Source organism: Somniosus microcephalus, unplaced genomic scaffold (genome assembly GCF_052327205.1).
Source record: "Somniosus microcephalus isolate GS21.2 unplaced genomic scaffold, FLI_Smic_1.0 scaffold1, whole genome shotgun sequence".
Lineage (NCBI taxonomy): Eukaryota > Metazoa > Chordata > Chondrichthyes > Squaliformes > Somniosidae > Somniosus > Somniosus microcephalus.
In genome coordinates, this window is record NW_028225188.1 from 4951278 (window position 1) to 5081096 (window position 129819).

Here is a 129819-nt window from a genome sequence, read left to right on the forward strand (position 1 = left end):
CCTTATTCTGAGACTGTGACCCCTGGTTCTAGACTCCCCAGCCAGGGGAAACAGTCTCCCAGCATCTACCCTGTCAAGCCCTGTAAGAATTGTAGATGTTTCAATGACATCACCTCTCTTCAAAATTCATGGGAATATAGGTCCAGTCTCCTCAATCTCTCCTCGCAGGACAATCCCCCCATCCCAGGAATCAGTCTGGTGAACCTTCGTTGCTCTCCCTCTAAGGCAAGTATATCCTTCCTTTGGTAAGGAGACCAAAACTGTACACAATACTCCAGGTGTGGTCTCACCAAGTCCCTGTATAATTGCGGTAAGACTTCACTCTTATACTCCAATCCTTTTGTAATAAAGACTAACGTACCATCTGCTTTCCTAATTGCTTGCTGCACCTGCGTGTTAACTTTCAGTGCCTCGTGTACAAGGACACCCCGGTCCCTCTGAACACCAACATTTCCCAATCTCTCACCATTTAAAAAATACTCCGCTTTTCTATTTTTCCTACCAAAGAGGGTTGGAGTATAAAAGCAGGGAAGTCCGGCTACAACTGTACAGGGTATTGGTGAGACCCCACCTGGAGTACTGCGTACAGTTTTGGTCTCTGTATTTAAGGAAGGATATACTTGCATTGGAGGCAGTTCAGAGACGATTCACGAGGTTAATTCCAGAGATGAGGGGGTTGACTTATGAGGAAAGGTTGAGCAGGCTGGGCCGATACTCATTGGAATTTAGAAGAATGAGAGGTGATCTTATTGAAACATATAAGATACTGAGGGGGCTCGACAAGGTAGATGCAGAGAGGATGTTTCCCCTCGTGGGGAAATCTAGAACTCGGGGGCACAGTTTCAGAATAAAGGGTCGCCCTTTTAGAACTGAGATGAGGAGGAATTTCTTCTCTCAGAGGGTCGTAAATCTGTGGGATTCTCTGCCCCAGAGAGCTGTGGAGGCTGGGTCATTAAATACATTTAAGGTGGAGATAGACAGATTTTGGCAAGATAAGGGAGTGAAGGGTGCTGGGGAGCGGGCGGGGAAGTGGCTTTGAGCCCAAGATCAGCCATGATCTTATTGAATGGCAGAGCAGGCTCGAGGGGCCAAGTGGCCTATTCCTGCTCCTATTTCTTATGTTCAAAGCGGATAACTTCACACTTCTCCACATTATATTCCATCTGCCATGTTCTTGCCCATTCACTGAACCTGTCGATATCCCTTTGCAGCCTCTTTGTGTCCTCCTCACAACTTATTTTCCCACCTAGCTTTGTATCGTCAGCAAACTTGGACACATTGCACTCGGTCCCCTCATCTAAGTCATTGATGGAGATTGTGAATAGCTGAGGCCCCAGTACTGATCCTTGCGGGACCCCACTAGTTACAGCCTGCCAGCCCGAAAATGAGCCGTTTATTCCTACTCTCTGTTTTCTGACCGTTAACCAGTCCTCAATCCATGCTAATATTACCCCCAATCCCATGAGCCCTAATGTAGTGTGACGGCACCCTGGGAGGAAAGGGCACCTGCTCCTGATCGCCACCCACTTAACTTGACAAGGTCGGACTGTCTACACCACAACTCCAGATATCCACAGCCATGCTTCAGCTGTCCAGAGCCTTGCTCAGGCCCCATCCGGAGGACTGCCTTCAGTTTCAGGCACCGCACCTCAGAAAGGGACACACTGGCCTCGGAGGGGGTGCCGGGCCGATTCACCAGGAGGACACCGGGGCTGAGAAGGTCTCATTATGGGGACGGAACCATCGAATGAAACAGCACAGAAGGAGGCCATTCGGCCCACCGTGCCTGTGCCGGCTCTTTGGTCGAGCTCTCCGATTAGTCCCACTCCCCCCTGCTCTTTCCCCCTCGCCCTGTAAATGTCTCCCCTTCAAGTATTTACCCACTTCTTTATGAAAGTTACGATTGAATCTGCTTCCACCGCCCTTCCAGGCAGCGCATTCCAGATCATAACTGGCTGTGTTTAAAATCTGTTTCCTCATGTCGCCTCTGGTTCTTTTGCCTGAAATCTGTGTCCTCTGGTTACCGACCCTCCAGCCACTGGAAACAGTTTCTCCTTATTTACTCGATCCAAACCCTTCATGGTTTTGCCCCCTCGATCAGATCTCCCCTTAACCTTAGCCGGGCAGGTGGAAGGGGTATCAGTGGGAGAGCATTGTGGGGGGAGTGATCATAAAAACATAGAAACATAGAAGATAGGAACAGGAGTAGGCCATTCAGCCCTTTAATGAGATCATGGCTGATCATCCAAATTCAGGACCCTGTCCCTGCTTTCTCCCCATATCCCTTGATCCCTTTAGCCTTAAGAAATATATCCAACTCCTTCTTGAATAGCCATGATCGCATTGAATGGCGGAGCAGGCTCGAGGGGCCGAATGGCCGACTCCTGCTCCTATCCTCTATGTTTCTGTGTTTCTAAAATAGGCTTTGCTGACTCAGCAAACCTCATTTGCTTTGCTGTTTTTTGGCTGACTAAATAAAAGTGTTTTTTTGGCTGCATGCAGGTATTTAATTGAGTGAGTTCAGGCTTGCTGTCAGTCCTGGCCCTGGTCCCGCCCCTTCCTGCACCTCATTGGCTGACACCGCTGTCAATCGACACCACGAGGGGGAAGGGAGGGTGATTGACAGGTGACGATAGATAGAAGCGCCTGCCCGCGCTGTGATTGGTGCAGGGGAAGGCAAGTGGGCGTGTCCGGCCCCCGGGCCCACGTGGGGGAGTCAAAGGCTGGCTGGGGCGCATGCGCAGCCCGCCTCGCACCGTTGGGAAGCTTTTCAAATTTTTTTTTGCCAAACAAATTGAAAACACTCATTAATTCCCCCAACCTCCTCCCCTCTAAAGTGCGATTATTATTATTCTTGTTTTTCCTCATTTGTGTGGGGTGTCTTTTTTTTACCTTGCAGTGGCGTGCGCCGATCCAACCGACCACTGGGCGTTGCGTGCTGGCGTCAGCGCGTAATCGGAGGGGGCTGTGATTGACGCGAGGCGCCCGCCAATCAGGAGCGCGGAAAACGCTGGGAGGACCGGGCGGGCTGATGGTCCTCCAACCAATGGCGGCGTGGGAGGGAGGGGGGCGGGACCTCGGTGGGCTGCAGGCCGCTTTCCTGCTTTCATTGTCTGCAGGAGCTGTTAAAGGGAAGGGGAGGAGAGGGTGGAAAAAACCCAGCTTGTGAGTGTTTATTCCTTTGTATTACCTTTATTGCAAGGCTGTTCATCAACTGCATTCATTTAAAAATAAGTGAACCTTTTCTCTTTTCGACTTTTATCCAGAACAAAGAGCCCTGGTGCTGTGAACATTTTGGTGGGCAGCCACTTTTAAAGGGACAAAGACCAGCATTCTTCCTCTCTCTCTCTCTCTTGTGAGTATTTGTGGTGGGTGAGAGAGGGGGGGGGGGGTCAAAGGGGACTGCGGCCCCTTTTCAACAAAAACAATTGCTTGGCCATTTAAAGGGGAATGGGTGCCCCCCAGGTATTTAAAGAGGCAGTGCCTCTCTCTTTCTGTATCATGTAAGAGCAGGGAGGTTCTGCTTGAACTGTACAAAACACCAGTTAGGCCACCGGCTAGAGTGCTGCGTGCAGTTCTGCTCGCCCCATTGCAGGAAAGATGTGACTGCTCGAGACGGGAGATTTACGAGGATGTTGCCAGGGCTACAGAATTTCAGCTACAAGGAAAGATTGAATACATAGAAACATAGAAGATAGGAGCAGGAGTAGGCCATTCGGCCCTTCGAGCCTGTTCCGCCATTCAATGAGATCATGGCTGATCATCCAAATTCAGTAGCCTGTCCCTGCCTCCTCCCCATATCCCTTTAGCCTTAAGAAATATATAAGTACAGGAGTAAAGAAGTGTTACTCCAATTATATAGGGCCTTGGTGAGACCACACCTGGAGTACTGTGTACAATTTTGGTCTCCTTAACTAAGGAAGGATATACTTGCCATAGAGGGAGTGCAATGAAGGTTCACGAAATTGATTCCTGGGATGGCGGGACTGTCGTATGAGAAGAGATTGAGTAAACTAGGCCTGTATTCTCTTGAATTCAGAAGAATGAGAGGGGATCTCATTGAAACGTATAAAATTCTAATAGGACTAGACAGACTAGATGCAGGAAGGATGTTCCCGATGGCGGGGGAGTCCGAAACCAGGGGTCACAGTCTAAGGATAAGGGGTAAGCCATTTAGGACAGAAATGAGGAGGAATTTCTTCACCCAGAGAGTGGTGAACCTATGGAATTCTCTACCACAGAAGGCAGTGGAGGCCAATTCATTAAATATATTCAAGAAGGAGTTAGATATATTTCTTAAGGCTAAAGGGATATGGGGAGAAGGCAGGGACAGGGTACTGAGTTTGGATGATCAGCCATGATCTCACTGAATGGCAGAGCAGGCTCGAGGGGCTGAACGGCCTACTCCTGCTCCTATCTTCTATGTTTCTATGTCTTAAAGAAGGATAGCGAGGCGGAGAGGTTCAGGGAGGGCATTCCAGAGCTTAGGGCCGAGGCAACAGAAGACACGGCCACTGATGGTGCAGCGATTATAATCAGGGATATTCAAGAGGGCAGAATTGGAGGAGCGCTGATGTCTCGGGGGGGGGGGGGGGAGCGGGGAGGGGAGGAGGTTGTTTTCTTTGGAACCGGGGAGGCTGAGGGGAGACCTGATTGAGGTGTATAAAATTCTGAGGGGCCGAGATAGGAAGGACCTATTTCCCTTGGCAGAGAGGTCCACAACCAGGGGGCGTAGATTTAAAGTAATTGGTCGGAGGTTTAGAGGGGAGTTGAGGAGAAATGTTTTCACCCAGTGGGTGGTGGGGATCTGGAACTCCCTGCCTGACAGGGTGGTAGAGGCAGAAACTCTCATCACATTTTAAAAAGTACTTGGATATGCCCTTGAAGTGCCGTAACCTACAAGGATACGGACCAAGTGCTGGAAAGTGGGATTAGTGTGGATAGCACTTAATCGGCCGGCACGGACAAGATGGGCCGAATGGCCTCCTCCTGTGCCGTAATTTTTCTGTGATTCTATCGCGGGGGGCGGGTGGTTGTGAGGCTGAAGGGAATAACTAAGGTAGGGATGGGCGAGGCCATGGAGGGATTTGAAAACAAGGATGAGAATTTTGAAATCGAAGCATTGCTTAACCGGGAGCCAATGTAGGTCAGCGAGCACAGGGGTGATGGGTGAACGGGACTTGGCGTTGAGTTACGACACGGGTAGTTTTGGATCACTTCAAGTTTACGTGGGGTAGAATGTGGGAGGCCAGCCAGGAGTGCGTTGGAATAGTCGAGTCTAGAGGTAACAAAGGCCCGGGTGAGGGTTTCAGCAGCGGATGAGCTGAGGCAGGGGCGGAGACGGGCCATGTTACCGAGGTGGAAGTAGGCGGTCTTTGTTATGCTGTGGATATGTGTTCGGAAGCTCATTTCAGGGTCAAATATGACACCAAGGTTGCAAATAATGTGGTTCAGCCTCAGAGAGATGTTAGGGAGAGGGATGGAGTCAGTGGCTAGGGAACAGAGTTTGTGGCAGGGACTGAAAACAATTGCTTCAGTCTTCCCAATATTTAATTGGAGAAAATTTCTGCTCACCCAGAACTGGATTAGAGATCGTGGAGGGGTCGAGAGAAGTGGTGGTGAGGTAGAGCTGGGTGTCATCAGCGTACATGTGGAAACTGACGCTGTGTTTTCAGATGTCGCCAAGGGGCAGCATTTAGATGAGAAATAGGAGGGGCCCAAGGATAGATCCTTGGGGGACACCAGAGGTAACGATGCAGGAGTGGGAAGAGAAGCCATTGCAGGTGATTCTGTGGCTACGATTAGATAGATAAGAATGGAACCAGGCGAGTGCAGTCCCACCCAGCTGGACGATGGTGGAGAGGCGTTGGAGAAGGATGGAGTGGTCAACCGTGTCAAAGGCTGCAGACAAGTCACGAAGGACGAGGAGGGATAGTTTACCTTTGTCACAGTCACAAAGGATGTCATTTGATGAGACTTTGATGAGACTTGATTTGACTTCAGGGCCAAGTCAGTGAGGTGGATTGGGCTGTTTCTGGCCCGCTGGTTATTGTGGGCAGGGCTGGACACCAGTGGGACCGGCTCTGCCCTGTTTGTTCTTTGAGGCAATATTAGCCAAAAAAAATTCCTGCTTCCCCCCCCTTACCATTTCTACACTCCTTTTACAGGGTTTTAGGAGTGGAGCATTTACAGACAGGAAGCTCAAACCAAACATCACCTCAAATTCTGACAGAGCTATGCGATTCATCAGGACCTGATTCAATCGCTCCTTGAATCTGCTGGCACCCCTGTGAGTTCACACTGATTAGAGACCTTTTAAATGTTCTGAAAGAGCTTCAAAGTCTACAAATACCTGAAGCGACACCAGTGCCTACACACTGGGGGAAACCCGGGCCCTGTGTGTGGAAGGGATTCACTCAGCCATCCGTTCCGATGATACACCAGCAAGTTCACACGAGGGAGAGACCTTTAACCCGCTCCGTGTGTGGGAAGGGATTAATTGCACCCTCCGTGCTGCTGAGACACCAGCTTGTCCACACTGATGAGAGACCTTTGACCGGCTCCGTGTTTTTGAAGTGATTCTCTCATTCTTCCACCCTCCTGAGACACCAGCTTGTTCACAGTGATGAGATTAAATGTTCTGTCTGTGAGAAGAGATTTAAAAGGTCCCAGGACCTGAAGAGACACCAGCTGGAGAGAGCAGGAGAGATTCTGTTCACCTGCTTCGTGTGTGAGAAGAGATTCACTCGGTCCTCGAATCTGCTGGCACACCAGCGAGTTCACACTGGGGAGAGGCCGGTGAAACATTCCGACTGTGGGAAAAGCTTTCAAATGTCCCAGGAGCTGAAGGGACACCTGCTGGAGAGAGCAGGAGAGAGACCATTCACCTGCTCCGTGTGTGGGAAGGGATTCGCTCAGCCATCTCACCTACTGACACACCAGCGAGTTCACACTGGGGAGAGACCATTCACCTGCTCAGTGTGTGGGAAGGGATTCACTCAGTCATCCAACCTGTTGAGACACCAGCAATATCACACTGAGGAGAGACCATTTAAATGTTCTGACTGTGGGAAGAGCTTTAAAACCTCTGGGAATCTGAAGCAACACCAGCGAGTTCACACCGATGAGAGACCATTTACATGTTCTGTCTGTGGGAAGAGTTTTAAAACTTCTGGGGATCTGAGCGGACACCAGCGAGTTCACAGTGGGGAGAGGCCATTCACCTGCTCCGTGTGTGGGAAGGGATTCACTCAGTCATCAAGCCTGGTGAGTCACCAGCAAGTTCACACTGGGGAGAGGTCATTCACCTGCTCCGTGTGTGGGAAGAGATTCACTCGGTCATCCCACCTACTGACACACCAGCGATATCACACTGATGAGAGACTATTTAAATGTTCTGTCTGTGAGATGAGCTTTAAAACCTCTGAAGATCTTACGCAACACCAGCGAGTTCACTCCAATCAGAGACCATTTACATGTTCTGTCTGTGGGATGAGCTTTAAAAGCTCCAGGAATCTGAACGGACACCAGCGAGTTCACACTGGGAAGAGACCGTTCACCTGCTCTGTGTGTGGGAAGGGATTCACTCGGTCTTCCCACCTGCTGACACACCAGCGAGTTCACATTGTTCTGTAGCGCAGGGCCCTGTAGACAGCAGGGGTGACATGAACATGGAATGGATGAATGTTTTATAAATTCTTGTACTGCTGTTTAATCTTTAAGATTGCTGTGCTGATGATTCCCTTTGTTTCACTGTTCATAGAAAGATAGGAGCAGGAGTAGGCCATTCGGCCCCTCGAGACTGCTCTGCCATTCAATGAGATCATGGCTGATCATCCAAATTCAGTACCCTGTCCCTGCCTTCTCCCCATATCCCTTGATCCCTTTAGCCTTAAGAAATATATCTAACTCCTTCTTGAATATATTTAATGAATTGGCCTCCACCGCCCTCTGTGGTAGAGAATTCGACAGGTTCACCACTCTCTGGGTGAAGAAATTCCTCATCTCTGTCCTAAATGGCTTACACCTTATCCTTAGATGGTGTTACATAGAAAGTACAGCACAGAAACAGGCCATTCGGCCCAACTGGTCCATGCCAGTGTATATGCTCCACACCCACCCTACTACAATTAACCCGATCAACATCTCCTCCCATTCCTTTCTCCCTTGTGTGGCTTCCCAATAAATCCATCTGTGCTGTTCACCTCAACTACTCCCTGTGGTAGCGAGTTCACCAGTCTCACCATTCTCTGGGTAAAAATTTTTCTTCTGAATTCCCTCATTGATTTAATAGTGACTTTTATATCTATAGCCACATAAATATGATGAGATTCTGTTAAGCTGACCAGTATGTTGTTGTACTTTGTCTTTTTCTGATGAATGAAACATTACTGAGCCCCTGTACCCGTGTTATGGGATGAAGTGCCAGACAAGTGAAGGCACAACGTCTGGGTGTGAATCTGATAATAACCTCACGGACCGTATAGGTGTGATAACCAGACAGGCTTGTGGTTATAGTCTGGTCACAGATGGACTAAATTCCCTGAGTTAGCAGGAGTTCAGGAGGCAGTCAACAGACGGGTCCAAACAATCCCATTTCCTGAGCGGTAACCAAGCTTGTGTATAAGAACAGGCCACTTAAGCTGTTGTCAGTTGGAACAGACTTGAGAAGATCGCGCGAATCCACTGTACTTCTATTCTCCAGATTGAGGGAATTATCACCCGATCTGTGTTATGCAGCGCTCTTAATAAAGCCTGGAGAGACAATTTGTGTTTATGTGAGCTTGATTATCTGGTATCTGAAATCCTGGGACTCCCGATCATTAGAGTCAACCTCAGTGTGTGGAAAGGGATTCCCTGGTGTATCCCACCCGCTGACACACCAGAGTGTCCACATTGTGACTGCGGTGGGTCGATTAGGGGAAGTTGAAAAGGTAGGTTCAATTTATTTTATTTCAGGAGCCTAACCTAGGTGGAAAAGGTTCCAGGACAGGAGGCGGCAGTGAAAATACAACACCAGAAAACAGGTAGGTGACTGGTTGGTGAGTACTTTCACAAACTTATTCTAAGTAGAATTCAATAATTAAGCTAAATCGTAGTAAATAAAAGGGTATTGTAAGGGTTAAGTCATGGAAGGGCAGCTCGGACCCGTGTCATGCTCCTCCTGTGCCATGTGGGAAATCAGGGACACTGTCCCTGACAACTATGTGTGCAGGAAGTGTGTCCAGCTGCAGCTCCTAGCGGACCGCATGGCGGCGCTGGAGCTGCGAATGGACTCACTCTGGAGCATACGCGATGCTGAGGATCTTGTGGATAGCACATTCAGTGAGTTGGTCACACCGCAGGTAAAGGCTAGCTCAGACAGTAAATGGGTGACCAAAAGGCAGGGTAAAGGCAGGAAGGTAGTGCAGGAGTCACCTGCGGTCATCTCCCTCCAAAACAGGTTTACCGTTTTGGGTACTGTTGGGGGAGATGACTTATCAGGGGAAGGCACCAGCAGCCAGGTTCAGGGCACCATGACTGGCTCTGCTGCACAGAAGGGCGGGTAAAAGAGGGATAGGGCTATAGTGATAGGGGATTCAATTGTAAGGGGGATAGACAGGAGTTTCTGTGGCCGAGACCGAGACTCCAAGATGGTATGTTGCCTCCCTGGTGCAAGGGTCAAGGATGTCTCGGAGCGGGTGCAGAGCATTCTGAAGGGGGAGGGGGATCAGCCAGTTGTCGTGGTACATGTAGGTACCAACGATGTAGGTAAAAAGAGGGAGGAGGTCCTACAAGCTGAATTTAGGGAGTTAGGAGCTAAATTGAAAAGTAGGACCTCAAAGGTAGTAATCTCTGGATTGCTACCAGTGCCACGAGCAAATAAGTTTAGAGAGAGTAAGATAGATAAGCTAAATACGTGGCTTGAGCAGTGGTGCAAGGGAGAGGGATTTAAATTCTTGAGGCATTGGAACCAGTTCTTGGGGAGGAGTGACCTGTACCAAGGGGACGGTCTACACCTGAACTGTGAGGGAGCCGATGTCCTCGGGGTAATATTTTCTAGGGCGGTTCGGGAGGATTTAAACTAATTTGGCAGGGGGATGGGAACCTCGGTAGTGGAAAAGAGGGAAGTCATATGAAGTCAGAAATAGATGGTAGAAAGGTGAGAAGCAATAAGCAAAGGAGAGAAACACAAAGGGCCAAACTAATTCATAATGAGAGTGTGAAAAAAGCAAGCCTGAAGGCTTTGTATCTTAATGCTAGAAGCATTAGGAACAAGGTGGATGAATTAGTTGTGGAAATAGAGGTAAACAAGTATGATTTGATTGGGATTACAGAAACGTGGCTGCAGGGTGGGCAAGGCTGGGAACTTAACATCCAGGGATATACAATATTTAGGAAGGATCGGCAAAAAGGTAGGGGAGGTGGGGTAGCATTGCTGGTAAAGGAGGGGATTAATGCAATGGAAAGGAAGGATATTAACTCGGATGAAACGGAATCTGTATGGGTAGAAATGAGAAATAGCAAGGGGAGGAAAACGTTAGTGGGTGTGATATATAGGCCTCCAAATAGTAATATGGAGGTGAGGGAAGGCATAAAAAGGGAAATTAGAGAAGCGTGCGATAAGAGCACAGCTGTCATCATGGGTGACTTTAATTTACATATTGATTGGACTACCCAAACTAGTAAAAATTCTGAGGAGGAGGAATTCCTGGAATGTTTTCGGGACGGTTATCTGGACCAATATGTCGAGGAGCCGACTCGAGATCAGGCCATTTTAGACTGGGTATTGTGCAATGAGAAGGGACTTATCAGCAATCTTCTTGTACGAGGCCCCTTGGGTCAGAGCGATCATAATATGATCGAGCTCTCAGTCGAGATGGAGAGTGAGGAAATTGAATCAGAGACTAAGGTCCAGAACTTAAATAAAGGGAATTACGAGGGTATGAGACGGGAATTGGGTAAGATTGATTGGGTGGTGTTTCTGGGGGGATTGACAGTGGATAGACAATGGCAAGCATTCAAAGATAGAATGGAAGAATTCCAGAACATGTTTATACCGGTTTGGCACAAAAATAAACCTAAAAAGGTGACTCAACCGTGGATAACGAGGGAAATTAGGGACAGCATAAAATAAAAAAAAAGGGCATATCAACTGGCAAAAAAAAGCACCAGACCGGAAGATTGGGGGCAGTACAAGATACAGCAAAAGAGGACAAAGGGATTAATCAGGAAGGGGAAAATAGAATACGAAAGTAAACTTGCAGCAAACATAAAGACAGACTGCAAAAGCTTTTATCGGTATATCAGGAGGAAAAGACTGGTAAAATCCCAAGTCGGTCCCTTGCAGTCCGATTCGGGAGAATATATAATGGAGAATAAGGAAATGGCAGACCAATTAAACTCATACTTTGGTTCTGTATTCACAAAGGAGGACACAAATAACCTCCCAGGAATATCGGCAAACATAGGGACTAATGAGAGGGAGGAGCTGACAGAAATTAGTATCTCTAGGGATATGGTGCTGGGTAAGTTGAGGGGACTGAAGGCCGACAAACCCCCGGGGCCTGATAAACTACATCCTAGGGTACTTAAGGAGGTGGCCCTGGAGATAGCAGATGCTCTAAGGATCATCTTCCGGAACTCCATTGACTCGGGAACAGTACCCGTGGATTGGAGGGTAGCTAATGTTACCCCAATATTTAAAAAGGGGGGTAGAGAGAAAGCAGGGAATTATAGACCAGTAAGCCTTACATCGGTTGTGGGCAGAATGCTAGAGTCCATTATTAAGGATAAAATAGCGGAGCACTTGACAAATGGGGAAAGGATCGGACAGAGTCAACATGGATTTACAAAGGGTAAATCGTGTTTGACTAATCTGCTGGAATTTTTTGAGGAAGTAACTGGTAAAATAGATGGGGGAAGAGCCAGTGGATGTGGTGTACCTTGACTTCCAGAAAGCCTTCGATAAGGTTCCACACAAAAGATTATCATGCAAAATTAAGGCTCATGGGATTGGGGGCAAAGTATTAACGTGGATAGAGAACTGGCTGGCGGATAGAAAACAGAGAGTTGGAATAAACGGCTCGTTTTCGGAGTGGCAGGCAGTGACCAGCGGGGTGCCGCAAGGATCTGTCCTGGGACCCCAGCTGTTCACAATATATATAAATGATCTGGATCAGGGAATTGGATGCAATATTTCCAAATTCGCTGACGACACTAAACTAGGAGGAGGGGTGGGCTCTGATGAGGATGTCAGGAGGCTACAGTGCGATTTGGACAGGGGGGAATGGGCGGATACGTGGCAGATGCACTATAATGTGGATAAATGCGAGGTTATCCACTTTGGGGGTAAAAACAGGAGGGTAGATTATTATCTAAACGGCAATAGATTGGGAGATGGGGAAGTGCAGAGGGACCTGGGTGTTCTTGTGCACCAGTCACTGAAGGAGAGCATGCAGGTGCAACAGGCGATTAAGAAGGCAAATGGTATGTTGGCCTTCATATCAAGGGGGTTCGAGTATAGGAATAGGGATACCTTACTACAGCTGTACAAGGTGCTGGTGAGACCGCATCTGGAGTATTGTGTACAGTTTTGGTCGCCCCATCTGCGGAAGGATGTTCTTGCCATGGAAAGAGTGCAACGGCGATTCACCAGGCTGATACCTGGAATGGCGGGAATGACCTACGAAGAGAGATTAAATAGTTTGGGCTTGTACTCACTGGAGTTTAGAAGATTGAGAGGGGATCTCATCGAAACATATAAAATTATGGCAGGCCTGGACAGGCTGAATTCAGAGAGAATGTTTCCAATGGCCGGGGAGCACAGAACCAGGGGCCACAGTCTAAAAATAGCGGGCAAATCATTTAAAACAGAGATGAGGAAGAATTTCTTCACTCAAAGAGTGGTGAGCCTGTGGAATTCCCTGCCACAGAGGGCTGTGAAGGCTAATTCAATAAATATTTTCAAGAGAGAATTGGATATATTTCTGAAGGCTAAGGGGATTAAGGGTTACGGAGAAAAGGCGGGGACGGGGTACTGAACTGGTAAGATCAGCTATGATCTCAGACGAAGATCAGCCATGATCTCATTGAATGGCGGAGCAGGCTCGAAGGGCCGAATGGCCTACTCCTGTTCCTATCTCTATGTTTCTATGTTTCTATTCCACTGTTTCTGATGCCTTTAATCACATCCAGGACTGAACCATGTTAATTCAGGCAACTGGGGCTTGTTAATGTTAAAACCCCAATAACTGGGCTGGATTTAAAGATTATTCCCTGTTCTCTCAGTACTAGTGAGCAGAGAGAAGCTGATGTTATAGAATCATAGAGCACAGTAGGATGCCTTTCGACCCATCGTGCTGGTGCTGGCTCTCTGAAAGAGCGATGCAATTAGTCCCACTGCCCTGCTCTTTCCCCACAGCCCTGCAAATTTCTGCTTTTAGTATATATCCAATTCCCTTTTGAAAGTTACTATTGAATCTGCTTCCACCTCCCATTCAGGCAGTGCATTCCAGATCATCACAATTCGCTGTGTAAAAAAAGTCTCCTCATTTCCTCTCTCGATTCTTTTGCCAATGATCTGAAATCAGTGTCCTCTCGTTACCGACCCTCCTGCAACAGCTTCTCCTTGTTTGCTCAATCAAAACCCCTCATAATTTGGAGCACCTCGATCACAGCTCCACTTAACCGTCTCTGCTCCAAGTTATATTGCTAACGTTTTGTGAATTGTTGCTGTGAAAGAAAAGACCGCCATCCATGGCTAAGTAAAGTAATAAAGGATAGTATCCGACTGAAAACAAGGGCATATAAAGTAGCCAAATCTAGTGGGAGGATAGAAGATTGGGAAGCATTTAAAAGCCAGCAAAGAATAACTAAAAGATTAATTAAGAAAGGGAAGATAGATTATGAAAGTAAACTAACAAAAAATATAAAAACAGATAGCAAGAGTTTCTAGTTATATAAAAAGAAAAAGGGTGGCTAAAGTGAATGTTGGTCCCTTAGAGGACGAGACCGGGAAACTAGTGGTGGGGAACATGGAGATGGCAGAAACGCTGAACAAATATTTTGTATCAGTCTTTACAGTAGAGGACACTAAAAATATCCCAACACTGGACAAACAGGGGGCTATAGGGGGGGAGGAGCTAAACACGATTAAAATCACTAAGGAGATGGTACTCGGTAAGATAATGGGACTTAAGGCAGATAAATCCCCTGGACCTGATGGCTTACATCCTAGGGTCTTGAGAGAGGTAGCGGTGGGGATTGCGGAGGCATTGGTGGTAATTTTCCAAAACTCCCTGGATTCAGGCAAGGTCCCAGCAGATTGGAAAACTGCTAATGTAACGCCCTTATTTAAAAAGGGAGGTAGACAAAAGGCTGGAAACTATTGATCAGTTAGCTTAACATCTGTGGTTGGTAAAATGTTGGAGTCCATTATTAAGGAAGCAGTAACAGGACATTTGGATAAGCATAATTTAATCGGACAGAGTCAGCATGGTTTTATAAAGGGGAAGTCATGTTTGACAAATTTGCTCGAATTCTTTGAGGATGTAACAAACAGGGTGGATAAAGGGGAACCAGTGAATGTGGTGTATTTGGACTTCCAAAAGGCATTTGACAAGGCGCCACACAAAAGATTACTGCACAAGATAAAAAATCACGGGATTGGGGGTAATATACTGGCATGGGTGGAAGATTGGCTATCTAACAGAAAACAAAGAGTTGGGATAAATGGTTCATTCTCGGGCTGGCAATCAGTAACTAGTGGTGTTCGGCAGGGGTCAGTGCTGGGACCCCAACTCTTTACAATCGATATTAACGATTTGGAGGAGGGGACCGAGTGCAACATATCCAAGTTTGCCGACGATACAAAGATGGGAGGGAAAGCAGTGAGTGAGGAGGACATAAAAAACCTGCAAAAGGACAGACAGGCTAAGTGAGTGGGCAGAAATTTGGCAGATGGAATGTAATGTTGGAAAGTGTGAGGTTATGCACTTTGGCAGAAAAAATCAAAGAGCAAGTTATTATCTAAATGGAGAGAAACTGCAAAGTGCTACAGTACAAAGGGATCTGGGGGTCCTGGTGCATGAAACACAGAAGGTTAGTATGCAGGTGCAGCAGGTGATCAGGAAGGCCAATGGAATCTTGGCTTTTATTGCAAGGGGGATGGAGTATAAAAACAGGGAAGTCTTGCTGCAGTTATACAGGGTATTGGTGAGGCCACACCTGGAATACTACGTACAGTTTTGGTTTCCATATTTAAGAAAAGATATACTTGCTCTCGAGGCGGTTCAGAGAAGGTTCACTCGGTTGATTCTGGAGATGAGGGGTTTGACGTATGAGGAAAGGTTGAGTAGGTTGGGCCTCTACTCATTGGAATTCAGAAGAATGAGAGGCGAGCTTATCGAAACATATAAGATTATGAGGGGGCTTGATCGGGTGGATGCGGGGAGGATGTTTCCACTGAGGGGTGAGACTAGAACTAGGGGGCATAATCTTAGAATAAGGGGCTGCCCTTTCCAAACTGAGATGAGGAGAAACTTCTTCACTCAGGGGGTAGTAAATCTATGGAATTTGCCACCTCAGAGAGCTGTGGAAGCTGCAACATTAAATAAATTTAAAATGGAGATAGACAGTTTCTTAGCAGATAAGGGAATTAGGGGTTACGGGGAGAGGGCAGGGAAGTGGACGTGAGTCTAGGTTCGGATCAGCCATGATCCTATTGAATGGCGGAGCAGGCCCGAGGAGCCGTATGGCCTACTCCTGCTCCTACTTCTTATGTTCTTATGAAATCTCTTCCTGCACTGAAGCCAGGTTCTGTGAGTTACTGACAATGAATTGACCTCCTCTGCCACCTGATCCACACAGCCTTGGTCTGCTGGGGAGGCTTCTTCCTCCCTGAAGAAGGGAAGAGCACCTCTTTATGAGCTCTTGCTCCCTCAACTAAAGCCTGCAGGGCAACGTCGTCAAACCTGGGAGCAAACCTCGGTCTCTCGCTGGCCATTCTTCCTCCAGGTCCCTCTAACATGAATGGCCAAAGGTTGGCAGTCTGCAGAAGAAGCACGGCTTGTTGCAGACCTTAAATGCAGCAGCAATGATGACATCATTGGAGGCGACTTTCAGACTGGAAAAACTAATTGGGCCATGGGTTCCCACACGCTGGAACTCAATTGGCCAATTAATTAAAATCGCATCAATCTCCCACATCGATTTAGATTCGTGTGGATAACACGAAATGTGGATTACACGACCCCAACCCGCCCCTGAATTAAAATCCAGCGCATCGTGTCTCTGTCCTTCATGAAAGGATATTACATTTTCCCTGTAGCCGAGAGTGTGAGTCCCGATGGCTGTGTTGCCTGCCCGGTGCCAGGGTTAAGGACATCTCGGGTATGGAGAGGAACTTGGAGTGGGAGGGGGAGGATCCAGTTGTCGTGGTCCATGTAGGAACCAATGACATAGGTAGGACTAAGAAAGAGGTTCTGCTGAGTGAGTTTGAGGAGTTAGGATCCAAATTAAAAAGCAGAACCACAAAGGTAATAATCTCTGGATTATTACCTGAGCCACGAGCAAATTGGCATAGGGTCAATAAGATCAGAGAGTTGAATGCGTGGCTCAAGGATTGGTGTGGGAGAAATGGGTTGTAGTTCATGGGGCACTGGCATTAAGTTTTAAGCTTTAAGCTTTAAGCTTTAAGTTCCTTGGAGTCCACATCACGGAAGACCTCTCCTGGTCCCTCAATACCTCCTCTCTGGTGAAGAAGGCCCAGCAGCGCCTATATTTCCTAAGGAGGCTGAAGGGATGTAACCTGTCACCCCTGATCCTCTCTAACTTTTACCACTGCATAATAGAGAGCATCCTGACGAACTGTATCACAGTATGGTATGGCAGCTATCGCTACTATGACCGGAAAGCCCTGCAGCGGGTAGTCAAAACTGCCCAACGCATTACCGGCACCCGGCTACCGACCATAGAGCACATATACCAGAAACGCTATTTACGGAGGTCACGGTCCATCATCAAAGACCCTACCCACCCCAGCCACAGTCTGTTCGCCCTCCTGCCATCTGGGAGACGCTACAGATGCATTCGCACCTGAACGACCAGATTTAGGAACAGCTTCTTTCCCAGGGCTGTCATCCTACTGAACTCCACAAATAAACTCTGAAGCCTGCACATCTGCCAATGCACTTTATTATGGTTATGTTTATGTTAATGTATTACAAGCCAAATGTATGTTGAATGTTTAAATGTCTTAATCTAAATGTACACTCTCGGGAGCTGCAAGCCTACATTTCGTTGTACTGCACTTGTGCACTAACAATGACAATAAAAGTTGATTTGATTTGATTTGATTTGATTACTGGGGAAAGAGGGAGCTGTTCCGTTGGGACGGGCTTCACTTGAAGCATGCGGGGACCAGTGTCCTGGCGAATCGAATAATAGCAGTCATCATCAATAATAGCAGGCAGAAAGGGTATGGGTGACCAACAGGCAGAGTAGTAGGCGCAGGCAGGTAGTGCAGGGGTCCCTTGTGGCCATCTCCCTCTCAAACAGATATACCGCTTTGGATACTGATGGGGGGGATAGCTTACCAGGGGAAGGCAGCAGCAGCCAACTTCCTGGCACCAGGGGTGGCTCTGCTGCACAGGACGGGAGGAAAAAGAGGGGTAGAGCTATAGTAATAGGGGATTCTATTGTAAGGGGAATAGATCTGCGGCTGCAAAAGGGACTCCAGGATGGTGTGTTGCCTCCCTGGTGCAAGGGTCAAGGATGTCTCCGAGCGGCTGCAGAACATCTTGGAAGGGGAGGGTGAACAGCCAGTTGTCGTGGTGCATATAGGTACCAACGATATAGGTAAAAAATGGGATGAGGTCCTAAAAGCTGAGTATAAGGAGTTAGAAGGTAAATTAAAAAATAGGACCTCAAAGGTAGTAATCTCAGGATTGCTACCAGTGCCACGTGCTAGTCAGAGTAGAAATAGAAGAATATTTCAGATGAATACGTGGCTAGAGGAATGGTGCCAGGGGGAGGGATTCAAATTCCTGGGATATTGGAACCGGTTCTGGGGGAGGTGGGACCAGTTCAAACCGAACGGTTTGCACCTGGGCAGGGCCGGGACCGATGTCCTAGGGGGAGTGTTTGCTAGTGCTCTGGGGGAGGGTTTAAACTAAAATGGCAGGGGGTTGGGAACCTGAGCAGGGGGACAGAGGAAAGGGAAACGAGGATAAAAGCAAAAGATAGGAAGGAGAAAAACAAAAGTGGCAGTCAGAGAAATCAACGGTTTAAATCAAACATGGTCACAGTAAATAATAATTCCAATAGGTCTAAGAGCATTAAAAAAACAAGCCTGAAGGCTTTGTGTCTTAATGCGAGGAGCATTCGTAATAAGGTGGATGAATTAACTGCGCAAATAGAGGTAAACAAGTATGATTTGATTGGGATTACGGAAACATGGCTCCAGGGTGGCAAAGGCTGGGAACTCAACATCCAGGGGTATTCAATATTCAGGAAAGATCAGCAAAAAGGAAAGGGAGGTGGGGTAGCATTACTGGTTAAAGAAGGGATTAACATAATTGTAAGGAAGGATATTACCTCTGATGATGTGGAATCGGTATGAGTAGAACTGAGAAATACCAAGGGGCAGAAAACGTTAGTGGGAGTGGTATATAGACCTCCAAACAGTAATGCGGAGTTTGGGGATGGCATTAAAAGGGAAATTAGAGATGCGTGCAAAAAGGGCACAGCAGTCATCATGGGTGACTTTAATCTACATATAGATTGGGCTAACCAAATTAGTAACAATGCTGTGGAGGAGGAATTCCTAGAGTGTTTACGGGATGGTTTCCTGGACCAATATGTCGAGGAACCAACCAGAGATCGGGCCATCTTAGACTGGGTATTATGTAATGAGAAAGGATTAATTAGCAATCTTGTTGTACGAGGCCCCTTGGGTCGGAGCGATCATAATATGATCGAATTCTTCATTAAGATGGAGAATGAAGCAGTTGATTCAGAGACTAGGGTAGAGGTTTCGAACTCTCTTCTGCAAACGGCAATTGATGCTAGATCAATCGTTCATTTTAAATCGGACACTGATAGATTTTTGTTAACCAAAGGTATTAAGGGATGTGGGCCAAAGGCGGGTGTATGAAGTGAGGCTGCAGATCAGCCATGATCTCATTGAATGGCGGAGCAGCCTCGAGGGGCCGAATGGCCTACTCCTGCTCCTGTCTTCTATGTTTCTAAAATAGACTTTGCTTGCTTTGCTGACTCAGCAAACCTCATTTGCTTTGCTGTTTTTCGGCTGACTAAATAAAAGTTTTTTTTTGGCTGCATGCAGGTATTTAATTGAGTTAGTTCAGGCTTGCTGTCAGTCCTGGCCCTGGTCCCGCCCCTTCCTGCACCTCATTGGCTGACACCGCTGTCAATCGACACCACGAGGGGGAAGGGAGGGTGATTGACAGGTGACGATTGATAGAAGCGCCTGCCCGCGCTGTGATTGGTGCAGGGGAAGGCAAGTGGGCGTGTCCGGCCCGGGGCCCACGTGGGGGAGTCAAAGGCTGGCTGGAGCGCATGCGCAGCCCGCTTCGCACTGTTGGGAACCTTTTCAAAAAAATTTTTTCGCGAAACAAATTGAAAACACTCATTAATTCCCCCAACCTCCTCCCCTCTGAAGTGCGATTATTATTATTTTTGTTTTTCCTCATTTGTGTGGGGTGTCTTTCTTTTACCTTGCGGTGGCGTGCGCCGATCCAACCGACCCCTGGGCGTTGCGTGCTGGCGTCAGCGCGTAATCGGCGGGGGGGGGGGTGATTGACGCGAGTCGCCCGCCAATCAGGAGCGTGGAAAACGCTGGGAGGACCGGGCGGGCTGATGGTCCTCCAACCAATGGCGGCGTGGGAGGGAGGGGGGCGGGACCTCGGTGGGCTGCAGGCCGCTTTCCTGCTTTCATTGTCTGCAGGAGCTGTTAAAGGGAAGGGGAGGAGGGGGTGGAAAAAACCCAGCTTGTGAGTGTTTATTCCTTTGCATTACCTTTATTGCAAGGCTATTCATCAATTGCATTCATTAAAAAATAAGTGAACCTTTTCTCTTTTTGACTTTTATCCAGAACAAAGAACCCTGGTGCTGTGAACATTTTGGTGGGCAGCCACTTTTAAAGGGACAAAGACCAGCATTCTTCCTCCTCTCTCTCTCTCTCTTGTGAGTATTTGTGGTGGGTGGGGGGGTGAGTCATAGGGGACTGCGGCCCCTTTTCCCCCAAAAATATTGCTTGGCCATTTAAAGGGGAATGGGTGCCCCCCAGGTATTTAAAGGGGCAGTGCCTCTCTCTGTATCATGTAAGAGCAGGGAGGTTCTGCTTGAACTTTACAAAAACACCAGTTAGGCCACCGCGTGCAGTTCTGGTTGTCCCCATTGCAGGAAAGATGTGACTGTGCTCCAGACGGGAGATTTACGAGGATGTTGCCAGGACTAGAGAATTTCAGCTACAAGGAAAGATTGAATACATAGAAGATAGGAGCAGGAGTCGGCCATTCAGCCCCTTGAGCCTGCTCTGCCATTCAATGCGATCATGGCTGATCATCCAAATTCAGTACCCTGTCCCTGCTTTCTCCCCATATCCCTTGATCCCTTTAGCATTAAGAAATATATCCAACTGCTTCTTGAATATATTTAATGAATTGGCCTCTACTGCCTTCTGTAGTAGAGAATTCCACAGGTTCACCACTCTCTGGGGGAAGAAATTCCTCCTCATCTCTGTCCTAAATGGCCTACCCCTTATCCTTAGACTGTGACCCCTGCTTCTGGACTCCCCAGCCATCGGGAACATCCTTCCTGCATCTAGTCTGTCTAGTCCTGTTAGAATTTTATAAGTTTCAATGAGATCCCCTCTCATTCTTCTAAACTCCAGCGAGTATAAGCCCAATCGACCTAATCTCTCCTCATACGTCAGTGCCTCTCTCTTTCTCTGTATCATGTAAGAGCAGGGAGGTTATGCTTGAATGTTTGGACCAAGGCTGTAATGAGGTCAGGAGCTGAGTGGCCCTGGCGGAACCCAAACTGGGCGTCAGTTAGCAGATTATTGCTGAGTAAGTGCGGCTTGATAGCACTGTCGACGACACCTTCCATCACTTTGCTGATGATTGAGAGTAAACTCCAGCGAGTATAAGCCCAATCGACCCAATCTCTCCTCATACGTCATTCCTGCCATCCCAGGCATCAGCCTGGTGAATCTTCGCTGAACTCCTTCCATGGCAACAATATCGTTCCTCAGATAAGGCGACCAAAACTGCACACAATACTCAAGATGTGGTCTCACCAAGGCCTGTACAACTGCAGCAAGACATCCTTGTTCCTGTACTCAAACCCTCTCGCTACGAAGGCCAACATACCATTTGCCTTCTTAACCGCTTGCTGCACCTGCATGCTCACCTTCAGCGACTGGTGCACAAGGGCACCCAGGTCTCGTTGCACTTCCCCTTCTCCCAATCTGTTGCCATTTAGATAATAATCTGCCTTCCTGTTTTTGCCACCAAAGTGGACAACCTCACATTTATCCACATTATATTGCATCTGCCATGCTTCTGCCCAATCACCCAACCTGTCCAAATCATCCTGGAGTTTCTCGACATCCTCCCCGCAGCACACACGCCCACCCAGCTTTGTGTCGTCTGCAAACTTGGAGATATTACATCTAGTTCCCTCGTCCAGATCATTAATATATATTGTGAATAGCTGGGGTTCAAGGACCGATCCCTGCGGTACCCCACTAGTCATTGCCTGCCACTTGGAAAAGGACCCGTTTATTCCAACTCTTTGCTTTCTGTCTGCCAACCAGTTCTCTATCCAAGTCAATACCTTGCCCCTAATCCCATGTGCCTTAACTTTACATGCTAATCTCTTATGCGGGACCTTATCGAGGGCCTTCTGAAAGTCCAGATACACCACATCCACTGGTTCTCCCTTATCTATTTTACCAGTTGCATCCTGAAAAAATTCCAGTAGATTAGTCAAGCACGATTTACCTTTTGTGAATCTATGTTGACTTTGTCCGATCCTGTCACTGTTTTCCAAGTGCTCTGCTATTACATCTTTTATAATGGACTCTAGCATTTTCCCCACTGCCGATGTCAGGCTTACCGGTCTGTAATTCCCCGTTTTCTCTCTACCACCTTTTTTGAATAGTGGGGTAACATTAGCTACCCTCCAATCCATGGGTACTGTTCCAGATTCCATCGAATGTTGGAAGATGATCAGCAATGCATCTACTATTTCTAGGGCCACTTCCTTAAGTACCCTAGGATGTAGATTATCATGCCCTGGGGATTTATCGGCCTTCAATCCCATTAATTTCCCTAACACCATTTCCCTACAAATACTGATTTCTTTCAGTTCCTCCCTTTCCTCAGGCCCTCTGTCCCCCGGCATCTCTGGGAGGTTATTTGTGTCCTCCTTTGTGAAGACAGAACCAAAATATGTATTTAGTTGGTCTGCCATTTCTTTGTTCCCCATTATAAATTCCCCTGATTCTGACTGCAAGGGACCTATGCTTGACTTCACCAATCTTTTTCTCTTCACATATCTATAAAAGCTTTTACAGTCAGTTTTTATGTTCCCTGCAAGCTTACTCTCGTATTCTATTTTCCCTTTCTTAATTATTCGCTTTGTCCTCCTTTGTTGAATCCTAAACTGCTCCCAATCCATTGGATTACTGCTTTTTCTGGCCAATTTATATGTCCTCTCCTTGGACCTTATGCTATCCCTAATTACCCTTGTTAGCCACGGTTGAGTCACCTTTTTTGTTTTATTTTTATGCCAAACTGGGATGAACAAATTCTGTAGTTCATCCATGCGGTCTTTGAATGTTTGCCATTGCCTATCCACTGTCAACCCTTTGAGTGACATTCCCGAAACAATCCTACCCAACTCACGCCTCAGACCATCGTAGTTTCCTTTATTTAAATTCAGTATCTAGTCTCTGATTCAACAATTTAATTCTCCATCTTAATGAAGAATTCTATCATATTATGATCGATCTGACCCAAGGGGCCTCGTACAACAAGACTGTTAATTAATCCTTTCTCGTTACATAATACCCAGTCTAAGATGGCCTGATCTCTGGTTGGTTCCTCGAAATATTGGTCCAGGAAACCATCCCGTAAACACTCCAGGAATTCCTCCTCCACAATATTGTTACTAATTTGGTTAGCCCAAATTAACGTATAATTTTGTATGCTTCAATGAGATCCCCTCTCATTCTTCTGAATTCAAGAGAATACAGGTCTAGTTTACTCAATCTCTTCTAATACGACAGTCCCGCCATCCCAGGAATCAATCTCGTGAACCTTTGTTGCACTCCCTCTCTGGCAAGTATATCCTTCCTTAGGTAAGGAGACCAAAATTGTACACAGTACTCCAGGTGTGGTCTCACCAAGGCCCTATATAATTGGAGGCAGCGTTGGTGGTACCTCTCCAGTGCTTTGAGGTGCACTGGAGAGGTACCACCAACGCTGCCTCCGCAAGATCCTGGAAATTCATTGGCAGGATAGACGCACCAACGTCAGTGTTCTCGCTCAGGCCAACATCCCCAGCATCGAAGCTTTGACCACACTCGATCAGCTCTGATGGACGGGTCACATTGCATGCCCGATACAAGACTCCCAAAACAAGTGCTCTACTCGGAGCTCCGGCAAGGCAAGACAGCCCCAGGTGGACAGAGGAAACGCTTCAAGGACACCCTCAAAGCCTCCTTGAAAAGGTGCAATATCCCCACCGACACCTGGGAATCCCTGGCCCAAGACCGCACAAAGTGGAGAAGAAGCATCCGAGAAGGCGCCGAACACATCGAATCTCTTTGCCGGGAGCAAGCGGAAGCCAAGCGCAAGGAGCGCACGTCAACCCAAGCACCCCGTCAACCCGTCCCTTCAACTACCGTCTGCCCCACCTGTGTGAACTCATCAGTCACCTGAGAACTCATTTTTAATGTGTAAGCAAGTTATCCTCGGTTCCGAGGGACTGCCTAAGAAGAAGATATAATTGGAGTAAGACTTCTTTACTCCTGTACTCAAATCCTCTTGTAATGAAGGCCAGCATACCATTTGCCTTCTTAACTGCCTTTCATGACCACCGGACGTCCCAAAGTGCTTTACAGCCAATGAAGTACTTTTGAAGTGTATTCACTGTTGTAATGTGAGAAACACGGCAGCCAATTTGCGCACAGCAAGCTCCCACAAACAGCAATGTGAAAATGGCCAGATAATCTGTTTTTTCGTCATTTTGATTGAGGGATAAATATTGGGATCAAAACACTGGGGATAACTTCTTCGAAATAGCACCACGGGATCTTTTACATCCACCTGAGGGGGCAGACGGGGACCTCGGTTTAACGTCTCATCCGTAGGACGGCACCTCCGACACTGCAGCGCTCCTTCATTACTGCCCCTCTGACAATGCGGCTCTCCCGCAGCATTACTTCCCCCGACAGTGTGGTGTTCCCGCAGTACTGCCCCTCCCCGGGACCTGGTGGCTTACATCCTAGGGTCTTGAGGGAAGTGGCGGTAGGGATTGTGGATGCATTGGTAATAATTTTCCAAAACTCCCTGGACTCAGCAAAGCTCCCGGCAGATTGGAAAACTGCTAATGTAAAACCCTTATTTAAAAATGGTAGTAGGCAGAAGGCTGGAAACTATAGACCGGTTAGCCTAACATCTGTGGTTAGTAAAATGTTGGAGTCCATTATTAAGGAGACAGTAATGGGACAGTTGGATAAACATAATTTAATAGGACAAAGTCAGCATGGTTTTACGAAGGGGAAGTCATGTTTGACAAATTTGCTTGAGTTCTTTGAGGACGTAACATACAGGGTGGGTATATGGGAACCACTGTACGTAGTGACTTACAAAAGGCATTTGACAAGGTGCCACACAAAAGATTATTGCTCAAGATAAAAAATCATGGGATTGGGGGTAATATTCTGGCATAGGTGAAGGATTGGCTATCTAACAGAAAGCAGAGAATTGGGATAAATGGTTAATTCTCAGAATGGCAATCAGTAACTAGTGGTGTTCCGCAGGGGTCAGTGCTGGGACCCCAACTCTTTACAATCTATATTAACGATTTGGAGGAGGGGACCGAGTGCAACATATCCAAGTTTGCAGATGATACAAAGATGGGAGGGAAAGCAGTGAGTGAGGAGGACATAAACCTGCAAAGGGACATAGACAGGCTAAGTAAGTGGGCAGAGATTTGGCAGATGGAATATAATACTGGAAAGTGTGAGGTTATGCACTTTGGCAGGAAAAATCATAGAGCAAGTTATTATCTTAATGGCAAGAAACTGGAAAGTACTGCAGTACAAAGGGATCTGGGGGTCCTGGTGCACGAAACACAAAAATTAGTATGCAGGTGCAGCAGGTGATCAAGAAGGCCAATGGAAGCTTGGCTTTTATTGCTAGGGGGATGGAATATAAAAACAGGGAGGTATTGCTGCAGTTGTACAAGGTATTGGTGAGACCACACCTGGAATACTGCATACAGTTTTGGTGTCCATACTTAAGAAAAGACATACTTGCTCTCGAGGCAGTACAAAGAAGGTTCACCCGGGGATGAGGGGGTGGACATATGAGGAGAGGTTGAGTAGATTGGGACTCTACTCATTGGAGTTCAGAAGAATGAGAGGCGATCTTATCGAAACATATAAGATTGTGAAGGGGCTTGATCGGGTGGATGCGGTGAGGATGTTCCCAATGATGGGTGAAACTAGAACTAGGGGGCATAATCTTAGAATAAGGGGCTGCTCTTTCAAAACTGAGATGAGGAGAAACTTCTTCACTCAGAGGGTGGTAGGTCTGTGGAATTTGTTGCCCCAGAGAGCTGTGGAAGCTACATTAAATAAATTTAAAACAGAAATAGACAGTTTCCTAGAAGTAAAGGGAAATAGGGGTTACGGGGAGCGGGCAGGATATCAGACATGAGGCTAGGTTCGGATCGGCCATGGCCCTGTGGGTGGCGGAGCAGGCCCAGGGGCCGTGTAGCCTGGTCCTGCTCCTACTTCTTGTGTTCTAATTCTGTGTTAGATTTCAGGAGATGGTTCTATTCACAGGGATATTAGTGGAGACCTCGGGAACAGGCTGCCAACTAGGAGTCCTTCGAGAGTAAATTGGGCCTGTTCCTGGCTGGGGTGGAGATCACCTTTTACAGAAGGTAAGTACTGCAGGAAATATAGGGGCAGAGTGATCTCCTGGACGAGTTTCGATCGCCTAGATGGGTCGGAGAGGAATTTCCCAGATTTTTTCTCCCAAATTGGCCATTGGGTTTTTTATCTGGTTTTTCGCCTCTCCCGGGAGATCACATGGGTTCGGGTGGGATTGAGAGTGAAAGTAGATTTGAGGTTAGGATCAGATCAGCCATGATCTTATTGAATGGTGGAGCAGGCTCGAGGGGCCGATTGGCCGACTCCTGCTCCTGTTTCTTATGTTCTTATGTTTGACTCAGATACACACTGGTCCTGGAGATGGACTGGGGAGAAAGGTCAGAGAGCGTCTCATTGACTCAGATACACACTGGTCCTGGAGATGGACTGGGGAGAAAGGTCAGAGAGAGTCCCATTGACTCAGATACACACTGGTCCTGGAGATGGACTGGGGAGAAAGGTCAGAGAGAGTCCCATTGACTCAGATACACACTGGTCCTGGAGATGGACTGGGGAGAAAGGTCAGAGGGAGTCCCATTGACTCAGATACACACTGGTCCTGGAGATGGACTGGGGAGAAAGGTCAGAGAGAGTCCCATTGACTCAGATACACACTGGTCCTGGAGATGGACTGGGGAGAAAGGTCAGAGAGAGTCCCATTGACTCAGATACACACTGGTCCTGGAGATGGACTGGGGAGAAAGGTCAGAGGGAGTCCCATTGACTCAGATACACACTGGTCCTGGAGATGGACACTCCCGCGCTCGCTCCCCCGGCCCTCCCGCGCTCGCCCCCCCGGCCCTCCCGCGTTCGCCCCCCCGGCCCTCCCGCGCTCGCCCCCCCGGCCCTCCCGCGCTCGCCCCCCCGGCCCTCCCGCGCTCGCCCCCCCGGCCCTCCCGCGCTCGCCCCCTGGCCCTCCCGCGCTCGCCCCCTGGCCCTCCCGCGCTCGCCCCCGGCCCTCCCGCGCTCGCCCCCCGGCCCTCCCGCGCTCGCCCCCCCGGCCCTCCCGCGCTCGCCACCCCGGCCCTCCCGCGCTCGCCCCCCCGGCCCTCCCGCGCTCGCCCCCCCGGCCCTCCCGCGCTCGCCCCCCAGGCCCTCCCGCGCTCGCCCCCTGGCCCTCCCGCGCTCGCCCCCGGCCCTCCCGCGCTCGCCCCCGGCCCTCCCGCGCTCGCCCCCCGGCCCTCCCGCGCTCGCCCCCCCGGCCCTCCCGCGCTCGCCCCCCCGGTCCTCCCGCGCTCGCCCCCCGGCCCTCCCGCGCCCGCCCCCCCGGCCCTCCCGCGCCCGCCCCCCCCGGTCCTCCCGCGCTCGCCCCGATGGGGCTCTTCTCAAGTAAACCAAGCAGTGCAATAATACACCCCCAGAATCAAGGCCCTGCTCCTGGGGAAGGTGATCAGGCCCCAGGAACCAGTACAAGTGAACAAAGTCAGATTCAAGGCCCTGCTCCTGGGGAAGGTGATCAGGCCCCAGGAACTCTGAGATGAGGAGAAACCTCTTCACTCAGAGGGTGGTAGGTCTGTGGAATTTGCTGCCCCAGAGAGCTGTGGAAGCTACATCATTAAATAAATTTAAAACAGAAATAGACAGTTTCCTAGAAGTAAAGGGAATTAGGGGTTACGGGGAGCGGGCAGGAAATCAGACATGAGGCTAGGTTCGGATCAGTCATGGCCCTGTGGGTGGCGGAGCGGGCCCAGGGGCCGCGTAGCCTGGTCCTGCTCCTACTTCTTGTGTTCTAATTCTGTGTTAGATTTCAGGAGATGGTTCTATTCACAGGGATTAGTGGAGACCTCGGGAACAGGCTGCCAGCTAGGAGTCCTTCAAGAGCAAATTGGGCCTGTTCCTGGCTGGGGTGGAGATCACCTCTTACAGAAGGTAAGTACTGCAGGAAATACAGGGACAGAGTGATCTCCTGGACGAGTTTCGATCGCCTAGAGGGGTCGGAGAGGAATTTCCCAGATTTTTTCTCCCAAATTGGCCATTGGGTTTTTTATCTGGTTTTTCGCCTCTCCCGGGAGATCACATGAGTTCGGGTGGGATGGAGAGTGAAACTAGATTTGAGGTTAGGATCAGGTCAGCCATGATCTTATTGAATGGCGGAGCAGGCTCGAGGGGCCGATTGGCCTACTCCTGCTCCTATTTCTTATGTTCTTATGTAACCAGTACAAGTGAAGCGACTCCTTCTCCCGGAGATTTATTAAGCGTGAATACTCCAAGAGTTGACCAAAAATCAGGTTAGTAATATTAATCAAGGAGTCAATTTCTGCTGTAAGAAGGGATGATACCTTAGCAGGTTCCTCTAATGAGGCCATATGGGTAGAACTTAAAAACAAAAAGGGGGCAAGCACTTTGCTGGGAGTATACTATAGGCCCCCAAACAGTAAGGGGGAGATAGAGGAACAGATATGTAGGCTAATCTCAGAGAAGTGTAGAAATAATAAGGTAATAATTGTTGGGGATTTCAACTTCCCCAATATTAACTGGGATAGTCAGAGTGTGAAAGGCTTAGAGGGTGTGGAATTCTTAAAGTGCATCCAGGAGAGCTTTTTCAGCCAACATGTAGAAAGTCCTACAAGAGAGGGGGCGGTACTGGACCTAATTCGAGGGAGTATAGCAGGGCAAGTGGTAGAAAGGTTAGTAGGAGAGCATTTTGGTGACAGTGACCATAATTCGGTGAGATTTAAAGTAGTTATGGAAAAGGACAAAGATGGACCGGAAATAAAGGTTCTAAATTGGGGGAAGGCCGATTTTAATATGATAAGGCAGGATCTGGCCAAAGTGGACTGGGATCAGCTACTTGTAGGAAAATCCACATCAGAGCAGTGGGAGTCTTTCAGAAAGGAAATAGAGAGAGTACAACGCCAACATGTTCCCGTAAAGGTCAAGGGTGGGACCAACAAGCCCAGGGAACCCTGGATGTCAAGGGACATACAAGAATGGTTTAGGGAAAAAAGGGAGGCTTTTGGCAGATACAAAGGACTAAAAACAGTGGAAGCCCTAGAGGAGTATAGAAAGTGCAGGGGGATACTTAAAAAAGAAATTAAGAGAATGAAGAGGGGTCATGAAAAAACACTGGCAGGCAAAATAAAGGAAAATCCCAAGGTGTTTTATTAGTATTTTAAGGGCAAGAGGAAAACCAGGGAAAGAGTAGAGCCCATTAGGGACCAAAGTGGCAATCTGTGTGTAGAGCCAGAAGATGTAGGTGAGGTTTTAAATTAATATTTTGCATCTGTGTTCACTATGGAGAAGGACGATGCAGGCATAGAAATCAGGCAGGGGGATTGTGATATACTTGAACAAATTAGTATTGAGAGGGAGGAGGTACTAGTGGATTTAGCAGGCCCAGACGAGATGTATCCCAGCCTGCTGTGTGAGGCAAGGGAGGAGATTGCAGGGGCTCTGACACAAATTTTCAGAACCTATCTGGCCACAGGGGAGGTGCCAGAGGACTGGAGAACAGCTAACGTAGTACCATTATTCAAGAAGGGTAATAGTAGGGATAAACCAGGGAATTACAGGCCAGTGAGCTGAACATCAGTGGTAGGGAAATTATTGGAAAAAATTCTGAGGGACAGAATTAGTCTCCACTTGGAGAGGCAAGGATTAATCAAGGATAGTCAGCATGGCTTTGTCAGGGGGAGATCATGTCTAACCAATTTGATTGAATATTTTGATGGGGTGACTAGGTGTGTGGATGAGGGCAGTCCAGTTAATGTAGTCTACATGGACTTCAGTAAGGCTTTTGACAAAGTCCCACATGGGAGACTGGTCAAGAAGGTAAGAGCCCATGGGATCCAGGGCAATTTGGCACATTGGATCCAAAATTGGCTTAGTGGCAGGAGGCAGAGGGTGATGGTCGAAGGTTGTTTTTGTGACTGGAAGCCTGTGTCCAGTGGTGTACCACAGGGTCTGGGCCCTTTGCTGTTTGTAGTGTACATTAATGATTTAGATATGAATGTAGGAGGTATGATCAGTAAGTTCGCAGATGACACGAAAATTGGTGGAGTGGTAAATAGCGAGGAGGGAAGCCTCAGGCTACAGGAGAATATAGACGGGTTGGTTGGATGGGCAGCACAGTGGCAAATGGAATTTAACCCTGAAAAGTGTGAGGTGATGCATTTTGGGAGGACTAACAAGGGAATGCACAATGAATGGTTGGACCCTAGGAAGGACAGGGGATCAGAGGGACCTTGGTGTACATGTACATAGATCCCTGAGGGCAGCAGGACAGCTAGATAAGGTGGTTAAGAAGGCATATGGGATACTTATATTCTATGCCTCGGCTAATGAAGGCAAGAGCAGGGAGGTTATGATGGAGCTGTACAAAACGCTAGTTAGGCCACAGCTGGAATACTGTGTGCAGTTCTGGTTGCCACACTATAGGAAGGATGTGATTGCATTGGAGAGGGTGCAGAGGAGATTCACCAGGGTGTTACCTGGGCTGGAGCGCTTCAGCTATGAATAGAGACTGGACAGGCTGGGGTTGTTTTCCTTAGAGCAGAGAAGGCTGAGGGGGACCTGATTGAGGTGTACAAAATTATGAGGGGCATAGATAGGGTAGATAGTAAGGAACTTTTCCCCTTAGTAGAGGGGTCAATAACCAGGGGGCATAGTTTCAAGGTAAGGGGCAGGAGGTTTAGAGGGATTTGAGGAAAAACTTTTTCACCCAGAGGGTGGTTGGAATCTGGAACTCACTGCCTGAAAGGGTGGTAGAGGCAGGAACCCTCACAACATTCAAGAAGCATACAAGGCTACGGACCAAGTGCTGGAAAATGGGATTAGAATAGACAGGGATTGATGGCCGGCGTGGACACGATGGCCCGAAGGGCCGCTTTCTGTGCTGTATAAATCTATCACTCTATGGTAGCACTCTTGCCTCTGAGGCATAAGGTTGTGGGTTCAAGTCCCACTCCAGAGACTTGAGCACAAAAATCCAGGCTGACACTTCAGTGCAGTACTGAGGCACTGTCAGAGGTGGCGTCTTTCGGATGAGACATTAAACTGAGCCCCTGTCTGCTCTCTCAGGTGGATGTAAAAGATCCCATGACACTATTTTGAGAAAGAAAGACTTGTATTTATATAGTGCTTTCATGACCAGCAGACGTCTTGAAGTGCTTTACAGCCAATGAAGTACTTTTGAGGTGTAGTCACTGTTGTAATGTGGGAAAGAGCAGGGGAAATATCCCCGGTGTCCTAGCCAATGGTTATCCCTCAATCAATGTAACAAAAGGATAATAGCAAAATACTGCGGATGCTGGAAATCTGAAATAACAACAGGAAATGCTGGAAACACTCAGCAGGCCAGGCAACATCCATAGAGAGAGAAACAGAGTTAACAAAAAGATAGATTATCTGGTCAATATCACATTGCTGTTTGTGGGAGCTTGCTGTGCGCTATTTGACTGCCACATTTCCTACATTACAACAGTGACTACACTTCAAAAGTACTTCATTGGCTGTAAAGCACTTTAGGACGTCCGGTGGTGGTGAAAGGCGCTATAGAAATGCAAGTCTTTCTTTCTTCACTGGCCTCACCAGTGACCTCTTCTGGCTGATGGTTGATTGACAGCCGAGAGTCCGCGCATGCGCACAGGGAGCGGCGGTTTGGACGGAGTCCAGCACAGCAACCCCTCCCGGTCACCAAGGGCAACAACCGCGCATGCCCAGAGGAGACCAACCCCCCTCCCCCACACGGAGCTGCGCCTGCGCGGTCGGATCCTGCCGGACGGAGTCGGCGCGGGACATTCCGGGGAAAGTCCTTGGTGTCGGGTCCAGAGTCACGATCGGTGACGCAAAGTGAGTTTTCTCCACTCCGATTGGGTGGAGAATCACGCGGGGTGGGGGGGAGGGGTGGATCGGGAGAGAATAAAGAGAAATAGAAAAACCTGAGAGTCCACGAGGCCCCGGACCGAGCGGTGTCAGTTGGACGGAGCACGTGATCTCCTCGGGGACACGTGACCCAGCCCAGGGCCTGATTGACGGGAGCTTCCGACCAATAGGGAGCGAGCGGTGCGGGGCTGGAGGAGCAAGCTGGCGGCGGGTCCTCCAACCAATCGGGGAGCCCGAGGGGCGGGACTAGCGCCAGCTGATTGTCTGATCCGCAGGGCAGCGAGTTTCTCCAGTCCCTTGTTCAGGGCCCGGGGCCAGGGGAGGCTGTGGGCCTTTATTCCCCTCATTGGACACAAGGCTCTTTGGCCCACAACACACTGGCTCAGGTTTTAATGGAGACTTTTTAAATTCATCAATAAAAGCAGATAAACCTCGTGCTTCTGTGGAACAAACTTTCTAATATTTTATAGAATCATAAAATGGTTACAGCACAGAAGGAGGCCATTCAGCCCGTCGAGCCCGTGCCAGCTCTCTGCAAGACCACTTCAGCTAGTCCCACTCCCCGCCCTTTCCCCGTAACCCTGCAATTCTTTTTCATTCAGGTACTTATCCAATTCCCTTTTGAAAGCCGTGATTGAATCTGCCTCCACCACCCTTTCAGGCAGTGCATTCCAGATCCTAACCACTCGCTGCATAAAAAAGTTTTTCCTCATGTCGCCTTTGGTTCTTCTGCCAATCACCTTAAATCTGTGTCCTCTGGTTCTCGACCCTTTCGCCAATGGGAACACTTTCTATTCTGTCCAGACCCATCATGATTTTGAACACCTCTATCAAATCTCCTCTCTACCTTCTCTGCTGTAAGGAGAACCACCCCAGCTTCTCGAGTCTATCCACGTAACTGAAGTCCCTCATCCCTTATCACTGGAACCATTCTTGTAAATCTTTTCTGCACCCTCTCTGAGGCCTTCACATCCTTCCTAAAGTGCGGTGCCCAGAATTGGACACAATTCACCAGTTGAGGCTGAACCAGTGTTTTATAAAGGTTCATCATAACTTCCTTGCTTTTGGACTCTGTGCCTCTATTTATGAAGCCCAGGATCCCGTAGGCTTTTTTAACCACTTTCTCAACCTGCCCTGCCACCTTCAATGATTTGTGCACATATACCCCCAGGTCTCTCTGTTCATGCACCCACTTTAGGATTGTACCCTTTAGTTTATATTGCCTCTCCTTGTTCTTCCTACCAAAATATATCACTTTGCACTTTTCTGCGTTAAATTTAATCTGCCACGTGTCCGCCCATTCCACCAGCCTGTCTATGTCTTATTGAAGTCTATCACTATCCTCCTCACTGTTCAATTTACTTCCAAGTTTTCTGTCATCTGCAAATTTTGAAATTGTGCCCTGTACACCCAAGTCTAAGTGTATATCAAGTAAAGCAGTGGTCCTAGTACCGATCCCTGGGGAACACCACTGTATACCTTCCTCCAGTCTGAAAAACAACCGTTCACCACTACTCTCTGTTTCCTGTCACTTAGCCAATTTTGTATCCATGTTGCCACTGTCCCTTTTATTCCATGGGCTTCAACTTTGCTGGCAAGCCTATTATGTTGTGGAGATGCCGGTGTTGGACTGGGGTGGACAAATGTAAGAAATCACACAACACCAGATTATAGTCCAACAGCTTTATTTGAAATCACAAGCTTTCGGATGACTGCTCCTTCGTCAGGTGAAGTGGAGAGATGCATAAAAACACAGCTTATATAGTCAGAGAATAATATCAGATGTTTACAGGTAATCTTTCTAACTGCCATTTATCACACCTCGGCAGAGAGATAATCACAGCAATCAAAGGTGTAAATGGTGTCCAAACAGGTCAGTCAGGAAAACATTACATCAAAGAGCAATGAGGTGGGGTCACAAGGGGTCAAATGTTGCAGATGCTGGGGTCTGTATGAAAAACAAAAAAACAGACAAAAAACATTTTTTTTGCTGGAAATCACAGCAGGTCCAGCCGCATCTGTGTGGAGAGGCCGGACCTGCTGTGATTTCCAGCAAAAAAAATGTTTTTTGTCTGTTTTTTTGTTTTTCATACAGATCCCAGCATCTGCAACATTTGACCCGTTGCGACCCCACCTCATTGTTCTTTGATGTAATGTTTTCCTGACTGACCTGTTTGGACACCATTTACGCCTTTGATTGCTGTGATTATCTCTCTGCCGAGGTGTGATAAATGGCAGTTAGAAAGATTACTTGTAAACATCTGACATTATTCTCTGACTATATAAGCTGTGTTTTTATGCATCTCTCCACTTCACCTGACGAAGGAGCAGTTCTCCGAAAGCTTGTGATTTCAAATAAAGCTGTTGGACTATAACCTGGTGTTGTGTGAAGCCAATTATGTGGCACTTGTCGAACGCCTTTTGGAAATCCATGTACACCACGTTAACCGCATTGCCCTCATCAACCCCATCTGTTACCTCATCAAAAACTCAATCAGAATCAGAGCGGCCGGGCCCGGCGGATGTGCGGCCAGGGCCCAGGCACCAGGAAACCCAGAGTGCAGCGCTTCCCCCATCCGAGCCGCCGCTTCCTGGTTTCTTCAGCCGGTTCCACCGAGTCCGAATCGGGAAAAGGACAGGAGCCAGGCTCCCAGAATGGCCCACGGCCCCGGGGAGCATGCGCACTCTCAGTGGGGAAATCAGCGCGTTGGATAGAGCGGTTTCTGGGGCGCGGGGAATTGTGGGTGCTGCGGCCGCCATTAGTCAGCGGCTGTCGGGAAGAGTTTTATTGCAGGCTGACGGAAGGTAGGTCCCTGGCTGCATATGTAGGTCTTTTTGTTGCTTATTGTTGAGGATGTAACTAGTAAAATAGATAAGGGAGAACCAGTGGATGTTGTGTATTTGGACTTTCAGAAGGCTTTCGATAAGGTCCCGCATAAGAGATTAGCATGTAAAGTTAAGGCACATGGGATTGGGGGCAAGGTATTGACTTGGATAGAGAACTGGTTGGCAGACAGAAAGCAAAGAGTTGGAATAAATGGGTCTTTTTCCGAGTGGCAGGCAGTGTCTAGTGGGATACCGCAGGGATTGGTCCTTGGACCCCAGCTATTCACAATATATATTTATGATCTAGATAAGTGAACTAGATGTAATATCTCCAAATTTGCAGACAACACAAAGCTGGGTGGGCGTGTGTGCTGTGAGGAGGATGCCGAGAAACTACAGGATGATTTGGACAGGTTGGGTGATTGGGCAGAAGCATAGCAGATGCAATATAACGTGGATAAATGTGAGGTTATCCACATTGGTGGCCAAAACAGGAAGGCAGGTTCTTATCTGAATGGCAATAGATTGGGAGAAGGGGAAGTGCAACGAGACCTGGGTGTCCTTGTGCACTTGTCGCTGAAGGTAAGCATGCAGGTGCAGTAGGTGGTTAAGAAGGCAAATGGTATGTTGGCCTTCATAGTGAGAGGGTTCGAGTACAGGAACAAGGATGTCTTGCTGCAGTTGTACAGGGCCTTGGTAAGACCACATCTTGAGTATTGTGTGCAGTTTTGGTCGCCTTATCTGAGGAAGGATGTTCTTGCCATGGAAGGAGTTCAGCGAAGATTCACCAGGCTGATACCTGGGATGGGAGGAATGACGTATGAGGAGAGATTGGGACGATTGGGCTTGTACTCGCTGGAGTTTAGAAGAATGAGAGGGGATCTCATTGAAACTTATAAAATTCTGACAGGACTGGACAGACTAGATGCAGGAAGGATGTTCCCGATGGTCGGGGAGTCCAGAACCAGGGGTCACAGTCTAAGGATAAGGGGTAGGCCATTTAGGACAGAAATGAGGAGGAATTTCTTCACCCAAAGAGTGATGAACCTGTGGAATTCTCTACCACAGAAGGCAGTAGAGGCCAATACATTAAATATAGTCAAGAAGGAGTTGGATATATTTCTTAAGGCTAAATGGATCAAGGGGTATGGGGAGAAAGCAGGGACTGGGTACTGAATTTTGATGATCAGCCATGATCGCATTGCATGGCGGAGCAGGCTAGAGGGGCCGAATGGCCTACTCCTGCTCCTATCTTCTATGTTTGTATGTTTCTATGCTTCAGTTTGAGATGGAGGAGAAGCTGCTGGGTTTAACCCTCAGTACTTCTGAGCCCAGGAGGACCCAACAATTTCCAATGTGAGACTGTCAAGGGAGGTGGATTCTAGGGGAGATCAGGTTGTTACACAGACACTGTCCGTACAATGTAAAAGAGTATTGTTTTAGGAACAAGTATTTCTGTAGAGGCTTTTAATCCAGTTTACATCTACAGATTTGTTTTAATTCATTCTTGGGATGTGGGCGTAGCTCGCAAGAGCAGCAAATATTGCCAATCCCCAGTTTCCCATTGAGAAGGGGGTGGTGAGTCACCTTCTTGAACTACTGCAGTCCGTGTGGTGAAGGTATTCCCACAATGTTGTTCGGTAAGGAGTTCCAGGATTATGACCCAGCAACGATGAATATATCTGAGTCAGGATGATGTGTGACTTGGAGGGAACTTGGATGTGATGGTGCTCCCATGCAACAGCTGCCCTTGTCCTTCTAGGTGGAGGTTGTGGGTTTTGGAGGTTCTATCAAAGTTCTGGTCGAGTTGCAGATTTATAAAGTTCCTTTCCTTCGCCCCCTCCCCCTCCCACTCCCACCTCTCTCTCTCTCTCTCTCCTCCCATAGAGGCCAGAGTCTTGTGTAGGCCCAGACCAGGTGGTGGATTCCCTTCCCTGAAGGACATCAGTGAACCAGTTGGGTTTTTACGACATTCCGGCAGCTTTCATGGTCACTTTTTCTGGTGCCGGCCCCACAATTGACCAGATTCATTGAGCTCAATTTCACAACCTGCCTTTGCTTTCTTGTGGGTTGTCTCTCATGCTCCCTGTTTTAAATTAATTTTACAGGGCACTGGAAGGGGAAGATTTACAGACGGTAAGCTCAGACCAAACATCACATCAAGATCTGACAGAGTCACTCGACTCATCGGATCTGAATATCACCGGCCTCTGAACATGGAAGCAAAAAGCACCGTTCACAGCGGGGAGAAACCGTACACGTGTTCTGTGTGTGGACGAGGCTTCAGCCGATCTTCTGGCCTATCGAGACACAAGCGTATTCACACTGGGGAGAGGCCGTTCACCTGCTCTGAATGTGGGAAGGGATTCACTGAGTCATCTGACCTTCAGACACACCAGCGTGTCCATACCGGGGAGAGGCCGTTCACCTGCTCTGAGTGTGGGAAGGGATTCACTAATTCATCTCACCTACTGAGACACCAGCGTGTTCACACCGGGGAGAGGCCGTTCACCTGCTCTGAGTGTGGAAAGGGATTCACTAATTCATCTCACCTGCTGACACACCAGCGAGTTCACACTGGGGAGAGGCCGTTCACCTGCCCTGTGTGTGGGAAGGGATTCACTCTGTCATCCAAACTGCTGACACACCAGCGAGTTCACACTGGGGAGAGGCCATTCACCTGCCCTGTGTGTGGGAAGGGATTCACTGAGTCATCCAGCCTGCTGAATCACCAGCGAGTTCACACTGATGAGAGACCATTTAAATGCTCGGACTGTGGGAAGTGCTATAAAACTTCCTGGGATCTGACATACCATCAAAATGTTCACACTGTGGAGAGGCCGTTCAGGTGCTCTCACTGCGGGACTGGGTTCAGGCGGTCATCTGAGCTCACTGTACACCAGCGCACTCACACTGGGGAGAGGACGTTCACCTGCTCCGTGTGTGGGAAGGGATTCACTCAATCATCCGACCTGCTGAGACACCAGCGAGTTCACACTGGGGAGAGGCCGTTCACCTGCTCCGTGTGTGGGAAGGGATTCACTCGCTCATCCCACCTACTAAGACACCAGCGAATTCACTCTGATGAGAGACCATTTAAATGCTTGGACTGTGGGAAATGCTATAAAAGTTCCGGGGAACTGACATACCATCAAAGTGTTCACACTGTGGAGAAGCCGTTCACCTGCTCCGTGTGTGGGAAGGGATTCACTCGCTCATCCCACCTGCTGAGACACCAGCGAGTTCACGTGTGACTGCAGGGGTTGGATTCTATTGTTTTTGCTGCTGTTAATCACATCCAGGACTGAACCATGTTCATTCTGACAGTTGGGGTTTGTTTCTGCTGATGTTAATAACTCCTGTAACTGGGCTGGAGTTTAATATTCTGGATAGGTGTCAAATAAATCAGCTTTGCTTTAAACACATTGCTGTAGATTTTTGTCTTTCCCACCTGAGTGTTTAGCATCACCTGGCTGGAGCTCAGAAAGGACAAACTGGGGGAGGATCGTACGGTGGGAACAGAACTCCAGCCTGGACACAGTCCTTCAGGGCCACACTGAGAGGGGCAAACGGCACTTTGGTCTTTCTCATCTCTCTTCACTGACAGCAAAGTCCCCATGAGGGTTAATCTCGAGGCGTGTGAGAAATGTGTCCCAGCCACTCTTTGCCATGGTTCAGAGTTCCTAGGCACGGAACAGGAGGCTCCTTTACGAATGTAGCCCAGTGCTTTTAGTTTAATGGCCTTATTAACCTGTGTCGCTACTTTTAGTGATTTGTGTATCTGTATCCCTGGATCCCTCTGCTCCTCCAGCCCTTTTAGACTCTTAGGGGGAAAATTCGGTGATGCCCCCATTGGGTCGCTAACGTCATTGGGGCTAATTTTAGCGCCCCGAAAATGTTAGCGCCCCTGCACATTAAATTCAGTGGTAGCACCCCAGGCAGGAGGCGGGGTGCTACTGGAAGTGCTCCCCTCCTTGAGGCGCTACCAGTGAATTTTACGGCGCTTCGTGTAACAGCACCATGCCCGTCGGCACATAGCACCGGGTCATAGCAGACCTCCCTCCCTGATTAAAGGGGAGGGGCCTAGCACTGCGCACACCGGGGCCCTGCTGGAACACCAGGGAGTGGGGTGTCGGATCAAGAGGAGCGCCGGGCTGAGCGATCGCGGCCGACACCCTGAAGAAGAAAGGGGAAGGGGGCAGGTGCTGGCAGTCGGCCAAAATAAAAAGTTGCCGCCCGACACCTGCCCTTTAAGTGGCGTCGCCACGGCTGCAGGGATGACCCCAGACCCTGTCGGACATATCGTCCGGCGATAAGTCAGGGGTCGCATACCCAAGGTTGCAGCCAGGGTGCTGCGCATGGTGATGACGTCATTGCCGGCGGTGCAGTGCTGCGGGGCGCTACCAGCGACCGCTGCGGCTAACCTCCCACTGAATATTGCGGGAGGCACAAAGCAACCCAATTTCACCCCCTTGTCCGAGTAGTGTGTGGCTTCCTTATTCTTCCCACCAAAACACACCACCTCACACTGATCTATAGTGAAATTCATTAACACACCAACTCACACTGATCTACAGTGAAATTCATTAACACACCACCTCACACTGATCTATAGTGAAATATCTCCAAATTTGCAGACGACACAAAGCTGGGTGGGAGGGTAAGCTGCGAGGAGGATGTAGGGAAACTCCAGTACGATTTGGACAGGTTGGGTGATTGGGCAGAAACATGGCAAATGCACTATAATGTGGATAAATGTGAGGTTATCCACTTTGGTGGCAAAAACAGGAAGGCAGATTATTATTTGAATGGCAATAGATTGGGAGAAGGGGAAGTGCAAAGAGACCTGGGTGTCCTTGTGCACCAGTCGCTGAAGGTAAGCATGCAGGTGCAGCAGGCGGCTAAGAAGGCAAATGGTATGTTGGCCTTCGTAGCAAGAGGGTTCGAGTACAGGAACAAGGATGTCTTGCTACAGTTGTACAGGGCCTTGGTGAGACAGCACCTTGAGTATTGTGTGCAGTTTTGGTCACCTTACCTGAGGAAAGACGTTCTTGCCATGGAGGGAGTGCAGCGAAGATTCACCAGGCTGATACCTGGGATGGCAGGAATGACGTATGAGGAGAGATTGTGTCGATTGGGCTTATACTCACTGGAGTTTAGAAGATTGAGAGGGGATCTCATCGAAACCTATAAAATTCTGTCAGGTCTGGACAGACTAGATGCAGGAAGGATGTTTCTGATGGCCGGGGAGTCCAGAACCAGGGGTCATAGTCTAAGAATAAGGGGTAAGCCATTTAGGACTGAAATGAGGAGGAATTTCTTCACCCAGAGAGTGGTGAATCTGTGGAATTATCTGCCACCGAGAGCGGTGGAGGCCAGTTCATTAAACTTATTCAAGAAAGAGTTGGATATATTTCTTGAGGCTAAAGGGATCAAGTGATATGGGGAAAAGGCAGGGACAGGGTACTGAATTAGGATGATCAGCCATGATCACATTGAATGGCGGAGCAGGCTCGAAGGGCCGAATGGCCTACTCCTGCTCCTATCTTCTATGTTTCTATGTAACACACCACCTCACACTGATCTATAGTGGAATTCATTAAAACACCACCTCACACTGATCTTTGGTGAGATTCATTAACACACCACCTCACACTGATCTATAATGAAATTCATTAACATACCACCTCACACTGATCTATAGTGAAATTCATTAACACACCACCTCACACTGATCTATAGTAAAATTCATTAACACCACCTCACAATGATCTATAGTGAAATTCATTAACACACCACCTCACACTGATCTACAGTGAAATTCATTAACACACCACCTCACACTGATCTATAGTGAAATTCATTAACACACCACCTCACCCTGATCTATAGTGAAATTCATTAACACACCACCTCACACTGATCTATAGTGAAATTCATTAACACACCACCTCACACAGATCTATAGTGAAATTCATTAACACACCACCTCACAGTGATCTATAGTGACATTCATTAACACACCACCTCACACTGACCTACAGTGATATTCATTAACACACCACCTCACACTGATCTATAGTGAAATTCATTAACACACCACCTCACATTGATCTACAGTGAAATTCATTGACACACCACCTCACACTGATCTACAGTGAAATTCATTAACACACCACCTCAAACTGATCTACAGTGAAGTTCATTAACACACCACCTCACACTGATCTACAGTGATATTCATTAACACACCACCTCACACTGATCTATAGTGAAATTCATTAACACACCACCTCACATTGATCTACAGTGAAATTCATTGACACACCACCTCACACTGATCTACAGTGAAATTCATTAACACACCACCTCACACAGATATTTAGTGAAATTCATTAACACACCACCTCACACTGATCTATAGTGAAATTCATTAACACACCACCTCACATTGATCTACAGTGAAATTCATTGACACACCACCTCACACTGATCTACAGTGAAATTCATTAACACACCACCTCAAACTGATCTACAGTGAAGTTCATTAACACACCACCTCACACTGATCTACAGTGATATTCATTAACACACCACCTCACACTGATCTATAGTGAAATTCATTAACACACCACCTCACATTGATCTACAGTGAAATTCATTGACACACCACCTCACACTGATCTACAGTGAAATTCATTAACACACCACCTCACACAGATCTATTGTGAAATTCATTAACACACCACCTCACACTGATCTATAGTGAAATTCATTAACACACCACCTCACATTGATCTATAGTGAAATTCATTAACACACCACCTCACACTGATCTATAGTGAAATTCATTAACACACCACCTCACACGGATCTATAGTGAAATTCATTAACACACCACCTCACATTGACCTATGGTGACATTAGGGGGATAAATAGAGTTCTTTGCAGCCAAGAGCGAGAGTCCTGAAGGCTGTGTTGCCTGCCCGGTGCCAGGGTTAAGGACATCTCCTCTGGGCTGGAGAGAAACTTGGAGTGGGAGGGCGAGGATCCAGTTTTCGTGGTCCATGTTGGTACCAACGACATAGATAGGACAAGGAAGGAGGTTCTGCTGAGGGAGTTTGAGCAGCTAGGGGACAAATTAAAAAGCAGAACCACAAGGGTAATAATCGCTGGATTACTACCTGAGCCACGTGCAAATTTGGCTAGGGTAAATAAAATTAGAGAGTTAAATGCGTGGCTCAAAGACTGGTGTGGGAGAAATGGGTTTGGCTTCCTGGGACACTGGCATCAGTACTGGGACAGGAGAGAGCTGTTCCATTGGGACGGACTTCACTTGGCCAGTGCTTGGACTAGAGTCCTGGCGAATCGAATAACTAGAGCTGTAGAGAGGGCTTTAAACTAATTAGTGGGGGGGAGGTTTTAAGAGGGCGAAAAATAAAAATGACAGCGGAGAAGGCAATAGAGCAAGGTAACAGTGGGGGAATTAAAAACCAGAACGTGTCAGGAAGGGTCAGAATGTATAATGAAAAAGGTAAAGTAGTAAAAGAGGTGAAAGCAGGAATAAATTGTCAGAAAACATATTTGAAAGTTCTTTATCTGAATGCACGCAGCATTCGTAACAAAATTGACGAGTTGATGGTACAAATAACTACACATGGGTATGATCTGGTGGCCATTACGGAAACATGGCTGCAAGATAATCATGACTGGGAACTAAACATACAAGGGTATTTGACAATTAGGATGGACAGACATGAAGGAAAGGGAGGTGGGGTTGCTATGTTAATCAAGGATGGAATCACTGCAATAGTCAGAAATGATATTGGGTCAAAGGATCAGGATAGTGAAACAGTTTGGGTGGAGATAAGGAATAATAAGGGGAAAAAGTCACCAGTGGGCGTAGTCTATAGGCCTCCTAACAGTTGCAACTCTGTTGGTCGGAGTATAAATCAGGAAATAGTTGGGGCTTGTAATAAGGGAACAGCTATAATCATGGGGGATTTTAACTTTCATATTGACTGGACTAATCAAATTGGGCATGGCAGCCCTGAGGAAGAGTTCATAGAGTGTATTAGGGATGGGTTCCTTGAGCAGTATGTAACTGAACCAACCAGGGAGCAGGCAATCTTAGATCTGGTCCTGTGTAATGAGACAGGATTAATAAAAAATGTCCTAGTAAAGGATCCCCTTGGAATGAGTGACCATAATATGGTTGAATTCCAAATTCAGTTTGAGGGTGAGAGAGTTGGATCTCAAACCAGCGTACTGAGCTTAAATAAAGGAGACTATGAAGGTATGAGAGTAGAATTGACTAAAGTGGACTGGGAAAACAGATTAAAGTGTAAGACGGTACAAGAGCAGTGGTCTACATTCAAGGAGATATTTCGCATCTTTCAAGATAAATATATTCCACTGAGGAAAAAGGGGAGTAAAAGAAAAGACAGCCATCCATGGCTTAGTAAAGTAATAAAGGATAGTATCCGACTGAAAACAAGGGCATATAAAGTAGCCAAATCTAGAGGGAGGATAGATCGGGAAGCATTTAAAAGCCAGCAAACAATAACTAAAAGATTAATTAAGAAAGGGAAGACAGATTATGAAAGTAAACTAGCAAAAAATATAAAAACAGATAGCAAGAGTTTCTACAGCTATATAAAAAGAAAAAGGGTGGCTAAAGTGAACGTTGGTCCCTTAGAGGATGGGACCGGGAAACTAGTGGTGGGGAACATGGAGATGGCAAAGACGCTGAACAAATATTTTGTATCAGTCTTTACAGTAGAGGACACTAAAAATATCCCAACACTGGACAAACAGGGGGCAATGGGGGGGGGGAGGAGCTAAACACGATTAAAATCACTAAGGAGATGGTACTCAGTAAAATAATGGGGCTTAAGGCGGATAAATCCCCCGGACCTGATGGCCTACATCCTAGGGTCTTGAGAGAAGTGGCGGTAGGGATTGTGGATGCATTGGTGATTATTTTCCAGAACTCCCTGGACTCAGGAAAGGTCCCGGCAGATTGGAAAACTGCTAATGAAACACCCTTATTTAAGAAGGGAAGTAGACAAAAAGCTGGAAACTATAGACCAGTTAGCCTAACATCTGTGGTTGGCAACATTTTGGAGTCCATTATTAAGGAAACATTAACAGAGCATTTGGATAAATATAATTTAATAGGACAGAGTCAGCATGGTTTTACAAAAAGGGAGGTCATGTTTGACAAATTTGCTCGAATTCTTTGAGGATGTAACATACAGGGTGGTTAGCACTGTTGCCTCACAGCACCGGGGACCCGGGTTCAAATCCAGCCTCGGGTGACTGTCTGTGTGGAGTTTGCCCATTCTCCCCGTGTTTGCGTAGGTTTCCTCCGGGTGCTCCGGTTTCCTCCCACAGTCCAAAGATGTGCGGGTTAGGTTGATTGGCCATGATAAAAAAAAAATTAAAATTGGCCCTTAGTGTTAGGGGGGATTAAATATGTGGGGTTATGGGGTTACGGGGATAGGGCTTGGGTGGGATGGCTGTCGGTGTAGGGACCGGGTGCTAGGGTTTGGATGATCAGCCATGATCTCGTTGAATGGCGGAGCAGGCTCGAAGGGCCGAATGGCCTACTCCTGCTCCTAGTTTCTATGTTTCTATATAGGGGAACCAGTGGATGTAGTGTATTTGGACTTCCAAAAGGCATTTGACAAGGTTCCACACAAAAGATTACTGATCAAGATAAAAAATCACAGGATTGGGGGTAATATACTGGCATGGGTGGAAGATTGGCTATCTAACAGAAAACAAAGAGTTGGGATAAATGGTTCGTTCTCGGGCTGGCAATCAGTAACTAGTGGTGTTCCGCAGGGGTCAGTGCTGGGACCCCAACTCTTTACAATCTATATTAACGATTTGGAGGAAGGGACCGAGTGCAACATATCCAAGTTTGCCGACGATACAAAGATGGGAGGGAAAGCAATGAGTGAGGAGGACATAAAAAACCTGCAAAAGGACATAGACAGGCTAAGTGAGTGGGCAGAGATTTGGCAGATGCAATATAATGTTGGAAAGTGTGAGGTTATGCACTTTGGCAGAAAAAATCAAAGAGCAAGTTATTATCTAAATGGAGAGAAACTGCAAAGTGCTACAGTACAAAGGGACCTGGGCGTCCTGGTGCATGAAACACAAAAAGTTAGTATGCAGGTGCAGCAGGTGATCAGGAAGGCCAATGGAATCTTGGCTTTTATTGCAAGGGGGATGGAGTATAAAAACAGGGAAGTCTTGCTGCAGTTATACAAGGTATTGGTGAGGCCACACCTAGAATACTGCGTGCAGTTTTGTTTTCCATATTTAAGAAAAGATATACTTGCTCTCGAGGCGGTTCAGAGAAGGTTCACTCGGTTGATTCCGGAGATGAGGGGGTTGACGTATGAGGAAAGGTTGAGTAGGTTGGGACTCTACTCATTGGAGTTCAGAAGAATGAGAGGCGATCTTATTGAAACATATAAGATTGTGAGGGGGCTTGATCGGGTGGATGCGGTGAGGATGTTTCCACTGATGGGTGAGACTAGAACTAGGGGGCATAATCTTAGAATAAGGGGCTGCCCTTTCAAAACTGACATGAGGAGAAACTTCTTCACTCAGAGGGTAGTAAATCTATGGAATTTGCTACCCCAGAGAGCTGTGGAAGCTGCAACATTAAATAAATTTAAAATGGAGATAGACAGTTTCCTAGCAGAAAAGGGAATTAGGGGTTATGGGAAGAGGGCAGGGAAGTGGACGTGAGTCTAGATCGGATCAGCCATGATCCTATTGAATGGCGGAGCAGGCACGAGGGGCCGTATGGCCTACTCCTGCTCCTACTTCTTATGTTCTTATGTTCTTATGTTCATTAACACACCACCTCACACTGATCTACAGTGAAATTCATTAACACACCACCTCACACTCATCTACAGTGAAATTCATTAACAAATCAAATCAAAATCAAATCAAATCAACTTTTATTGTCATTGTTAGTGCACAAGTGCAGTACAACAAAATGTAGGCTTGCGGCTCCCGGGAGTGTACAATTTTGATTAGGACACTTAAACATTTCAACATACATTTGTACATATATATTAGCATAAATATGACCATAATAAAGTGCATCGGCAGATGTGCAGGCTTTAGTGTTTATTTGTGGAGTTCAGTAGGATGACAGCCCTGGGAAAGCTGTTCCTAAATCAGGTCGTACGGGTGCAAATGCATCTGTAGTGTCTTCCAGATGGTAGGAGGGTGAACAGACTGTGGCTGGGGTGGGTAGGGTCTTTGATGATGGACCGTGCCCTCCGTAGGCAGCGTTTCTGATATATATGTTCTATGGTCGGTAGCCGGGTGCCGGTAATGCATTGGGCAGTTTTGACTACCCGCTGCAGGGCTTTCCGGTCATGGGAGCTACAGCTGCCGTACCATACCGTGATACAGTTTGTCAGGATGCTCTCTATAGTGCAGCGGTAGAAGTTAGAGAGGATCGGGGGTGACAGATTACATCCCTTCAGCCTCCTCAAGAAATATAGGCACTGCTGGGCCTTCTTCACCAGAGAGGAGGTGTTGAGGGACCAGGAGAGGTCTTCCGTGATGTGGACTCTGAGGAACTTAAGGCTGGCCACCCTTTCCACCTCCGCCCCATTGATGTGGATGGGGGTGTGACTTCCGCCTTTGGAATTCCTGAAGTCCACGATTATTTCCTTTGTTTTCTTGGTGTTAAGGGCCAGGTTGTTGTCGGCGCACCACTTCACGAGATGCTGGACCTCCTCCCTGTAGGCTGACTCGTCGTTGTTGGTGATCTGGCCTACTACCGTGGTGTCATCTGCAAACTTGATGATGGTGTTGGAACCATTAACAGCCACACAGTCGTGGGTGAAGAGGGAGTAGAGGAGGGGGCTCAGCACAATCCTTGTGGGGCCCCCGTGTTCAGGGTTGGGGGGGGGAGGTGTGGTTACCTAATTTGACAGACTGGGGTCTGTTTGTTAGGAAGTCCAGGGTCCAGTTGCAGAGGGAAGTGTTCAGGCCAAGAGTTTGGAGTTTGGTGGCCAGCTTGTTGGGGACGATAGTGTTGAATGCTGAGCTGTAGTCTATAAACAACATTCTGATGTAGGTCTCCTTACCATCTAGGTGATTCAGTGCCGAGTGTAGAGCAGTTGTGATTGCATCCTCCATTGATCTGTTTGCCCGATAGTCAAACTGGTGTTGGTCAAGGGAGGCAGGAACACTGGCTTTGACACACCACCTCACACTGATCTACAGTGAAATTCATTAACACACCACCTCACAATGATCTATAGTGAAACTCATTTGCCAATTACACCCCCTCACACTGATCGATAGTGAAATTCATTAACACACCACCTCACACTGATCTACAGTGAAATTCATTAACACAGCACCTCACACTGATCTATAGTGAAATTCATTAACACACCACCTCACACTGATCTATAGTGAAATTCATTAACACACCCCCTCACACTGATCTACAGTGAAATTCATTAACGCACCACCTCACACTGATCTACAGTGACATTAATTAACACACCACCTCACACCGATCTACAGTGAAGTTCATTAACACACCACCTCACACTGATCTACAGTGAAATTCATTAACACACCACCTCACACTGATCTACAGTGAAGTTCATTAACACACCACCTCATACTGATCTTTCATAAAATCCATTTGCCAATTACACCCCCATGCTGAAATTTATTAATGGCTTCTTGCATTTTGTCTTCCTCAGTATTAACTCTACCTTTTTTGGTGTTATCGACAAACTTTGAAATTGTTCTTCTGATTCCCGAGTCCAAATCGTTTATGAACAACAGTGATCCCAGCACCGATCCCTGTGGAACACCACTGTACCTGAACTCTTAAATTACTCTGCTCCTCTACTCCTTTTAAAGTTTTACATAAGAACATAAGAATTAGGAGCAGGAGTGGGTCACACGGCCTCAACTCCACTTTCCCACCCAATCCCCATATCCCTTGATTCCCCTAGAATCCAAAAATCGATCTATCTCAGCCTTGAATATACTCAAAGACTCAGCATTCACAGCCTTCTGGGGCAGAGAATTCCAAAGATTCACAACCCTCTGAGTGAAGAAATTCCTCCTTATCTCAGTCTTAAATGGCCGACTCCTTATCCTGAGATTATGCCCCTTAGTTCTAGACACTCCAGCCAGGGGAAACAACCTCTCAGCATCTACCCTGTCAATACCCCTCAAAATCTTGTATGTTTCAACTTAAAATGTACATTTCCCCTCATTTTTCCTCCCAAAATGTATCACTTCACATATCTCTGCACTAAATTTCATCTGACCTCTACCTGTTCAATTTACTAACCCATATATATCACCTTGAAATCACTCTTCACAGTTCCCCACACTCCCTATTGTAGTCTCATCTAGATGCTTTGATCTTGTGCTCCATAAACCCAAGCCCGGACATTTGTCCATATTCAGAAGAGCAATGGTCCCAACACTGACCCTGGGGGACACCACTGCTTACATCCCTCCAGTCTGAACATCCATTAAGCACTACTCTCTGTCCTTTACAAAACTTCCTATCCACACTGCCCCACTCCCTTAAATACCGTGAGCCTTAACTTGTCCTCCCACTTTTAAAGGTTTGTGTACCTGAGCCGCTTGTTTCCTACAATACAACACTGTCAGTGACTACACTTCCAAAGTACTTCATTGGCTGTGAAGCACATTGCGACATCCTGAGGTGGTGAAAGGTGCTATATAAATGCAAGTCTTTCTTTCTTGTAGGTTTTAGAGATATTAACATAACAAGGCTAAAATTCATTGACATCAAATGTCTTATGTAATATGCATTATGGGAAAGAGAAGTTTAGTCTGAGTTAGAAACTCAAACAGCTGTTTCATTGCAGACAGGTCGCTATGGCAACACTGATAAGACATTCCATTCACTGAATCGACTGGTTGCAATCTGTAATCAGATCAGGGGAAAGAACAGGGTGTGTCTGTTATTAAACACAATATAAGCTTAAAGCAGAGTGAGTAGTAGAATAGTGTAGGTATTGTCGTATACCTAACCAATAACGGATTCAACTCAGAACAACAAACTGGTTTTTAATGTTGAATTCGATTATTTACAGCAGACAACGGAGATTGATGTTGGAGAGCTGTGAAACAGGTCTTTCCCCAGCGGGGACGCCACGGGGACTGACTAGGCAGTCCGGAGGTTTGTGCGATGACGTCATCGCGTTTGCGTCGTAACGTCATTGCTTTGTTCGCGTTTCCCACACTTTGGGCGTCACGTGACTTGTGTGATGACGTTAGCACGTGTATGTCCGCGTCATCGCGTTTACCCGGCACCCGGCACTGTAGCTGGCCGTTGCAGCCGAAGTCACGGGAGCGGGAGGCACCCGGCGCTGCAGCTGGCTGATGCGGCCGAAGTCGTGGGCGCGGGAGGCCGAGCTGTGCCGGCGGCCGTCGCGGGAGCGGGAGGCTGAGCTGTGCCGGCGGCCGTCGCGGGAGCAGTCACGTGACATGCGTCGTGACGTCACTGTGTTCTTAAAGGGTCAACGCCCCATGCAAGCAAACTATATACAACGTTGAAGGGAATTCTGTACAACAGGTAAGTGACATTCGGTAGTGCCACTACATACGCCCCCCCAGAATTCCCTTCAACGTACAAAGTCAAATGGTGAAGTGGTCCGACTAGCTTGTCTGAAGGAATCCTGTAGTGCCGAGGCAGAGGCTGTTGGGCGGCTGGCGATCAGGCAGGCGCTTGTATGATCTGCCGTAACGACAAAGGTGTCCGGTGGTCTCGGCGGTCGTGCTGTCTCAACTTGGCGGGCGAGGTCTAAAGATGCTGGTTGTGAGCGGATCCTTATGCGCGTCACCATGGCGAATAAAACGTATCCGTCATGCGAAGGACCGTAGAGACGTGCGACCTCTGCAGCCAGTGGCTCAAAGCGGGCGCCGGGGCGAAACAGCTGGCCGCGTCATAGTGACTGGCAGGTTGGGCAGACGTGGACCATGGCGTTGTCGGTGTTGTTAGGAAGTCCCCTGTCGAACAAAATCTGCAGGAACGCCGTAACGGGGATCCAGGAGGAAATGAATGTGGGTCTAGTCAGTCGGGTAACATGCTGAGCAGGCGAGCAAACTCATTGGCAGTCGGGAACACACGGAACGGTGCATGCCGTAGTGTTACCACGGTAACTCTGAAATGAGCTAACAGTTGCTGCGTTGATCAGTGATCAGGGATGGACAGCAATCGTCCCGCGTGGCCAGTCACGGCCACGGGATGCCCGCAGACCCATACCTCATTGTTCGGAGTGTCGGTTGTTGTTTCGTTCATGGGGAAAACTGCCGGGAGTGCGGCAATGCCTCGCTTTCATGCCGAGCTGCACGCGGTAGTTTACACAAACCAGCAGGCTGACGGGCTGGTGCGGTGTCGGCGGGGGATGAGTCGTCGTGGCTCATGAGGGATTGGTCCTCGTGGTTCACGAGGGATGGGTCCTCGTGCTTCGTGAGGGATGGGTCCTCATGGTTCGCGAGGAGTGCGTCCTTGTGGTTTGCGGGGGTGAGTCCTCGTGGTACCTCTGCAGGGGCGCGCACTGATCTTGTGGGCCCGAACGTGCCATACCCACGCTGTAAGGGATTTAAACTTGCTGTTCCTTGAAGGGTGTCAAGGAGGCGGACAACCCCAGAGTCGGTAGAGCAGTCGAGTATGGAGACATCGTTGGTCTGCACCACATCAATGTTCTAGGCGAACAGGGCTTCCACCTGAAGAAAGCACGAGGGCGATTGTTGCTCCAAGGGTAGCTGAGCGAAACGGCTTTAGCTTCCATGCGTGCTTCTTTTGTGAAAATCGTTCACAAAACTTGGGGTCCGGCTGCGCTGCTTTCGTGAAAAACGTGCACGAAAAACGGAGTCACCAATCAATGTAGGAATTGATGAGCTCCCATACTCACGTCGTCTGGTCACCAATGTAGGTATTGGTGGTCATCGACTGTTGTTCATTGGTCGTTGTTCATTGGATGTTGTTCGCCATGCTCTTCTTCTGTGAAAGCATTCACAGAGACGGGTTTCAGACTGTGCGCTGTTTCCGTGGAAAACGTTCACGGAGATGGGGTCACCAATGTAGGTGTTGGACGAATTCAGCTGTGCACGTTGTTCATCTTCTGTGAAGGCGAGGTTTCGGGGTCACCAATGTAGGTGTTGTTGGCTGTGCTTCTTCCGCGAAAACCATTCACGGATACGGGGTCACCAATGTAGGTGTTGTTGGCTGCGCTTCTTCCGCGAAAAACGTTCACGGATACGGGGTCACCAATGTAGATATTGTCGTATACCTAACCAATAACGGAGTTCAACTCAGAAGAACAACAAACTGGTTTTTAATGTTGAACCAACCAGAGATCAGGCCATCTTAGACTGGGTATTATGTAACGAGAAAGGATTAATTAGCAATCTTGTTGTAAGAGGCCCCTTGGGTCGGGGCGATCATAATATGATCGAATTCTTCATTAAGATGGAGAATGAAGTAGTTGACTCGGAGACTAGGGTCCTCAATTTAAATAAAGGAAACTATGATGGCCTGAGGAGCGAGTTGGGTAGGATTGATTGGGGAATGGCACTCAAAGGGTTGATGGTGGATAGGCAATGGCAAACATTCAAAGACCGAATGGATGAACTACAGAATTTGTTCATCCCATTTTGGCATAAAAATAAAACAAAAAAGGTGACCCAACCGTGGCTAACAAGGGAAATAAGGGATAGCATAAGGTCCAAGGAGAGGGCATATAAATTGGCCAGAAAAAGCAATAATCCTGAGGATTGGGAGCAGTTTAGGATTCAACAAAGTAGGACAAAGGGATTAATTAAGAAAGGGAAAATAGAATATGAGAGTAAGCTTGCAGAGAACATAAAAACTGACTGTAAAAGCTTTTATGGATATGTGAAGAGAAAAAGATTGGTGAAGTCAAGTGTAGGTCCCTTGCAGTCAGAATCGGGGGAATTTATAATGGGGAACAAAGAAATGGCTGACCAACTAAATACATATTTTGGTTCTGTCTTCACAAAGGAGGACACAAATAACCTCCCAGAGATGCCAGGGAACATAGGGTCTGATGAAAGGGTGGAACTGAAAGGAATCAGTATTTGTAGGGAAATGGTGTTTGGAAAATTGATGGGACTGAAGGCCAATAAATCGCCAGGGCCTGATAATCTACATCCCAGGGTACTTAAGGAAGTGGCCCTAGAAATAGTAGATGCATTGCTGGTCATCTTCCAGAACTCGATAGACTCTGGAACGGTACCCATGGATTGGCGGGTAGCTAATGTTACCCAACTATTCAAAAAAGGTGGTAGAGAAAAGGCGGGGAATTATAGAGCGGTAAGCTTGACATCGGTAGTGGGGAAAATGCTAGAGTCCATTATAAAAGATGTAATAGCAGAGCACTTGGAAAGCAGTGACTGGATCGGACAAAGTCAACATGGATTTACAAAAGGTAAATCATGCTTGACTAATCTACTGGAATTTTTTGAGGATGTAACTGGTAAAATAGATAAGGGAGAACCAGTGGATGTGGTGTATTTGGACTTTCAGAAGGCTTTCAATAAGGTCCCGCATAAGAGATTAGCATGCAAAATTAAGGCACATGGGATTGGGGGCAAGGTATTGACTTGGATAGAGAACTGGTTGGCGGACAGAAATCAAAGAGTTGGAATAAACGGGTCGTTTTCCGAGTGGCAGGCAGTGACTAGTGGGGTACCGCAAGGATCGGTCCGAGGACCCCAGCTGTTCACAATATATATTAATGATCTGGACGAGGGAATTGGATGTAATATCTCCAAATTTGCAGACGACACAAAGCTGGGTGGGAGGGTATGCTGTGAGGAGGATGTCGTGAAACTCCAGCACGATTTGGACAGGTTGGGTGATTGGGCAGAAACATGGCAAATGCACTATAATGTGGATAAATGTGAGGTTATCCACTTTGGTGGCAAAAACAGGAAGGCAGATTATTATTTGAATGGTAATAGATTGGGAGAAGGGGAAGTGCAAAGAGACCTGGGTGTTCTTGTACATCAGTCGCTGAAGGTAAGCATGCAGGTGCAGCAGGCAGTTAAGAAGGCAAATGGTATGTTGGCCTTCGTAGCAAGAGGGTTTGAGTACAAGAACAAGGATGTCTTGCTGCAGTTGTACAGGGCCTTGGTGAGACAACACCTTGAGTATTGTGTGCAGTTTTGGTCACCTTACCTGAGGAAGGACGTTCTTGCCATGGAAGGAGTGCAGCGAAGATTCACCAGGCTGATACCTGGGATGGCAGGAATGACGTATGAGGAGAGATTATGTCGATTGGGCTTATACTCACTGGAGTTTAGAAGATTGAGAGGGAATCTCATCGAAACCTATAAAATTCTGTCAGGCCTGGACAGACTAGATGCAGGAAGGATGTTTCTGATGGCCGGGGAGTCCAGAACCAGGGGTCATAGTCTAAGGATAAGGGGTAAGCCATTTAGCACTGAAATGAGGAGGAATTTCTTCACCCAGAGAGTGGTGAACCTGTGGAATTCTCTGCCACAGAGGGCAGTGGAGGCCAGTTCATTAAGTATATTCAAGAAAGAGTTGGATATATTTCTTAAGGCTAAAGGGATCAAGGGATATGGGGAGAAGGCAGGGACCGGGTACTGAATTTGGATGATCAGCCATGATCTCATTGAATGGCGGAGCAGGCTTGAAGGGCCGAATGGCCTACTCCTGCTCCTATCTTCTATGTTTCTATGTTTGTGCACGGAGTGCTGTGCATTGAGTGCTGCTAGAGTTTCGTAAGAGGGAGAGTTTGGGCAAGTGGGAGGTGAGGGTGTGTTTTTGCTCTGTTTTGTTCCCCACTCCCAGGCTTAGACAGCACTGCGGAAGCGGAGCAGCGGGACGAGTCAACCAAACAGGCCCCGCAGACAGTATTCAAGGAGGAGGTTGGTGATCAGCTGGTTGGTTGGTTTTCTTCCTTCTCGTTTATTCCTTTAAGTTGGTAAGTCCTATTGAATAGTGGTGTAATAGTATCATCTATATCGGGGCAGAGGGTCTTCATAACTAATAATAATAAATGTAATTAATTACATAGATATGGGTGAACAAGTGATATGCCACTGTTGTGAAATGTGGGAGCTGGTGGACCCTATTGAGGCTCACGGTGATTACATTTGCGATAAGTGTTTGCTGCTAGAGGAACTGAACCTCCATGTTAAAGAGCTTGAGACTGAGCTTCAGTCACTGTGACACATCAGGGAGGGGGAGAAGTTCCTGGACTCTATGTTGCAGGAGGTGGTCACACCTAAATTAATTACTGCAGATGTAGTCCATGGTCAGGGACAGGACGTGTGACTACGAGTGAGGAAGGTACAGGGATCCAGGATGTAGTGTTGAAGGAGACGCAGCCCTTGCTCTTGTCAAGTAGGATCGAGGTTCTTACTCCCTGTGAGGGCGGGAGCGGGGACTGCAGGGAGGATGAGCAACCTGGCCACAGCACCGTGGTACAGGGGACCATTCAAGTGGAGGGAGTAAAAAGAAATGTTGTAGTGGTAGGGGATAGTATCATTAGGGGGATAGATAGGGTTCTCTGCAGTCAAGAGCGGGAGTCCCGAAGGCTGTGTTGCCTGCCCGGTGCCAGCGTTAAGGACATCTCCTCTGGGCTGGAAAGAAATTTGGAGTGGGAGGGGGAGGATCCAGTTGTCGTGGTCCATGTTGGTACAAACGACGTAGATAGGACAAGGAAGACAGTTCTGTTAAAGGAGTATGAGCAGCTAGGGGTCAAATTAAAAAGCAGAACCTCAAGGGTAATAATCTCTGGGTTATTACCTGGGCCACGAGCGAATTTGGCTAGGATAAATAAAATTAAAGAGTTAAATGCGTGGCTCAAAGACTGGTGTGGGAGAAATGGGTTTTGCTTCTTGGGACACTGGCACCAGTACTGGGACAGGAGGGAGCTGTTCCGTTGGGACGGACTCCACTTGGCCAGTGCTGGGACTAGAGTCCTGGCAAATCATATAACTAGGGCTGTAGAGAGGGCTTTAAACTAATTAGTTGGGGGGGGGAGGTTTCTAGAGAGCAAATAATAGAAATGACAACGGAGAAGGTCATAGACTTAGGTAGCAGTGGGGGAATTAAAAAACAGAATGTGTCAGGAAGGGACAGAAGGTATGGAGTAAAAAATAAAGTACTAAAAGGGGAAAAAACAGGAACTAAGTGTTACAAAAAAATTTGAAAGTTCTTTATCTGAATGCACGTAGCATTCGTAACAAAATGAATGAGTTAACGGCACAAATAACGACATGTGGGTATGATCTTGTGGCCATTACAGAAACATGGCTGCAGGGTGACCATGACTGGGAATTAAACATACCAGGTTATTTAACAATCAGGAAGGACAGGCAGGAAGGGAGGGGAGGTGGGGTGGCTATGTTAATAAAGGAAGGAATCACTATAATACAGAGAAATGATATTGGGTCAAAGGAGCAGGATAGTGAAACAGTTTGGGTGGAGATAAGGAATAATAATGGGAAAAAACACTAGTGGGTGTAGTCTATAGGCCTCCGAACAGTTGCAACTCTGTTGGACGGAGTATTAATCAGGAAATAGTTGAGGCTTGTAATAAGGGAACAGCTATAATTATGGGGGATTTTAATTATCATATTAACTGGACAAATCAAATTGGGCAGTACAGCCTTGAGGATGAGTTCATTGAATGTATTAGGGATGGGTTTCTTGAGCAGTATGTAACTGAACCGATCAGGGGGCAAGCAACCTTAGATTTGGTCCTGTGTAATGAGACAGGATGAATTAAAAATGTCCTAGTGAAGGATCCCCTTGGAATGAGTGACCATAACATGGTTGAATTTCATATTCAATTGGAGGGTGAGAAGGTTGGATCTCAAACAAGCGTGCTGAGCTTGAATAAAGGAGACTATGAAGGTAAGAGAGCGGAATTGATTAGAGTGGACTGGGAAAATAGATTAAAGGGTAAGACGGTACATGATAAGTGGTGTACATTTAAGGAGTTATTTTACAACTTCCAAAAAATATATATCCTACTGAGGAAAAAAGGGTGTAAAAGAAAAGATAGACATCCGTGGCTAAGTAAAGTAATTAAGGATAGTATCCGACTAAAAACAAGGGCATATAAGGTAGCCAAATCTAGTGGGAGGATAGAAGATTGGGAAGTCTTTAAAAGACAGCAAAAAATAACTAAAAGATTGATTAAGAAAGGGAAGATAGATTATGAAAGTAAATTAGCAAAAAATATAAAAACAGACAGTAAAAATTTCTATAGTTATATAAAAAGAAAAAGGGTGGCTAAAGTAAATGTTGGTCCCTTAGAGGATGAGACCGGGAAATTAATGGTGGGAAACATGGAGATGGCAAAAACGCTGAACAATTATTTTGTATCAGTCTTTATGGTAGAGGACACTAAGAATATCCCAACACTGGACAAACAGGAGCCCTAGGGGGGGAGAAGCTAAATACGATTAAAATCACTAAGGAAGTGGTACTTGGTATAATAATGGGACTCAAGGCAGATAAACCCCATGGACCTGATGGCTTGCATCCTAGGGTCTTGAGGGAAGTGGCGGTAGGGATTGTGGATGCATTGGTAATAATTTTCCAAAACTCCCTGGACTCAGCAAAGGTCCCTGCAGATTGGAAAACTGCTAATGTAACACCCTTATTTAAAAAGGGTAGTAGGCAGAAGGCTGGAAACTATAGACCTGTTAGCCTAACATCTGTGGTTGGTAAAATGTTAGAGTCCATTATTAAGGAGACAGTAACGGGACATTTGGATAAACATAATTTAATAGGACAAACTCAGCATGGTTTCATGAACGGGAAGTCATGTTTGACAAATTTGCTTGAGTTTTTTGAGGAAGTAACATGCAGGGTGGATAAAGGGGAACCAGTGGACGTAGTGTATTTAGACTTCCAAAAGGCATTTGACAAGGTGCCACACAAAAGATTATTGCTCAAGATAAAAAATCACGGGATTGGGGGTAATATTCTGGCGTGGGTGGAGGATTGGCTCTCTAACAGAAAGCAGAGAGTTGGGATAAATGGTTCGTTCTCAGACTGGCAACCAGTAACTAGTGGTGTTCCGCAGGGGTCAGTGCTGGCTCCCCAACTCTTTACAATCTATATTAACGATTTGGAGGAGGGGACCGAGTGTAACATATCAAAGTTTGCAGATGATACAAAGATGGGACGGAAAGTAGTGAGTGAGGAGGACATAAAAAACCTGCAAAGGGACATAGAGACTAAGTAAGTGGGCAGAGATTTGGCAGATGGAATACAATACTGGAAAGTGTGAGGTTATGCACTTTGGCAGGAAAAATCATAGAGCAAGTTATTATCTTAATGGCAAGAAACTGGAAAGTACTGTAGTACAAAGGGATCTGGGGGTCCTGGTGCACGAAACTCAAAAAGTTAGTATGCAGGTGCAGCAAGTGATCAAGAAGGCCAATGGAATGTTGGCTTTTATTGCTAGGGGGATAGAATATAAAAACAGGGAGGTATTGCTGCAGTTGTACAAGGTATTGGTGAGACCGCACCTGGAATACTGCACACAGTTTTGGTGTCCATACTTAAAAGACATACTTGCTCTTGAGTCAGTACAAAGAAGGTTCACTCGGTTAATCCCGGGGATGAGGGGGTGGTCATATGAGGAGAGGTTGAGTAGATTGGGACTCTACTCATTGGAGTTCAGAAGAATGAGAGGCGATCTTATTGAAACATATAAGATTGTGAAGGGGCTTGATCGGGTGGATGCGGTGAGGATGTTCCCAATGATGGGTGAAACTAGAACTAGGGGGCATAACCTTAGAATAAGGGGCTGCTTTTTCAAAACTGAGATGAGGAGAAACTTCTTCACTCAGAGGCTGGTAGGTTTGTGGAATTTGCTGCCCCAGAAAGCTGTGGAAGCTACATCATTAAATAAATTTAAAACAGAAATAGATAGTTTCCTAGAAGTAAAGGGAATTCAGGGTTATGGGGAGCGGGCAGGAAATTGGACATGAGTCTAGGTTCGGAATGGTCATGGCCCTGTGGGTAGTGGAGTGGGCCCAGGGGCCGTGTAGCCTGGTTCTGCTCCTACTGTGTTCTAATTCTGTGTTAGATTTCAGGAGATGGTTTTATTCCTGTTCCTGGCTGGGGTGGAGATCGCCTTTACAGAAGGTAAGTACTGTAGAAAATATAGGGACAGAGTGATCTCCTGGACGAGTTTTGATCACCTAGATGGGTCGGAAAGGAATTTCCCAGATTTTTTCCTCCCAAATTGGCCATTGGGTCTTTTATCTGGCTTTTCGCCTCTCCCGGGAGATCACATGGTCTCGGGTGGATAGAAAGTGATAGACGATTTGAGGTTAGGATTAGATCAGCCATGATCTTATTGAATGGTGGAGCAGGCTCGAGGGGCCGATTGGCCTACTCCTGCTCCTATTTCTTATGTTCTTATGTATTCCGAAATGGTCATAAGCGTATTTACTTTTTGGTCAGACAAAAATTGTTCAGACGGTATACAAAAAACGTTCAAAATTCCGCTCATTATGATCGAGTGACGTGAAGGTTGACCAATCGTACAGTCGACCGATGCAATGGTCGACCAATCGCTGCATCACGGGGGCGGGTTCATTGCGTGTGCGGGCGGGCCATCCTAGAGTCGAGTGACGTGACGATTGACCAATCCTACACTTCAGTGACCTGACGGTTGACCAATCGGTGCGTGTGTGGGCGGGCCTAATCCTTCTCAGCTGAGGTGAGCGGCCGCCATCTTGATTCCAAACTCTTCATTTCTTTTTCCCACTTTCTGCGTGTTTCTTTTCAAATCTAGATTTCCAGCAAAAAAGAAGTTGCTTTTAAAACACAATTTTTTTTTCAAAAAGGTTAAATAATTTGTAAATCTTTTCTCTAACCTCTATAATTTTCCTACCTTTCACCGTTTTTCCAGGCCTCGAAGCCTCGGCCTCTGTTGCCCAGCCACGCCCGAGCTAGGCACCTCCCGTCCCACTCAACAAGTGGCCCGCGATCGCCGCCATCTTTCTAAAGGCTGGCCGGGCGGGTCTGAGCCGAGCATAGCCACCGCCACCATCTTTCTAAAGGCTGGTGGGGCGGCACGGAGCTCCGCGGAGCCATCGCCAGCGCTGGGCTCGAGTGCTTTGTGGCCTGCGGCCGAACGGCGGCTGCGGAGCTCGGGCTGACCGGGGCGCTGCGCTCAGCTGGGCCATGTCAGTGCAGGTGCCCGAGGCCCTGGGGCCTAGCCTTCTCCAGCCGCCGCCGGCAGCGCAACTCTCAACACTGGCAGAGTGGAGAGGGTCTGCTGGCTCCCCCCTCCCTTTCTCCCTCCCCTTCCCCCCATCCCCCTCCTTCCCCCACCCTTACCCCCCCACACCCCCTCCCACACACCCCCTTCCATCCCCTCCCCCACTCCCTCCTCACCCCTCTCCCCCACACCCTTTCCACCCACCCCCTTTGCCCCACCCCTTTCTCTCCTTCCCTGTCTCTCTCCTTCCCTCTGTCTCTGTCTCTCTCTCCCTCTCCCTCTCTCTCTCTCTTCCCCAGTCTCTCTCTCTCTCTCTTCCCCCCAGTCGCTCTCTTCCCCCCAGTCGCGCTCTCTTCCCCCCAGTCGCGCTCTCTTCCCCCCAGTCGCTCTCTCTTCCCCCCAGTCGCTCTCTCTTCCCCCCAGTCGCTCTCTCTTCCCCCTAGTCGCTCTCTCTTCCCCCCAGTCGCTCTCTTCCCCGCAGTCGCTCGCTCTCTTCCCCCCAGTCGCTCTCTCTCTTCCCCCCAGTCGCTCTCTCTCTTCCCCCCAGTCGCTCTCTTCCCCCCAGTCGCTCTCTCTTCCCCCAGTCGCTCTCTCTTCCCCCCAGTCGCTCTCTCTCTTCCCCCCAGTCACTCTCTCTCTTCCCCAGTCGCTCTCTCTCTTCCCCCCCAGTCGCTCTCTCTCTCTCTTCCCCCCCAATCGCTCTCTCTTCCCCCGCAGTCGCTCGCTCTCTTCCCCCCCAGTCACTCTCTCTTCCCCTCAGTCACTCTCTCTCTTCCCCCGTCGCTCTCTCTCTTCCCCCCAGTCGCTCTCTCTCTTCCCCCCAGTCGCTCTCTCTCTTCCCCCAGTCGCTCGCTCTCTTCCCCCGTCGCTCGCTCTTCCCCCCAGTCGCTCGCTCTCTTCCCCCCAGTCGCTCGCTCTCTTCCCCCCAGTCGCTCGCTCTCTTCCCCCCAGTCGCTCGCTCTCGTCCCCCCAGTCGCTCGCTCTCGTCCCCCCAGTCGCTCGCTCTCTTTCCCCCCAGTCGCTCGCTCTCTCTCTTCCAAAAACAACATGCCCTCAAAAAAGCCTCGGCACCGCCGGGCACTCCAGCTAGTGTTCTTATAAATACACGTCTATCTTTCTTTCTTATTGTGTCCAATTCTGCGCTCCACACTTTAGGAAGGATGTGACGGCCTTAGAGGCTGCAGAAAAGATTTACCAGAATGGTACCAGGGATGAGGGACTTCAGTTATGTGGATAGACTGGAGAAGCTGGGGTTGTTCTCCTTGGAGCAGAGAAGGTTGAGAGGAGATTTGATGGAGGTGTTCAAAATCATGAGGGGGTCTGGACAGAGTAGATAGAGAGAAATTGTTCCCATTGGCGGAAGGCTCGAGAACCAGAGGACACAGAATTAAGGTGATTGTCAGAAGGTCCAAAGGCTCCTCACAGCTTACTGTCCCACCTAGCTTTGTATCATCAGCAAACTTGGATACATTAAACTCGGTCGCTTCATCTAGGTCATTAAGATAGATTGTAAATAGATGAGGTCCCACCACTGATCCACGCGGCACCCCACTAGATACAGCCTGCCAACCTGAAAAAGGTCTGTTTATCCCTACTCTCTGTTTTCAGTCCGTTAACCAATCCTCTATCCATGCTACTATATTACCCCCAACCCCATGAGCCCTAATCTTGTGTAATATCCTTTTATGTGGCACATTATTGAATGCCTTTTGGAAATCCAAATATACTACATCCACTGGTTCCCCTCTATCTACCCTGCTAGTTACATCTTCAAAAAACTCTAATAAATTTGTCAAACACGATTTCCTTTTCATAAAACCATGTTGACTCTGCCTAATCATGTTATGATTTTCTAAGTGACTTAATACCACTTCCTTAACAATGGATTCCAGCATTTTCCCGATGACTGATGCAGCTTTCAAAAGCTCTTATAATAATGTGTCCGTGACTACACAAACCACTCTGGGTCCAGGTATATTGTGTATCAGTAAAACAGTCCATGACTACACAAACCACTCTGTGTACAGGTATATTGTGTATCAGTAAAACAGTCCGTGACTACACAAACCACTCTGGGTCCAGGTATATTGTGTATCAGTAAAACAGTCCGTGACTACACAAACCACTCTGGGTCCAGGTATATTGTGTATCAGTAAAACAGTCCGTGACTACACAAACCACTCTGGGTACAGGTACATTGTGTATCAGTAAAACAGTCCGTGACTACACAAACCACTCTGGGTACAGGTACATTGTGTATCAGTAAAACAGTCCGTGACTACACAAACCACTCTGTGTACAGGTATATTGTGTATCAGTAAAACAGTCCATGACTACACAAACCACTCTGGGTCCAGGTATATTGTGTATCAGTAAAACAGTCCGTGACTACACAAACCACTCTGGGTGCAGGTATATTGTGTATCAGTAAAACAGTCCGTGACTACACAAACCACTCTGGGTACAGGTATATTGTGTATCAGTAAAACAGTCCGTGACTACACAAACCACTCTGGGTACAGGTATATTGTGTATCAGTAAAACAGTCCGTGACTACACAAACCACTCTGGGTACAGGTATATTGTGTATCAGTAAAACAGTCCGTGACTACACAAACCGCTCTGGGTCCAGGTATATTGTGTATCAGTAAAACAGTCCGTGACTACACAAACCACTCTGGGTGCAGGTATATTGTGTATCAGTAAAACAGTCCGTGACTACACAAACCACTCTGGGTACAGGTATATTGTGTATCAGTAAAACAGTCCGTGACTACACAAACCACTCTGGGTACAGGTATATTGTGTATCAGTAAAACAGTCCGTGACTACACAAACCACTCTGGGTACAGGTATATTGTGTATCAGTAAAACAGTCCGTGACTACACAAACCACTCTGGGTACAGGTAGATTGTGTATCAGTAAAATAGGTTTATTAAGCATTAAACATCCGGTACAAAGAAGTAGTACTTAACAAGAAGATAGTCACAGTCTGTTCGTTCAAACCCCGGCGTTCCTTCTGAGTGAGCGCGGCGCAAGTCTCCTGATGTATGTTGCTGTGTTCCGTTGACCCATGCGCGCTTCCTTGGGATCTTGCTGTGTTCTGTTGACTGAAGCTCCTATCAATCTCTGGTTACATGGTGCGCGCTTTCGATGTTCAAAACCTGTATCTTTATACCCTTTTCCCTCTCGTTTTGCCGACGTGGCAGTAATTAACCCTCTAACACCTGGTAAAAAGTCTTGCTCCCTCGTTACCCATCTTATGACCTTGTTTGATCCTTCTGACTTTTTCTCCATGCATAACAAAGTACCCTTATCACAGATCTTCACTTTTCACAGAACACGTTGTGTTCACTTTTCACAGAACACAGAGCATGTTGACGAAACAGTCTGTCCATCTGATAGCTGGACCAATGAAGGACGTCTCCAACTCTTATCTATCTCTCTAGTTTTTATCTCTTTAAGCATAATATTGCTGAATTCCTCGTCTCCATAAACTTAGCACAACATTCCATTACTTCAGTAATTTTAAACAGAGGTTTTTGGTCAGGTTGGCATAATCCCATCCTGCTTTGCTCTCAGCCATTCTCCATTTTATACAGGCTTTTAGGATCTTAACATACAATTTCACATATTATAGTTATATTAGAATGGTTATCGAATCTTAATAACGTTTACTAAATCCTACAGCTACACCCTATCCTACACTGATGTCACGCTAACTGGCCTGTAGTTCCCTGCTTTTCCTCTCCCGCCTTCCTTGAATAGCGGTGTTACATTTGCGACCTTCCAATCCGCTGGGACCATTGTACAGTCTAGGGAATTTTGGAAGATCAAAACCAATGCATCCACTATCTCTTCAGCCACCTCTTTTACAACCCTAGGATGTAGGCCGTCAGCTCCAGGGGATTTGTCGGCTTTTAGTCCCATTAGTTTTCCTCGTACCTTTTCTCTACTTCTATTAATTACGTTAAGTTCCTCACCCTCATTACACCCTTGGTTCCCCACCATTGTTGGTGTGTTTTGTGTCTTCTACTGTGAAGACATTTTTTTTTAAAACTTTTCTGCTATTTTCTTATTCCCCATAATAATTTCTCCTGCCTCAGCCTCCACGGGACCAACGTTTACTTTTGCTACTCTTTTCCTTTTTACATACTTGTAGAAACTCTTACAATCTGCTTTTATATTTCTTGCTATTTTTCTCTCATTCTATTTTTTCCCTTTTAATCAATTTTTTGGTCAACCTTTACTGGTTTCTGAAACTCTCCCAATCCTCAGGCTTAATATTATTCTTTGCAACATTATAAACTTCTTCTTTCAATCTAATGCTATCCTTAACTTCTTTAGTTAGCCACGGTTGGATCCCTTTTCCCGTGGAGTTTTTGTTTCTCAATGGAATGTATTTTTGTTGAGAATTATGAAATATTTCTTTTAACGCTAGCCACTGCTTATCTACCGCTATACCTTTTAATCTATTTTTCCAATCTCCCTTAGCCAACTCGCCCCTCATACCTATGCAATAGGCTTCCTTTAAGTTTAAGACTCTAGTTTTGGACTGAGGCAAGTCACTCTCAAAATTAACGTAAAATTCTATCATATTATGATCACTCTGCCCCAGAGGATCCTTTACTGTGAGATTGCTAATTAACCCTGTCTCATTACTCAACACATGATCTAAAATAGCCTGTTCCCTGGTTGGGTCCATGACATATTGTTCTAGGAAACTGTCCCAAATGCATCCCATGAACTCATCCTCCAGACTGCCTTTGCCAATTTGATTTGTCCATTCTAAATGAAGATTAGTCCCCAAAGATTATTGCATTATTTTTGTTGCAAGCTCCTGCTATTTCTTGATTAATATACTGTCTAACGGTTTAGCTACGGTTAGGGGGCCTATATACTATTCCTACCAGTGTTTTCTGCCCCTTGTTATTCCTTCGTTCCTTATTCTACTTCCTGATCTTCCGAGTCAAGATCCTTTCTCGCTTCCGTTTTTCAAAATGATGGCCACGGGATCTTTTACGCCCCCGAGATGGCAGATGGGGCCTTGGTTTAACGTCGCATCCGAAAGATGGCACCTCTGATGGAGCAGCTCTCCCTCAGTACTATCTGGAGTGTCAGCCTAGATTACGTGCTCAAGTCTCCAGAGTGGGACTCAAACCCACGACCTTCTGACTCTAGAGGTGAGAGTGTCACCCACTGAGCCGAGGCTGACCCCTCTTAAACTCCAGCCTAGTTACTGGGATTATCAGCATCTTCAAACCGCCCCCCACCCCCCCAACCCCGTAATTGCCATTATTAACACAGAACAGTCCTTCATGTGATTAACAGCAGAATGGGACCAGTGCGCTCAGGTGTGAACTCGCTGGTGTCTCAGCAGGTGAGATGAACTGGTGAATCGCTTTTCACACATTGAGCAGCTGAACGGCCTCTTCCCGGTGTGGATGCGTCGATGCTTCTTCAGGTCCTTGGAGCATTTGAAACTCTTGTCGCAGTCGGAACATTTAAACGGCCTTTCATCAGTGTGAACCAGCTGGTGTTCCTGCAGAGAGTCGGAACGTGTGAATCCTTTCCCGCACTCTGAGCAGGAGAACGGCCTCTCATCAGTGTGAACTCGCTGGTGCAGCCGCAGAGATGAGGGACGAGTGAATCCTTTCCCGCACTCGGAGCACGAGAACGGCCTCTCGTCAGTGTGAACCAGCTGGTGTTCCCGCAGAGAGGAGGGACGAGTGAATCCTTTCCCGCACTCGGAGCAGGTGAGCGGCCCCTCGTCAGTGTGAACCAGCTGGTGTTTCCGCAGAGAGGAGGGACGAGTGAATCCTTTCCCGCACTCGGAGCAGGTGAACGGCCTCTCGTCAGTGTGAACCAGCTGGTGCTCCCGCAGAGAGGAGGGACGAGTGAATCCTTTCCCACACACGGAGCAGGTGAATGGCCTCTCCCCGGTGTGAACTTGCTGGTGTGTCAGCATGTTGGATGAACGACTGAATCCCTTCCCGCACTCGGAGCAGGTGAACGATCTCTCCCCGGTGTGAACTCGCTGGTGTGCCCGCAGGGAGCCTGAATGAGTGAATCCCTTCCCACACACGGAGCAGGCGAACGGCCTCTTCCCAGTGTGGGTGAACTGGTGTTTCCGAAGATTGGATGAGTGCGTAAACCTCTTCCCGCAGTGAGAGCAGCTGAACGGCCTCTCCCTGGTGTGGATGCGTCGATGCTTCTTCAGGCCCTTGGAGCATTTGAAACTCTTGTCGCAGTCGGAACATTTAAACAGCCTCTCGTCAGTGTGAACCAGCTGCTGTTCCCGCAGAGAGGAGGAATGAGTGAATCCTTTCCCGCACTCGGAGCAGGAGAACGGCCTCTCCCCGGTGTGAACCAGCTGGTGTATCAGTAGGGTGGAGGAGAGAGTGAATCCCTTCCCACACACGGAGCAGGTGAATGGCCTCTCCCCGGTGTGAACTCGCTCGTGTATCAACAGGTGGCAAGACTGGTTAAACCTCTTCTCACAGTGAGAACAGGCGAACGGCTTCTCGCCGGTGTGAACTCGCTGGTGCTGTATCAGGTCGCTGGATCTTCTGAAGCGCTTCTCGCAGTCGGAGCACTGAAAAGGTCTCTCCCCGGTGTGAACACGCTCGTGTATCAACAGGTTGCAAGATTCGTTAAACCTCTTCAAACAGTGAGAGCAGGCGAACGGCTTCTCCCCGGTGTGGATGCGTCGATGCTTCTTCAGGCCCTTGGAGCATTTGAAACTCTTGTCGCAGTCGGAACATTTAAACGGCCTCTCGTCAGTGTGAACCAGCTGGTGTTCCTGCAGAGAGGAGGGATGAGTAAATCCTTTCCCGCACTCGGAGCAGGTGAACGGCCATTGCATGGAGTGACTGCGTTGATGAATCTCCAGCTCAGAGAGGCAACTGAATCCTATCCCGCATTCCCGACATTTGCACGGATTCTCCTCGCTTTGGTTACACTTGTGCCTCCCCAGGCTGCACCTTCGGTTGAATCCACGTCCACACACAAGACACGTGTGCAGTTTGCCCGCATTCTGATTGCTGCTTTCCGCTTCCATATGTCGATGATATTCAGGTCCTGATGAATCGAGTGACTCTGTCAGATCTTCGTGCGAAGTTTGCGTTAAGCTGCCCGTCTGCAATTCCTCCCCTTGCAAGAGATGGTAAAAGAGGTTTATAAGTAATTAATGTAAATACAGGAGAGAAAGTAAAGAAAGACTGGCCTTTATACAGCGCTTTTCACGACCAACGGTTTTACAGCCAATGAAGTACTTTTTGAAGTGTAGTCGCTGTTGTAATGTGGGAAACACTGCAGCCAATTGGCATGATAAATAATGGCCAGGACACCGGGGATAGCTCTCCTGCCCTTCTTCGAAATAGGGGGATCTTTTATGTCCACCTGAACGTCTCATCCGAAAGACGGTCCTCCGACAGTGCAGCACTCCCTCAGTACTGCTCCCTCCGACAGTGGTGCATTCCCTCAGTACTGCCCCTCCGATAGTACAGCACTCCCTCAGTACTGCACCTCCGACAGTACAGCACTGCCTCAGTACTGCCCCTCCGACAGTGCGGCTCTCCCTCAGTACTACCCCTCCGACAGTGCGGCGCTCCCTCAGTACTGCCCCTCCGACAGTGCAGCGCTCCCTCAGTACTGCCCCTCCGACAGTGCGGCGCTCCCTCAGTACTGCCCCTCCGACAGTGCAGCGCTCACTCAGTACTGCCCCTCCGACAGTGCGGCCCTCCCTCAGTACCACCCCTCCGACAGGGCCGCGCCCCCTAAGCACCGCCCCTCCGACAGTGCGGTGCTCCTTCGGCACTGCCCCGGAGCGTCAGCCTAGATTTATGTGCTCGAGTCACTGGAGTGGGGACTTTGAACCCACAACTTTGACTCAGGGTGCTCCCAAGTGGCCGCAAGCACAAGGCATTTCTGAGCTGGAAACAGCAACAGAACTCGAGAGCAAGAAAGCAGCTGTACAGAAGCCTGAAGGCCGAGGTCCAACAAAAAACTCCTGACCTAAAGAACAGATGGTGGGTGGAGAAAGCGCAGGAGATCCAGCAGCTAGCCGACAACCACGACGTGCGTGGATTCTTTAGCGCAGTCAAGACCATCTACGGCCCAAGCACCCAAGGCCCTACCCCACTGCGGGCCAAGAATGGAGAGGTACTCATCAAGGATAGGGAAGCAGTCAGTGCCCACTGGAAGGAGCACTTCGAAGATCTCCTTAACCATGACTCTGTCTTCGACACGAGTGTACTCAACTCCATCTCACAGCATGCTACCCGCCACCATCTCAGCACAACCCCAGCTCGGCATGAGGTTGAAAAGGCCATCCGACAACTGAAGAACAACAGGGCCTCAGGAGCAGATGGAATCCCCACCGAGGCACTAAAGCATGGCGGAGAAGCAATACTGGCGCGAATTCATTAACACATTTCTCTTATCTGGAAGGAGGAGAGCATGCCAGGGGATCTCAGAGACGCCGTAATTGTGACCATCTTCAAGTAGGGTGACAAGTCTGATTGCGGTAATTACAGAGGTGTTTCCCTGCTATCTGCCACAGGGAAAGTCATCGCAAGAATCCTCCTCAATTGCCTTCTCCCAGTGGCCGAAGAGCTCCTCCCAGAGTCGCAATGCGGATTCCGCCCACTAAGGGGCACAATGGACATGATCTTCACCGCACATCAATTACAAGAGAAATGCAGGGAACAGCACCAACCACTGTACATGGCCTTCTTTGATCTCACAAAGGCCTTCGACACTGTCAACTGTGAGGGATTATGGAGTGTCCTCCTCAAATTCGGCTGCCCTCAAAAGTTTGTCACTATCCTCCGCCTGCTTCACGACGACATGCAAGCCGTGATCCTGACCAACAGTTCCACCACAGAACCAATTCACGTACGAACCGGGGTCAAGCAAGGCTGTGTCATCACACCAACGCTCTTCTCAATCTTCCTTGCTGCAGTGCTCCATCTCACCCTCAGTAAGCTCCCCACTGGAGTGGAGCTAATTTACAGAACAAACGGAAACTGTTCAACCTCCGTCGCCTCCAGTCCAGAGCCAAGATCGTCCCATCCTCTGTCGTCGAATTACAGTATGCAGACGATGCTTGCGTCTGCGCTCACTCGGAGGTCGAACTCCAAACCATCGTCAACACCTTCACCGAAGCATACGAGAGCATGGGCCTTACACTAAATATCCGTAAGACAAAGGTCCTCTACCAACCTGCCCCCGCCACAGTGCTGCCCCCCCCGATTATCAAAATCCACGACAAGGCCTTGGACAAGGTGGACCACTTTCCATACCTCGGGAGCCTACTGTCAACAAGGGCAGATGTCGACGACGAAGTCCAACACCGCCTTCAGTGTGCCAGTGCTGCCTTCGGTCGCCTGAGGAAGAGAGTGTTTGAAGACCAGGACCTCAAACCCGGCTCTAAGCTCATGGTCTACAGAGCAGCAGTGATACCCGCCCTGCTGTATGCCTCAGAGACATGGACCATGTACAGCAGGTACCTCAAAGCACTGGAGAGGTACCACCAACGCAGCCTCCGCAAGATCCTGCAAATCCATTGGCAGGATAGACGCACCAACGTCAGTGTTCTTGCTCAGGCCAACATCCCCAGCATCGAAGCTCTAACCACGCTCAATCGGCTCCGATGGACGGGTCACATTGTCCGCATGCCCGATATGAGACTCCCAAAACAAGCGCTCTACTCAGAGCTCCGGCACGGCAAGAGAGCCCCAGGTGGGCAGAGGAAACGCTTCAAGGACACCCTCAAAGCCTCCTTGAAAAAGTGTAACATCCCCACCGACACCTGGGAATCCCTGGCCCAAGACTGCACAAAGTGGAGGAGAAGCATCCGGGAAGGCACCGAACACCTCGAGTCTCTTCGCCGGGAGCAAGCGGAAGCCAAGCACAGGCAGCGCAAGGAGCGCACGTCAACCCAAGCACCCCACCCACCCGCCCCTTCAACCACTGTCTGCCCCACCTGTGACAGAGACTGTAGGTCCCACATTGGACTCATCAGTCACCTGCGAACTCACTTTTAATGTGGAAGCAAGTCATCCTCGGTTCCGAGGGACTGCCTAAGAGAAGAGAGAGGCTCACAAGGCCTTTCACATCCTTGCTAAAGTGCGGTGGCCGAGGGAATTCTCACCGTCCCTTTAATCAGAAGAACACACGAGAGGGGGGAGGGAGTCCCGTTCAATCTGGAGGGGGTGGGTGTCCCTTTCAATGTGGAGGGGGTGGGTGTCCCTTTAAATGTGGAGGGGCAGGGTCACGCATGCTCATTTGGCCCCCTCACCAGAAGAGTATTTCTCTTTTTAAACCTTAACTCTGTGGTTTATAGTTTCTAAAGTCTCTGGTGTAGCGGGGACTGTATATAAACCAGGGCCCTTAAATATATCATTTAGCTGTAAGGTAACTTCAATTCTGCGGTTTATTTTTTCTAGGGTCTCTGTGGTGTAGCAGGGACTTCTGCCATACAAGCGCCCTAGAGTATATCTTTAATTGGAGGTATTGAATTAATTTAAAATAATTAAAGGGTAAGTCATGTCAGGACAGCCCAGCCCTGTGTTATGCTCCACCTGCGCTATGTGGGAATTCAGGGACGCTGCTGGTGTCCCCGACGACCATGTGTGCCGGAAATGTGTCCAGCTGCAGCTACTAGCAGACCGCATTGAGGCGCTGGAGCTGCGGATGGATGAGTTTTGGAGCATTCGCGATGCTGAGAAGGTCATGGATAACACGTTTGATGAGGTGGTCACACCGCAGGTAAGGGCTGCACAGGCAGAAGGGAAATGGGTGACCATCAGGCAGAGCAGCAGAAGCAGGCAGGTAGTGCAGGGGACCCCTGTGGCCATTCCCCTCTCAAACAGGTATACCGATTTGGATACTGTTGAGGGGGCTGACTCACCAGGGGAAGGCAGCAGCAGCCAACTTCCCGGCACCGGGGGTGCTTCTGCTGCTCAGGAAGGGAGGAAAAAGAGTGGGAGAGCAATAGTGGTAGGGCATTCTATCGTAAGGGGAACAGATAGGCGTTTCTGTGGCCGTAGACGTGACTCCAGGATGGTTTGTTGCCTCCCTGGTGCCAGGGTCAAGGATGTCACTGAACGGCTGCAGGGCATTCTGAAGGGGGAGGGTGAACAGTCAGAGGTCGTGGTTCACATTGGGACCAACGACATGGGTAGGAAGAGGGATGAGGTCCTGCAGCAAGAATTTAGGGAGCTAGTTAGCAGATTAAAGAGCAGGACCTCAAAGGTTGTAATCTCTGGATTACTCCCGGTGCCACGTGCTAGTGAGTATAGGAATAGGAGGATAGAGCAGATGAATGCGTGGCTAAAGAGTTGGTGCAGGGAGGGCTTTAGTTTCCTGGATCACTGGGTCTGCTTCAGGGGAAGGTGAGACTTGTACAAGTCGGACGGGTTGCATCTGAACCAGAACGGGACAAATATCCTTGTGGGGAGGTTTGCTCGCACTGTTGGGGGGGGGGGGGGGGGTTTAAACTAACTTGGCAGGGGGATGGGATACAGAGTGGAGCTATAATAGGGGGTGATGTACTGCCAAATATAGAGGAAAAAACAAGTCAGCTTGGAAGGCAGAGCAAATATGTAACGGCACAAGGGAGTAGGGCAAGGCTGGATGGCATTTATTTTAATGCAAGGTGTTATGTATGTAGCTTTAAGAGAATAACTGGTCTCAGACTGCAGTACCGGCAGTGACCACCCCTGTATAAAAAGGCGCTAGTGAGCCTCTGTTGTTTTCAGTTTCACTATTGACTTCCACCAGTAAATACTTGTTTTGATCAACTCCTGCTGTCCGTGTCTCAATCATTCACGGACATAATACTGGCGACGAGCAGATACGAACCTACCTACAGTCTGCACCACCTCCTGGGATCCATTCCTACAGCGAAGTGAGCAGAGGTCGAGGCCAGAAAGAAAAGAAAGTAAGAGGCAGTAGAAACGGGCGTCGACCGTGGGGATCTGCCCCGTGTTAGCGGAGTTGAAGATTGCTGGAGAAGCTGTCGGAAGCGGGGCCTGGTTCCTGTCGATGGTGCTTCAGCTAATCGGGCTGGTGGCAGGTAGTGCACTGATCCTTCCTGGGCTGCGGCGGTCGCGAACTCAAGCGGGTGGCTTGCAACGGGGCTGAGCAGCGTTGTCGGGAAGAGAGAGGGTGGAGCACACAGGGCGCAGCCGGTGCTACGAAGCCGGGCTGCATATAGACCCGAGAAGAGGGAGGCAAGAGTCCCACAGGGTTGTTCCACAACGGGAAAATAATAAAAAAAAGAAATATTAAATGCGCAAGGAACCGTGGAAAGCAGCGCTAGCAACAGCGGAGAAGAAGGCAAAGCGCAGGAGGCGCCATTTTAGATTTGCAAGATGCCGAAGACTGGCTGTATCACTGCTTTTGATAATACAATAGAGGACTGGACCACGTATGTGGAAAGACTCGAGGTATATTTCGAGGCAAACGAAATAGCTGATGAGAAAAAGGCATCGGTATTGCTAAACTTAATGGGCGCTAGAACGTACGGCCTATTGCAGGACCTGATTACTCCAGCCAAACCGAAGGCAAAGAGTTTTAACAAAATTGTTGCTGTCCTACAGGAACACCTAAACCCTGCACCGCTGTTGATAGCAGAAAGATTTAAATTCCACAGGAGAACTCAACATAAAGATGAGAGCAATGCTGAGTACCTTACGGAACTATGCAAGCTATCAAAGCACTGCCAGTTCGGAGAAGGACTGGCAGATACCCTACGGGACAAATTTGTCTGTGGACTCCTGAGTGAAGGAACACAGAAGAAGTTACTATCAGAGAAAGAGCTGACGCTAGATAAGGCTTTCAGCGTGGCAGTATCGTATGAAGCAGCAGCCAGGGGAGCTGCAGAAATCCAACAAAAGCCACAGGAATACGGCACCCACGAAATGACACGGGGATTTGCAAAATGTTATCGCTGCGGCAGAACTAACCATGACCAGAAGGACTGCTGGTCCAAAGACAAAATATGCAGGCAATGCGGAAAGATGGGACACATTGCATGAGTTTGCAGGTCTGGGAAGAAGACCAGCGACAACAAAAAGGCTACTAAGGGACCGTACAAGAAAGTACAAAAGATGACGGACAGTAGTTCCGAAGACCAGATGAGCGATAGTGAATCCGGGAACAGGAAACTAAGCTGTCTCAAACTTCACAATGTAATCGCAAAAGAGGATCACCGAACCATTTAGGTCACCCTCACGATAGCAGGGTCCCAAGTTAAAATGGAATTGGATACAGGATCAGCGCTAACCGTCATGAATCGACGAGACTACGAGCGGCTATTCTCACACATACCCGAGAGAGACATCCATCGTCTTGACGACGTGTACGGGGCAAAAAGTATACCCCAGAGGAAAAATAAGGGTGCCTGTCGAATACAACGGCAAGAAAATACGGAAATTGTATCTCTACATACTGGCCAAATGGTGGACCACCGTAATTGGGACGTGAATGGATCAGGAAGATAAACTTAGATTGGCACTCCATTCATGCAATGATGGTGGACGGTAAAAAAGATGAAGACGTCACTCCTGGACGATTGTCAACAATCTTAGCTAACGCCAAAGAGGTATTTCAACAAGAACTGGGCACGCTTAAAGGCGTAACCGCCTCGATAAAAATAGAAGAGAATGCAGTTCCCCAGTTTTTCAAAGCAAGACCGGTACCATATGCAATTCGCCCAGCCGTCGAGGCAGAGCTGGAGAATCTGGAGAAGGCAGGTGTGTTGTCTAAGGTCGACTGGAGCGAGTGGGCGACACCCATCGTTCCTGTCATTAAGAAAACGTTAAGCAATAAGTCCGGGGAGCCAAGGAAGATTCGCATCTGTGGGGATTTCAAGGTGACGGTGAACCCAGTCCTTCACACAGTACAATATCCTCTTCCAAGGATAGAAGACATCTTCGCCTCACTGTCTGGAGGGAAGCGTTTTACAAAAATTGACCTAGCACAAGCATATTTGCAGATGGAAGTTGAAGAGTCCTCTAGGAAGTATCTCACGATAAACACTCACAAAGGTCTTTACCAGTATCATCAATTGGTATTCGGAGTAGCATCGGCTCCAGCGATATGGCAAAGAGCGATGGAACAAGTCCTGCAAGGGATTCCAGGGACTCAGTGTTACTTGGATGACATCCTTGTGACAGGTGAAGATGACAGTGAACACCTTAACAACCTAGAACAGGTGCTCACTAGACTACGGGAACATGGGCTACGAGCCAACCGCCCCAAGTGCGAGTTTTTTAAGAAACAGATATCGTATTGTGGCCACGTGATTGATGAAGAGGGGTTACATAAGTCCCCTGACAAAATTGAAGCAGTTGTTAAGGCCCCAGCACCTGAAAATGTGTCGCAACTGAGGTCATTCCTCGGATTGGTGAATTACTACCATAAGTTTTTGCTGAATTTAATCGGCAATTCTGCACCCACTGAACGCCCTGCTACGAACGGGGGTAGCATGGAAATGGAGCGATGATTGTAAGCGGGCCTTTCAGAAGAGTAAGGACTTAATCACTTCAAGGGAAGTATTGGCTCACTACAACCCAGCACTGCCGATCAGACTGGCGTGTGATGCGTCTCCCTATGGCATTGGGGCGGTACTGTCACATAAATTCCTTGATGGTTTAGAGAGGCCGATAGCTTTTGCGTGACGCTCGTTAACTTCTGCTGAGCGTAACTACGCCCAGATTGACAGAGAGGCCCTCAGCCTAGTGTGGGGGGTGAAGAAGTTCAATCACTACCTGCACGGTCAAAAATTTACTCTACTAACCGATCATCAACCTCTTGTCTCCATTTTCAACCCTCAGAAGGGCGTACCGATAATGACAGCACAACGGCTGCAGAGGTGGTCTCTTTTCCTAGGGGCACACCAATATGACATCGAGTACAAAGGAACTAAACAACATGGGAATGCTGATGGATTGTCACGCCTACCGTTGCCGACGGTGGAAGAAGAAGACCTTGCAGTGGATCCAATGGAGTTATTCCACTCGACCATAGTCGAATGTCTCCCTGTGACGAATGCCAACATAGAAAAGGAAACACGGAATGACCCGACACTATCATGGGTCTATGATATAACGGTGAAGGGATGGCCAGCACATGGCGAACCACTGCTGCCAGCATTCTCGCCGAGAAGAGAACAGCTGTCAGTGTGCAGAGGAACCTTGATGTGTGGATCCAGAGTAGTAATTCCACCTAAGTTGACGGATAGAGTGCTCAATGAGCTTCATGAGGGTCATCTGGGTGGGGTAAAAATGAAGAACTTAGCCAGAGCGTTTGTGTGGTGGCCGGGAATCGATAGAGAAATCGAAGAGATGACCAAGAGCTGTGCAGGATGCCAGAAGGTCCAAAATGCCCCACCACAAGCTCCTCTGCATCCATGGGAGTGGCCCTCATCTCCATGGCAAAGGGTGCACATTGATTTTGCTGGTCCCTTCATGGACTCAATGTTTTTAATTGCGGTGGATGCACATTCAAAGTGGCCAGAGGTAATAAAAATGTCCTCAACCACCATGGAAAAAACTATCACAGTTTTACGAACCATATTCGCCAGGAATGGGCTGCCTGAACAGATTTGCTCTGACAATGGACCACAGTTTGTGTCTGAAGAGTTCCGGAGGTTCTTAAAGAACAATGGTGTTAAGCATTACACATCTGCCCCATATCATCCAGCCACTAATGGATTGGCCGAGAGGTCTGTCCAAACATTCAAGAAAGCTATCAAGGCAATGTGTAATGAAGATATACCCCTACAACACAAGGTGGACAACTTCTTGTTTGCCTACCGGAATGCGACACATGCGGTTACCAACCAAACTCCAGCCATGATGTCCTTCAATCGAAGACTACGATGCCGCTTGGATTTGGTTAAGCCAAACGTCCGAAGAGATGTGGAGAACAGGCAGTTTCAGAATATGAATGAAAGGCCGACCAGGAGTTTTAAGATAGGTCAACCAGTTTTGGCCCGGGACTACCGCACTGAGAAATGGCAGCCAGGAACGATTTGTACACGGCAAGGACCTCTCATGTATACCGTGGACGTTGGAGAGAGCATTGTAAGACGCCATGCTGACCAGATTCTAGAGTCACTGGAAAACGTCAACTCCACACCACGATCTGATACATCTGATAATGAAATCGACGTACCAATTGCAGCTACCGCAGAACCGGTGATATTGGAAGCAGATGAACCAAACGACATTGATCCCGACTCAACATTGCCAGAAGAACCTGATACCCCAAAGAGGCGTTATCCAGACAGAATCAGGAAGCCTCCTCAAAGACTGAACTTATAATTGCTTAAACTTAACCAATGTATCTAGCAACAGTAATTGTGATTGTAATTAGTTATCATTTAGTTGTTAAATGAATGTTATGTACTGTTTATCTAAAAAGGGGAGGAATTGTTGTGTATGTAGCTTTAAGAGAATAACTGGTCTCAGACTGCAGTACCGGCAGTGACCACCCCTGTATAAAAGGCGCTAGTGAGCCTCTGTTGTTTTCAGTTTCACTATTGACTTCCACCAGTAAAGACTTGTTTTGTTCAACTCCTGCTGTCCGTGTCTCAATCATTCACGGACATAATACAAGGAGTCTTGCGAATAAGGTGGATGAACTGAAGGTGTTGATGAACACATGGGAGTATGATATTGTTGCTATCACGGAGACATGGTTGAGGGAGGGGCAAGACTGGCAGCTCAATATTCCGGGGTATAGAATCTTCAGGTGAGACAGGGGGCGGGGGGGGGGGGGGTGGTAAAAGAGGAGGGGGTGTCGCAATATTAATTTGGGAGTCAAGTACTGCTGTAAGGAGGGATGATATATTAACAGGTTCCTCTAATGAGGTCATATGGGTAGAACTTAAAAACAAAAACGGGGCAAGCACTTTGCTGGGAGTGTACTATAGGCCCCCAAACAGTCAGGGGGAGATAGAGGAACAGATATGTAGGCAAATCTCAGAGAAATGTGCTAATAATAGGGTAATAATAGTGGGGGATTTCAACTTCCCCAATATTAACTGGGATAGTCAGAGTGTGAAAGGCTTAGAGGGTGCAGAATTCTTAAAGTGCATCCAGGAGAGCTTTTTGAGCCAGCATGTAGAAAGTCCTACAAGAGGGGGCGGTACTGGACCTAATTCTAGGGAATGTGGCCGGGCAAGTGGTAGAAGTGTTAGTAGGTGAGCACTTTGGTGACAGTGGCCATAATTCAGTGAGATTTAAGGTAGTCATGGAAAAGGACAGAGATGGACCGGAAATAAAGGTTCTAAATTGGGGGAAGGCCGGTTTTAATATGATAAAGGCAGGATCTGGCCAAAGTGGACTGGGATCAGCTACTTGTAGGAAAATCCACATCGGGGCAATGGGAGTCTTTCAGAAAGGAAATTGAGAGAGTACAATGGCAACATGTTCCCGTAAAGGTCAAGGGTGGGACCAACAAGCACAGGGAACCTTGGATGTCAAGGGATATACGAGAATGGATTAGGAAAAAAAGGGGGGCTTTTGGCAGATACAAAGGACTAAGGACAGAGGAAGCCCTAGAGGAGTATAAAAAGTGCAGGGGGATACTTAAGAAAGAAAATAGGAGAGCGAGGAGGGGCCATGAAATAACACTGGCGAGCAAAATAAAGGAAAATCCTAAGGTGTTTTATAAGAATATTAAGGGCAAGAGGATAACTAGGGAAAGAGTAGGGCCCATTAGGGACCAAAGTGGCAATCTGTGTGTGGAGCCAGAAGATGTAGGTGGGGTTTTAAATGAATTTTTTGCATCTGTGTTCACTATGGAGAAGGATGATGCAGACATAGAAATCGGGCAGGGGGACTGTGATATACTTGAACATATTAGCATCATGAGGGAGGAGGTACTAGCGGTTTTAGCAGGCTTAAAAGTGGATACATTTCCAGGCCCGGATGAGATGTATCCCAGGCTGCTGTGGGAGGCAAAGGAGGAGATTGCAGGGGCTCTGACACACATTTTCAGAACCTCTCTGGCCACAGGGGAGGTGCCAGAGGACTGGAGAACAGCTAACGTAGTACCATTATTCAAGAAGGGTAGTAGGGATAAACCAGGGAATTACAGGCCAGTGAGCCTAACATCAGTGGTAGGGAAATTATTGGAAAAAATTCTGAGGGACAGAATGAGTCTCCACTTGGAGAGGCAAGGATTAATCAGGGATAGTCAGCATGGCTTTGTCAAGGGAAGATCATGTCTGACTAATTTGATTGATTTTTTCGAGGGGATGACTAGGTGTGTGGATGAGGGTACTGCAGTGGATGTGATATACATGGATTTCAGTTAGGCTTTCGATAAAGTCCCGCATAGGAGACTGGTCAAGAAGGTAAGAGCCCATGGGATCCAGGGTGCCTTGGCACATTGGATCCAAAACTGGCTTAGTTCCAGAAGGCAGAGGGTGATTGTGGTGTATGTAACCTGTTCCACCTTAAGAGACCTTAAGCCTGTTCCACCTTGAGATGTACTACTTTCTCTGGCTGCTGTATACGTAATACCGGTGGTGACCACCGGTATATAAGTACTGTGTAGTGATATTGCTGTTAGTATAGCCCTGACCTCCAACTAGTAAAGACCTGTTGAAACGTTATTCTTGTAGTCTGTGTCAGTAATTAATCTTAAATACAACTAGAACACACAGACTTAACAGTGGCGACGAGTCCGATTCTTACCCTGCGGCAGTTTATATCCACGGCGGCTTCGTCCACAGAACGGGCGTCGAAGAGAGGCATCCACCATCGTCACCCTGCTGGAAGACACGTCGCGCGGCAGGCATCGAGAACCCGGAGTGCAGAAGATATCCTGAACTCGAAGCCTCCATCAGCGGCAGTCAGCTATCTTCCTTCTACCTCGGTGGTGGGTAAGCCGGTCAGCGACGCGAGCAGAAAGTTGGCCGCGTTGGCTGTACAGACAGGGAGGGAAGACAGAGGAATAAGGGCGGTGAGATCGATCGCGACCGGAGATAAGGGCCGGGCCGCATTCGGGCCAAAAGGCGCAGCGCGGGGACATCGATCGCGGCTGGTGATAAGGGCCGGGCCGCATTCGGGCCAAAAAGGCGCAGCGTCTGGGGCGACTGAAGGCGCGAGAGCCGCGGTGAAGGCGAACGCAGCCGGTGCTAATAACCGGGCTGCAAGGCGCAACATCGGGGAAGCGCGAATGGCCGAGGGAGCCGCGGTGAAAGCTTCGGGGGAGCTACTAACCGCTGGGAAAGGGGAGCAGCAGCGGCACGCCAAACGCCATTGCAGCCAGCGGGTGAAGGCGAGCGCGGGAAAGACCGCCAAGCGCGGGAAACTGCCATTTTGTAGGCGGAGGACGAAGACAAGAGCGGGAAGCCACCATCTTGGAAAAAGGGAAATCACTAAAAAAAAATTGCAACGATGCCTAAACATGGGAACATTAATACCTTTGATAGCGACATCGAAGATTGGGCCACGTATGTAGAACGCATACAAAATTATTGTAAAGCAAATAAAATCCCAGATGATGAGAAAGCACTAACTTTATTAAACTTAATGGGTGCGAAGACATACAGGCAATTGAAACACCTTTTATCACCAGATGAACCGGCGGAGAAGACGTTCGAGGAGATTGTTACTGTCCTGAGAAATCATCTAAACCCCACGCCGCTGATGCTAGCGGAACGATTTAAATTTTACAGCAGAAAGCAGCTGAAAGATGAAAGCAATGCTGAATATTTAATGGAATTGCGTAAGCTAGCAAAGTACTGTCAGTTTGGAACGGGACTAACAGATGCGCTAAGAGATAAATTTGTGTGTGGATTATTAAAAGAAGATACACAAAAGCGACTGCTCGAGGAGAATGAGCTGACGCTTGAGAAAGCGGTCACTATGGCAGCATCACACGAAGCCGCAGCGAGAGGCACGGCAGTAATGCAGCTACGGTCACCGGAACTCAGTACAAATCAATTGGTTTTGAGTACTGTAAAATGTTATCGTTGTGGAAAGACAACGCACGATCAGAACCAGTGTTGGTTTAAAAACCAAGAATGCAGAACGTGTGGCAGGCTTGGCCACATAGCTAAAGTATGCCGGTCAGGAAAGAAGACCAGCAACAAAAAGTCACCGCAAGGAAAATACATAAAGGTACACAAGGTGACAAAGAACAGTTCGAACGAACAGAAGTCAGATTCAGACGCCAGCAGTAATGAACTGGGTAGCTTAAGAGTACACAACGTTGGTAAGGATGCAGATCTCCAGACAATTTGGGTCACTCTTCAGATAGCAGGAGTCCAAGTAAAGATGGAATTGGACACTGGATCGGCATTGACGGTCATGAATAAGAAAGATTACAAAAGGTTATTCCAACATATTCCCCTACGGGATACGGAGATTATATTGAAAACATACACGGGGCAAAGAGTGTACCCCATCGGAAAGATAGAGGTAAAAGTGGTCCACAAGGGCAAAGAAAGCCAAGTAATGGACTTATATGTGCTACCTGAAGGAGGTCCACCACTACTGGGACGGGAGTGGATTAGGAAAATGAATATGGACTGGCACTCCTTAAAGGCACTAACGGTAGGTTCCGGGGAAACAGATGTCAAACCTAAACAATTGTCCAGAATATTGGATGATGCTAAAGAGGTGTTCCAGCAGGGACTGGGAACACAGAGGAATTACGGCAAACATCAAGATTGATGAACATGCACACCCAAAATTTTTCAAAGCCAGACCGGTACCCTATGCAATACAACCTGCTGTAGAAGCGGAACTGGAAGCGCTAGAACGTTCAGGTGTACTGTCTAAGGTAGATTGGAGGGAGTGGGCTACGCCCATTGTTCCCATTATGAAACGTCCTTCGAGCAATAAGCCAGGAGAACCAGGGAAGGTTCGCATCTGTGGAGATTTCAAGATCACCGTTAATCCGGTGCTTCACACGGTGCAGTGTCCACTTCCGCGGATTGAGGATATTTTTGCTTCGTTGTCTGGCGGGAAACACTTCACCAAGATAGACCTGGCGCAGGCGTACTTGCAGATGGAGGTTGAAGAAGAGTCACGCCAGTACCTCACGATCAACACGCATAGAGGTTTGTACCGGTATAATAGGCTGGTTTTTGGAGTGGCATCGGCTCCAGCAATTTGGCAGAGGGCCATGGAGCAGGTATTACAGGGAATTCCAGGCACACAATGTTACCTGGACGATATTCTGATTACAGGAGATGGTGATGAAGAACACCTCGCAAACTTGGAACTGGTGCTCAACAGACTGAAAGAGTATGGACTTCGAGTTAATCGGCAGAAATGTGAGTTCTTTCAGAAGCGGATCTCGTACTGTGGTCATGTCATTGACCGGGAGGGGCTTCATAAGTCTCCTGACAAGATAGAGGCAGTTGTAAAGGCTCCCGCTCCGGATAATGTCTCTCAGTTGAGGTCGTTTCTTGGATTGATCAACTATTACCATAAGTTTCTACCGAATCTATCCACGGTACTGCACCCGCTGAACGCTCTTTTACAGAAGGGGGTACCATGGGAATGGAGCGAAAACTGTAAGAAGGCATTTCGCAAAAGCAAAGAATTGATCACCTCAGAGGAAGTGTTGGCTCACTTCAACCCGACACTGCCTATTCGGTTGGCTTGTGATGCTTCTCCATATGGTATTGGGGCAGTACTCTCACACAAGTTGCCAAATGGCACGGAAAGGCCAGTCGCGTTTGCATCCAGATCATTGACCTCCGCTGAGCACAACTATGCACAGATCGATAGGGAGGCTCTCACCCTTGTATGGGGAGTGAAGAAGTTTAATCATTACCTGCAGGGCCAAAAATTCACACTTCTGACAGACCATCAGCCGTTGGTATCCGTTTTTAACCCTAAGAAGGGTGTTTCGGTGATGACAGCACAGAGACTCCAGAGATGGTCCCTTTTCCTAGGGGCACATCAATATCAAATAGAATTCAAAGGTACAAAGCAGCATGGCAATGCTGATGGGCTGTCGCGCCTGCCACTACCTGAAGAAGAAGAGACGACGAAAGTTGACCCTGTTGAGTTATTTCATTCGACCATCATCGAGTGTTTACCAGTCACCAATGCAAGTATTGAAAGAGAAACCAGGAACGACCCGACACTGTCCCGAGTCTACGAGGTGACAGTGAAGGGATGGCCAACACATGGTGATCCTCTGTTACCGGCATTCTCGGCAAGGCGAGACCAGCTGTCCGTCTGCCATGGTACTTTGATGTACGGGACAAGAGTGATTATTCCTCCCAAGTTAAGGGAAAGAGTTCTAAAGGAACTGCATGAAGGTCATCTGGGGGGAGTTAAGATGAAAAGTCTTGCTAGGGCTTATGTATGGTGGCCAGGTATTGACCAACAGATAGAGGAGTTGACAAAAAGCTGCGCTGGGTGCCAAAAAGTGCAAAATGCACCTCCGATCGCACCGCTACACCCATGGGAATGGCCTTCAGCCCCATGGCAACGCGTACATATTGACTTTGCTGGTCCATTCATGGACTCCATGTTCCTAATTGCGGTGGACGCACATTCCAAATGGCCAGAAGTGATCAAGATGAATACCACTACTTCAGAAAAGACAATTGCGGTGTTAAGAACAATATTCGCAAGGAACGGATTGCCAGAACAGATATGTTCGGACAACGGACCACAGTTCGTGTCGGAAGAATTCCAAAAATTCTTAAAGAAGAATGGGGTGAAACATTATACCTCTGCCCCATATCATCCGGCGACAAATGGGTTGGCCGAGAGATTTGTCCAAACATTCAAAAAGGCAATAAAGGCCAGGAACGATGATCAGATTCCGCTACAACACAAGGTGGACAATTTCCTAATGGCATATCGAAACGCCGCTCATGCAGTGACTAACCAAAGTCCTGCCATGATGTTTTATAACAGGAGGTTGCGGTCCAGGTTGGACTTGTTAAAACCAAATGTGCGGAGGGAAGTGGAAAACAAACAGTTCCGGCATATTAATAACAAGACCACTCGAAGTTTCGACGTAGGACAACCAGTGTTGGCAAGGGACTATGGAAACGAAAAATGGCAGTCCGGAACAATTCGGGCCAGACAAGGACCGCTGATGTACACAGTAGATATTGGTAACAATGTGATAAGGCGTCATGCGGATCAACTGGTAGAATCGAGAGCAAGGGTCGAACCCATGGTTGCGACAGAGACAACTGTGGAAGACGTTAATGAACCTGAAGCATCTACCTCGGCAGGGACTGTACCTGATGATGACGTCCAATACATAGGAAACCAACTAGAGGAGTCACCTCAGCAACAAGAATCAGAGACCACTGAAAGGCGTTATCCAACCCGAATCAGAAGGCCTCCTGAGAGACTGAACCTTTGAACTGTTTATACCTGAAGTTATATATGTATATGTTATTATTATGTTATGTTAAATGGGGATATGACTGTTAAGTTAAAAAGGGAGGATTGTGGTGTATGTAACCTGTTCCACCTTAAGAGAACTTAAGCCTGTTCCACCTTAAGAGATGTACTACTTTCTCTGGCTGCTGTATACGTAATACCGGTGGTGACCACCGGTATATAAGTACTGTGTAGTGATATTGCTGTTAGTATAGCCCTGACCTCCAACTAGTAAAGACCTGTTGAAACGTTATTCTTGTAGTCTGTGTCAGTAATTAATCTTAAATACAACTAGAACACACAGACTTAACAGTGATGGTCGAAGGTTGTTCTTGTGACTGGAAGCCTGTGTCCAGTGGGGTACCGCAGGGATCGGTGCTCGGCCCCTTGCTGTTTGTGGTCTACATTAATGATTTGGATGTGAATGTAAAATGTATGATCAGTAAGTTCGCAGATGACACAAAAATTGGTGGGTTGGTAAATAGCGAGGAGGGTAGCCTCAGTCTGCAGGACGATATAGATGGGTTGGTCAGATGGGCGGAACAGTGGCAAATGGAATTTAACCCTGAAAAGTGTGAGGTGATGCATTTTGGAGGGACTAACAAGGCAAGGGAATACACAATGAATGGTAAGACCCTAGGAAAGACAGAGGATCAAAGGGACCTTGGTGTGCATGTACATAGGTCCCTGAAGGCAGCAGAACATGTGGATAAGGTGGTTAAAAAGGCATATGGGATACTTGCCTACATTAGCCGAGGCATAGAATATAAGAGCAGGGAGGTTATGATGGAGCTGTACAAAACGCTGGTTAGGCCACAGCTGGAATACTGTGTGCAGTTCTGGTCGCCACACTATAGGAAGGATGTGATTGCTTTGGAGAGGGTGCAGAGGAGATTCACCAGGATGTTACCTGGGCTGGAGCGCTTCAGCTATGAACAAAGACTGGACAGGCTGGGGTTGTTTTCCTTGGAGCAGAGAAGGCTGAGGGGGGACCTGATTGAGGTGTACAAAATTATGAGGGGCATAGATAGGGTAGGTAGAAAGGAACTTTTTCCCTTAGTAGAGGGGTCAATAACAAGGGGGCATAGATTCAAGGTAAGGGGCAGGAGGTTTAGAGGGGATTTGAGGAAGAACTTTTTCACCCAGAGGATGGTTGGAATCTGGAACTCACTGCCTGAAAGGGTGGTAGAGGCAGGAACCCCCACAACATTCAAGAAGCATTTGGATGACCACTTGAAACACCATAGCATACAAGGCTACGGACCAAGTGCTGGAAAATGGGATTAGAATACACAGGGCTTGATGGCCAGCGCAGACACGATGGGCCGAAGGGCCTCTTTCTGTGCTGTATAACTCTATGACTCTATTATTAAGGAAGCAGTAACAGGACATTTGGATAAGCATAATTTAATCGGACAGAGTCAGCATGGTTTTATAAAGGGGAAGTCATGTTTGACAAATTTGCTCGAATTCTTTGAGGATGTAACAAACAGGGTGGATAAAGGGGAACCAGTGGATGTAGTGTATTTGGACTTCCAAAAGGCATTTGACAAGGTGCCACACAAAAGATTACTGCACAAGATAAAAAATCACGGGATTGGGGGTAATATACTGGCATGGGTGGAAGATTGGCTATCTAACAGAAAACAGAGAGTTGGGTTAAATGGTTCATTCTCGGGTTGGCAATCAGTAACTAGTGGTGTTCCGCAGGGATCAGTGCTGGGACCCCAACTCTTTACAATCTATATTAACGATTTGGAGGAGGGGACCGAGTGCAACATATCCAAGTTTGCCGACGATACAAAAATGGGAGGGAAAGCAGTGAGTGAGGAGGACATAAAAAACCTGCAAAAGGACATAGACAGGCTAAGTGAGTGGGCAGAAATTTGGCAGATGGAATGTAATGTTGGAAAGTGTGAGGTTATGCACTTTGGCAGAAAAAAATCAAAGAGCAAGTTATTATCTAAATGGAGAAAAACTGCAAAGCGCTACAGTACAAAGGGATCTGGGGGTCCTGGTGCATGAAACACAGGTTAGTATGCAGGTACAGCAGGTGATCAGGAAGGCCAATGGAATCTTGGCTTTTATTGCAAGGGGGATGGAGTATAAAAGCAGGGAAGTCTTGCTTCAGTTATACAGGGTACTGGTGAGGCCACACCTGGAATATTGCGTACAGTTTTGGTTTCCATATTTAAGAAAAGATATACTTGCTCTTGAGGCAGTTCAGAGAAGGTTCACTCGGTTGATTCCAGAGATGAGGGGGTTGACTTATGAGGAAAGGTTGAGTAGGTTGGGCCTCTACTCATTGGAATTCAGAAGAATGAGAGGCGATCTTATCGAAACATAAGATTGTGAGGGGGCTTGATCGGGTGGATGCGGGGAGAATGTTTCCACTGATGGGTGAGACTAGAACTAGGGGGCATAATCTTAGAATAAGGGGCTGCCGTTTCAAAACTGAGATGAGGAGAAACTTCTTCACTCAGAGGGTGGTAAATCTATGGAATTTGCTACCTCAGATAGCTGTGGAAGCTGCGACATTAAATAAATTTAAAACGGAGATAGACAGTTTCCTAACTGATAAGGGAATTAGGGGTTACGGGGAGAGGGCAGGGAAGTGGACGTGTGTCTAGGTTCGGATCAGCCATGATCCTATTGAATGGCGGAGCAGGCCCAAGGGGCCGTATGGCCTACTTCTGCTCCTACTTCTTATGTTCTTTTTCTCTTCACATTTCTATAAAAGCTTTTACAGTCAGTTATTATGTTCCCTGCAAGCTTACTCTCATATTCTATTTTCCCCTTCTTAATTAATCCCTTTGTCCTCCTTTGTTGAATCCTAAACTGCTCCCAATCCTCAGGTTTACTGCTTTTTCTGGCCAATTTATATGTGCTCTCCTTGGATCTTATGCTATCCCTGATTTCCCTTGTTAGCCACGGTTGAGTCACCTTTTTTGTTTTATTTTTATGCCAAACTGGGATGAACAAATTCTGTAGTTCATCCATACGGTCTTTGAATGTTTGCCATTGCCTATCCACCGTCAACACTTTGAGTGACATTCCCCAATCAATCCTACCCAACTCGCTCCTCAGACCATCGTAGTTTCCTTTATTTAAATTTAGGACCCTAGTCTCTGAGTCAACAACTTCATTCTCCATCTTAATGAAGAATTCGATCATATTATGATCACTCCGACCCAAGGGGCCTCGTACAACAAGATTGCGAATTAATCCTTTCTCGTTACATAATACCCAGTCTAAGATGGCCTGATCTCTGGTTGGTTCCTCGACATATTGGTCCAGGAAACCATCCCGTAAACACTCCAGGAATTCCTCCTCCACAGTAGAGGACATGAGGGGGGGGGGGGAAGGGAGTCCCTTTAAATGTGGAGGGTGTGTGTCTCCCTTGAAATGTGGAGGGGGTGGGTGTCCCTTTAAATGTGGAGGGGGTGGGTGTCCCTTTAAATGTGGAGGGGCGGGGCCGCGCATGCTCATTCGGCCCCCTCACCACAACACGAAGCTGCCAGTGCGCCTGCACGGGGCCTCCGGGGAGCAGACGGAAGCCCGGGTCCAGGGGAGAGGCGGAATCAGCGGCCGGGTAAAGAAAAGTGTTGGGGAATCGATTTAAATCGAGGTGAGGGGCGGGAGCGGAGAGCGAGATTATAAAGTAAAATATGAGAAAAACCAAACCTGAGACTCGGGCGGGCCGGATCTCCGCAGACGCCGAACGGAGCAGATTGAACCGCGCGGGTGGCGGAGTGAGCCGGAGCAATGTGATTCTGACTGACAGGAGCACTGACCAATAGGAACAGGGCTGAGCTGGGAGGACTGAACTGGACGGCCTGGTCCTCCAACCAATGGCGGCGCGGCAAGGGGGCGGGGCCTCCTCTCCAGCTCAGGTGCGCTGGGGCCGATTGTGACGCGCTGTCCCCAGGTGAGAGCAGCTCAGTCAGCACAGAGCTGGGGCTGGAATCTGGGAGAGGGGCCGCAGGCAGCGGGCCTGGCAAAGGGGCACAAGCTTCACAATACAAGCTGCTTTCAAATGCAAAATTGTTTCCTACAGACAGCCTTGGTCACTCTGCAAAAAAAACTAACAATTCATCATAACTCCCCTGCTTTAGGAGAGGCGTAGAGTGCAAAAGTAAGGACTACTTGCATGCCAAACGGAAGCAACATGTGATAGACAGAGCTAAGCGATCTCACAACCATCGGATCAAATCAAAGCTCTGCAGTCCTGCTACATCCAGTCGTGAGTGGTGGTGGACAATTAAACAGTTAACAGGAGGAGGAGGCTCCAAAAATATCCCCATCCTCAATGATGGTGGAGCCCAGCACGTGAGTGCAAAAGACAAGGCTGAAGCATTTGCAACTATCTTCAGCCAGAAGTGCCGAGTGGATGATCCATCTCGGCCTCCTCCTGAGGTCCCCAGCATCACAGATGCCAGTCTTCAGCCCATTCAATTCACTCCACGTGATGTCAAGAAACGGCTGAAGACACTGGATACTGCAAAGGCTATGGGCCCTGACAACATTCCGGCAATAGTACTGAAGACTTGTGCTCCAGAACTAGCTGCGCCCCTAGCCAAGCTGTTCCAGTACAGCTACAACACTGGCATCTACCGGCAATGTGGAAAATTGCCCAAGTATGTCCTGTCTACAAAAAGCAGGACAAATCCGACCCGGCCAATTACCGTCCCATCAGTCTATTCTCAATCATCAGCAAAGTGATGGAAGGTGTCGTCGACAGTGCTATCAAGCGGCACTTACTCAGCAATAACCTGCTAACTGACGCCCAGTTTGGGTTCCGCCAGGGCCACTCAGCTCCTGACCTCATTACAGCCTTGGTCCAAACATGGACAAAAGAGCTGAACTCAAGAGGTGAGGTGAGAGTGACTGCCCTTGACATCAAGGCAGCATTTGATCGAGTGTGGCATCAAGGAGCCCTAGCAAAACTGAAGTCAATGGGAATCAAGGGGAAAACTCTCCATTGGTTGGAATCATACCTAGCACAAAGGAAGTTGGCTGTGGTTGTTGGAGGTCATTCATCTCAATCACATGACATCACTGCAGGAGTTCCTCAGGGCAGTGTCCTAGGCCCAACCATCTTCAGCTGTTTCATCAATGACCTTCCCTCCATCATAAGGTCAGAAGTGGGGATGTTCGCTGATGATTGCACACTGTTCAGCACCATTCGAGACTCGTCAGATACTGACGCAGTCCGTGTCCATATGCAGCAAGACCTGGACAACATTCAGACTTGGGCTGACAAGTGGCAAGTGACATTCGCACCACACAAGTGCCAGGCAATGACCATCTCCAACAAGCGAGACTAACCATCTCCCCTTGACATTCAATGGCATTACCATCGCTGAATCCCCCACTATCAACATCCTGGGGGTTACCATTGATCAGAAACTGAACTGGACCAGCCATATAAATACTGTGGCTACAAGAGCAGGCCAGAGGCTGGGAATTCTGCAGCGAGTGTCTCACCTCCTGACTCCCCAAAGCCTTTCCACCATCTACAAGGCACAAGTCAGGAGTGTGATGGAATACTCTCCACTTGCCTGGTTGAGTGCAGCTCCAACAACACTCAAGAAGCTCGACACCATTCAGGATAAAGCAGCCCGCTTGATTGGCACTCCATCCACCACCTTAAACATTCACTCCCTCCACCACCGGCGCACTGTGGCTGCAGTGTGTACCATCTACAAGATGCACTGCAGCAACTCGCCAAAGCTCCTTCAACAGCACCTTCCAAACCCGTGACCTCTACCACTTAGAAGGACAAGGGCAGCAGACGCATGGGAACATCACCACCTACAAGTTCCCCTCCAAGCCACACACCATCCTGACTTGGACCTGTATCGCCGTTCCTTCACTGTCGCTGGGCCAAAATCCTGGAACTCCCTTCCTAACAGCATTGTGGGTGTACCTACACCATATGGACTGCAGTGGTTCAAGGCGGCGGCTCACCACCATCTTCTCAAGGGCAATTAGGGATGGGCACTAAATGCAGGCCTAGCCAGCGACGCCCACATCCCATCAATGAATTTAAAAAAAAGATTGGGTCGATTGGACTTGTACTCACTGGAGTTTAGAAGAATGAGAGGTGATCTCATTGAAACTTATAAAATTCTAACAGGACTAGACAGACTAGATGCAGGAAGGATGTTCCCGATGGTCGGGGAGTCCAGAACCAGGGGAAACAGTCTAAGGATAAAAGGTAGGCCATTTAGGACAGAAATGAGGAGGAATTTCTTCACCCAGAGAGTGGTGAACCTGTGGAATTCTCTACCACAGAAGGCGGTGGAGGCCAGTTCATTAAATATATTCAAGAGGGAGTTGGATATATTTCTTAAGGCTAAAGGGATCAAGGGGTATGGGGAGAAAGCAGGGACCGGGTACTGAATTTGGATGATCAGCCATGATCGCATTGAATGGCGGAGCAGGCTCGAGGGGCCGAATGGCCTACTCCTGCTCCTATCTTCTATGTTTCTATGTAGTGAATTCCACAGGTTCACCACTACTCTGGGTGAAGAAATTCCTCCTCATCTCTGTCCTAAATGGCTTACTCCTTATCCTTAGACTGTGACCCCTGGTTCTGCACTCCCCCGCCATCGGGAACATCCTTCCTGCATCTAGTCTGTCTAGTCCTGTTAGAATTTCATAAGTTTCAATGAGATCCCCTCTCATTCTTCTAAACTCCAGCGAGTATAAGCCCAATCAACCCAATCTCTCCTCATACATCATTCCTGCCATCCCAGGTGTCAGCCTGGTGAATCTTCGCTGCACTCCTTCCATGGCAAGAACATCCTTCCTCAGATAAGGCGACCAAAACGGCACACAATACTCAAGATGTGGTCTCACCAAGACCCTGTACAGCTGCAGCGAGACATCCTTGTTCCTGTACTCAAACCCTCTCGCTACAAAGGCCAACATACCATTTGCCTTCTTAACCACCTGCATGCTTACCTTCAGCGACTGGTGCACAAGGACACCCAGGTCTCGTTGCACTTCCCCTTCTCCCAATCTATTGCTATTCAGATAATAATCTGCCTTCCTGTTTTTGCCACCAAAGTGGATAACCTCGCATTTATCCACATTATACTGCATCTGCCATGCTTCTGCCGAATCACCCAACCTGTCCAAATCATACTGGAGCTTCTCAGCATCCTCCTCACAGCACATCACTCTCTGGGTGAAGAAATTCCTTCTCGTCTCTGTCCTAAATGGCTTACCCCTTATCATTAGACTGTGAGCCCTGGTTCTGGACTCCCCGACCATCGAGATCCCCTCGTGCTGTCGACTGACCGCGGCGTGTCAGCCAATGAGGTGCAGGAATGGGCGGGACCAGGGGCCAGGACTGACAGCAAGCAGGAACTAACTCAATTAAATACCTGCAGCCCAAAAAAAACCTTTTATTTCGTCAGCCAAAAAACAGCAAAGCAAATAAGGTTTGTTGAGTCAGCAAAGCCTATTTTAAAGAATTCTCGAGCGATATCGCAGTGATCGGTGCTCGGACCCCAGCTATTCACAATATATATTAATGATCTAGACGAGGGAACTAGATGTAATATCTCCAAGTTTGCAGACAACACAAAGCTGGGTGGGCGTGTGTGTTGGCCTTCGTAGCGAGAGGGTTTGAGTACAGGAGAGGGATGTCTTGCTGCAGTTGTACAGGGCCTTGGTGAGACCACACCTTGAGTATTGTGTGCAGTTTTGGTCGCCTTATCTGAGGAAGGATGTTCTTGCCATGGAGAGAGTGCAGCGAAGATTCACCAGGCTGATACCTGGGATGGCAGGAATGACGTATGAGGGATTGGGTCGATTGGGCTTATATTCGCTGGAGTTCAGAAGAATGAGAGGGGATCTTACTAAAACTTATAAAATTCTAACAGGACTAGACAGACTAGATGCAGGAACGATGTTCCCGATGGCGGGGGAGTCCAGAACCAGGGGTCACAGTCTAAGGATAAGGGGTAAGCCATTTAGGACTGAGATGAGGAGGTATTTCTTCACCCAGAGAGTGGTGAACCTGTGGAATTCTCTACCACACAAGGCAGTTGAGGCCAATTCATTAAATATATTCAAGAAGGAGTTGGATATATTTCTGAAGGCTAAAGGGATCAAGGGATATGGGGAGAAAGCAGGGACAGGGTACTGAATTTGGATGATCAGCCATGATCTCATTAAAGGGCTGAATGGCCTACTCCTGTTCCTATCTTCTATGTTTTTATGTTTCTATGATCACTACCCCCACAATGCTCTCCCACTGATACCCCTTCCACCTGCCCGGCTAAGGTTAAGGGGAGATCTGATAGAGGGGGTCAAAACCATGAAGGGTTTGGATCGAGTAAATAAGGAGAAACTGTTTCCAGTGGCTGGAGGGTCGGTAACCAGAGGACACAGATTTCAGGCAAAAGATCCAGAGGCGACATGAGGAAACCGATTTTAAACACAGCCAGTTATGATCTGGAACGCGCTGCCTGGAAGGGCGGTGGAAGCAGATTCAATCGTAACTTTCATAAAGAAGTGGGTAAATACTTGAAGGGGAGACATTTACAGGGCGAGGGGGAAAGAGCAGGGGGGAGTGGGACTAATCGGAGAGCTCGACCAAAGGGCCGGCACAGGCACGGTGGGCCGAATGGCCTCCTTCTGTGCTGTTTCATTCGATGGTTCCGTCCCCACAATGAGACCTTCTCAGCCCCGGTGTCCTCCTGGTGGGTGGTGAATCTTTGGAATTCTCTGCCCCAGAGGGCTGTGGAGGCTCAGTCATTGAGTATAATCAAGGCTGAGACAGATAGATTTTTGGACTCATGGGGAAATCGAGGGATATGGGGATCGGGCGGGAAGGTGGAGATGAGGTAGAAGATCAGCCATGATCTTATTGAATGGCGGAGCAGGCTCAAAGGGCCGAATGGCCTGCTCCTACTTCTTAAAGAGTTATACAGCACAGAAAGAGGCCCTTCGGCCCATCGCGTCTGCGCCGGCCATCAAGCCCTATCTATTCTAATCCCATTTTACAGCACTTGGTCCGTAGCCTTGTATGCTATGGCGTTTCAAGTGCTCATCTAAATGCTTCTTGAATGTTGAGAGGGTTCCTGCCTCTACCACCCTTTCAGGCAGTGAGTCCCAGATTCCAACCACCCTCTGGGTGAAAAAGTTTTTCCTCAAATCCCCTCTAAACCTCCTGCCCCTTATCTTGAAACTATCCCCCTGGTTATTGACCCCTCTACTAAGGGGAAAAGTTCCTTTCTATCTACCCTATCTATGCCCCTCATAATTTTGTACACCTCAATCAGGTCCCCCCTCAGCCTTCTCTGCTCCAAGTAAAACAACCCCAGCCTGTCCAGTCTTTCTTCATAGCTGAAGCGCTCCAGCCCAGGTAACATCCTGGTGAATCTCCTCTGCACCCTCTCCAATGCAATCATATCCTTCCTATAGTGTGGCGACCAGAACTGCACACAGTATTCAAGCTGTGGCCTAACTAGCATTTTGTACAGCTCCATCATAACCTCCCTGCTCTTATATTCTATGCCTCGGCTAATGAAGGCAAGTATCCCATATGCCTTTTTAACCACCTTATCCACCTATTGTGCTGCCTTCAGGGATCTATGTACATGCACACCCAGATCCCTCTGCCCCTCCGTCTTTCCTAGGGTCTTACCATTCATTGTGTATTCCCTTGCCTTGTTAGTCCCACCAAAATGCATCACCTCACACTTTTCAGTGTTAAATTCCATTTGCCACTGTTCTGCCCATCTGACCAACTCATCAATATCGTCCTGCAGACTGAGGCTACCCTCTTCGCTATGTACCACCCCACCAATTTTCGTGTCATCTGCAAACTTACTGATCATACCTTTTACATTCACATCCAAATCATTAATGTAGACCACAAACAGCAAGGGACCCAGCACCGATCCCTGCGGTACCCCACTGGACACAGGCTTCCAGTCACAAAAACAACCTTCGACCATCACCCTCTGCCTTCTGCCACTAAGCCAGTTTTGGATCCAATGTGCCAAGGCACCCTGGATCCCATGGGCTCTTAACTTCTTGACCAGTCTCCTGTGTGGGACTTTATCGAAAGCCTTACGAAAATCCATGTATACCACATCCACTGCACTACCCTCATCCACACACCTAGTCACCCCCTCGAAAAATTCAATCAAATTGGTTAGACATGATCTTCCCTTGACAAAGCCATGCTGACTATCCCTGATTAATCCTTGCCTCTCCAAGTGGAGACTAATTCTGTCCCTCAGAATTTTTTCTAATAATTTCCCAACCATTGATGTTAGGCTCACTGGCCTGTAATTCCCTGGTTTATCCCTACTACCCTTCTTGAATAATGGTACTACGTTAGCTGTTCTCCAGTCCTCTGGCTCATCCCCTGTGGCCAGAGAGGTTTTGAAAATTTGTGTCAGAGCCCCTGCAATCTCCTTTGCCTCACACAGCAGCCTGGGATACATTTCATCCGGGCCTGGGGATTTATCCAGTTTAAAGCCTGCTAAAACCGCTAGTACCTCCTCCCTCTCGATGCTAATATGTTCAAGTATATCACAGTCCCCCTGCCCGATTACTATGTCTACATCGTCCTTCTCCATAGTGAACACAGATGCAAAAAATTCATTTAAAACCCCACCTACATCTTCTGGCTCCACACAGATTGTCACTTTGGTCCCTAATGGGCCCTACTCTTTCCCTAGTTATCCTCTTGCCCTTAATATACTTATAAAATGCCTTAGGATTTTTCTTTATTTTGCTCGCCAGTGTTATTTCATGGCCCCTCCTCGCTCTCCTAATTTCTTTTTTTAAGTATTCCCCCTGCACTTTTTAAACTCCTCTAGGGCTTCCTCTGTCTTTAGTCCTTTGTATCTGCCAAAAGCCCCCCTTTTTTTCCTAATCCATTCTCGTATATCCCTTGACATCCAAGGTTCCCTGGGCTTGTTGGTCCCACCCTTGACCTTTACGGGAACATGTTGTCATTGTACTCTCTCAATTTCCTTTCTGAAAGACTCCCATTGCTCTGATGTGGATTTTCCTACAAGTAGCTGATCCCAGTCCACTTTGGCCAGATCCTGCCTTATCATATTAAAATCGGCCTTCCCCCAATTTAGAACCTTTATTTCCGGTCCATCTCTGTCCTTTTCCATGACTACCTTAAATCTCACCGAATTATGGTCACTGTCACCAAAGTGCTCACCTACTAACGCTTCTACCACTTGCCCGGCCACATTCCCTAGAATTAGGTCCAGTACCGCCCCCTCTCTTGTAGGACTTTCTACATGTTGGCTCAAAAAGCTCTCCTGGATGCAATTTAAGAATTCTGCACCCTCTAAGCCTTTCACACTCTGACTATCCCAGTTAATATTGGGGAAGTTGAAATCCCCCACTATTATTACCCTATTATTTGCACATTTCTCTGAGATTTGCCTACATATCTGTTCCTCTATCTCCCCCTGACTGTTTGGGGGCCTATAGTACACTCCCAGCAAAGTGCTTGCCCCCTTTTTGTTTTTATGATCTTAAGAAACTGTTTGCTATAGCCTGCTGCCCCATGAGAAATACACACAGAGGATTTCAGTTACGTGGAGAGGCTGGAGAAGCTGGGATTGTTCTCCTTGGAGCAGAGAAGGTGCAGCGGAGATTTAATAGAGGTGTTCAAAACATGAAGGGTTTTGATAGAGTAAATAGGAGCATGGGAACAGGAGGAGGCCATTCAGCCCCTCCAGCCTGTTCCGCCATTCAATGAGATCATGGCCGATCTGTGTCTTAACTCCACCCACCTGCCTTGGCTCCATATCCCTTTGCTCCCTTGTCTAGCAAAAATCTATCGCTCTGGGATTTAAAATGATTAATTGAGCTGGCATCGACTGCTTTCTGTGGGAGAGGGTTCCACACTTCTACCACCCTTTGTGTGAAGAAGTGTTTCCCAACTTCTCTCCTGAATGGCCTGGCTCTGATTTTAAGGTGATGTCCCCTTGTCCTCGACTCCCCCACCGGCGGAAAAAGTTTCTCTCTATCTACTCTCCCAATTCCTTTCAAAATCCTAAAATCCTCAATCACTCCTTAACCTTTTAGATTCCAGGGAACACATGCCTAGTTTATGTAATCTCTCCTCATAATCTAACCCTTGGAGCCCGGGTAACATTCTGGTCAATCTGTGCTGCACTCCTTCCAAGGCCAATATATCCTTTCTGAGGTGCGGTGCCCAGAACTGTACACAGTGCTCCAGGGAGTTCCTGGGAGTTAATGTGCGTAGGTCCCTGAAGGTGGTGGGACATACTGAGAGAGTGGTTAACAAAGCATATGGGATCTTGGGCTTCATAAATAGAGGTATTGAGTACAAAAGTAGAGAAGTTATGCTGAACCTTTATAAAGCGCTGGTTAGGCCACAACTGGAGTATTGCGTCCAGTTCTGGTCACCACACTTTAGGAAGGATGTGAAGGCCCTTGAGAGGGTGCAGAGGAGATTTACCAGAATGGTTCTGGGGATGGGGGATCTTAGCTACAAGGAGAGGTTGGAGAAGCTGGATTTGTTTTTATTAGAGCAAAGGAGGTTGAGCTGTGATTTGATAGAGGTGTACAAGATTATGACGGGTTTGGATAGGCTAGACGGGGAAAGGCTGTTCCCACTAGTTGATGGTACAAGGACTAGGGGACACAGAATTAAGGTTTTGGGCAAGAGATACAGGGGGGATGTGAGGAAAAACTTTTTTACGCAGCGAGTGGTGAGGACCTGGAACTCGCTGCCGACGGAAGTGGTGGAAGCGGAGACACTCAATGTTTTCAAGGGGAGACTGGATAGGCACTTGAGGGAAATAAACTTGCAGGGCTACGGGGATAGCGCGGGGGAATGGGACTGACTGGATTGCTCTACAGAGAGCCGGCACGGACTCGATGGGCCGAATGGCCTCCTTCTGTGCCATTATGACTCTCTGGGGTCTAACCAGGGCTTTGTATAGCTGTAGCTTATAAGGAGAAACTGTTTCCAGTGGCAGGAGGGTCGGTAACCAGAGGACACAGATATAAGGTAATTGACAAAAGAACCAGAGGCGAGGTGAGGAGAATTTTATTGACGCAGCGAGTTGTTGTGATCTGGAATGCGCTGCCTGAAAGGGCGGTGGAAGCAGAGTCAATAATAACGTTCACTGGGGAATTGGATAAATACTTGAAGGGGAAACATTTTCAGGGCTATGGGGAAAGAGCAGCGGAGTGGGACTAAATGGAGAGCTCTTTCAAAGAGCCGGCACAGGCACGATGGGCTGAATGGCCTCCTTCTGTGCTGTATGATTCTCGGAGCCACTCCTAGAGTGGAGTGGTGCCCGCAGGGATCGCTTGGCAGGAAATTGGGAGGAGGTGGTTCACACGCAGACAGCACCTGATTTCGAGACGCTGTCCTTTTAAAATTGGTCCTCCACAGGCAAGGAGGGACTCGGTCCCTTTAATGAAAATCACATTGAAAAGGAGAGTCCCTGTCCCTTTAAGAGCCCTCCGCCCACCACTCCCACCTTTTTCTTAAAGTCTTTGAAATTAATAATAAGTTAATGCAGAAAAAATGTGTGACTGTATTTTAGTGAGTATCTGTGTCTGTGTGTCTGTCTGACTGTATGTGTGTGTGTCTGTGTAGAACAGCATCATAGAATGATACAGCACAGAAGGAGGCCATTTAGCCCATCGTGCCTGTGCCGGCTCTTTGAAAGAGCGATCCAATTAATCCCACTCCCCCTGCTCTTTCCCCAAAGCCCTGTAAATGTTTTCCCTTCAAGTATTTACCTCAATCTCTTTTGAATTATAATATTGAATCTGCTTCCACCGCCCTTTCAGGCAGCGCATTCCAGATCACAACAACTTGGTGTAAAAATCTGTTTCCTCATGTCACCTCTGGTTCTTTTGCCAATCGCCTTAAATCTGGTTTCTGTCCCTTCAGCCATTGGAAACGGTTTCTCCTTATTTACTCTCTCAAAATCCATCCTGATTTTGAACAACTCTATCAAATCTCCTCTTAATCTTCTCTGCTCTAAGGAGAACAACCCCAGCTTCTCCCGTCTCTCCACGTAACTCAAGTCCCTCATCCCTGGTCCCATTCTCGTAAATTTCTTCTGCACCCTCTCTAAGGCCTTGACATCCTTCCTAAAGTGTGGTGCCCAGCGGAAGCCTAGCCAGTGTTTTATAAAGGCTTAGCATAACCTGCTTGCTTTTGTACTCTATTCCTCTATTAATAAAGTCAAGGATCCTGTTTGCTTTTTTAACAGCCTTCTCAACTTGTCCTGCCACCTTCTAAGATTTGTGTACATACACCCCGAGGCCTCTCTGTTCCTGCACCCTCTTTAAAACTGGACCATTTAGTTTATATTGCCTCTCCTCATTCTTCCTACCAAAATGAATCACTTCACACTTCTCTACATTAAATTTAATCTGCCATGTTTCTGCCCATTTCACCAGTCTGGCTACATCCTCCTGAAGTCTGTTACTATCCTCATTGTTTGCTACATTTCCGAGTTTCATGTCATCTGTCAATTTTGAAATTTTGCCCTGGATCCCCAAGTCCAGGTCATTGATATATATCAAAAAAAAGCAGTGGTCCGAATCAATGTTCACGTTAAGTTGCGCGGCCACGCAGCGGTCTGGAGGTCCCGCGCAGCCGGCTCGCCGCCCGATAAATGGAATAAACGTGCATGCGCGGAAATTTGAATGGGCCGTGCAGCCCGTTAAAGGGGCCACGCACCTCAAAAGAAAAAGAGGGAACATTGATCCTAATACCGACCCCTGGGGAACATCACTGTTTACCTCCCTCCAGTCTGAAAAGAAACCGTTCACCACTACTCTCTGCTTTCTGTCCCTTGGCAGAAAATTGGGAGGGGGCGAGAGCAAACAGCACCTGATTTCTCGCCAAGCACTCAGGGGAGCAGGGGATTAGCCCCACTTTAAATGTCAGTCTCTTACATATACATTATAAAAAGGGAAATGCTGTCCCTTTAAAATTGGTCATCCACAGGGATGCGGTCCCTTTAATGAAAATCATATAGAAGAGAGTGCCTGTCCCTTTAAGAGAACCCTCACCACTCCCATATTTCTCTTAAAGTGCTTCAAATTAATAATTAAAAACGCTGAAAATTAATATTAAGAAAATGAATTCAGGGAGAAGAAATATTTTTACTCACAAGTATTTGTTCCACAGGGTTTGTTATTTCATCAATTTAAAAGCGAACTTCTTTTATTTAATAAAAAGTATCTTCTGCAAAACAAAATTAGTTTGAGCTGTAAAATGTGAAAGGAACATTAAAAATAAACTTTTCCGGGCTCACAGATCCTGAGCCACTTTACAAAATGGCGGCGGGCCGATCCGTCCAATCAGCCGGTTCCAGGTCCCGCCTCCTCCTCCTTCGCCGCGATTGGTTGGAGGACCAAAGCCCCTCGGTCAGTCCTCCAGGCTAAGCCTCCCCTCGCTCATTGGTGGAGAGCTCACGTCTATCATTGTACGACGGCGACGTCTTGACGTGAGTGGTTGGGCGAAGAGGCGCGCAGCGCCGACTCGCTCCCTATTGGTCAGAAGTTCACGTCAATTAGGCCCTGGGCCCGGATCACGTGTCCCTGGAACGCGCACCGCCAAATTGAAGAAGCTCCGCTCGGGGCCCGGATCCGCGGACTCTCAGGTTTGGATTCAACCTTTATTCTCACCCCTCCTCTGATCTCAATCGGATCTGGGGGAAAACTCACTTTCCCTCACTGATTGCGGCTCTTCACCAACACCGACTTTACAAAGAAAGCCCCGCGTGGCAGCCTGGAGCTCGGGCTCAGTGCGCAGGCGCGGGGGAGGATGATTGACAGGGGCCCAGGGTGTGTGCTGAGCATGCGCGGTGCGGGCCGGGCGCCTGTGGAGCAGGAGAGGGCGCGGCCATGGGGCGCATGCGCGGTCTCAGCCACAACTCAGTGCGGCGACCAGACCGCTTTCTGGAGCGCGGGGGCTTGTGGGGATTATAGCCGCCATTACAACGGATCCTTTCAACCAACCTGTGCAGCAGCTGGGGCCTGAAAATCAGCTTCACTGCCCCTGGGCTGGGAAAGGTGGAGATGTAAAACTGACCCCTGGTTCTAGAAACATAGAAGATAGGAGCAGGAGTAGGCCATTCGGCCCCTCGAGCCTGCTCCGCCATTCAATGAGATCATGGCTGATCATCCAAATTCAGTACCCTGTCCCTGTCTTCTCCCCATATCCCTTTAGCTTTAAGAAATATATCTAACTCCTTCTTGAATATATTTAATGAACTGACCTCAACTGCCTTGTGTGGTAGAGAATTCCACAGGTTCACCACTCACTGGGTGAAGAAATTCCTCCTCATCTCTGTCCTAAATGGCTTACCCCTTACCCTTAGACTGTGTCCCCTGGTTCTGGACTCCCCAACCATCGGGAACATCCTTCCTGCATCTAGTCCTGTTAGAATTTTATAAGTTTCAATAAAATTCCCTCATTCTTCTAAACTCCAGCGAGTATAAGCCCAGTCGACCCAATCTCTCCTCATACATCATTCCTGCCGAGACGCTCCTTAAAACCCACCTCTGTGACCAAGCTTTTGGCCATCTGCCCTAATTTCTCCTTGTGGCTCGGGGTCACATTTTTCAATGTCTTACAATACTCCTGTGCAGCGCCTTGGGATGTTTTCCTACATTAAAGGCGCTATAGAAATACAAGTTGTTGTTGTTCTCATTGTTGGATGTGAGCTCTGAACAGGCCCCGCCCCCTCCCCTACTCCGCATGCGCCGCTCCAAGGTGAGCGTGGGCTCTGAACAGGCCCCGCCCCCTCCCCCTACTCCGCATGCGCCGCTCCAAGGTGAGCGCGGGCTCTGAACAGGCCCCGCCCCCTCCCCCTACTCCGCATGCGCCGCTCCAAGGTGAGCGCGGGCTCTGAACAGGCCCCTTCCCCTACTCCGCATGCGCCGCTGGGCCCCGCTCCCGAGGATGAGTCGCGACCGCGCCTGCGCAGGGCCTCGCATTCTGGGGAAGGCCCGGGGCAACCACGAGAGTCCGGGTCACCGGCGGAAAGTGAGTTTTATCAGGGTTTTTTTTATATAGCGGAGAGAAGTGCGGGCGGGGAGATAAATAAAAAGGAAATACAAACCGGACCGTGCCAGCACCCTCCCGGCACCGAGTGGAGCGGATTGAGCGGCCGCAGCCCCATGTCTTCTGCAGGGAGCCAGACTGGGGCACGTCATCAACTCCATGGCGGTGAACCGACGGGAGCTCCGACCAATAGGGAGAGAGCGGGCGGAGCTCGGAGCACTGAGATGGCAGCGGGTCCTCCAACCAATCGGAGTGTCCGAGGGGCGGGACTTCCGCCGCCCGCTTCTCCCGCTGCTGAGACAAGTGGAATGCAGCAGAGGGCGCTCTTCTGAGTTTGGGGCTCAGGCCTGTTAGCGGAGCAGTGCAGAGGGAACTTTACTCTGCACTGGGCTTTACTCCCTCAGCACTGCACTGGAGGAGCAGCACAGAGTTTTAGACTCGAGTCTCTGGAGTGGGACTTCAACCCACAACCTTCTGACTCAGAGGAGAGAGTGCTGCCGCCTGAGCCACGGCTGACACTCTGTATCTAACCCGTGCTGTACCTGCCCTGGGAGTGTTTGATGGGACATTGTAGAGGGAGCTTTACTCTGTATCTAACCCGTCATGCACCTGCCCTGGGATTGTTTGATGGGACAGTGTAGAGGGAGCTTTACTCTGTATCTAACCCGTGCTGTAACTGCCCTGGGAGTGTTTGATGGGACAGTGTAGAGGGAGCTTTACTCTGTATCTAACCCATGCTGTACCTGCCCTGGGAGTGTTTGATGGGACAGTGTAGTGGGAGCTTTACCCTGTATCTAACCCGTGCTGTACCTGCCCTGTGAGTGTTTGATGGGACAGTGTAGAGGGAGATTTACTCTGTGTCTAACCTGTGCTGTACCTGCCCTGGGAGTGTTTGATGGGACAGTGTAGAGGGAGCTTTACTCTGTGTCTAACCCGTGCTGTACCTGCCCTGGGAGTGTTTGATGGGACAGTGTGGAGGGAGCTTTACTCTGTATCTTACCCGTGCTGTACCTGCCCCGGGAGTGTTTGATGGGACAGTGCAGAGGGAGCTTTACTCAGTATCTAACCCGTGCTGTACCTGCCCTGGGAGTGTTTGATGGGACAGTGTAGAGGGAGCTTTACTCTGTATCTAACCCGTGCTGTACCTGCCCTGGGAGTGTTTGATGGGACAGTGTAGAGGGAGCTTTACTCTGTATCTAACCCGTGCTGTACCTGCCCTGGGGGTGTTTGATGGGACAGTGTAGAGGGAGCTTTACTCTATGTCTAACCCGTGCTGTACCTGCCCTGGGAGTGTTTGATGGGACAGTGCAGAGGGAGATTTACTCTGTATCTAACCCATGCTGTACCTGCCCTGGGAGTGTTTGACGGGACAGTGTAGAGGGAGCTTTACTCTGTATCTAACCCGTGCTCCACCATTCAATAAGATCATGGCTGATCTGATCTTGGCCTCACCTCCACTTTTCTGCCTGTTCCCCATGACCCTCGACCCCCCTGTAGTTCAAACATCTGTCTGTCTCAGCCTTGAATATATTCAGTGACTCCGTCTCCACAGCTCTCTGGGGTAGAGAATCCCAAAGATTCACGACCCTCAGAGAAGAAATTCCTCCTCATCTCCGTCTTAAATGGGCGACCCCTTATTCTGAGACTATACCGAGTTCTAGATTCCCCCACGAGGGGAAACATCCTCCCAGCATCCACCCTGTCGAGCCCCCTCAGAATCTTATGTTTCAATAAGATCACCTCTCATTCTTCTAAACTCCAATGAGTATCGGCCCAACCTGCCCAACCTTTCCTCATAAGACAACCCCTTCATCCCAGGAATCAACCTCGTGAACCTTCTCTGAACTGCCTCCAATGCAAGTATATCCCTCCTTAAATAAGGAGACCAAAACTGTACGCAGTACTCCAGGTGTGGTCTCACCAACACCCTGTACAGTTGTAGCAGGACTTCCCTACTTTTAATCCCCCCGGTAATAAAGGCCAACATTCCATTTCCCTTCCTAATTACTTGCTGTACCTCCATGTTAACTGTTTGTGTTTCATGTACGAGGACCCCCAGATCCCTCTGTACCGCAGCGTTCTGTAGTCTCTCTCCATTTAATAACAATTTGCTTTCCTATTTTTCCTACCAAAGTGGATAACCTCACATTTTCCCACATTATACTCCATCTGCCAATGTTTTGCCCACTCACTTAACCGATCGATATCCCTTTGCAGACTCTGTGTCCTCCTCACAACTTACTTTCCCACCTGTCTTTGCATCGTTAGCAAATTTGGCTACAGTGCACTCGGTCCCTTCATCCAAGTCATTAATATAAATTGTAAATAGTTGACAAATAGTGTAACATATCAAAGTTTGCAGATGATACTAAGATGGGATGGAAAGTAGTGAGTGAGGAGGACATAAAAAACCTGCAAGGGGACATAGACAGGCTAAGTAAGTGGGCAGAGATTTGGCAGATGGAATACAATACTGGAAAGTGTGAGGTTATGCACTTTGGCAGGAAAAATCGTAGAGCAAGTTATTATCTTAATGGCAAGAAACTGGAAAGTACTGAAGTACAAAGGGATCTGGGGGTCCTGGTGCACGAAACTCAAAAGGTTAGTATGCAGGTGCAGCAAGTGATTAAGAAGGCCAATGGAATGTTGGCTTTCATTGCTAGGGGGATAGAATATAAAAATAGGGAGGTATTGCTTCAGTTGTACAAGGTATTGGTGAGACCGCACCTGGAATACTGCGTACAGTTTTGGTGTCCATACTTAAGAAAAGACATACTTGCTCTCGAGTCAGTACAAAGAAGGTTCACTCGGTTAATCCCGGGGATGAGGGGATGGACATATGAGGAGAGGTTGAGTCGATTGGGACTCTATTCATTGGAGTTCAGAAGGATGAGAGGCGATCTTATTGAAACATATAAGATTGTGAAGGGGTTGGATCGGGTGGATGCGGGGAGGATGTTCCCGATGATGGGTGAAACTAGAACTAGGGGGCATAGTCTTAGAATAAGGGGCTGCTCTTTCAAAACTGAGATGAGGAGGAACTACTTCACTCAGAGGGTGGTAGGTCCATGGAATATGCTGCCCCAAAAAGCTGTTGAAGCTACATCATTACATAAATTTAAAACAGAAATGGACAGTTTCCTAGAAGTAAAGGGAATTAAGGGTTACGGGGAGCGGGCAGGAATTTGGACATGAGTCTAGGTTCGGATCGGTCATGGCCCTGTGGGTAGCGGAGCGGGCCCAGGGGCCGTGTAGCCTGATCCTGCTCCTATTTCGTGTGTCTAATTCTGTTAGATTCAGGAGATGGTTCTGTGATAGTAGATTGGCGGTTAGGATCAGATCAGCCATGATCTTATTGAATGGCGGAGCAGGCTCGAGGGGCCAATTGGCCTACTCCTGCTCCTATTTCTTATGTTCTTATGTAGACCCCAGCACTGATCCCTGTGGCACCCCACTAGTTACAGTTTGCCAACCTGAAAAATTACCCATTTATCCCGACTCTCTGTTTTCTGTAAGTTAGCCAATCCTCTATCCATGCTAATATATTACCCCCAACCCCGTGAGCTCTTATCTTGTGCAGTAACCTTTTATGTGGCACCTTATCGAATGCCTTCTGGAAATCCAAATACACCACATCCACTGGTTCCCCTTTATCCACCCTGCTCGTTACATCCTCAAAGAGCTCCAGCAAATTTGTCAAACATGATTTCCCTTTCATAAAACCATGCTGACTCTGCTTGACTATATTATGATTTTCTAAATGCCCTGCTATCACTTCCTTAATGGGACAAGTTCAGAAACAAAAGATGACACGAGATGAAGTGTAAACGGAAATGGCAGCTGCCATGTGTGAGAGAGACAAAAAATGAAAGAAAGAGATCGGGGCCGAGGTTATGGTCTGAAATTGTTGAACTCGATGTTGAGTCCAGAAGTCTGTAAAGTGCCTAATCGAAAGAGGAGGTGCTGCTCCTCGAGCTTACGTTGAGCTTCATTGGAACAGTGTAAGAGGCCGAGGACAGAGAGGTCAGAGTGGGAGTGGAGCGGAGAATTAGTGACAGGCGACCGGAAGCTCGGGGTCACCCTTACCGACTGAACGGAGGTGATCTGCAAAGCGGTCGCCCAATCTGCGTTTGGTTTCCCCAATGTAGAGGAGAATTAAAGTGACAGACTAATCTAATTGAATTTTTTGATGAAGTAACAGGCAGGATTGATGAAGGGAATGCAATGGATGTTGTCCACATGGATTTTAGGAAGGTGTTTGACAAAGTACCACATAGAAGGCTGGGTAACAAAATTGAGGCTCATGGAATAGGTGGGTCAGTGGCAGCTTGGATAAGGAATTGGCTTAAGGACAGAAAACAGTGAGTTGTGGTAAATGGCTGTTTTTCAGACTGGAGGATGGTAGACAGTGGTGTTCCCCAAGGGTCGGTGCTGGGGCCACTGGAGGATGGTAGACAGTGGTGTTCCCCAAGGGTCGGTGCTGGGGCCACTGGAGGATGGGAGACAGTGGTGTTCCCCAAGGGTCAGTGCTGGGGCCACTGGAGGATGGGAGACAGTGGTGTTCCCCAAGGGTCAGTGCTGGGGCCACTGGAGGATGGTAGACAGTGGTGTTCCCCAAGGGCCGGTGCTGGGGCCACTGGAGGATGGTAGACAGTGGTGTTCCCCAAGGGTCAGTGCTGGGGCCACTGGAGGATGGTAGACAGTGGTGTTCCCCAAGGGTCAGTGCTGGGGCCACTGGAGGATGGTAGACAGTGGTGTTCCCCAAGGGTCAGTGCTGGGGCCACTGGAGGATGGGAGACAGTGGTGTTCCCCAAGGGTCGGTGCTGGGGCCACTGGAGGATGGTAGACAGTGGTGTTCCCCAAGGGTCAGTACTGGGGCCACTGGAGGATGGGAGACAGTGGTGTTCCCCAAGGGTCGGTGCTGGGGCCACTGGAGGATGGTAGACAGTGGTGTTCCCCAAGGGTCGGTGCTGGGGCCACTGGAGGATGGTAGACAGTGGTGTTCCCCAAGGGTCAGTGCTGGGGCCACTGGAGGATGGGAGACAGTGGTGTTCCCCAAGGGTCGGTGCTGGGGCCACTGGAGGATGGGAGACAGTGGTGTTCCCCAAGGGTCGGTGCTGGGGCCACTGGAGGATGGTAGACAGTGGTGTTCCCCAAGGGTCGGTGCTGGGGCCACTGGAGGATGGTAGACAGTGGTGTTCCCCAAGGGTCAGTGCTGGGGCCACTGGAGGATGGTAGACAGTGGTGTTCCCCAAGGGTCAGTGCTGGGGCCACTGGAGGATGGTAGACAGTGGTGTTCCCCAAGGGTCAGTGCTGGGGCCACTGGAGGATGGGAGACAGTGGTGTTCCCCAAGGGTCGGTGCTGGGGCCACTGGAGGATGGTAGACAGTGGTGTTCCCCAAGGGTCAGTGCTGGGGCCACTGGAGGATGGTAGACAGTGGTGTTCCCCAAGGGTCAGTGCTGGGGCCACTGGAGGATGGGAGACAGTGGTGTTCCCCAAGGGTCAGTGCTGGGGCCACTGCTTTTTTAGTTAGATAGATACAGGAAACTTTGAGATATCCGGCACCGACGGGACCGACCTGTTGCCGTCCCATCAAAACTGCCGGACAAACCAGCGCTAATGTTAAAACATACAGAGCTTTTGAGCTCTGTATTTAGCAACAATCCCTGTTGCTTAGCGACAGCTTCTAAACAGTCGGCCGTAGCTTGCAAGCGTCTCTGTAGCTAAGCAACAGCTTCAGCATGACCTTGCAGAGCCTGACTGCGAAAAAAAAAAGCAACGAGAAGTAAAAAAACTTATAGGAAACGGCTCCTGAATTTTGCCGGTAGATAGAGCCTTCCGGACATTTAACCACCGGATAAATGAAAGTTTCCTGTAGATAGATATCGATATAGTAGATGCATTGCTGGTCATCTTCCAAAATTCGATAGTCTCTGGAACAGTACCCATGGATTGGAGGGTAGCTAATGTTACCCCACTATTCAAAAAAGGTGGAAGAGAGAAAATGGGGAATTACAGACCGGTAAGCCTGACATCGGTAGTGGGGAAATGCTAGAGTCCATTATAAAGGATGTAATAGCAGAGCACTTGGAAAACAGTGACTGGGTCGGACAAAGTCAACATGGATTTACAAAAGGTAAATCGTGCTTGACTAATCTACTGGAATTTTTTTAGGATATAACTGGTAGAATAGATAAGGGAGCACCAGTGGATGTGGTGTATTTGGACTTTCAGAAGGCTTTCGATAAGGTCCCGCATAAGAGATTAGCGTGTAAAGTTAAGGCACATGGGATTGGGGGCAAGGTATTGACTTGGATAGAGAACTGGTTGGCAGACAGAAGCAAAGAGTTGGAATAAATGGGTCTTTTTCCGAGTGGCAGGCAGTGACTACTGGGGTACCGCAGGGATCGGTCCTTGGACCCCAGCTATTCACAATATAAATTAATGATCTAGACGACGGAACTCCAAGTTTGCAGACGACACAAAGCTGGGTGGGCGTGTCTGCTGTGAGGAGGATGCCGAGAAACTCCAGTATGATTTGGACAGGTTGGGTAATTGGGCAGAAGCATGGCAGATGCAATATAACGTGGATAAATGCAAGGTTATCCACTTTGGTGTCAAAAACAGGAAGGCAGATTATCAGAATGGCAATAGATTGGGAGAAGGGGAAGTGCAACGAGACCTGGGTGTCCTTGTGCACCAGTCGCTGAAGGTGAGCATACAGGTGCAGCAGGTGGTTAAGTAGGCAAATGGTATGTTGGCCTTCGTAGTGAGAGGGTTTGTGTACAGGAACAAGGATGTCTTGCTGCAGTTGTACAGGGCCTTGGTGAGACCACTCCTTGAGTATTGTGTGCAGTTTTGGTCGCCTTATCTGAGGAAGGATGTTCTTGCCTTGGAAGGAGTTCAGCGAAGATTCACCAGGCTGATACCTGGGATGGCAGGAATGATGTATGAGGAGAGATTGGGTCGATTAGGCTTATACTCGCTGGAGTTTAGAAGAATGAGAGGGGATCTCATTGAAACTTATAAAATTCTAACAAGACTAGACAAACTAGATGCAGGAAGGATGTTCCCGATGGTCGGGGAGTCCAGAACCAGGGGTCACCGTCTAAGGATAAGGGGTAAGCCATTTATGACAGAGATGAGGAGGAATTTCTTCACCCAGAGAGTGGTGAACCTGTGGAATTCTCTACCACAGAAGGCAGTGGAGGCCAATTCATTAAATATATTCAAGAAGGAATTGGATATATTTCTTAAGGCTAAAGGGATCAAGGGATATGGGGAGAAGGCAGGAATGGGGTACTGAATTTGGATGATCAGCCATGATCTCATTGAATGGCGGAGCAGGCTCGAGGGGCCGAATGGCCTACTCCTGCTCCTATCTTCTATGTTTCCCTCACTGATTGTGGCTCTTCACCAACACCGACTTTACAAAGAAAGCCCCGCGCGGCAGCCTGGAGCTCAGGGGCCCAGCGTGCAGGCGCGGGGGAGGATGATTGACAGGGGCCCAGGGTGTGTGCTGAGCATGCGCGGTGCGGGCCGGGCACCTGTGGAGCAGGAGAGGGCGGGCCATGGGGCGCATGCGCGGTGTCAGCCACAACTCAGCGCGGCGGCCGGAGTGCTTTCTGGAGCGCGGGGGTTTGTGGGGGTTGCAGCCGCCATTACTGTTGATCCTTGCAACCAACCTGTGCAGCAGCTGGGGCCTGAAGATCAGCTTCACTGCCCCTGGGCTGGGAAAGGGGGACATGAGACAACATTCTCCCTCTTACCCCTTTCTACACTCCTTTTACAGGGTTTTAGAAGTGGAGCATTTACAGACAGGAAGCTCAGACCAGACATCACCTCAAGATCTGACAGAGTCGCTCAATTCATCAGGACCTGATTCAGTCGCTCCTCCAATCTGCTGATACACCAGCGAGTTCACACTGATGAGAGACCTTTTAAATGTTCTGAGTGTGGAAAGAGCTCCAAAATATACGAGTAGCTAAAGAGACACCAGTGGCTACACACTGGGGAGAGAACGTTTAGCTGTTCCGGAAGGGATTCATTCAGCCATCCGCTACGATGATACACCAGCAAATTCACACTAGGGAGAGACCTTTAACCCGCTCCGTGTGTGGGCAGGGATTAATTGCACCCTCTGTGCTGCTGAGACACCAGCTTGTCCACACTGATGAGAGACCGTTGACCTGCTCCGTGTTTTTGAAGCGATTCTCTCATTCTGCCACCCTCCTGAGACACCAGCTTGTTCACATTAAATGTTCTGACTGTGGGAAGAGATTTAAAAGGTCCCAGGATCTGAAGAGACACCAGCTGGAGAGAGCAGGAGAGATTCTGTTCACCTGCTCCGTGTGTGGGAAGAGATTCACTCGGTCCTCGAATCTGCTGGCACACCAGCGAGTTCACACTGGGGAGAGGCCGGTGAAACATTCCGACTGTGGGAAAAACATTAAAAGGTCCCAGGAGCTGAAGGGACACCAGCTGGAGGTAGCAGGAAAGAGGCCATTCACCTGTTCTGTGTGTGGGAAGGGATTCATTCAGTCCTCGACTCTGCTCCAACACCAGCGAGTTCACACTGGGGAGAGACCGTTCACCTGTTCCGTGTGTGGGAAGGGATTCACTCATTCATCCAATCTACTGAGACACAAGCGAATTCACACTGGGGAGAGGCCATTCACCTGCTCCGTGTGTGGGAAGGGATTCACTCAGTCATCCCACCTACTGACACACCAGCGAGTTCACACTGGGGAGAGGCCATTCACCTGTTCCGTGTGTGGGAAGGGATTCATTCAGTCCTCGACTCTGCTCGAACACCAGCGAGTTCACACTGGGGAGAGGCCGTTCACCTGTTCCGTGTGTGGGAAGGGATTTATTCAGTCCTCGACTCTGCTCGAACACCAGCGAGTTCACACTGGGGAGAGGCCATTCACCTGCTCTGTGTGTGGGAAGGGATTCACTCAGTCAACCAATCTGCTGACACACAAGCGAGTTCACACTGGGGAGAGGCCGTTCACCTGCTCCGTGTGTGGGAAGGGATTCACTCGGTCCTCTAATCTGCTGAAACACCAGCGAGTTCACACTGTTCTGTAGCACAGGGCCCTGTAGACATCTGGGGTGACATGAACGTGGAATGTTTGAATGTTTTATAAATTCTTGGACTGCTGTTTAATCTTTAGGACTGTTGTGCTGATGATTCCCTTCGATTGACTGTTCATGGTGTTCCATAGAATGTACAGCACAGAAACAGGCCATTCGGCCCAACTGGTCCATGCCAGTGTTTATGCCCCACACCCACCCTACTTCAATTAACCCCATCAACATATCCTCCTATTCCTTACACACTCATGTGGCTTCCCCTTAAATGCATCTGTACTTTTAGCCTCAACTACTCTTTGTAGTGGCGAGTTCCACATTCTCACCACTCTCTGGGTAAACAAGTTTCCCCTGAATTCCCTGCTGGATTTATTAGTGGCCATCTTATATTTTGTGGATGTTAAAATCCAGCCCAGTTATTGGGGTTTTAATATTCTGTATCAATAAATCAGCTTTGTTTGAAACACACAGTCGATTGAGTCCTTGTTTCTAAGATAAGACGAGAGTTAATTGATGGCTTGTTACAGACATTCCCGGTCCTCTCAATATCTGTGTCCAGGAGAGAAGCTTCTGTTACTTTGTGCGTTTTATTACCATCGAGGTTCTGGATGTCACTGTGGGGAATGGAACACTTTAACATTCTCAGCACCTGGTGTCAACATCAAACACTCCCAGGGCAGGTACAGCACGGGTTAGATACAGAGTAAAGCTCCCTCTACACTGTCCCATCAAACATTCCCAGGGCAGGTACAGCACGGGTTAGATACAGAGTAAATCTCCCTCTACACTGTCCTGTCAAACACTCCCAGGGCAGGTACAGCACGGGTTAGATACAGAGTAAAGCTCCCTCTACACTGTCCCATCAAAAACCCCAGGGCAGGTACAGCACGGGTTAGATACAGAGTAAAGCTCCCTCTACACTGTCCCATCAAACACTCCCAGGGCAGGTACAGCGCGGGTTAGATACAGAGTAAAGCTCCCTCTACACTGTCTCATCAAACACTCCCAGGGCAGGTACAGCACGGGTTAGATACAGAGTAAAGCTCCCTCTGCACTGTCCCATCAAACACTCCCAGGGTAGGTACAGCATGGGTTAGATACAGAGTAAAGCTCCCTCTACACTGTCCCGTCAAACACTCCCAGGGTAGGTACAGCATGGGTTAGATACAGAGTAAAGCTCCCTCTACACTGTCCCATCAAACACTCCCAGGGCAGGTACATCACGGGTTAGATACAGAGTGTCAGCCGTGGCTCAGGCTGCAGCACTCTCTCCTCTGAGTCAGAAGGTTGTGTGTTGAAGTCCCACTCCAGAGACTCGAGTCTAAAACTCTGTGCTGCCCCTCCAGTGCAGTGCTGAGGGAGTAAAGCCCAGTGCAGAGTAAAGTTCCCTCTGCACTGCTCCACTAACATGCCTGAGCCCCAAACTCAGAAGAGCGCCCTCTGCTGCATTCTTAGGCAGTCCCTCAGAACCGCAGATGACTTGCTTCCACATTAAAAATGAGTTCCCAGGTGACTGATGAGTCCAATGCAGGACCTACAGTCTCTGTCACAGGTGGGGCAGACGGTGGTTGAAGGGGCGGGTGGGTGGGGTACTTGGGTTGACGTGCGCTCCTTCCGATGCCTGCGCTTGGCTTCCGCTTGCTCCCGGCGAAGAGACTCGAGGTGTTCGGCGCCTTCCTGGATGCTTCTCCTCCACTTCGTGCGGTCTTGGGCCAGGGATTCCCAGGTGTCGATGGGGATGTTGCACTTTTTCAAGGAGGCTTTGAGGGTGTCCTTGAAGCGTTTCCTCTGCCCACCTGGGGCTCTCTTGCCGTGCCGGAGCTCCGAGTAGAGCGCTTGTTTTGGGTGTCTCGTATCGGGCATGTGGACAATGTGACCCATCCATCGGAGCTGATTGAGCGTGGTCAGAGCTTCGATGTTGGGGAATGTTGGCCTGAGCAACAACACTGACGTTGGTGCGCCTATCCTGCCAATGGATTTGCAGGACCTTGCGGAGGTAGCGTTGGTGGTACCTCTCCAGTGCTTTGAGGTGCCTGCTGTGCATGGTCCATGTCTCTGAGGCATACAGCAGGGCGGGTATCACTGCTGCTCTGTAGACCATGAGCTTAGAGCCGGGTTTGAGGTCCTAGTCTTGAAACACACTCTTCCTCAGGCGATCGAAGGCTGCACTGGCACACTGAAGGCAGTGTTGAACTTCGTCGTCGACGTCTGCCCTTGTTGACAGTAGGCTCCCGAGGTATGGAAAGTGGTCCACGTTGTCACATTCCACTTGTCTCAGCAGCGGGAGAAGCAGGCGGCGGAGGTCCCGCCCCTCGGACACCCCGATTGGTTGGAGGACCCGCCGCCACCTCAGTCCTCCAAGCTCTGCCTGCTGTCTCCCTATTGGTCGGAGCTCCCGTCAGTCACCGCCGTGGAGTTGATGACGTGCCCCAGTCCGGCTCCCTGCAGAAGACAAGGGGCTGCGGCCACTCAATCCGCTCCGCTCGGTGCCGGGAGGGCGCTGGGACGGTACGGTTTGTATTTTCTTTTTATTTATCTCCCCGCCCGCGCTTCTCTCCGCTATATATAAAAGAAAACTCATAAAACTCACTTTCTGCCGGTGATCCGGACTCTCAGGCGGGGTGTGTGCTGAGCATGCGCGCTGCGGGCCAGGCGCCTGTGGAGCAGGAGAGGGTGGGGCCATGGGGCGCATGCGCGGGGTCAGCCACAACTCAGCACGACGGTCGGAGCGCTTTCTGGAGCGCGGGGGTTTGTGGGGATTGCAGCCGCCATTACTGTTGATCCTTTCAACCAACCTGTGCAGCAGCTGGGGCCTGAAAATCAGCTTCCCTGCCCCTGGGCTGGGAAAGGGCGACATGAGACAACATCCTCCCTCTTACCCCTTTCTACACTCCTTTTACTGGGTTTAAAAGTGGAGCATTTACAGACAGGAAGCTCAGACCAAACAGTTTGATTCATCAGGACCTGAATTTCATCAACCTTTGCACATGGAAGAGGAGCGCAGCGATCGCAGCGTGCACAAATTGCACACATGTTGCATGTGTGGACGTGGATTCAGCCGATTGCCCGACCTGGAGGGCCCCAAGGGCAGGCACACTGGAGACGGTATGAATGTGAGGACTGTGGGAAGAGGTTCACCCAGCTGACTAGCCACGAGTGCACTCATATCAGGAACCGACTGCATAAATGCGAGGACTGCAGGACGGGATACCTTCACCCATATGCGCTGGAAGCTGAGCGGCGGGCTCACACCGGGGAGAGGCCGTTCACCTGCTCCGTGTGTGGGAAGGGATTCGCTCAGTCCTCCAACCTGCGGACACACCAGCGAGTTCACACCGGGGAGAGACCGTTCCCCTGCCCCGTGTGTGGGAAGGGATTCGCTCAGTCCTCCAACCTGCGGACACACCAGCGAGTTCGCACCGGGGAGAGGCCATTCATCTGCCCTGTGTGTGGGAAGGGATTCGCTCAGTCCTCCAACCTGCGGACACACCAGCGAGTTCACACCGGGGAGAGGCCATTCATCTGCTCCGTGTGTGGGAAGGGATTCGCTCAGTCCTCCAACCTGCGGACACACCAGCGAGTTCACACCGGGGAGAGACCGTTCCCCTGCCCCGTGTGTGGGAAGGGATTCGCTCAGTCCTCCAACCTGCGGACACACCAGCGAGTTCACACCGGGGAGAGACCGTTCCCCTGCCCCGTGTGTGGGAAGGGATTCGCTCAGTCCTCCAACCTGCGGACACACCAGCGAGTTCACACCGGGGAGAGACCGTTCCCCTGCCCCGTGTGTGGGAAGGGATCCGCTCAGTCCTCCAACCTGCGGACACACCAGCGAGTTCACACCAGGGAGAGGCCATTCATCTGCCCTGTGTGTGGGAAGGGATTCGCTCAGTCCTCCAACCTGCGGACACACCAGCGAGTTCACACTGGGGAGAGGCCGTTCCCCTGCCCCGTGTGTGGGAAGGGATCCGCTCAGTCCTCCAACCTGCGGACACACCAGCGAGTTCACACCGGGGAGAGGCCGTTCATCTGCCCTGTGTGTGGGAAAGGATTTGCTCAGTCCTCCAACCTGCGGACACACCAGCGAGTTCACACCGGGGAGAGACCGTTCCCCTGCCCCGTGTGTGGGAAGGGATTCGCTCAGTCCTCCAACCTGCGGACACACCAGCGAGTTCACACCGGGGCGAGACCGTTCCCCTGCCCCGTGTGTGGGAAGGGATTCGCTCAGTCCTCCAACCTGCGGACACGCCAGCGAGTTCACACCGGGGAGAGGCCATTCATCTGCCCTGTGTGTGGGAAAGGATTCGCTCAGTCCTCCAACCTGCGGACACACCAGTGAATTCACACCGGGGAGAGGCCGTTCACCTGCCCCGTGTGTGGGAAGGACTTTACGTATTTGGCCAACCTGCGGACAAACCAGCGAGTTCACTCTGATGAGAGGCCATTTAAATGTTCAGACTGTGGAAAGAGCTTTAAACGCTCCCAGTATCTGATGAAGCACCAGCGGCTGCACACTGGAGAGAGACCGTACGGCTGCTCTCACTGCCACAAGAGGTTTGTGAACTCCGTGGACCTGCTGACGCATCAGCGAGTTCACACTGGGGCGAGGCCGTTCAGCTGCTCCGTGTGCAGGAAGGGATTCGCTCATTCGTTCAGCCTACAGAGCCACCGGAGAGTACACACCGGGAAGAGTCCGTTCACCTGCTCCGTGTGCGGGAAGGGATTCACTGAGTCCTCGAATCTGCTGGTACACCAGAGAATTCACACTGGGGAGAGGCCATTCACCTGCTCCGTGTGCGGGAAGGGATTCGCTCAGTCTACCCTCCTGCTGATGCACCAGCGAGTTCACACCGGGGAGAGGCCGTTCACCTGCTCCGTGTGTGGGAAGGATTTCACGTGTTTGTCCAACCTGCTGGGACATCAGCGAGTTCACTCTGACGAGAGGCCATTTAAATGTTCAGACTGTGGGAAGAGCTTTAAACGCTCCCAGTATCTGATGAAGCACCAGCGGCTGCACACTGGAGAGAGACCGTACAGCTGCTCTCACTGCCACAAGAGGTTTGTGAACTCCGCGGACCTGCTGACGCATCAGCGAGTTCACACCGGGGAGAGGCCGTTCACCTGCTCCGTGTGCGAGTAGGGATTCGCTCATTCATTCAGCCTGCAGACCCACCGGAGAGTACACACCGGGAAGAGTCCATTCACCTGCTCCATGTGTGGGAAGGGATTAGCTGAGTCCTCGAATCTGCTGGTACACCAGAGAATTCACAATGGAAAGAGGCCATTCACCTGCTCTGTGTGTGGGAAGGGATTCGCTCAGTCTACCCTCCTGCTGATACACCAGCGAGTTCACACTGGGAAGAGGCCGTTCATCTGCTCCGCGTGTGGGAAGGGATTCACTCGGTCCTTTCACCTGCTGAGACACCAGCAAGTTCACACCAAGGAGAGACCGTTCACAGGTGGCACAGGATTGATTCAGTCCTCCAGCCAACTGAAACAGCAGCCACTTTGAAGTGGAGAGAGGCTGTTCACCTGCTCCCAGTGCAGGAAGGGATAAACTCAGTCGTCCAGCCTGCTCGGACACCAGCGAGTTCACACCGGACAGTCGCCGTTCGCTGAGCGTCCAACCTATTTAGAGAGCTGCGAGTTCCCACTGAGACCCTGTAAAATGTTCTGACCATGGGAAGAGATTTAAAAGTGCTGTCACACTGAGGCGAGGCCATTCAACAGGGGTTCAGGAGGAGGTCATCAGACAGGTCCAAACAATCCCATTTCCTGAGTGTGACATCGAGTGTACAGCACAGAAAGAGGCCATTCGGCCCAACAGGTCCATGCTGGCGTTTATGCTCCACACGAGCCTCCTCCCGCCCTACTTCATCTAACCCGAGCAGCATATCCTTCTCGCAGTAACCAAGCTTGTGTATAAGAACAGGCCACTTAAACCGGTCAGTTGGAACAGACTCGAGAAGATCGCGCGCGAATCCACTGTACTTCTATTCTCCAGATTGAGGGAATTATATACGACATATTGACTGGGCAAATCAAATTACCACTAATGGTGTGGAGGACAAATTCTTGGAATGCACGTGAGGTGGTTTCCTGGATCAGTATGTGGAGGAACCAACCAGGGAACAGGCTAGTCTGGATCTGGTACTGTGTAATGAGAAAGGGCTAATCAATAATCTTTTGGTAAAGGGGCCTTTAGGGACAAGTGACCATAATATGATTGAATTTTACATTAAGTTTGAGAGTGATGTAGTCCAATCTGAAACTAAGGTCTTCAATCTAAACAGAGGAAACTACAAGGGTATGAGGGACAAGTTGGCCATGGTAGATTGGGAGACTACACTAAAAGGTATGAAGGTGGACATACAATGGCTAACATTCAAGGAAATAATGCATAAATTGCAACAAACATATATTCCTCTAGGGCATAAAAACCCAAAAGGAAAAGTGATCCAACCGTGTCTAACAAAAGAAATGAAAGCTAGTATTAAGCCAGAAAAAGCAGTCAGCCTGAGGATTGGGATCTTTTTAGAAATCAGCAAAGGGGGACCAAGAAATTGATAAAGAAAGGGAAAATGGAATATGAGCACAAACTAGCGAAAAATATAAAAACGGATTGTAAAAGCTTCTATAGGTATGTGAACAGGAAAAGACTGGCGAAGGTAAATGTAGGTCCTTTACAGTCAGAGATGGGAGAATTTATAATGGAGAATGAGGAAATGGCAGAGAAATTAAATAAATACTTTGTTTCTGTCTTTATGGAGGAAGACACAAAAAACCTCCCAGAAATACGAGAAAACCAAGGGTGTGGCGAGAATGAGGAACTTAAAGAAATTATTATTAGTAAAAAAACAGTACTAGCAAAATTAATGGGACTAAAAGTCGATAAATCCCAAGGACCGGATGACCTACATCCTAGGGTTTTGAAAGAGGTGGCCATTGGAATAGTGGGCGCATTGGTTGTCATCTTCCAAAATTCTATAGATTCTGTAACGGTTCCTGCAGATTGGAGGATAGCAAATGTAACCCTGCTATTTAAGAAAGGAGGGAGAGAGAAAATGGGGAACTACAGACCTGTTAGCCTCACGTCAGTAGTTGGGAAAATGCTGGAATCTATTATAAAGGATGCAATAACTGGGCACTTAGAAACTAATAGTAAGATTGGGCAGAGTCAACATGGATTTATGAAAGAGAAGTCCTGTTTGACAAACCTCTTGGAGTTCTTTGAGGATGTAACTAGTGGAGTAGACAAAGGGGAACTGGTAGATGTGGTGTATCTGGATTTTCAGAAGGCCTTCGATAAGGGCACATGGAATTGGGGGTAATATACTAGCATGGATTGAGAATTGGTTAACAGACAGAAAACAAAGAGTAGGGATAAACGGATCTTTTTCAGGATGGCAGGCTGTGACTAGTGGGGTACCACGGGGATTGGTGCTTGGGCCCCAGCTATTCACAATCTAGATCAATGATTTGGATGAGGGGACTAAATGTAACATTTCCAAATTTGCTGATGATAGGTGGCAGTGTCAGTTATGAAGAGGATGTGAAGAGGCTTCAAGGGGATCTCGACAGGCTCAGTGAGTGGGCGAGAACATGGCAGATGGAATATAATGTGGATAAATGTGACGTTATCCACTTTGGTAGAAAAAATAGAAAGGTAGAATATTTCCTAAATGGTGAAAGATTGGGGAATGCAGATGCTCAAAGAGACCTGGGTGTCCTTGTACATGAGTCACTGAAAGTGAATGTGCAGGTGCAGCAAGCCATTAGGAAGGCAAATGGTATGCTGGCCTTTATTACAAGAGGATTTGAGTACAGGAATAATGAAGTCTTACTCCAATTATATAGGGCCTTGGTGGGACCACACCTGGAGTACTGTGTACAATTTTGGTCTCCTTACCTAAGGAAGGATATACTTGCCATAGAGGGAGTGCAACGAAAGTTCACGAGATTGATTCCTGGGATGGCGGGACTGTCGTATGAGAAGAGATTGAGTAAACTAGGCCTGTATTCTCTTGAATTCAGAAGAATGAGAGGGGATCTCATTGAAGCATACAAAATTATTACAGGGCTTGATAGGGTGGATGCTGGGAGAATGTTTCCCTTGGCTGGGGAGTGTAGAACCAGGGGCCACAGCCTCAGGATAAAGGGTAGGCCGTTCAGGACTGAGATGGGAAGAAATTTATTCACAAAGATGGTGGTGAATCTTTGGAATTCTCTACCCCAGAGGGCTGTGGAGGCTCAGTCATTGGGTATATTCAAAACAGAAGTCGATAGATTTCTGACTAGTAAGGGCATCAAGGGATATGGCGATAGGGCCGGTGAATGGAGTTGAGACAGAAGATCAGCCATGATCTCATTGAATGGCAGAGCAGGCTCGAGGGGCCGAATGGCCGACTCCTGCTCCTATTTCTTATGTTCTTAAACCCTTATAAATCACTGGTTAGGCACCAGCTGGAGTATTGTGTCCAATTCTGGGAACCACACTTTAGGAAAGATGTCAAGGCCTTGGAGAGGGTGCAGAGGAGATTTACCAGGATGGTTCCAGGGATGAGGGACTTCAGTTATGTGGAAAAACTGGAGAAGCTGGGATTGTTATCCTTAGAGCAGAAGGTTAAGGAGAGATTTAATAGAGGCGTTCAAAATCATGAAGGGTTTGGATAGAGTAAATAAAGAGAAACTGTTTCCAGTGGCAGGAGGGTCGGTAACCAGAGGACACAGATTGAAGATAATCGGTAAAAGAACCAGAGGTGACATGAGGAAACAGTTTTTTACACAGTGAGTTGTTGTGATCTGGAATGCGCTGCCTGAAAGGGCGGTGGAAGCAGATTCAATAGTAACTTTCAAATGAGAATTGGATCGCTACTTTAAGGGGAAAAATTTGCAGGGATATGAGGGGAGTGGGATTAATTGGAGAGCTCTTTCAAAGACTTCAAGGGTTAAGTTATGAGGAGAGATTACACAAACTAGGGTTGTATTCCCTAGAATTTAGAAGGTTAAGGGGCGATCTGATGGAAGTTTTCAAGATATTGAGGGGAAATAGAGAGGGGCGATAGAGAGAAACTATTTCCGCTGGTTGGGGATTCTAGGACTAGGGGGCATAGTCTAAAAATTAGAGCCAGACCTTTCAGGAGTGAAATCAGGAAACACTTCTACACACAAAGGGTGGTAGAGGTTTCGAACTCTCTTCCGCAAACGGCAATTGATGCTAGATCGTTCATTTTAAATCGGAGACTGATAGATTTTTGTTAACCAAAGGTATTAAGGGATATGGGCCAAAGGCGGGTATATGGAGTGAGGCTGCAGACCAGCCATGATCTCACTGAATGGCGGAGCAGGCTCGCGGGACTGAATGGCCTACTCCTGCACTTTATAGAAACAGAGAAACATAGAAGATAGGAGAAAGAGTAGGCCATTCAGCCCCTCGAGCCTGCTCCGCCATTCAATGAGATCATGGCTGATCATCCAAACTCAATACTCTGTCCCTGCCTTCTCCCCATATCCCTTGATCCCTTTAGCCTTAAGAAATATATCTAACTCCTTCTTGAATATATTTAATGAATTGGCCACAACTGCCTTCTGTGGTAGAGAGTTCCACAGGTTCACCACTCTCTGGGTGAAGAAATTCCTCCTCATCTCTGTCCTAAATGGCTTACCCCTTATCCTTAGACTGTGACCCCTGGTTCTGGACTCCCCAACCATCGGGAACATCCTTCCTGCATCTAGTCTGTCTAGTCCTGTTAGAATTTTATAAGTTTCAATGAGATCCCCTCTCATTCTTCTAAACTCCAGTGAGTATAAGCCCAATCGACACAATCTCTCCTCATACGTCATTCCTGCCATCCCAGGTATCAGTCTGGCGAATCTTCGCTGCACTCCCTCCATGGCAAGAACATCCTTCCTCAGATAAGGCGAACAAAACTGCACACAATACTCAAGGTGTGATCTCACCAAGGCCCTGTACAACTGCAGCAAGACATCCTTGTTCCTGTACTCGAACCCTCTCGCTACGAAGGCCAACATACCATTTGCCTTCTTAACCGCCTGCTGCACCTGCATGCTTACCTTCAGCGACTGGTGCACAAGGACACCCAGGTCTCATTGCACTTCCCCTTCTCCCAATCTATTGCCGTTCAGATAATAATCTGCCTTCCTGTTTTTTGCCACCAAAGTGGATAACCTCGCATTTATCCACATTATACTGCATCTGCCATGTTTCTGCCCAATCACCCAACCTGTCCAAATCAGCCTGGAGTTTCTCGGCATCCTCCTCAAAGCACACACACCCACCCAGCTTTGTGTCGTCTGCAAACTTGGAGATATTACATCTAGTTCCCTCGTCTAGATCATTAATATATACTGTGAATAGCTGGGGGTCCGAGCACCGATCACTGCGATATCGCTCTATAATTCTTTAAAATAGGCTTTGCAGACTCAGCAAACCTTATTTGCTTTGCTGTTTTTTGGCTGACGAAATAAAAGTTATTTTTTGGCTGCAGGTATTTAATTGAGTTAGTTCCTGCTTGCTGTCAGTCCTGACCCGTGGTCCCGCCCATTCTTGCACCTCATTGGCTGACACGCCGCTGTCAATCGACACCACGAGGGGATCGCAATGGTCGGGGAGTCCAGAACCAGGGCTCACAGTCTAAGGATAATGGGTAAGCCATTTAGAACAGAGATGAGAAGGAATTTCTTCACCCAGAGAATGATGCGCTGTGAGGAGGATGCCGAGAAACTCCAGTACGATTTGGACAGGTTGGGTGATTGGGCAGAAGCATGGCAGATGCAGTATAATGTAGATAACTGCGAGGTTATCCACTTTGGTGTCAAAAACAGGAAGGCAGATTATTATCTGAATGGCAATAGATTGGGAGAAGGGGAAGTGCAACGAGACCTGGGTGTCCTTGTGCACCAGTCGCTGAAGGTAAGCATGCAGGTGCAGCAGACGGTTAAGAAGGCAAATGGTATGTTGGCCTTCGTAGCGAGAGGGTTTGAGTACAGGAACAAGGATGTCTTGCTGCAGTTGTACAGGGCCTTGGTGAGACCACACCTTGAGTATTGTGTGCAGTTTTGGTTGCCTTATCTGAGGAAGCATGTTCTTGCCATGGAAGGAGTGCAGCGAAGATTCACCAGGCTGATACCTGGGATGGCAGGAATGATGTATGAGGAGAGATTGGGTCGATTGGGCTTATACTCGCTGGAGTTTAGAAGAATGAGAGGGGATCTCATTGAAACTTTAAAAATTCTAACAGGACTCGACAGACTAGATGCAGGAAGGATGTTTCTGATGGCCGGGGAGTCCAGAACCAGGGGTCACAGTCTAAGGATAAGGGGTAAGCCATTTAGGACAGAGATGAGGAGGAATTTCTTCACCCAGAGGGTGGTGAACCTGTGGAATTCTCTACCACAGAGGGCGGTGGAGGCCAATTCATTAAATATATTCAAGAAGGAGTTGGATATATTTCTTAAGGCTAAAGGGATCAAGGGATATGGAGAGAAGGCAGGGACAGGGTACTGAATTTGGATGATCAGCCATGATCTCATTGAATGGCGGAGCAGGCTCGAGGGGCCGAATGGCCGACTCCTGCTCCTATCTTCTATGTTTCTATGTTTCTAAAATAGGCTTTGCTGACTCAGCAAACCGCATTTGCTTTGCTGTTTTTTGGCTGAGTAAATAAAAGTGTTTTTTTGGCTGCATGCAGGTATTTAATTGAGTTAGTTCAGGCTTGCTGTCAGTCCTGGTCCCGGTCCCGCCCCTTCCTGCACCTCATTGGCTGATACCGCTGTCAATCGATACCACGAGGGGGAAGGGAGGGTGATTGACAGGTGACGATTGATAGAAGCGCCTGCCCGCGCTGTGATTGGTGCAGGGGAAGGCAAGTGGGCGTGTCCGGCCCCCGGGCCCACTTGGGGGAGTCAAAGGCTGGCTGGGGCGCATGCGCAGCCCGCCTCGCACCGTTGGGAAGCTTTTCAAATATTTTTTTTTGCGAAACAAATTCAAAACACTCATTAATTCCCCAAACCTCCTCCCCTGTAAAGTGCGATTATTATTATTCTTGTTTTTCCTCATTTGTGTGGGGTGTCTTTTTTTTACCAACCGACCCCTGGGCGTTGCGTGCTGGCGTGAGCGCGTAATCGGAGGGAGTTTGATTGACGCGGGGCGCCCGCCAATCAGGAGCGCGGAAAACGCTGGGAGGACCGGGCGGGCTGACGGTCCTCCAACCAATGGCGGCGCGGGAGGGAGGGGGGCGGGACCTCGGTGGGCTGCAGGCCGCTTTCCTGCTTTCATTGTCTGCAGGAGCTGTTAAAGGGAAGGGGAGGAGGGGGTGGAAAAAACCTAGCTTGAGTGTTTATTCCTTTACATTACCTTTATTGCAAGGTTATTCATCAACTGCATTCATTTAAAAATAAGTGAACCTTTTCTCTTTTCGACTTTTATCCAGAACAAAGAGCCCTGGTGCTGTGAACATTTGGTGGGCAGCCACTTTTAAAGGGACAAAGACCAGCATTCTTCCTCCCCTCTCTCTCTCTCTCTCTTGAGTATTTGTGGTGGGTGAGGGTGAGGGTGAGGTGGGGGGGGGGGAGGTGAGTCAAAGGGGACTGCGGCCCCTTTTCAACAAAAACAATTGCTTGGCCATTTAAAGGGGAATGGGTGCCCCCCAGGTATTTAAAGGGGCAGTGCCTCTCTCTCTCTATCATGTAAGAGCAGGGAGGTTCTGCTTGAACTGTACAAAACACCAGTTAGGCCACCGGCTAGAGTGCTGCGTGCAGTTCTGCTTGCCCCATTGCAGGAAAGATGTGACTGCTCGAGACGGGAGATTTACGAGGATGTTGCCAGGACTAGAGAATTTCAGCTACAAGGAAAGATTGAATACATAGAAACATAGAAGATAATCTACATCCTAGAGTACTTAAGGACGTGGCCCTAGAAATAGTAGATGCATTGCTGGTCATCTTCCAAAATTCGATAGACTCTGGAACAGTACCCATGGATTGGAGGGTAGCTAATGTTACCCCACTGTTCAAAAACGGTGGTAGAGAGAAAACGGAGTATTACAGACCGGTTAGCCTGACATTGGTAGTGGAGAAAATGTTAGAGTCCATTATAAAAGACGTAATAGCAGAGCACTTGGAAAACAGTGACCGGATCGGACAAAGTTAACATGGATTTACAAAAGGTAAATCGTGCTTGACTAATCTACTGGAATTTTTTGAGGATGTAACTGGTAAAATAGATAAGGGAGAACAAGTGGATGTGGTGTCTTTGGACTTTCAAAAGGCTTTCGATAAGGTCCCGCATAAGAGATAGAAACATAGAAGACAGGAGTAGGCCATTCGGCCCCTCGAGCCTGCTCCGCCATTCAATGAGATCAGTGCTGATCATCCAAATTCAGTACCCTGTCCCTGCCTTCTCCCCATACCCCTTGATCCCTTTAGCGTTAAGAAATATATCCAACTCCTTCTTGAATATATTTAATGAATTGGCCTCAACTGCCTTCTGTGGTAGAGAATTCCACAGGTTCACCACTCTCTGGGTGAAGAAATCCCTCCTCATTTCTGTCTTAAAAGGCTTACCCCTTATCCTTAGACTGTGACCCCTGGTTCTGGATTCCCTGACCATTGGGAACATCCTCCCTGCATCCAGTCTGTCCATCCTGCCAGAATTTTTCAGTTTCAATGAGATCCCCTCTCATTCTTCTAAACTCCAGCGAGTACAAGCCCAATCGACCCAATCTCTCCTCATACATCATTCCTGCCATCCCAGGTATCAGCCTGGTGAATCTTGGCTGGACTCCTTCCATGACAAGAATATCCTTCCTCAGATAAGGTGACCAAAACTGCACACAATACTCAAGGTGTGGTCTCACCAAGGCCCTGCACAACTGCAGCAAGACATCCTTGTTCCTGTACTCAAACCCTCTCGCTATGAAGGCCAACATACCATTTGCCTTCTTACCCGCCTGCTGCACCTGCATGCTTACCTTCAGCGACTGGTGCACAAGGACACCCAGGTCTCGTTGCACTTCCCCTTCTCCCAATCTATTGCCGTTCAGATGATAATCTGCCTTCCTGTTTTTGACACCAAAGTGAATAACCTCACATTTATCCATATTATATTGCATCTGCCATGCTTCTGCCCAATCACCCAACCTGTCCAAATCATCCTGGAGTTTCTCGGCATCCTCCTCACAGCACACACGCCCACCCAGCTTTGTGTCGTCTGCAAATTTGGAGATATTACATCTAGTTCCCTTGTCTAGCTCATTGATATATATTGTGAATAGCTGGGGTACAAAGATCGATCCCTGCGGTACCCCACTAGCCACTGCCTGCCACTCGGAAAAAGACCCGTTTATTCCAACTCTTTGCTTTCTCTCTGCCAACCAGTTCTCTATCCAAGTCAATACCTTGTCCCCAATCCCATGTGCCTTAACTTTACACGCTAATCTCTTATGCGGGACCTTATCGAAAGCCTCCTGAAAGTCCAAATACACCTCATCCACTGGTTCTCCCTTATCTATTTTACTAGTTACATCCTCAAAAAATTCCAGTAGATTAGTCAAGCATGATTTACCTTTTGTAAATCCATGTTGACTTTGTCCGATCCGGTCACTGTTTTCCAAGTGCTCTGCTATTACATCTTTTATAATGGACTCTAGCATTTTCCCCACTACCGATGTCAGGCTGACCGGTCTATAATTGCCTGTTTTCTCTCTACCACCTTTTTTGAATAATGGGGTAACATTTGCTACCCTCCAATCCATGGGTACTGTTCCAGATTCCATCGAAAACCCAGCAGCTTCTCCTCCATCTCCACTCCAGCTCAAACTGCTGCAACAAAAAGACCTACACAGGCGGCCAGGGACCGACTTCCGTCACCTGCAATAAAACTCTTCCCGACAGCCACTGACTAATGGCGGCCGCAGCACCCACAATTCCCGGCGCCCCAGAAACCGCTCTATCCAACGCGCTGATTTCCCCGCTGAGAGTGCGCATGCTCCCCGGCGCCGCGGGCCATTCTGGGAGCCTGGCTCCTGTCCTTTGTCCCGAGTCGGCCTCGGTGGAACAGACTGAAGAAACCGGGAAGCGGCGGCTCGGATGGGGGAGGCGCTGCAACCTGGGTTTCCTGGTGCCGGGGCCCTGGCCGCACGTCCGCCGGGCCCGCATGCTCTGATTCTGATTGAGGTTTTTGATGAGGTAACAGAGAGGGTTGATGAGGGCAATGCGGTTAACGTGGTGTACATGGATTTCCAAAAGGCGTTCGACAGCGTGTAATGTTAAGGCACATGGGATTGGGGGCAAGGTTTTGAATTGGATAGAGAACTGGTTAGCAGACAGAAAGCCAAGAGTTGGAAGAAACGGGTCTTTTTCCGAGTGGCAGGCAGTGACTAGTGGGGTATCGCAGGGATCGGTCCTTGGACCCCAGCTATTCACAATATATATTAATGATCTAGACAAGGGAACTAGATGTAATATCTCCAAATTTGCAGACAACACAAAGCTGGGTGGGCGCGTGTGCTGTGAGGAGGATGCCGAGAAACTCCAGTATGATTTGGACAGGTTGGGTGATTGGGCAGAAGTATGGCAGATGCAGTATAATGTGGATAAATGTGAGGTTATCCACTTTGGTGTCAAAAACAGGAAGGCAGATTATTATCTGAATGGCAATAGATTGGGAGAAGGGGAAGTGCAACGAGACCTGGGTGTCCTTGTGCACCAGTCGCTGAAGGTAAGCATGCAGGTGCAGCAGGCGGTTAAGGAGGCTAATAGTATGTTGGCCTTCGCAGCGAGAGGGTTTGAGTACAGGAACAAGGATGTCTTGCTGCAGTTGTACGGGGCCTTGGTGAGACCACACCTTGAGTATTGTGTGCAGTTTTGGTCGCCTTATCTGAGGAAGGATGTTCTTGCCATGGAAGGAGTGCAGCGAAGATTCACCAGGCTGATACCTGGGATGTCAGGAATGACGTATGAGGAGAGAGTGGGTCGATTGGGCTTGTACTTGCTGGAGTCTAGAAGAATGAGAGGGGATCTCATTGAAACTTATAAAATTCTAACAGGACTACACAGACTAGGTGCAGGAAGGATGTTTCCGATGGTCAGGGAGTCCAGAACCAGGGGTCACAGTCAAAGGATAAGGGGTAAGCCATTTAGGACAGAGATGAGGAGGAATTTCTTCACCCAGAGAGTGGTGAACCAGTGGAATTCTCTGCCACAGAGGGCGGTGGAGGCCAATTCATTAAATATATTCAAGAAGGAGTTAGATATATTTCTTTAGGCTAAAGGGATCAAGGGATATGGGGAGAAGGCAGGGACAGAGTACTGAATTTGGATCATCAGCCATGATCTCATTGAATGGCGGAGCAGGCTCAAGCAGGCTGAACATAAAAACATCTTCCATGTTTCTATGTTCAGCCTCAGACAAATGTTAGGGAGAGGGATGGAGTCAGTGGCTAGGGAACGGAGTTTGTGGGGTGTCTGTCCTTTTAACTACAATTCATAGAATTATAGAAATTTACAGTACAGAAGGAGGCCATTCGGCCCATCTTGTCCGTGCCGGCCGACAAAGAGCTCTCCTCCCTAATCCCACTTTCCAGCACTTGGTCCGTAGCCTTGTAGGTTACGGCACTTCAAGTGCATATCCAAGTACTTTTTAAATGTGATGAGAGTTTCTGCCTTATGCGGGACCTTATCGAAAGCCTTTTGAAAGTCCAAATACACCACATCTACTGGTTCTCCCTTATCAATTTACCAGTTACATCCTCAAAAAATTCCAGTAGACTAGTCAAACACGATTTACCTTTCGTAAAGCCATGTTGACTTTGTCCGATCTGGTCGCTTTTTTCCAAGTGCTCTGCTATTACATCCTTTATAATGGACTCTAGCATTTTCCCCACTACCGATGTCAGGCTTACCGGTCTGTAATTCCCCGTTTTCTCTCTACCACCCTTTTTGAATAGTGGGGTCACATTAGCTACCCGCCAATCCATGGGTACTGTTCCAGAGTCTATCGAATTTTGGAAGATGACCAGCAATGCATCTACTATTTCTAGGGCCACTTCCTTAAGTACCCTAGAATGTAGATTATCAGGCCCTGGGGATTTATCGGCCCTCAATCCCATCAAGTTCCATAACACCAATTCCCTACAAATACTGGTTTCATTCAGTTCCTCCCTTTCATCAGACCCTATGTTCCCCGACATCTCTGGGAGGTTATTTGTGTCCTCTTTTGTGAAGACAGAACCAAAGTATGTATTTAATTGGTCTGCCATTTCTTTGTTTCCCATTATAAATTCCCCTGATTCGGACTGCAAGGGACCTACGCTTGACTTCACCAATCTTTTTCTCTTCACATATCTATAAAAGCTTTTACAGTCAGTTTTTATGTTCCCTGCAAGCTTACTCTCATACTCTATTTCCCCCCTCTTAATTAATCCCTTTGTCCTCCTTTGTTGGATCCTAAACTGCTCCCAATCCTCAGGTTTACTGCTTTTTCTAGCCAATTTATATGTCCTTTCCTTGGATCTTATGCTATCCCTAATTTCCCTTGTTAGCCACGGTTGAGTCACCTTTTTTGTTTTAGTTTTATGCCAAACTGGGATGAACAAATTCTGTAGTTCATCCATGCGATCTTTGAAGGTTTGCCATTGCCCATCCACGTCAACCCTTTGAGTGACATTCCCCAATCAATCCTACCCAACTCGCACCTCATACCATCGTAGTCTCCTTTATTTAAATTCAGTACCCTAGTCTCCGAGTCAACTATTTCACTCTCCATCTTAATGAAGAATTCTATCATATTATGAACGCTCCAACCCAAGGGGCCTCGCACAACAAGATTGCTAATTAATCCTTTCTCATTACATAATACCCAGTCTAAGTTGGCCTGTTCTCTAGTTGGTTCCTGGACATATTGTAAAGCAATATACAGAGTAAAGCTGCCTCTACACTGTCCCATCAAACACTCCCAGGGCAGGTACAGCACAGGTTAGATACAGAGTAATGATCCCTCCACACTCTCCCATCAAACACTCCCAGGTCAAGTACAGCATGGGTTAGATGCAGACTAAAGCTCCCTCTACACTGTCCCATCAAACACTCCCAGGGCAGGTACAGCACGGGTGAGATACAGAGTAAAGCTCCCTCTACACTGTCCCATCAAACACTCCCAGGGCAGGTACAGCACGGGTTAGATACAGAGTAAAGCTCCCTCTACACTGTCCCATCAAACACTCCCAGGGCTGGTACAGCATGGTTTAGATACAGAGTAAAGCTCCCTCTACATTGTCCCATCAAACACTCCCCGGGCAGGTACAGCACGGGTTAGATACTGACTAAAGCTCCCGCTACACTCCCAGGGCAGGTATAGCACGGGTTAGATAAAGAGAAAAGCTCCCTCTGCACTGCCCTATCAAACATTCCCAGGGCAGGTACAGCACGGGTTAGATTCAGGCTAAAGCTACCTCTACATTGTCCCATCAAACACTCCCAGGGCAGGTACAGCACGGATTAGATACAGAATAAAGCTCCCTCTACACTGTCCCATCAAACACTCCCACGGCAGGTACAGCAGGGGTTAGATTCAGACTAAAGCTCCCTCTACATTGTCCCATCAAACACTCCCAGGGCAGGTACAGCACGGGTTAGATACAGAGTAAAGCTCCCTATACACTGTCCCATCAAACACTCCCTGGGCAGGTGCAGCACGGATTAGATACTGACGAAAGCTCCCGCTACGCTCCCAGGGCAGGTATAGCACGGGTTAGATAAAGAGAAAAGCTCCCTCTGCACTGTCCCATCAAACACTCCCACGGCAGGTTCAGCACGGGTTAGATACAGAGTAAAGCTCCCTCTACACTGTCCCATCAAACACTCCCAGGGCAGGTATAGCACGGGTTAGATACAGAGTAAAACTCCCTCTAAACTGTCCCATCAGACACTCCCAGGGCAGGTACAGCACGGTTTAGATGCAGAGTAAAGCTCCCTCTACACTGTCCCATCAAACACTCCCAGGGCTGGTACTGCATGGGTTAGATACAGAGTAAAGCTCCCTCTACGTTGTCCCATCATACACTCCCAGGGCAGGTACAGCACGGGTTAGATACAGAGTAAAATGCCACTGCACTGTCCCATCAAACACGCCCAGGGCAGGTACAGCACGGGTTAGATACAGAGTAAAGCTCCCTCTACACTGTCCCAAACAACACTCCCAGGGCTGGTACAGCACGGTTTAGATACAGAGGAAAGCTCCCTCTACACTGTCCCATCAGACACTCCCAGGGCTGGTACAGCACGGTTTAGATACAGAGTAAAGCTCCCTCTACACTGTCCCATCAAACACTCCCAGGGCTGGTACAGCACGGGTTAGATACAGAGTAAAGCTCCCTCTACACTGTCCCCATCAAACACTCCCAGGGCAGGTACAGCACGGGTTAGATACTGAGTAAAGCTCCCTCTACACTGTCCCATCAAACACTCCCAGGGCAGGTACAGCATGGGTCAGATACAGAGTAAAGCTCCCTCTACACTGTCCCCATCAAACACTCCCAGGGCTGGTACAGCACGGGTTAGATACAGAGTAAAGCTCCCTCTACACTATCCCATCAAACACTCCCAGGGCAGGTACAGCACGGGTTAGATACAGAGTAAAGCTCACTCCACACTGTCCCATCAAACACTCCCAGGGCAGGTACGTCATGGGTTAGATACAGAGTATAGCTCCCTCTACACTGTCCCATCCAGCACTCCCAGTGCGGGTACAGCACGAGTTAGATACAGAGTAAAGCACCCTCTACATTGTCCCATCCAGCACTCCCAGGGCAGGCACATCATGGGTTTGATACAGAGTAAAGTTCCCTCTACGCTGTCGCATCATACATTCCCACGGCATGCACGTCACGGGTTAGTTACAGAGTAAAGCTCCCTCTACACTGCCCCATCAAACACTCCCAGGGCAGGTACAGCATGGGTTAGATACAGAGTAAAGCTCCCTCTACACTGTCCCATCAAACACTCCCAGGGCTGGTACAGCATGGTTTAGATACACAGTAAAGCTCCCTCTACATTGTCCCATCAAACACTCCCAGGTCAGGTACAGCACAGGTTAGATACAGAGTAAAGCTCCCTCTACATTGTCCCATCAAACACTCCCCGGGCAGGTACAGCATGGGTTAGATACTGACTAAAGCTCCCGCTACACTCCCAGGGCAGGTATAGCACGGGTTAGATAAAGAGAAAAGCTCCCTCTGCACTGCCCTATCAAACATTCCCAGGGCAGGTACAGCACGGGTTAGATTCAGGCTAAAGCTACCTCTACATTGTCCCATCAAACACTCCCAGGGCAGGTACAGCACGGATTAGATACAGAATAAAGCTCCCTCTACACTGTCCCATCAAACACTCCCAGGGCAGGTGCAGCACGGATTAGATACTGGCTAAAGCTCCCGCTACGCTCCCAGGGCAGGTATAGCACGGGTTAGATAAAGAGAAAAGCTCCCTCTGCACTGCCCTATCAAACATTCCCAGGGCAGATACAACACGGGTTAGATACAGACTAAAGCTCCCTCTACGCTGTCCCATCATACACTCCCAGTGCAGGTACAGCACAGGTTAGATACAGAGTAAAGCTCCCTCTACGCTGTCCCATCAAACACTCCCAGGGCAGGTACAGCACAGGTTAGATACAGAGTAAAGCTCCCTCTACACTGTCCCATCAAACACTCCCAGGGCAGGTACAGCACGGTTTAGATGCAGAGTAAAGCTCCCTCTACACTGTCCCATCAAACACTCCCAGGGCTGGTACTACATGGGTTAGATGCAGAGTAAAGCTCCCTCTACACTGTCCCATCAAACACTCCCACGGCAGGTACAGCAGGGGTTAGATACAGAGTAAAACTCCCTCTAAACTGTCCCATCAGACACTCCCAGGGCAGGTACAGCACCGTTTAGATGCAGAGTAAAGCTCCCTCTGCACTGTCCCATCAAACACTCCCACGGCAGGTACAGCAGGGGTTAGATTCAGACTAAAGCTCCCTCTACATTGTCCCATCAAACACTCCCAGGGCAGGTTCAGCACGGGTTAGATACAGAGTAAAGCTCCCTCTGCACTGTCCCATCAAACACTCCCAGGGTAGGT

At 48.4% G+C, this 129819-nt stretch overlaps 1 pseudogene; it reads left to right on the forward strand.

The window, feature by feature from the left end:
* Positions 1-6745: 6745 nt before the first annotated feature.
* Positions 6746-114189, forward strand: LOC147084184 (uncharacterized; annotated as a pseudogene).
* Positions 114190-129819: the final 15630 nt, after the last annotated feature.